This window comes from Epinephelus lanceolatus, chromosome 13 (genome assembly GCF_041903045.1).
Source record: "Epinephelus lanceolatus isolate andai-2023 chromosome 13, ASM4190304v1, whole genome shotgun sequence".
NCBI lineage: Eukaryota > Metazoa > Chordata > Actinopteri > Perciformes > Serranidae > Epinephelus > Epinephelus lanceolatus.
Genome location: NC_135746.1, coordinates 9,969,971 through 10,100,000, shown reverse-complemented (window position 1 = coordinate 10,100,000; position 130,030 = coordinate 9,969,971). Strand labels below are relative to the sequence as shown.

Here is a 130,030-nt window from a genome sequence, read left to right as displayed (position 1 = left end):
TCTCACTAGAGCGACGTATCAGGTAGTGACAGCAACACTGCCCCCACGGTTCCCGGTGGTACTGCTCCGTTTGGCCCGTATCCGTAAGCTTTATGGAAACGTGCAGAAATACGGACGAAATTAACGCGGAGCACGGACAGAAGGCTCCATCCATATCCGGATCCGTATTTAACGTTGAGCATAAATGGGCCTTTATGTAGTCTCAAGTGTTATGTAGTCGAGTGTGGCTTGATGAGGCTGGCTGCTAGCGTTAGCATCAGACACTGAGCTAGCTCAGACCTCTGGGTTTGCTGCTAAATGCTTAGTGTTGAGATGATATTTTAGGCTGAAGTTCTCCGATGGTACGGAAATTTCTCACTGCAGAAGCTGCAGAGAACACTGCTCCTATCAACAGTTCCATCTGGGCGCTTTTTACCTGTAAATGTTCCATTCACGGGGCCGAGCAGCGCCGTCTCATCTGCCTCCATCATGTGACAAAGTGGGTCAAAGGGCACCACAGAACGCAATTAATCAGCGTTCATTTTTTTAATGCATTATTTTTCTGTGATTGATTAATCAAAATGAACGTGTTACTTTGACAGCCCTGGTGGAAATTAATTTTTTTGTTTACATTTTAATTTTCACATATCATTGTTGTGGGCCTAAAGTGATTCTTACATTTTCCAGTTGTAAAAATGTGCAGCCTATACTCTCAAAAATAAGTTTAAACATTCCACCAACTAAGATGTGCACCATACATCTATCACCTGGTGCCTTTTCCTAAATTTTGGTGAACCCATAAACTGTATAAAAACTGGACATAGCTACCATGACGTCACCTATTGGGTTGTGGACTACTATTTTGAAGCCTCGTGTTCAGCATTTTGGCCATCACCATCTTGGCATTTTTTTTCGAGCCAGAAGTGACCACATTTGGGCGAGAGGGAGTGAGGGGTTGATCTATGCTTGAATAAAATGTGAACGGATGAGTTATATACAAATGTTGTCACCAATGTTGAACTTAGCTATAGAGACCAAAACTGTTTTTTGTACCAGGCTGTAAACATGTTTATTTCTACATTGTAACATGGAGGTCTGTGGAGTTTGACTCGCTCTTGGAGCCAGCCTCAAGTGGACATTAGAGGAACTGCAGGTTTTGGCACTCCCACTTCATTTTTCAGCCTCAGAGGTTGCTGCTTCATTGCAAGCTGCACCAATGGTACCAAATGGTGAACACTTCCAGTCTCCTAAGTGGGTGCGGTCGTCTCTCTCCTGCTTCCCCCCGCCTCATTTGGAAGTGTAGTAACTGATGTGTGGATGGATTAAATCAGATTCAGAACAACAGAACACAACATACAAAGTAAATTTAACATTTGTCCCTTATTTTGCCGCATGTTTTTATCTGCTAGCGTCATGTCTGATATCAACCGAGCGTAAGATCACGTCAGATCTTGTGATGTAATACGCAAACTGGAAAAAGGTAGTGATAATGACAGTAATGTTGATTGGCTAATTTAGACTTAATAAGCTGTGTTACCTTTATTATAAGGCACAAATACGTATCACAGCTCAGGACAGATAAAAAGATAGGCCAAAAATGGTCCTTTTGATTGTAAAGTTTGCTGACCCCTGGGCTGACAGGTAACCATGACAACTGAAAAATATGGGACAAAAGGGAAATAAAAAACAAAACATACGTATACTATAATAAAACATTTTTTTTCAAGTCACAAATAGAAAATAACCTGGAAAAAAAGATGCAGACAGAAAAAAGTTTAGCTTATTTTTCTAAAAATATTTTTTCTTGTGTTTCATGTTTCAATGTCTTTCCGACAAATAAAAACACACAGTGTCACTATAGGCCATTTATATCATTAGCCCCATTCAAACTGTTAAAATGTCCTTCAGCACAACACGATTTTCCATCCACATTATTCTCACATTATTATTTTATTTTGAAGGTCCAGTCCTGGAGCTTCCGGTGTGACCTGCACTAACTATGTCTTGCTTCATACAGGTTTGGCAGCCAACTTTGTGCTGGCTCACAGCGGCCGTGCGCCCTGCGAACAAGGGGACCAGCTCTGTGCGTAAAAGCGCAGCCTTGGCTCAGAGAGAGGCAATGACGTCACAAACATGACCGACAGATCTGATCTGAGGTCAGCTGATACTAACTGTTTTGGTGCCAGATATGTCAGGAAAAGAAGAAAGTCACAGCATCAGTGTTACAGATGTCTTTATCAGTTTTTTTCTGTTTAATTAATTTGTGCTAAATCAGCTGGAGATGATTGAAGAGAACACTGAGCCCGAAATGATCCTGATCCTTATTTAGTTCTGAGCTTCATGAATGTTTCTGCAGGATATTTGCTCTCCATTTTTACAGCACAATCTGTGATCTAAACGGGTCGCAGATTCATTGTAAAAATTGTCACGCTGAGATAAAATGCCAGTAGTACTTTAGTCCTCCTTCATGCTACATAAAGTTCACCCAGTGCCTCCCACTTGTCGTCAGGTGTCTGACACTGACACCACTGACAAAGCGGCGTTATTTGATGACTTAGGACTGAAAACTTTCTGAAGATCAGTTATAAAAAACTTTGTCAGACATAAAATAATTTAAGCGCCTCCATCTGTAAAAGCAAATCAGCAGCTCTCCAGTGAATAGCCACGTCCTTTTCAATCATACACCTGTATAACAAACTGTGGAACATAATATCACTCCCACATCTGACATCAGGTGTTTAAATACAGAAACGAACACTCGACTCAACTTTAATTATTAACATTCTCTGTCAGAGATACAGCAGTTGGTTGAAGGACAGATTGGGTTTTTAAAGTTAAGAACTTCATGGTCAAATTCATCGTTCACTACGAGGAAACACTGCCATCTGTGAACAACACACACACACACACAATTGAGTTGGTTTGTGCTCACTGACGCTCCAGATGGCAACCTTAATCTTCAAACGTCAGGGTGAAAGTTAAAAAAGAGTAAAGAAGGAAAAAGTAAAAGCTCATGAATCACGTGATGAATCATAACTTTTTGGAGTCCACTCTGTCGTATCTTTGCCAAACTACCAGACTAAATCTCTTTTAATTCAGGCGAGTGTTAGTCACCAAAAAGCACTTCTGAGAAATGGGCTGACCCCAGAGCTGTTAGAGCTGTTCATCGTGTGACTTTATCCCTGAACCTGCCACCTTCTCCCCGCAGCGTTACTTTAAGTGCATTCATCTCATATTCTAATGGAGCAACTGACTCTGATGATCAGGGCGGAGTTCTCACAACCAAACCAACACAAGATATGTGGTTTTACATGAAAAAGAACAGATTCCTGGACACACAGCTGATCTTTGCTGCTGGCTTTCCCTCCTTTGTATCCCCCTGTTAGAGATGGAAACACAAAGTGAAGCGCTGGGCTTTCTGAAAGAAGAAATCATGCAGGTGTTAGCAGAAGATAAGCCCATCTGTGGATTTTATCCCACTCTGCTGTGGATTTCCTGCCTTTCGTGGACTCCCAGATGTGTTAAATCTCACTCCTCGCCTACCTGCAGCTCTTTAATCCCAATCACTGACGGTTGTGTGCGAAAATCTTGAAAACGCATCTCAGGCTTTTTGCAGATTGTGTCGGGGAGGTGTATCTGAAGTGAAGCGCAGAAATCATAAAGACTGAGAGAGATCAATGTTCCCTCTGATCGTGTGTGAATCTGCGACTAGTCATTACCCATATTCCCGTCAGTTTTCACTTCCTGCTTCACTCGCTTTATCGCAGGTTTGAAAAGTTTTGATGGTCGTTTGTATTTAATGCAGAAAAACATGATAAAATAATGTTGATGTGAAGCCGTCAATGTGTGATTGTCACATCATTTATGACACTTTACTACAAATCATGAACAAAACAGCTCCATCGCAGAGAAACTTTTCCTTTACTCCACCTGGAGAACCACCAGATTTGGCAACACAGCTGCCAGAGTAATGTTAAAGGATCAGGAGTGTCTTATAAAACAAAGTACAGACTCACACAGCAGTAATCTCTCTACAGCCATCTACATCATGTGGGAAACACTGGGCGGAAACCCACGCTGACACGGAGAGAACATGTCGGAGCACCTGGAGGAAACCCACGCTGACATGGAGAGAACATGTGGGAGCACCTGGAGGAAACCCACGCTGACATGGGGAGAACATGTGGGAGCACCTGGAGGAAACCCACGCTGACATGGGGAGAACATGTGGGAGCACCTGGAGGAAACCCACGCTGACATGGAGAGAACATGTGGGAGCACCTGGAGGAAACCCACGCTGACATGGGGAGAACATGTGGGAGCACCTGGAGGAAACCCACGCTGACATGGAGAGAACATGTGGGAGCACCTGGAGGAAACCCACGCTGACATGGGGAGAACATGTGGGAGCACCTGGAGGAAACCCACACTGACATGGAGAAAACATGTCGGAGCACCTGGAGGAAGCCCACGCTGACACGGGGAGAACATGTCGGAGCACATGTACAAATGTAACATACCCATGGTTTGCAGGAATGTACAACACCTACATTTTCTCTGGCGGGTAAATTGAGCACATTAATTTCACAACATGCCATTAGAGGAAGCTATTTTAAATCCATGTCATGCATAAAAATGAACCAGCCCCATCTCTCTCTCTCTCTTACACACACACACACACACACACACACACTAAGTCACTCACATGTTATTAATTCATTATGTAAATGTGAATCAGTTTGGACAGCACTCATTTATTCTCTTCCAGCCCTCAGCACTGTCTCCCATCACTCCCAGTATCTCTCTGCCAATCTCCCACTTTCTCTCTCCTATTATCTCATTATGTTCACTGTCCCATCTGTTTTCCCTCCCTCCATCTCATCTCCTGCTCCCCTCCTCCCCCACCTCACACATGGCCAAAAGTTTGTGGACACCTGAATAAGGCAGACAGCGGAGCATCACTGAGGTCCAGCACTGGTGTCTGTGGGCAGGTCCGACTTGTGTTGGAGGCAAAGAGAGGTCAGACCAGTTGAGTTCTTCGGCACCAAACTAGGAAAACATTACTTTATGGAGCTGGTTTTATGTCACGTTAAAACAGGAAAGGGACAAACACAATATTTCACTTTATTCCAACAGAGGAGTCTACACCAGAGATACTGAACCTGCTTTCTCCAGGGGCCACTTTTGCAAAATGACAGGAGGTCAGGGACCAGTCAGCGGCGCTGCACATGTACTCAGGGGTGCTTCTAGGATTTGAGGACATTTGGAGCTTCGCCTGGATGTCTATTTTGATGATTATCCATCCCAGCTAATCTTGATGCTTTGTTACGCACTCTGGCACCTTTAGATGCTTTCAAACCAGTAGCTTGCTGCCTGCTGTCATTTCAGTGGAAGGAAGGCAGCAGAGGGGAAGCCGTTTCAAACATGGCGGTAAGGGTGAGGCAGTTGCCGCCCACTTGAACAGCACAGATTTTGTCCCTCCAACAACAAAGACATGCAGTTATGTTTTGCCAACACACACATTCTGTTGGATTTAGGCAACAAAAAAACAACGTTTGGCTTTACAATCTTACAGGAAGTGAACACCGGATAAAGTCGATTGTTGTCGGACCCATCTGCCACCTCTCCTGCTCGCCCTACTCGGACTTCCGCCGCCTTAACATTCGTTGTTGTCGTGCTGTGTTTTCCCCTGACAGCAATCGGTCACGTATCATGCTGACGTGAACCTTTTTTTTGTTGGTGTCTGATGCTGCAAGTCACTGACCAAACGCTGGTTTTCGATGACTTCATAGTGAGACCAAGGCCTCTAGTTTCGCAGACCAGGCGAGGCGGAGGCACCTGCACTTCGCCAACTGGGTGTGGCCAGGCGGATTTTGCCAGTTTGGCACACTGCGCGCTGGCGCAGCTACTCCTCTTTCCCACCTCTGTCCCTCCTACCTGCGCAAGTCGGAAAGAGGGAGGAGAGAAGGCGTGGAGTGGGTTTTACACACATCACACCAATCAAATGAGCCCCTCTCCTCGCCCTTAAATGCACCGTGCCAAGACGTAATGAGAGTTTACTCAATTCACCATGGCAGAAGAGAGCAGCAGCGTCAGACGGCCAAACTTCTCCCAGGAGGAAACTGATGTTTTGGTCCGGGAGTAATAGTAGGTAAGTAGGTAAGTAATAGTTTGCTCTGGCATTGCGGAGGCCCCTCTTATAAGTTTTGAGACTGTCTGCCCAGATTAAACAAGATTCTTCCAGTTTGGTTAATCGCCAATTCCTTTCAAATTTTCGCGATATTTGTTTTAACTTACGGGTTTGAGAGTTATACCAAGGACAGAGTCGAGTGTTGTTCACAGCGAGCCTACAGCGCTATCGACAAAATGATCAAAGTAGGTACAGGAAACCTCTGTTACTGAAGGACTTGGTATTGAATTTAACGACGGAGTAATCTTTTCCTTAAATTTTGCGACAGCACTATCTGATAAACATCTAGTATAGTAACTGTTGCTGAGTGGCGTGTAATCGAGTAAAAAGAAATCAAAAGTAATCAAGTAATGATCCGATAGTGAGGGATTCTGTGGAAAGACTGTTAGGTTATCAATTTCAATTCCATACGTCAGAACTAGATCGAGGGTATGGTTAAAACAATGAGTGGGTTCATGTACACCCTGACTGAAGCCAATGGAGTCTATTAATGAGATAAACGCGGTAGCCAGGGAGTCATTATCAACGTCGACATGAATGTTAAAATCGCCTACAATAATAACTTTATCTGATTTAAGAAATAAACTGGATAAAAACTCTGAGAATTCAGATACAAATTCAGAATACGGGCCAGGAGCACGGTACACTATAACAAATAAAAGTGGCTGCGAGGTTTTCCAGGTCGGATGTAAAACACTAAGAACGAGGCTTTCAAATGAATTATAGTCTAGTTTAGGTTTAGGGCTGATTAACAGACTAGAGTTAAAAATGGCTGCAACTCCCCCTCCTCTGCCGCTGCCTCGAGGAATGTGGGTATTATTATGACTGGGAGGAGTGGACTCATTTAGACTAACATATTCATCTTGACACAGCCAGGTTTCAGTGAGACTGAGTAAATCAATATGATTATCTGATATTAATTTGTTTACTAACACTGCTTTAGACGATAGAGACCTGATATTTAACAGTCCGCATTTAATTCTCCTGTTTTGTCTTTCTGTCACAGAAGAGGTTTTAATTTTTATGAGGTTGTTATGCACAACTCCTCTTTGTTTAATTTTAGATTTAAATAATGTAGGTGGTCGGGGGACACACACCGTTTGTATAAAACTATGAAAACTATGGCTGGGTAACTGAACTAGAAGCTCAGAGAGGCGTATAGGACTGCGTCTCCGAGTCCTGATCTCAACTCTGGGTTGTCAGGGATTTAAATTACTAATAAAATTTGCCAGGGTTCTAGAAATGAGAGCAGCTCCATCCAAAGTGGGATGAATGCTGTCTCTCCTAATAAGACCAGGTTTTCCCCAGAAAGTTTGCCAATTATTAACGAAACCCACATCGTTTGCTGGACACCACCTGGACAGTCAGCGATTAAATGATGACATGTGGCTAAACATGTCATCACTGGTCAGCTGGAATAAAAGCAGCTAAATGTTGTAAGTAAAACTGATTTAAATAATGCTTTTTGCAGACACAGGTCACAAAGTGCTTCACAAGCGTGTCACACAACAAGACAGAAATGAAATCATAAAGACAAAGTGACTCTGTGAGCCACATAGTGAAAAGTGCACACACACAAAGAAGAATTTGCACAACAGCAATACAAAAATATTGAAGAAGTCCAGCTCTGATGCAGACAAGTTTTCCAACATATGTCCAACATATGTGTGTCTTTAGCTGGCTTTTAAAAGAAACCACAGAGCAGCAGAAGGTGAAGGAGCAGGCAGTGTTCCAAAATGTGCTATGGCCACACAAGCTCCATCACCACGTGTCTGAAGGCGAGTGTGAGGGACAGACAACAAATGTGGAGTATTTAATCGAAGAGAGTGCGCTGAAGAATACGGGTGAAGTAGTAGGAAGTAGTAGGAAGCCAGTGAATGTATCATTGATCTAAACCAAATCATGGAGTGTCCACATACTTTTGGCCACACAATGCATCACCCTCTTTCTCTCTGATTTATTTTCCATCTTTGTTTTCTTTCCTCATCCTGTTGCTCTCTTTGTCTGACATTTCATTTTCTCCATCACTTAAATATCCCTCTCCTCTATCTATCTATCTATCTATCTATCTATCTACCTATCTACAGTATTCTTTCTCGGTCCTCCCTCACTCCTGCTCTCTTCCTCTCTCTTCACACACACACACACACACACACACACACACACACACACACACACACACACACACGCAGAGAGAGGGAGAGTCTCTGTGTTTCTGGTGTCAAAGGAGACCCTCCTTCTCTTTACGAGCGTCAGTCGCCTCTCACCCCTTCACTCAGTCACTCCTTCACTCAGTCAGAGAGAGGAGCAGATCTCAGTCAGACATTCAGCTGGCTGCAAAACTTTTTCTCTGTCTCATCAGGTGGTGTCGGAGTAAATAAACCCGCTGTCACTGCGTCTTTACGCGCGGAGCTTCCTGTTGCGCGCCCGGTCCTGTTCCCTCCTCGCCGGAGCGCTCCTCTCTGGATTTTTCCGCCCCGGCGATGGAGGACGACTTCCTCTCCCACTTACCCCCATCCCTGCCGGGAGACTCCGAGTCTCTGAGCCCAAACTCCACGGAGGAGCCCGGCTGGTGGGCGTCCTCTGACGGCGGGGAGACGGTCCACTTCGCCGTGCGCTGCGTCATGACCTCGGTCTACATCCTGATCATCACCGTGGGGCTGCTGGGCAACATCACCCTGGTGAAGATCTTCATCACCAACAGCGCCATGCGGAGCGTGCCCAACATCTTCATCTCCAGCCTGGCGGCGGGAGACCTGCTGCTGCTGGTCACCTGCGTGCCGGTGGATGCCTTCCGCTACTTCTCCGAGGAGTGGGTGTTCGGCGAGGCGGCGTGCAAACTCATCCCCGTCATCCAGCTCACATCGGTCGGCGTGTCCGTGTTCACGCTCACGGCGCTCAGCGCGGACAGGTAGGACGAGCGGATAAGATTCTTATTTTCTATCCTGAATTCATAAATGACTTTAATACATGTTTCATAATTTCCAATAATAGTCCAGAGGTGGTTCCCCGTTAAAACCAATGACATCCTGATGATATTCCCACGAGGAGATTGGGGTATTTTGTTTGGCCATTCAGTGATGATCAGTCCTTAAAACATTCTGTTATTATAATTATTATATTTAATGTCTAAAGTGCTCAAAATTGACCACTACATGGACCTTGAATGTCTGTGTGACATATTGATTATCAGCAGGTCTTTTATTAACAGAGTATTTTTACACTGATGTGTCACTTTACTTCAAAACATCTGAAAACCTCCACAGATCCCAGATCATTCCTCCTGTGACGTTTAAAGACACTTTATTTCTCTTATTTTATTTATACAGAAAAGGAATTAAAAGTAACATTAGGTGTTATGTGAAGTGATGAAGATGAGAGATGAGATTTGAATCAGTCTGCAGGTGTGTCCTTCCATCAGATAATGTTCATGTGCATGTTTGGAATGTGTAACAGAGGGCGTTGCTCTGGTGCAGTTCGGGATCTCCTTCCAGATTTAAGCATCAGCGTGAAAAAATGTTTACTGAAGCCGCAGAGAGGTCACTAGGTAGCGTTGGATAAAGAGAGCGAGCCGGTGGGTTGCTACTGCTGGGATGCAGTGCGGGACTTGATCAGTCCTCGATGGGGGTCTGATGTTGGAAGACAGTAATCCCGCCATGATCCCAGGAACATCCCTGATGATGCACCCCAAAGCATCCTAGAGATGTATCTTGAAACCTTTTTGTGAGCTGTGCAGGGATAAGTACCTGTGAGCTGATGTGGTGATGCGTTCCTGTCTTGTGTTGTGACTTGGAAGTGGAGCAATGAGTGTAGGAGTTTGGGATCTGAAAGTGAAGTGTCCAGTCAATCTGTGTTTGACTCGGGGGAAATTCCAACAGGAATCATTCAGGATTTTATGCCACCCTTTGGGACGTCCAGATAAGATATTAAAAGTCTACCGCAAGTGGACCAAGGTAAATTTAGGGGCTGAAATTTGGGGTCATCGTGTCACATCGTCACACAAAGACAGGCGAATCTCTGCTGTTGAATGATGAGGTCTGTGTCACCGCCAAAAGGACAGTTCTTTGCTTCAGTGTTGTGTCACTGCTGTTTGAACCTTGAATACATCTGCGTCTGTCTGAGAACTATGAATGTCAGACCCTGCTCATCTCAGCTCGTCCCCCAACGGAAACTCCATTTGACAGAAACTCCTGGTCGACGTGAATGAAACCTTTCAGCCAGTCTTTGTGTTCCTCTGTGTGGGCACCATCCATCATAGACAGCTGGCAGCTTCACCAATCACACATGTTCACCACTGATTGCCCATAATGTTTTCAAACGTGATGAATTTCAGTTTCTGCTATTGCACTTAATGTTTTTCCCAACTCCCAGGGTAGTCGGTGGAGGGAGGTCCCTCCATGTAAAACTACATCAAGTCTCTTTCTGGTACATCACCAGGAGGCAAAAACGCCTAAAATGACATACCCAAATTAAAATGACTAGCTTCTGAACCGCTCTGACTACATGTATGCATGAGGTCTTGCCAGAAAGAAAACTCCCTGAAGTTTCTTGTGAAAGTGTCAGAAACACTCTAGGTGATACAGAGACAGAGTAATGGGCCCCTGAAGTCAGTAAAAAATTGAAGATTTTGCCTAAAATGAAATAAAAAATGATTTTCAGGATGAATAACTGTCTGTGGCTTCACCTGAGCAGGTAAATGACACTGTGGGGCTGTAGGCACACTATCAGCGAACATTTGTTTCAAATTTGAAGAAGACTGCTCAAAATATGACCATTCTACAGTGTTTTTTCCATGAAAAGATCCAGGCGGAGCTCCAAATGACAAGTCGGTCACTCTGCTTCAAAACAGTACTATCAGTGATCAAACAACACTCAGCCAGCTTCAAACATTGTACCTTATTGAAATCAGGTGTGATTATGATAGCTGATGTTGTTTATGACACAGAAACACCATAAAATATCACCAAATAAAGCCATATGAAACGTGAAAGTTATGATCCCACTTTCTAGACGGTGTATCTCAGCCAACAATAGTGGTAGGAGTGAGACTCTTACCTTTTATAAAACAGCTACGTGCCTGCTAACAACTCCGCATGAGATCGCGAGTAATCCTTTAACTTTTCCCGTCGAAAATGGCATGACATGACTTGTCACCACTCATCGTGATTTTGGACTTTGTGTGTTTAGGCTGCACTGGTGCGAAATACATAATAAATAAAAGAAAAACAATGTTATTTTTGAAAAGTCGAGAGCTTCCTGAATCCGGCAATACCAAACATCACATGGTTTACTACTGCAGTTTCTCCTGGGTTGGGCTCTCTTTGAGTTAGATTAAGTGGACTAAAATGTTTTTTGGATATTTTAAGCTCTGCTGTAAAGTCCTGCTGCTGGTTCTGTGGTTCTCTTCGTGGTGAGGGAGCAAACTGGGAGACAGGAGGATGATGTTGAGAGGGTGATTGTGTCTCAAACAGAGGAGGTGAGATATGATCTCATCTTTGTTAATGTGGTGTCGGTACATGAGATGAGAGTTGACAAATACTCAAAATATTTGCTGGTTTCTGTGGTGGTTCGTTAAATGTGCAGCAACCTGAATCTTTTCTTCCTCTCCAACAATGTGCCCTCTCCTCTCCGTGCTGCAGGGGAACTGTTCCGCAGTATTGTACTTTAGCACAATCTCAAGGAACTTGTGCTTCACTTGAGTATTTGTATTTGATGCCACTTCATACTCCTGCTCCTCTGTGTTTACTGTATGAAGGAAATATTTTATGTTTTCACTCCGTTTAATATTTCACATTGAAACCATATAATGATCTTATACAATATGATGGTTTGCTGTAGAATAACTCTGAGCAGCTACAATGTAATAAGATCTCATTCATATTTTAAAACATATTTTTTGTAGATTAATTATTAGCTATTAATAATGTGTGTGGTTTGTCTAGTTGTTTCAGTTCAAAGGGCTCTAAAGGGGCACAGAAATACATTAAATATAATAAATTAAGACAATATTAAAATTGTATTAAAAAGACAATAAATAAATAAATTGAGAAAAGGAAGAAGAGAAAAAACATAAAAAGAAAATTAAAAAAAAACAGCAAAAATATAAAAGTGATATGGTTTTAAGCCCTGATTTAAATGATGTGTTCAGGGAGCTCGTTGCACAGGTGGGGAGCAGAGGAGCTATCGTATTGTACAATCAGAAATGTGTGTAGGCATGAAGCCATTTGGTGCTTTATACAAGTCAATGGATTTTAAAATCCAAGTAGTCCGAGAAGGGTGGACAGGGATCCCGGTCTCACTCAGAAGTCGAAATCTGGGTGTGAAACAAGGTGTCCTTTAACGTTGGCATGACACGCAGCCAGTTGTGGTTACAGTTTAACAGCACTTGGCAGCCTCAAGGGACAAGGACAAAAGTTAAGGCGGCCAAAGTCCGACTGAGGCGGGCTGGAATGGTCGTGGATGAGTCCAAAAAGACCGACTTGCACCCAAGAGAGCGGCGTTTGTGTCCCGTAAGATTCTAAAGCCAAGCTCTGTTCTTTTTTCCTGAACTCAACCATGTGTTCTTGTTGTTGAAGGAAAAAAACATCAGTTGGCAGTGTTGTACCGACGTAGTGCTTTTATTTTGAAAGAGACTGTATGCAAACTGTACATTTCCTGTGAAAACAGAAGTGTATTTTCAAAACAGACAATGCATGTAACAGGCTGAAGTTGACACGGCGTCCCAGAACCAACACACCCAGGCAGACGTTGCGCTAGACTTTTTCGTCGCCGGTCATTTTGATCGACGGGGTCATAAAAATCCGGTCATAATCTATTTTTACCGGTCATTTTAATTTTCGTTTTTAAATGATAATAAAGATATTCAAAGACATTTAGTTTTCATTCGTTCGTTTTTAATAAATCCATCAAGCAAGTTATAAAGTGTGCATTAATAAGGACATGAACGAAAAGATGAACAGACATCCACACACCCGTGCCATTAGGCTTTGCCCTGGACACACCGGACGGCACTAATGCGTCACTAACACGTCCGGTGTGTCCAGGGCATTATGTAGTTATGTCTGTAGGCTCGGTGACACAAAATTAAAATTGTAATGAAGTGATTATGGTATTGAAAAATGTTCGGTTATGCACTGTTGTGTTATTTTAAATTATAAACACGGTATTTTCTCCTCATGTTCCTCAGTGCGTGCTGTTGTTATTTTATTTTGAAAATTGACCGGATTGTCTCGTCTTTTCTGTGTCCGACTTCCTGTTTGGTACGATCTGCTCGATCCAGCTTGACAGAAGCGCTCGCGGCTCGTGTGAAAAATAGACCAGACGGCGAACTGAAGCGCTGCCTCCGCGGGCGCTCCGCTCTGCTCAGCGGCCTGTGTGGACAGTCAGATAGGTTAACATGGACGCTGACTGAAAACTGCCGCATCTGGTGTGTCCAGGGCGTTATGTCAACAACGCTACATGAAGCAGATGAATGACTTTTTCTCTGCAGTGTGAAAACGGCAGCCACTTAAACCACTGACTGTGCACTCCGCCGCCAAGTGGGCAGGGGTGGTAACTGCAACCAGTCAAAATGACCGACGGCCTTCAGATTTTCCGGTCATTGCTGTAAAAAAACAGTCAATGACCAAGAATATCCGGTTAACGCGACCCCTGCACCCAGGGTACCTTGGACGTCATATGTGGACGTGGAAAGTCCATGAGCAAACGTGCACATGTGACGAGGTCGCAGTGAGGATGTGCTGGGATGGGAGGGGTGTTGGATGGGCCCAAAAAGACCAGAAGAACCACCAGAAGTTTTGCGGTGAAGAGATTTACTCTGCTCACCTGTCGAGTCTCTTCTGGACATTCAGCTGATTTTACTCACATATGTTTGAAGGTAAGACTTTCTGTGGTCCTTGTGCTTTAGTGACAGATCTGAAAACTCCTTGCACCCTTTTTTTCTAAGAGTTGCTGGATTTAAAAAGTGGCTCTGTCACTTTACTGTGTGTATTTGTGTGTGTGTGTAGTGACCGTATCTCTCTGTGAGGTATTTTTCACGTCCTGATATCAGCTGTGAGATGATATATCCCCCTTCCTTCTCTGCAGCGGCCACAGTGGGACTCTCTGCTCTGACTGTGATCATGATGATGAATCGATCTGCAGCTGTTTGAGCTCATTTACACTGAGGAGCCGCTGAATGGCTCCAGAGAAATATCGGTTGCATTAATATATAATGCATATGTTCTCACTGTGAGGAAACACTCGCTCCCAGCAGGTGTGCAGGCTGCAGGTTGAGACAGAGTCAACATGAAGCTGGAATCAGGACTAAAATGACTGTTTAATGAATCTGTGATTTACTCAGAGCTGAGGAGTCTCTGGAGTCAGGTGCGTACGATGCAGAATAATTACGGCTGCTTAAGCTGATTTGTGGCGCAGCATTGATTAGTGTTAGATAATGAGGAGGAGGAGATGACGAGAGGAGCTGAAGAGACGCTGGTCATGATTTCTGCAAACAGGAGACAAAGGTGCAGAATGTGACACAGTAAAATAAATATGAGACATGATTTCATATTTTCATCCCCTCACACTCTGATAGAGGAGACAGATCGTGTGTTTGTGTGTGTACTCCTGTCTTTATGAGGACCAGCGCTGCAAAGCAAGGACGGATTTGGAAAGAGAGCATGTTTTTGAACATGAAGACACGAGGGTGTCATTATAAGAGAGGACATTTCTGTTAAGTGAGGCCATTTTGGAAAGTAAAGACACTTTCTCTAAGTGTTGGTACATTTGTTTAAAGTCAGGGTATCTTCGTAAAGTGAGGACATTTGGAAGAACAGGAATGGTTTTGAATTGACGACCTTTTTGGAAAGTTGGAGCATTTTTGGAAAAATAGAAGAGAGGATATCTTTTGGAAGACAGGGTCAGTTTTAGAACATTTATGGATGATGTTATGATAACCTACAGATTGAACTGTCTCCATGAGCGTACAGCTGGTCCCCGAGCAGCTCACACATGTCCCTGAACATGAATTATTCATAATCTCTGTCATGTTTAAAGACCTCTGTCCAGCTTCGAGCCCAGTCAATCATTCAGGGCTTTAACTCCTCTTACAGTATGTGTGTGTGTGTGTGTGCGCATGTATAAGAGAGACAGACAGCAGACAGGACGAGGCAGTGATGAAATGATTATGATGAAATATCTGATGACAGAATGATGAAAGTGAAAATTCAAATATGGAAATTGAATCTGATCGAGACAGGCAGAGAGCGAGACGGAGCAACTTTATCAAACACACACCCCTAGAAACGACACGCTGTATATTAATTATAAGAATTTGAATTTTCTGAGGTTTATCAGTCATGATGTCATTCGTGATTCACTGGAGGATCAGTTTTACTCTCTGTCCTTAAACTGCAGCAGAATTTAAAGTTAAAATAGTTTGTTCTCGTACCTTTGAGAGTTTTCAGTTGGTGGATTTTGCATCCAGTGTTGTGATGTCAGACCTGAAGCGAGCAGGAGAGCTGAGTTCAGCTCCCAGTAAAAACCTCCTGAACAATGACACCTGAAGGAATTCTAACCAGGAGAAGTTTCAGCTGGTTGCAATCTGCTTTCCTCACCTCTAGATGTCACTAAAGCCCCCTGAATCTGAAACACTGGACTTTAAAATGGGATTTGCAGGGATCTGTTTTACTTTCTGTCCATAAAAAAGAACCAGAATTTAAAGTTAAAATGTTTTATATTTTTGATAGTTTTCACTTTGTGTATTTTGCATCCAGTGTTGTATTAAATATACTTTGTCAGTATACTTGTAATACAAAGAAAGAGTGTTTGCAGTCTGAGGAAATCAGGTCGGCTGAGTCAGTCATCTCTGTCAGTCCCTTCTTCAAACATACTTTTACCTGAGAGCCTTTCCTGATTTCACTTAAGCTTTAGTTTCTTTTATTTCTGTGGATTTTATACACCAACTTGTGTTTTCTTAATCTGTTTTCTTTAAAACCTGTTGATTTTATGACTCATAGGTTTAAATGTGCAGCCTTATGAAGCCTTTTGTTAAGCTGTTTTTAAAAAGCAGTCTATAAATAAAGATTTTTATTTTTATTATTATTGAAAAAAACATCAGACCTGAAGCGAGCAGGAGGAATGAGTTTAGAAAGTTTAGAAAGAGTTGGTGGTTGCTGGTTTACTCTTATACTCCACCCCCATTTTGCAGCAAAAACACCTAAAAAATACCCAAATTAAAATGACTGTAGCTTCTGAACCGCTCTGACTACATGTATGCATGAGGTCTTGCCAGAAAGAAAACTCTCTGAAGTTTCTTGTGAAAGTCTCAGAAACACTCTAGGTGATAAAGAGACAGAGTAATGGGCCTCTGAAGTCAGTAAAAAGTTGAAGACAAAAAATGTTTTTCAGGATGAATAACTGTCTGTGGCTTCATCTGAGCAGGTAAATGACACTGTGGGACTGTAGGCACACTATCAATGAACATGTGATTCAAATTTGAAGAAGATTGCTCAAAGTATGACCATTCTACAGTGTTTTTTCCATGAAAAGATCCAGGCGGAGGTCGAAATGACAAGTCGGTCACTCGGCTTCAAAACAGTACTGTCAGTGATCAAACAACACTCAGCCAGCTTCAAACATTGTACCTTATTGAAATCAGGCGTGATTATGATAGCTGATGTTGTTTATGACACAGAAACACCATAAAATATCACCAAATAAAGCCATATGAAACGTGAAAGTTATGATCCCACTTTCTAGACGGTATATCTCAGCCAAAAATAGTGGTAGGAGTAAGACTCTTACCTTTTATAAACCAGCTAAGTCCTCGCTAACAGCTCCACATAAGATCGCAAGTAATCCTTTAACTTTTCCCGTCGAAAAACGGCATGACATGACTTGTCACCACTCATCGTGATTTTGGACTTTGTGTGTTTAGGCTGCTCTGGTGCGAAATACATAATAAATAAAAGAAAAACGATGTTATTTTTGAAAAGTCGAGAGCTTCCTGAATCCGGCAATACCAAACATCACATGGTTTGATGACGTAGTGCGCCTGGGAGATACCATTTAACGGAGGAGGGGGGGAGCGAGGACGTCGGCGTCCTGGCGGAGTTAGAGAGGTTAAAACATCTTGTCAGGGCCCAGTTAATCCGTCAGTAACACAACAACCACCTGACCATCATCGGTCTGATCACAGACGGCCCCTTCCCCCTGCTGAACAGCAGCTTAATTTAAAGAGCTGGAAGATCCATATAGGGCGGGCAGGGGTGGAGCTGGATGGGTCCAACAAACTCCTGACTTTCACCCAGGAGGCTGTTGTTTGCTTCCTGTGTGAATGCTGAGCCAAACCATGAGGTTTTTTCTCAACCTAACCACATGCTTTTGTTGCACAAGCAAATAAATGTAAATACGAGGTGTGTTGATAAGACAAGATGTATGTAACAAGAGGATATTGACACGCCGTCCTGGACTGTTAACAGCGGACACACAGAGGATATCTAGCATGTCACATTTAGACGTGAAAGTCCACCAACAAAGCAGCGATGTGTGACGAGTTGGGATGAAAACGTGTTGTTGTAGATGTCTTGATGCTGGTGGCTGCAGGAAGGAGGTTATCACGTGGGTGTGTGTGCAGCGGGATTACAGAGGGGAGTGTGTGGATATATGAACGGACAGAAATGAAGAGGCTGTGATGAAGAGGATGTCATGAATGAATGAATGAATGAGAAAATAAGAGCTCAGCATTGTGATGACTGATGAGACAACTGCACAACACTGTAGTGAACACAGATGGATCACAGGCTGAGGTGTTATTAACTCTCCACAAACACCTCAGTTTGGAGCGGTATGTTCAACTCATCTGTAAATTATGACAACTCTAAGATCAGGACAGACACCTGGCTGTAAATCGCCTCATGTCCGCCCTCTGTCAGGTGAAGCCAAACCGCAGCTGGTGTCCCAGCGCTTCAGAGCTCAACAACTTTTTAATTTATGCTGTGAGCGGCGTGCGAGGCTGACTCAGGCTCTGCAGATGGCAACAACTCAGCGGCTGACACTCAACAAACACTTTAGATGCACAGGGGTTTATAATTTCCCTCCGAGCGGGGAGCCGAATGTGTGTGTTCCTCTCTCGGGAGTCGGTGTGTGATATCTGCTTCCACTCCTGGCACCGTGAAGGATGTTGTTTCCTGTCTGCTCGACGTGTCGTTACTTCTGACCACTGACAGTCTGATGAGAAACGGACCGATCCTTCCTAAGCAGTGAAACACTCTGATGACGCATGACACGCTCCCTTAATTACCAATTAACAGCCTAATTTTCGATGAAATGTGTCGCCCAAGATGCGCTCTGCTTCTTAAAATACAGCAGGGAGTTAAACCCAAGGTCAGCCCTGTCTGCATGAAGGAAGCACAACACAAGCCGAGGAGAGGAAACAAGAAAATGCCAGAATGTGGTTGTGCTGTGGGACGTAAAGCGGAGCTGACAGCCAGATCTCCCTCAGGCCGGCACATGGACTAATGGGCTTCTGAGGTGAAATTTGATTTGCTCGCACCGTTTGCAAACAACATAAACCGCTGTAACATCCAATAAAGCAAACATGCAACACGGAGGGTGTGTTTGAAATGTGGATTTTTAAGTAAAGCTCATAGTAAGGTTAAAAAGTCAAATTAGTTTAATACAACAAGCAAGATATTGGTTGTTTTCCAGAGGGGGAGAGTTCAGACATGTGAATCAAGAATGGTGGAAATTTGTGCATATGATATAATAATCTGGTGGTTTATCTTTCTGGGCTGCAACTGACAATTATTTTAATAAGGAGCCGTCCAATGACACTTTATGGACTAACTGGTTAGTGGTTTGGTCTATTACAGTTTCAGTGTGTCGGATTAAAGGGTAACTATTTACAGAAATGGTATATATTATTTATAAATGTGTTCTTATTAATGTATAATCACATGAAAATAAGAATTGACCTATGGCTAAGCCACGCCCCCCTCCACTCACTTGGACAAACTATCAACATTCAGTGACCGGCGCTATGGCAGGTGTCACAGTACACGGCATTTCACAGGAGGCAATTGATGATTTTTGGGGACATAACGATCAGATGTCATTGAGAAGTAACCAAAAGGGCCTAAACTATGCATTGGAGGGATATATTCATCATTTTATTGTTGAGAAGCTCGATGAAAAGCTTAAATTACAAGCCAAAATTTACAGGTCACAGTGTACGCTTGTGAACCGCATCTGGTTGCCGTCACCATCAAAGACAACAAGTTAAAGTGCCACTGAAGTTAAGGTTTTTGGCTCAGAATATGAGAAAAGGATAACGGCCTTTTTACCATCTTTACCAAGAGTGTCTCTCCGTTAGTTTGGTGCTACAGTATTTACACTGAATCATTCAGCATAACGTTTGCCAACCTTTGTTATCTCTGCCATTACAGATAAGTTAATGAAGCTAAGCTCCAGAAGTTAACGTTAGCTTAACTAGAGCCCTTTGGACAACAGCTAACAATGATGTACGATCACCAAAGTACAAAACTAGAACAAAATAGGCTAATGAACTCCCAGCAAACAAGGTGACATGATGAACAACGCAGCTAGGAGCTAACGTTAGGCTAACTTTAGCTAACATTAGCTAGAGATGTTAAAGATAACTTTATATTTCTTTCCAGCAAAGTGACAATATGTTGCCTCAAACACAATGTTGACTTACCTTAGAACAGATGTAGACATCATTGTTAATCTTATTCACGTTGAGTTGATGTTGTGGTCTAACGTTACCACACAACTTTATCCGAAGGAGACACTTTTCTCGGTTGAGATGTGGTTTAAAGGGTTTAAAATACACCTGGTCGCCCAGCCTCTCAGGATACCTTGTGTCAGAGTTGCATGTACCCCATGCACACCGTTTGACCATTTTTAAACTTCAAATATCAGAAAAAGCTCATAAAACCGAACAAAACTGACTTTCTGTCATGCATTTCAATGGACGTCCAGGCAGAGAATGTCCGAGTGTATGGAAATTGCTATACACACTGTGATTGGCTCATCGCATTTGAGGGCGGGGCTTAGCCATAGGTCTATTGTCGTGTTTTCGTTACCTTGGGTCCTTTTCCTCGGAGTCCACCATTTTTCTACAGTATCCCACAACGGACAATCAAACACTGGCTCCAGATAGGGCCATGCCTATTTTTGCGTCATCCATCACAGTTTGCCTACACACTTGGCACACAGGAGAAGTTTCAGTTGGTTGCAATCTGCATCCTCACCACTAGATGCCACTAATGGTGCGTTCCAGGCAACCTGTAACTTGTGTTTTTACAACCTTCTACCTGTGAAAGTGCACTGGAACGACAGTCAAACCCGTAACTTACCACCCATGAACTCGTACCAGATCAATGTACTCCCAGTTACGCTTTCTGACATCACACAGCCCTCTAAACCAATTACCTTACCCCGTGGATGCGCGGTGTTGATGCAGGTGATACATGATGAAAAATAGACATAAAATAACCCTAATGTTAACGCATTATTGGCAGCCGCTCTAACAGCTGGTTTCCAGTGCAAGAATAAATCAATGCAAAATACGTTTCCAAACGCACAGATAACGTAAAATAAAAAGTATAATAGCATCTGTGACTTGTGCGCCGTTTCTCCTCCTCCATTTCGCTCAAATGAGGAAGGAACCAGCACCTTTGGTGACAGAAGTGATCATAAACAAACATAAACCCCGCACGGTCCACCCCGCTTGAGAGTTTGGCGTGCCAAAGTCGTGACTTGAAGTGGTGACTTACGGGCTCAGAAGCTTGCCTGGAATGCAGCATAAATCCCACACACTAGACCTTTAAATGCCAGAAAATAGAGTACTGCAGGACTTGACGATTTGTAGTCCAGCCCTGAAGTTAATATCGCCCTAGTTCCCTCGACAAAAAGCCAAGTGGTTGAAATTAACACGGCCACTTACCAGGTGTCTCAAGGTACTTGACGAGTTGGGAATGCGATCAGGCTGGGATAGTGCCATGAAAAGCAGCTGTTTTGTCCCGAGACATCGACGTCTTCTCCATCCAGCACTTTGCCACCAAAACCAGTTGTTTCAAACTCAAACATGATCTTTTACTTTGTGGAGAGCCACAAAGTCCACAGAGGGAAGAGGTCAGGATGGATGTGTGGGTTAACAAAACATCTGAATTTAACACTGCTGGGTTCCTGACTCCCCGCTCGTTTAACCAGTTTGTTTTGTGCCAAATCAAACCTTTCACAGCACTGACGGCTGCCTCTGTTGTCCTGCTAATGAGCAGACAATGTGTGTCAGTCTGAATGGCGACTACAAAAACGACATAGTTTGTCATTTAATTCAGGGGTCTTGTCGGAGCTTGGCTCGGCCCAGGAGGCCATCATCACGTTGAAACAAGAAAGGGACAAACACAAACTCTTGCACGAACCGAATATGTAAAATGTGATGGTGTGTTGTAACATTAAGATTTCCCTTCGAGGGGACAGACCTGGACCTGATGACGTGTGACAAGCTGAATTATCAATGAGGTTGTTAATGATGTTGAGTAACAGTTGAGTCACGCTGAATTAAGGCTCTGACGCATCCATTAGGTCTAATCGATGCGTCACGCCTCCTGGAAACATGAACAGTATGTTTTTTAAAAATGTTGAGCAGCTCAGGACTCTGCTGTGTATGTGTGTGTGTGTGTGTGTGTGTCATGGTTTGTAAAGATTCACTATGAAACATTCAAAGTGCTGTGAAGAGCGGCGTGTGAAGAAGAGTCAGGGTCACACAGACGAGGCGAGCAGCGCTCTGACTGTTAATGTCTCAATAGGAAGTCAGCTGACACTAAACACCAGGATGAAGTGGTGTGTATGTATGCGGGGAACTCTTACAGCTGCAGCTCTGACTCCACAAGCAGAGTTTGAAGGTGTCAGAGAAGTTGCTGCTTTTTTCACTCCGGCTGACTGCAGATCAGAGACAAAGTGACTGCGGTGGAGCTTCAGGGTGAGAGGCGATTAAAGTAAGGGTGAGACAGAGAGAGGAGCTGGAAATGAAGAGGAGGAGGAAGCCAACACGAGATCAGTCAGGAGAGAAAAGAATATTCAATTACATGTGCGCATAAGTAAATGATCAGACCCCATCATGATGTCATAAAATCCAGGAGGGTGGTAAAAATATGGTAGATTAGGGAACGTCCCGGTGGAGTCTTGACCCTGGTGGTGGTGATGAGATCAGGTTTTACGTGAATTTTTTGCATCCTTCAGAAGACACATCTACAGCAAGACAGACAGACAGACAGACAGACAGACAGGTCACACAGTAACCTTTCATAACTTATACAGCCTACTTTCCAAAGGTCAGGTAGTGATATTCAGGTGGATGATGACGAGGAGGAGGATGTGGACCACACACAGACAGACACAGACGGAGGACAGCTCAGAGCCGTCATGTAACCGTGGTGCCAAATGCCAGACATGGTGAGAGAGTGGTGAGAGCCAGAGAGGAGCATGCATCTTTTCATTTTGTTTCGTACTGCGAATTCCATCAAAAAATCATTCAAGTTCATTCATCTTCTAACCGCTTCATCCTCTTGAGGGTCGCGGGGGGGCTGGAGCCTATCCCAGCTGACACTGGGTGAGAGGCAGGGTTCACCCTGGACAGGTTGCCAGACTATCGCAGGGCTGACACATAGAGACAGACAACCATTCACACTCACATTCACACCTACGGACAATTTAGAGTCACCAATTAACCTGCATGTCTTTGGACTGTGGGAGGAAGCCAGAGTGCCCGGAGAGAACCCACGCTGACACGGGGAGAACATGCAAACTCCGCACAGAAGGGCTCCCACGCCCGGGATCGAACCGGCAACCCTCTTGCTGTGAGGCGAGAGTGCTAACCACCACACCACCGTGCCGCCCCCCTCATTCAAGTTTTATTTGGTAAATTTTCCTGCTTCAAGTGAATGAATGGATGGAATGTTTCAATCTGATGGAGCATTATCAACTCTGATCTCCTCATTCATACATTGATGTAGACACATTAAAAAGTTCCACATCTTGTGTTCATTCTGGGAATGATTCATCTTTCATTCATTCACCATTCAGATGGGTCTGAGCTCAGACCGACCAGTTCACACCGCTGCAACTTTTCTCTGCAACGCTCTTAAACAGTTTTGTCTCATCACCAATCTTTGGACTGAACTGGGCTTAAATTAAGTAGCCCCTCCTCCCTCTACTCCCTCATGTGTCCCCAATTAGCTACCATGGCAACCACTAATTCCTGTTGCTACTTTAAACACTAGCCACTTTTACACTGCTAGATTTTCGGCGAATGTTTTGCCAGCAAGCTGTGAGCGTTTAGACACACAGAGCCGGATTGGCGAGTTGATCCGAGGTGCCCAATTTTCCACCTCATAGGGTAGTCATATTGGTGGAACCTTTTTGGTTTAAACAGACCGAGGTGCCCTTCCGCAACGGGAGGGGCTGTTGATGACTTATGGGAAGAGCTGTTGATGACGCCGCACGTGCGACCCACTGGCGGTGGATAAACAGGAAACAGCTGATAGCAGGAATTAGCGAGCAGCTAGTAGCAAGAGGGAAACACAAACCTGACAGACACTGTAAAGATGAGCAACTGGGGAGACAAGGAATTGCGTGCCCTCCTTGTCCTCGCAAACGAAGAGGCCATCAATTGTCAGATGACGGGGACGGTGAAGAACGGGCCAACTTATGAGAGAATCGCCGAAGGACTGACCAGCCGCGGCTTCCCTCCCACGTCACTGTTTACGTCACACGCTGAGCTACACGTTTTGTTACTTGCTCACGCCCCCCATTGCCACGAAAAAGGCGCATTCTATATAAACAAAAGTAGGCGATTTTGTTTTTATACTGCCAATGCTGAAAAAAGACTGATTGGGCTTTCCTGCAAATTTGCACAATTCCTGTTTAAAAAGGGCTACATATTGTAACGTCTTGTAATATTTTACACAGCAGCTTCTTAAGGAACTGCATTCTCTGATTTCATATTGTTTTGTGTGGTGTCATACAGCATTTCTTTCTAATATCCACAGATAGAGGAGGGCAGTGTGGATCTGCTGCTGCAGAGCGGTCTGGACTGGATTTGAACAGACTCAGACTTTAGTAAAACACTGCAGAGGTGTGTTCGCTGAAATAGAAGCAGCTCTATTTGCATCGCTCACTGCTGCTCGCTGCATATCATTAAACTGACAGTGATGTACAGTTCCAGCATCTGACACCAATACTTATCATGACGTACTATTACATCTCATGTTGAGGATGCACCTGTACACACACATACACAGTCTACCTGTTGTAATCCTGCTTTTGATTTTCAGGATAATGCTTGCATGGAGCAGAGTGAGCTGGTTATTCATGTCTCTGGAGAAGTGATTTGTTCTCAGAGCGAATGAGCTGCAGGCTCAGGATCTGCACCAACCTGCAGTTTTTTTCTCTCAGCATCAGGTGCTTCATGTTCAACACCTGGATCACCTGTGCATGATGATGGGGAGGAGGGAGTGAGAGGAGAGGCGGCTCTAGTTTATATGCCGACATTGACAGCCATTGAGTGTCATCTGAATTTGTATGTGTGTAGCTCTGTATGTGTGTAGCTCTGTATGTGTGTAGCTCTGTTTGTGTGTCTTAGTTTTAATATTTAAGTATTTTGGTTTTTGGTCTGAATAAATTCAGGTTTCACTTGAGATGAAATTTCATGCCCTCAGTCCGTCTTCCAGGGCAGGAATTTCACGAGGGCCACGAGGGTCATGACTCTCGTGCCCTCCTCACTTGGCCCTGTGCCCTTGAAAAAAATATCTGCCCTAAGGCCACAGTGGCCTTGATGCCCCGCCTGCACTGCCCCAGGTGATTTTACGGTTTTCTCCTCTGCCTCTTTCCTGTCAACACGGCTTTGACACCTGCGCCTTTTGAGAAAAATAATGCGATGACATTCTGGACTCTTACTGAGCAACATCAAATGAGACGATGCGTACATCACCAGTGGGGGGTTTGATTTGAGCCTGGCATGAACCGCTCGGACGGGCTGTAACGACAGTTTGACACCAGTCTATCATGGGCCAACCAGGAGACTTCATCAAACGCCCGGGCAGGGATCGGTACTGAGACCCGGTATTAAACAACCCAAGGCAAGTTTAATCAACACCGTAATAACAGTAAGCTCCGCCATTATCGGCGTCACTTTTTAAAGTTTCGGTTTCATGTATCATCACTGTGCAGCTGTGGGGCCACGGTGCAGATGAAGGGACTATAACTTCAAGATTAGGCTACTCTAGTTAACGACAACTACACTTGTTGACACCTGATTGGAACGTATTGCTTTTTTCAGTTGCTGCAGTGATGGAAGTTCTTGTTAGTTATTTATTGTGTAATCATGATGTTTGTGTGTGTGGACACGACAGGGTGCAGCGGAGAAATCAACCAAACAAAAACAGACACACACAGAAACACTTCTGCTCTGATTCAAGGTCAGACAGCTCAAACCTCAACAGCCAGACTGTGCATGTACAAGTGGAACTCAGGGAATGGTGTGTGTGTGTGTGTTTCCTGCAGTCAAGGTAAAGGTCAGTATATTATGTGTCATGCATGGGAGCAGCAGAAACCCTCAGAGTGTTAATGCATCTGGATTTCAATTTAAATCCAGGGCTTGACTTTTAAAGATGCTCACAGGCAACACAACCAGTTTTATATTTAAACAGCAGCTTTGTGTCTTTGTTTTGTTTTTTCAAGCTGTTGTCGTACATAAATAAATCCCACATTTTTTAATGGAAACTAATGCACCCAATTTCGTACATATCCCAAGTGTAGTGTTGCAGCGATATTCTGGTCTCAAGGTATACTCTGATTTAAAAGTCGATGGTTATCATACTGTGTCCATTTGCTTATCTATGATATTGATTCTTCCCTTTATTTTAGTTATTTTCAAAGGGGAGACTTTTTGCACAAATTTCCATTAACAAAATGGTTTCAACTTCTAATTATAGTAATAAAACTTTTGTTCAACCAACCTTGTTGTTCAGCCTTCTGTTTTTATTCCTTTAAGGCTCATTCAGACTGATAATAAGATCTATTCTGTGATACTGGAAACCACAATATTTTTGGAAATAGTTATCATACCACTAAAATCTCATACCATTGCAACCCTACCCATTTATTTTGGTAGGCTGCCATCAGGTGGCCAATATGCTGATATGCTGAGGGGAGCAAACAAGGAAAAGGTCCCAAATGGTGGATGGGTCACAAAACACAGTCTTTCCTCAGGAGATGCATGTTCAGAACCATGTAATCCTGAGTCATTTTAAAGTACATTCTCACCATGTTTCTTGTCCTAAACCTAACCTCCGTAACTTTACGTTAGTTATGTAACTTTACATTAAGGTAGGGCTGTAGTCTCCTGGTCGACTAGTCGATTATTTGGTCGCTATGCTGTAGGGCTGACTTTCGACTCCATTTTTGGACATTCAAAGCTTCGGAGCTCAGATCGAATTTAATTCTAAGCATTCAACGACGGGGTGGGGTGGGTTGGGGGTGTGTGCAAAGCTCAGATTATCATCAATAGATGGCCACCTTGAATTGTGGAAAAACTGTGATTGCAACAGCAAAGGTGTCTGTGTGAATACTGCATGCGTGTGAGCCACAGCAGCTCAGTGAGGTAGCCGTCACACGCTGCTCACACAGGCAGTGTGGCCCGGATGTAAGTGTCTTCAGATCTGCTGCACCTTACCTGCTCCTTATCTGCCTGACGTGACACAGCTCTGTTTAAATTCCGTAGGTTTAGAGTTGGGAAAAGATTGAGTTCCAGTTACAGGAAACCAACATCGACTGCCAGTAGAAAACAGGAAGCTCACAGTCATCCCTCATGTTAAAGACCTCCTCCCTCTGTGGATGCTGAGGTTTTACAGTAACGTCACAGCATTTCCTCTTTGTCACTTGAACATTAATAAATGTCATGATTAAGCTGCAATAAGAGATGCTGTCACTTCTCCTGGGAGGACAGTCTCCTGGTGTCAGAGGGCTAAATGAATGAGTCGTGTGTATCTCAAAGCTCTGCTGTGTGACGTGAGCGGAAGCTGCAGAGCTCAGAGGCACCGCTGCGTCTCCTGTTCCTGCATCGTGAGCCGGTTTGTTTACCGACAGGCAGCGATGAGGTCCGTATGAAATGCTGTTATATCATCCCGTTAACAGGAAACTCATATCCTGATCACAGAGCTGCGGGCAGCGATCTGGCTGTGTGTCTGACCCTGATGGCCTCTAATGAGCCCCTAACGAAACTAAAGGCCACTAACGAGCCCTTAACGGATCCTAACTTGCCTGAAGGTCCTTGACGAGCACAATGAGCTTAATGGATAATTAGCATAATGATTGGAGTGGTTACTGGAGCCCCAATCACTTCCTATCAAGAGGATGCGCACACAAACAAGCATTTTGGCTGAATATAAACACACGAGCCAACTGCTGCTGGGTGGCCAAACCGGTAATGAGGTGATAAAACAGTGACAGTGTGGAAGAAAACTCGCCGAGGATATGAGGAAAACATGATAGAAATCCTCACTGTTTATTTCCAAACTGGAGTCACAGCATCCTCAGGGTCTGTCGCCAATCTGGCACTTCTGCCCATTTCCCAAAAAGAAAACTGGTTAATACACCGCTCAAAAACATAGGGGAACATGCAATGGTCCCAGTCTAACAGGAAGTAAGTTAAACTTCAGGGACGTCAATTTGTCCATTTAGGAAGCACAAGTGATTGTGAATCAGTTTCAGCTGCTCTGGTGCAAATCAAAGTGACAACAGGTGCAGTGGAGAGGCAAAAGCAAGACAACCCCGAAAAGGGAATGGTTTTACATGTGGTGTCTACAGACAGTTGCTCTCTACTTATCCTTCCTGACTGATTCTTCTCTAGTTTGGTCTTCTGCTAGTGTCCTTGTCACTACTGGTAGCATGAGGCTGTACCCGCAGCCGAATCAGGTTGATACCAGATACCAGGAGACCGGCTGTTACACCAGGAGAGCTGGACAGGGCCGTAGAAGGGCATCAACCCAGCAGCAGGACCAGAATCTGCTCCTTTGTGTGAGGAGGAACAGGAGGAGCACTGCCAGAGCCCTACAACATGACCTTCAGCAGGCTACTGGTGTGCATGTTTCTGACCACACTGTCAGAAACAGACTCCATGAGGGTGGCATGAGGGCCCCACGTCCTCTAGTGGGACCTAAGCTCACAGCCCAGCACTGTGCAGCTCCATCATTCACCAGAGAACACCAGGACTGGCAGGTCCACCATTGGTGCCCCGTTCTCTTCACAGATGAGAGCAGGTTCACGCTGAGCACATGTGACAGGCATGAAAGAGTCACGACTCATCATCCAGCACGACTGGCTTGGCGGCGGGTCAGTGATGGTCTGGGGAGGCATATGTTTGGAGGGCTGCACAGACCTCCATGTCATAGCCAACGGTACCCTGACTGCTGTTAGGTACCAGAGTGTGGAGGCAGTTCCTGGATGACGAAGGCATTGATGCCATTGACTGGCCCTCTTGTTCCCCTGAACTAAATCCAACTGAACACCTATGGGATGTTATGCATTGGTGCATCCGATACCCCGAAGTACCTCCACAAACTGTCCAGGAGCTCACTGATGCCCTGATCCAAGTCTGGGAGGAGATCGCCAGCCCTCAGTTGGTTGGTGATTTTGGTTTCCACTGACCGTTGTTTCGTCATTTTGTTTCTCAAAGCGTAAAATGAGTTTTAATCCAGGAACAGGAAATAAGTAGAAACAGGGAGGTACAGACTCAGGTTCAGGTCCAGGTGGCTGGAAAGCAATGGCATAAACATTATTGACAGTATAGCAGAGTGTGGGTGAAAATGGTCTGGGACATATACTGCCAGGCTGATGGAGGAAATGAGAAGCAGGTGAGCAGGTGAGCGTGGTATGTGGAGAGGGTCAGGTGATGAAAGAGGAGGGAAAGGGATTGCATCTGAAGTGGAGCTGTATGAAACTATCAGCTGTCAAGCTCAAATTATACATTTGTCTTTTGTCTTGGATTCACATTTTAAGATCGTACTGTTAGAGTCCTTTATTACAGACCATACAATCACCTCACCAAAGCACCAAGCTGAACAGAAAACTAATAATTCTCTATGATCTGGGACACCAACAATATCTGACCAGATGGCAGAGCCAATCTGTCCTCCACATCCATTCAAGTTTTTTATGGTGTCTTGTTGAGATTGTCTCTTAGATCACCAACATTATGAGCAACCAGAGCAGAAATCAAGGATCAGAGGTCACATCATTCTGACAATAGTGAGAACAATATATTACAGGACGGGTTTGTGTGATAGAAAAGTGCCAGGAAAACAAATCAAAGAGGAACAAAGGACTTATTTCGAGCTTTGTTCATGGAATCGACTTTTCTTTTAGCTTTCTGTCACTAAAGTATTGACAGCTGGAGTCACGCAGAGGAAATAAAATGTGCTGCTCTGCTCTTTGGAGTGACAGTTAAGTATAGAAATAACTGGACGAGGAGTTCTACTCGCACAAGATTAGGTGGTCAGAGAAGAAGATGTCAAAAATGAGAGGAGAGAAACTGGAGATAATAAAGATGTAGAGGAAGTACAGTGAGTAAGAGAGGTGATTAAAGTAGAGGAGATGGGGAAGTTGAGATGTGGAAAGAAAAGTGATCAGACTGGACTGTATTGGAGCTAAAGAGCATCAGTGGTAGGCAAAAAGCAACGAAATGAAGTTCTTCCTGTCAGTCTCCATTATGCCCGCTCCAATTAGTTTTTCACAGCCAATCAGCGACTTGACTCATCAGTCCACCCGGAAATAAAACCTGTCTGACCCTTGATCCTCCTCTGTTGCTGCATTGTGTTCTGCTTTTCATTTTAGAGATGTTCTTTTGTGCTGCACTGGGTCGACATGTGTCGTGTCGGCTCTTGTTGATATCGCCCTGAATATTCTCTGGTTCAAAGCTCATCCAATACGTTTCTCAAAAGGAGTGTTGCTTCAAACAGAACAAAGCAGAGACCGCCACTGCTGCTTTGCCTGGGTTTAGATTTAATAAGTATCAGCTATAACTCAACTTTATTGATTCATAACACTACCGGGTCTTGTTTTATGTGACTTTTACATGCTCTTTTGATTGTTTTATTTGGTATTTCATTGGATTGGACCTCCTGTGCCCTGCATCCTCATATGAGGACTGTGCATTTGGGGATTTCTGGACCTTATACTTCATTTCCCTGTTGTCTTCGTTCGTGAACATTTTTTTGTGCCAGCTAGCAAAAGCAGTAGTTTGGCTGGGAGGGGTGGTGGATGGGTCAAACAACCACCAGCTTTCATCTGGTAAGCCGGTGTTCGCTTTACGTATAATTGCAAAGACAAACCGGTTCTTTTTTCCCAAACCCAACCACATGCATGTGTTGGCTAAATGTAAGTGGGGACAGCCCTATGTTCCCACAGCCCAATGGTCCCACAGCCCTATGTTCCCACATTTCTAAGAATTTTTTTTCAGTGAAAATTAGGCCCTATGGTCCCACAGCCCTATGTTCCCACATTTCTAAGATTTTTCTTAAAATTAGGCCCTATGTTCCCACATTTCTAAGATTTTTCTTAAAATTAGGCCCTATGTTCCCACAGCCCTATGTTCCCACATTTCTAAGATTTTTCTTAAAATTAGGCCCTATGTTCCCACATTTCTAAGATTTTTCTCAAAATTAGGCCCTATGTTCCCACAGTTCTAAAATTTTTCTTAAAATTAGGCCCTATGTTCCCACAGCCCTATGTTCCCACATTTCTAAGATTTTTCTTAAAATTAGGCACTATGTTCCAAAGCCCTATGTTCCCACATTTCTAAGATTTTTCTTAAAATTAGGCACTATGTTCCACAGCCCTATGTTCCCACATTTCTAAGATTTTTCTTAAAATTAGGCCCTATGTTCCCACATTTCTAAGATTTTTCTCAAAATTAGGCCCTATGTTCCCACATTTGTAAGATTTTTCTCAAAATTAGGCCCTATGTTCCCACATTTCTAGGACATTTTCAAAATTAGGTCTTGTGTTTCTACATTTCCATTCAATTTAAGCCCTATCCTCCCACAAGGGTTAGGGTTAGGGGGGATAATAGGTTGGGTGTAATTGGCTACCAAATTGGGAAAAAGGGGGATAAAATCTGATTCAAATTTATGAAAAAGGAAATGTGGGAACATAGAGCTGTGGGAACATAGAGCTGTGGGAAAATAGGGCTGTGGGAACACAGGGCTGTGGGAACATAGGGCTGTGGGAACACAGGGCTGTGGGAACATAGGCACACTCCCATGTAAGCATGTGCATTTGTTGTTGAAGGAAAAAAATGCAGCTGTTGAAGCTCCTTCTGAACAGGCGAGGAAAACTCAAAGTACAGAAAGAAGAACCAAAACTAAACTGAGAAAAAAACAGGATAGCACGAAGAATTCAGGGAGGAACTTTGGGAAACAATCAGAAAGAACACGAGAGATCGACACAGGCAGAGAAAACAAATCAGGGGAAAGACACCATGAATACAGATGAACTAACAGAGGACAAAGGGACAGACAGGTTATATAGATAGAGAACTAATCACAAGAACAAGTCACAGCTGGAGTAGGCAGGCAAAGGCAAAAGGAGGGAAACACAGGAATTGGCTGACAATGAGGGTGTGGTAGGAAACATGAGGGTGGAGCAAATACGACTAATACAAGACAGGTGTGCAAGGACGACGAAGACTGATAGAAGGCAGGTGGGAACAAACAAAGGTAGACACTAACACGAGACATGACATGATGTTTTCAGGCATTAAAAGAAACAGTTTAATACTTTATTACACACTTAAAAATAAAGCCATCGTCCCCATATGAGGACATCTTTTTTTCAAAAACTACTTCCTGTACAAAGACAGTGCTTAGTTTTTTATACTTTTACACTCATCAGGCTCCAAGCAAGGGAGTCTTGTTGACGACTGAGGGTAGAATGGAACGTCTGATGGATCAGGTGTTTGGCATGGCGTCTGCAGTGACACAGGTGCTGTTCCAGACCGTCACGGTGAAGAGGGAGCTGAGCCAGAGGGCAAAGCTTTCAATTTACTGGTCCAACTACAGCGCAACCCTCAACTGAAATGGCTGAAATGAGTTTCCTCTGTAGGGCGCATTCACACTGGCTGTATTTGGTCCGCTTTATAAGAACCCTGGTCCGCCTCCACGGATAGTTCAGTTCGTTTGGAGTGGTGTGAATGCTCATTCGAACTCTGGTGCAAACCAAATGAGCAAACCCTGGTCTGCTTGAGAACTGGGGGTCTCAGTTCACTTGCAAGTGAACCCTGGTGCAGTTCGCTTACAGTGGGAAATGCAAACGCACTATCCAGCGAACCAAAGAGAGGAAGTGACGTAGAGTGCAGTGCATTGTTTTTGTGGTGACCAAGCCGGCTGAAGGGGATGGATTTCCGTTTTCGGCCCTTGCCAATCGATGAGTCGGGTTTTCTTCTTTCTTGTGCTTTTTTTCTTCCTGGTCAGTGGTCGTTTCGGGCAATACCGCCTCCAGACGAGCAGCGGTTGTAACTGCGTGACATTGTCCAGGCGGTTTGGTCCACTTTAAAAGTGCAGTGTGAAAGTGAACCGAACCAAATGAAGGTGTGAAATCTTTCGGCATTCCTCGCCCAATCGAACCGAGTCCCCCAGACTATCCTGGTGTGAATGTGTCCTTAGAGAAGGGGGGAGGAGTCAGACATCTGGAGAGAGCTCAGAGTAGAGCCGCTGCTCCTTTATGTTGAAAGGGGTCAGTTGAGGTGGTTCGAGCATCTGATCAGGATCCACCTGGGCGCCTCCCGATAGAGATGTTGTGTTAGAGGCCCTGGGGCAGACCCAGAACACACTGGAGGGATTATATATATCTCATCTGGCCCAGGAACGCCTCAGGATCCTTCAGGATGAGCTGGAAAGCGTTGGTGGGCAGAGGGACGTCAGGAATACTTTGCTCAGCCTGCTGCCCCCGCGACCCGGCTTCGGATGAGTGGTTGAAAATGGATGGATGGATGGATTAGACACAAATTAAAAATCCATACCAAACCATACCAGGAGGTTGATATTGATTTTTGTCCTCAGATTGCTTTTAGCTTTTTTCTTTTTATCTTAATTTGTGGAGCACTATTTTGAGAATCTGTGTGACTTTGTTCTTATTAGTGGCAGCTATGTTAGTGCCGGAGTTGAAGTAGCAAGTGGCTCTTTGTCTTTCATTTTGCATGCTCTTACCTTAAGTGGGTCTTTGTGGTTTTAGTTTGGTTTTATTTATTAGTGTGATGTTAATTTATGCCACTTGCCTGAGGTCTCTTTCCAGTCTGTAGTTGGCTGTGGTCCATCGTTGAAGTGGATCGTAATCATTAAAGATGGTTTATATTTAGTTTATAGTTATTTATGGTCATTTTATGTTCCAGGCATTTGTTTTTGTAAACTTTTATTTTATCCTGGTTCATCTGGTGTTTTATATTTTTATTAATTAAAACAAAATCTTGTTAATTCTTAAACCATGTCTCAGATTTCTCAGATCAATTCCTCCTTTCCCTCTTACTTGATCTTTTCTCTCCCTCTTTCAGGTGAAATGTTCTCACCCTTTGAGTTATCGTCAGTTTTCATTTCTGTTGAACAAAAACCAGAAAAAAAAAATCTAGATTAAGCCCGGGAAGTTGAGTATTCATGGTAAAGCAGCTCCACTGGGATGCGGTACCATCTCTCAGTCTATGCGTCCAAAGGTTGATTCATGACTCACCGGTTTCGGGGTTGTATCAGAGGGGCTGCAGAGTCAAGACAATTACATTCTCCACATGCTGAGAGCTGAGAGCTGCACTTAGGGCTGCAATCTGTTACAAAGCCTTTCTTTAAGAAAAAAAAAAAAAGAGCTGATGTTTTGGGTTGGCTCCAGATCAGTAGCTATGGTAACGGATGTTGATGTCCATGGAACAAAATTTGCTGGATAATAAAACCTTTAAATGGGACATGTAGACATGCTAAAAGCCTCCGAGGAGCTGCAGGCGGTCAGTCAGTGACAACACTGTAGTTTTCAGGGGTGGGTTATTTGTGTTGAGGGTTCAGTCTCTTGCTCAAGAGCACTTTAACTAGAGGAAGGAAAAATGCATTTGATTTTTTCACGCAGCATCAATGGACAAAAGGTTCAGTGTGAATTATCAGCATTGTTGAGGTCCAACATTAGTTAATTAGTTTATGTATTTGTGGCCAGTGTTAGCTCATTAGACATTCTCTGTCTGGATAGGTTTTTGTTTTGTGCCGGTGTCCACTCTACACAACAAATAGCTTACAACAATATTAATGAATAATATTAAAATTATAATTCTGGCTGTTGTGGTACAATATGTTGAACGTATATATTAATATCTGATATTATACACATATGATTATTGTCACATATGTACACTAACAGTAGCAGTATGACTAATGATAACAGCAGCAGCAGGAGGCATCTGGCAGGACCACGGCAGCAGCACAACCACACACGTCACACCATCCAGGCACCGCTGCGATATGAGTTAACCTGAGAGACAGTGGAGCACAAAGGCTCCGGAGAAGAAGCCGAGTTAGTGACATGCAGTACGGCTGAGTTAGCAAGATGCAGTAACAGGACACGAGAGAGAGAGAGAGAGAGAGAGAGAGAGAGAGAGAGAGAGAGAGGGAGAAGGTGCCCGGTGTATTATAGGGGGTCCTCTGGCAGACTAGGCCTAAGTCAGCCTAACTAGGGGCTGGTACAAGGCAAGCCTGAGCCAGCCCTAACTATAAGCTTTATCAAAGAGGAAAGTCTTAAGTCTAGTCTTAAATGCGGAGACGGTGTCTGCCTCCCGGACCGTAACAGGAAGATGATTCCACAGGAGAGGAGCCTGATAGCTGAAGGCTCTAGCTCCTGATCTACTTTTGGAGACTTTAGGGACCACGAGTAACCCTGCATTCTCAGAGCGCAGAATTCTGGTGGGATAATATGGCACTATGAGCTCTCTAAGATATGACGGAGCCTGACCATTTAGAGCTTTATAAGTTAACAGTAGGATTTTAAATTCAATTCTGGATTTTACAGGGAGCCAGTGCAGAGAAGCTAAAACAGGAGAAATATGATCTCGTTTCTCTCGTGATCTCTGCAACAAAAGCATGTGGTTAGGTTTAGAAATATACACCATGGTTTGCCTCAGCATTCACACAGTAAGCAAACAGCGGGCTCTGAGGTTTGTTGGAGCTCTGTATATCACATTGTTGCCAGCGGTGTTACAACCTAACGCCATCTGGCTGCATAACAATCTAAGGCCATCTAGCAGCGTATCATACCGCCACAAAAGGTGCGTCAGTGTCTGACGCTGAAATCACTGACATAGAGACACTATTTGACAAGTTGGGATCGAGAACATGCTGATCCAGAATGTTTAATGGGCTAACGTTATCCCACTCTGTGACCGTAATACTGAGTCCTGCATGGGTCCATTTATGAAAACCTGCACCCACTCATACCTGTAAAGCTCAGTACCAGAGCAGACCTGTCACTCGTCATTAGCTGCGGTTACATGATGGCTTCTCATTCAGAATGAAATAAATCTGAATGAAATCATTCGGAATTAAAGTCTTTCCAGGTAGTTTACATGAGAAATATTCATTCTGAATGAGGGTTTACACAGGAAATCAGTTTAATCGCCTTTATTCAGGTCTGTGCAAGATTTGGGGCAGGGAAGGTTTCTGATTGGATAGGGGGTGGGGCGGATGTTACGTGTTTACGTTTACCAGAAGAAAACACTGTAGTCCTTGTTCCGGATAACAAGATGCTTGACGATGCCGTTCTTAGTGCCTCTTTCGGGCTTGTTTTGCTTATATTCTTGAAGCAGCAGTACGACAACAACCTTGTTCTGCTAATGCTTCATCTGTTGAGGAGGAGAAGGGAGGGAGAAGGTCGAAGAAGGGAGATAGAAGACCGTGCTTTGGCGAATGGAAACCGGTGAGTGCAACAAGTCCAACTGCTCTATCTCAGCCCGTTGCTATGCGCACTATATACGTCACGCGCCAGAAGGGCAAGGAAACGAGCATGCGCAGAAAGACCGGAATGAACTTAAAGAGGAATGAGCGTATACAAGTGCGAGAAATTCTTTCATTCGGAATTAGAAACAGAATATTCCAGCCCCTTACATCGGATTGAATTTTCAATCACATTGGCCATTTTCATTCCGAATTAGGTGTTTACAAGATCACTTTTAATAGGAATGAACTTTCATTCGAAATGAAAAGGGAATTAAACTGTCCATGTAAACGCACTCATTATGTCTAAGTCAAAACCGCACCTGTGATTAAACACAGACTACAGTCACTCACATTAAGCAAAGGTTCCACTTATGTCATGCTTTTCAAAGTAAAACGATAGTAGTGATTTAGAAGTCAAAATATTACACATATACTGCACATCTTTTTACTTTGTTTTATTCTGAAAAATAGAAAATAGATTTTTTTTCTCACCCCACCCACCTGTATTTTATTTTTTCTCATGCCCGTACCTGTGAATTTATATATATCCTGTAGTGTACTTGCGGGTACCTTACCTGGTGCAGGACCTTACCTGGTGCAGGACTTCCATCCTCACTGTGTCCTCACTGCCTGGTGCTCTCAGGCCATTTATTGTCATTTATTTGGTTGTTCATATAGTTGTTGGGATGTTTTTCGTACAATACTGGGCTTTGAAAATTCCAAGTTGAAAACAACAAGTTAGCCCTGTCCTGGAGGTGTGACATCAGTTAAAACAAAAGGATTTTATTGGCCAGATCCACTGAAATTGATGTCTGCCTGAATCTTTTTCCCTGTATGAATGTTTGTAAGTGCTATATTGTAGGCAGCTGGACTTGGTTGCCTTTCTTGAAGACGTTTCGCCTCTCATCCAAGAAGCTTCTTCAGTTCTAAACGACTGGTACGAAGTCGCAGGCTTTAAAGCCTGTGAGGGTGGGAACCTTTGCAGAGTCGTAGGGGTCACGTGAGCTCTTAGTTTCAGAGTTGTTAAGGCCACCATGTGAGTTGTTAGGGTCAGGTGGGACCAGGGGTGAACGGGTGTGAAGTCCTCTGGGGAGGGATCCCAAAACTGCATTGTAGGTGGGTGATAAGATAAATTCAACGTAACCCAACTGTGGTGAGTAGTTGATATACACTATATTCTGCCACACTTGGGCTACTCTGTGATGGTAACTCTTCACAACTCTTGATGATAGGCTAAACTCTTTCTCTCATTTTACACAATGGCACTTTGACAACTGCAGCTGCAGGCGAACGTGGGCAGTACAACAGAACTGGTCATTAACACATCAAACACACCCCACACTGGACTGAACCCCCCCACCCCATCCACAGCAAGACAGTGGAACAGGTGAGGAGATCATAGACAATTAACTCTGTCATGATCAACAAATTACTGACATGCATAATTGATCCCAGCAAAAACCACATGTCATCTCTAAACTCAGAGTGCTGTCTGTTCCCTCGCCTCCTATTGTTGCGTTACAAAGGCACAATCCAACCCATCCTGCTGCTTCATCACCCTGTTAACCATCTCCAACGGAAACCTGTAGGTACTGCCTCCAAAGTCATCTGCCTTCCCACACTGGGTCTATCAGATATGAACCTCCGGCATGCCTCATTCACAATAGCAAATGACACTGATCGCCCACTCAGTCAATACTTAACATTACTCCATCTGGTTGGAGATACAGGACTCTTAAATGGAAAAGAGCTCGTTTAAGCAGAGTTTTGTTTCTTCAGCATCAGCAGCCCTCAACAATCTGCCTCACTGGCTCTGTAACGAGCTGAGATGATCATGCATTCGAGGAGATTTGAAGTGAGATTCTTTCCTAGTCTTGCTGGATATCTGACTTCAGTGTCTGAACAGTCTGGGGTTGACGCTTCATAATGTTCCACACATGTTCAGTGGGAGACAGGTGTGGACAGGATGGAGCTGAGTGTCAGGTGACACCATCAGCCAGCTTGAGTCGAGCTCAGACCGGCCAGTTCACACTGCTGACACTTTTCTCTGCAACGTTCTAAAACGGTTTTGTCTCGTCGCCGATCTTTGGTCTGAGAGCGATTTCTTTAGATAGTCTGAAGCTTTTGATGATATTATGGATTGTAGATGTGCGTTGAGAAACATTGCTCTTAAACTGTTGGACAGTTTGTCTATGCAGTTTTTGACAAAGTGCTTGTAAACTACTAAGCCATTGGAGGATGCCCTGTTAGGCTGCTCTCAGCCATAGAGTCGTCTCCTTTGGTCTGAATCAGGGACTAATTTTGTGACAAAGTTGTATAATTGTCTAGAGTTGGTTCGTGTTCTCACGGCAGCATTTACAAGAGGACCAGATCAAATGCCTTGTGTGAGAAAGCTGCTCTTGATTGGTCAGAATTTCCATGTGGGAAAAATCCAGGAAGTAAAGCAAACGTTGAAGAAGAGTACACTTGGAAGATAAATATGACACTTTCTAATGTCACAATGGAGGGACAACTACGCAGGTTGATTTTAGCGCTGCTCATCATGGACTATATTACTGTCATTGTTCATTTTAGTCAAACCATACAGTTTGAAAACGAGGCGCGGCTCCAACTAGAAAACAATGTTGTGATGCATTGGATGTGCTGAATGTGCATATTAAGGCAGTACAGGAGGAGGTGCACATTAATAATCCTCCAGGACTGTGACATGCTCATGTTTAACCCAAACAATGTGTCATGTGACTGCAGTTGGTTCACATCCAGGTCGGAACACGTTCTGACCACAAACGAACCGCACCAGAGTTTGTTTGTAACCGGACCGACACCACCTCTTCAAGAAGGTCTCGGTCCATTTGTTTTGGTGCACACCTGAGTGTGATTGCTGTGTTCACACCTGCCGCATGAACCGCACTGGGGGGGAAAAGGAACCTGAGTTCGATTGAACGGTACCAAACAGGGCAGGTGTGAAAGCAGCCTAAATCTGTTACCAGTGAACCAGTTTGTTGAGGATTTCACATCTTTCACAGTCTTTTGTTTTGTTTTGTTTTCTTACAATTTTTTGGAGCATGTTGCAGACATCAAATTCACAGTGTTTATTTTACAAAAAAACAATAAAAGTTGATCAGTTTGAACATTAAATACCTTGTTGTTGTCGTACTGTATTCAGTTTAATATAAGGTTTACAAATCTGTTCTCATTTGTTTTAAAGGCAAGGCAAGGCAAGTTTATTTGTATAGCACAATTCAACACAAGGTAATTCAAAGTGCTTTACAGAGACATTAAAAGCAACAAGACACAATTTAAAACAATAAAAACAGTCAATTAAAAAGGAAAATAGAAATAATAATAAAATACAGTAACATAAAATAAAAACAGGCTCAATACATTGAACAGTCAGGATAAGAAAAGAAGTAGAATAATAAAAGGCATAAATCAGCAGTGTGTAGTTAAAAAGTACGGGCAGTAGAATACAGCAGGTAAGTATTTAATCTAAGAGTACGCTTCAGTAAACAATAGTGTTTTTAGCCCTGATTTAAAGGAGCTGACAGTTTGAACAGACTTCAGATCTACAGGAAGTTTGTTCCTCAGGTGAGGAGCATAATAACTGAATGCTGCCTCACCTTGCTTGGTTCTTGTTCTTGGAACACACAACAAACCTGTTCCAGGTGATCTAAGGGGTCGGGATGCTTCGTAGGGAACCAGTAGATCAAGCGTGTATTTTGGTCCGAGACCATTTAGGGCTTTGTAGACCAGCAGTAAGATTTTAAAATCTATTCTTTGACTCACAGGAAGCCAGTGTCCCAACTTTTTAGCATCAGGGTGTGTGTTGTACATTTGTGTGTACTGGAGACAAATATCCCTGTGGGACAATAAATCTCAATAAAACATTGACAGAGGTTTGAATCTAACAGGTGTGCTGAATAGAAGCTTTCAGGAGGTGACGCTTTTCATTCACCTCCTAACCATGTTTTTTTTTTTTGCACGCTCAAGGTTCCATCTTTGTGTTTCTGTGTTGTATTCACTGTCCTCATGAATCATACTGGATAATGATGAGGTTACGAGTGTATGAGTATGCACACACACACACACACACACACACACACACACACACACACACAAACCGAAGGCCGTGTCACCTGCACACACACACTATTCACGACTTTGTTTCTGTGTCGTCTGAATGAAAAATGGAGATGAGCTGCTCACTCATTAGTCCATTTCCCACTTTAACAGGTGCTAATGGGATCAGAGGCCAAATCTGTGATCCAGAAACAAACAAAAAGCATAGCAGAACTTAAATTATAAAACCTTTTAAACACCTCATTCATACCAGCCATTTATCACATTATTATCAGACCTGTACGATCTATACAGTCCTGGGCAAATTCACAGAGAAGGGACTAAAGCTGCTGATAAATGCAGCTGGAGCCGAGTGGGCGACTGCTTACGCTGCTGGAACAAAAGAAATTAGGGTTTCAAAATAGAAAAGAATAAAAGAAAGGAAAGGGAAAGAAAGCAAACTGACCTTTAAAAAAAATTGAAAGGTGCGTGAGGGAGACATGGATCAAGAGAGGAAAGGTGGGGTGCCCACAGACACGGGCACTGGTTAAACACTCCCAGGAAATCATTGAAACCTAGTTTTTTAGTGTAGTTTATTTATTTTTTTTGGATGTTGGACAAAGAAAATAGAATACTTTCAAACAGAATACATTCATTTGAAAATATAAATGAAGAGAGAAAAGGAAAAAAAAAGAAAATGCAAAAGGAAATACAAATCCTATCATGATGCCCTTTTTAGAAAACTCTACAATTTTTTTTTTTTTTATAACTACTGAAGACGTAAATCTTTAACAACAAAAAAAAAGTCTTTAACAACACAAGTGTGTAGTTTCATTAGTAGTTTCCTAAAACAGCTGAAGGAGCACATTTATTGGGGACTATTTTCAGATGCAGACTGGTGCAGAGTCGCAGGCTTTAAACTCCATGTGGATGTGAACCCTTAAGCCTGATTTATGGTCCTGCGGCGTACCTACGATGTACCTACGTCGTTGCCATGACGCCGTCGTGAACCCTTCGAACCTCTCCATCACTCCATTTCATCACGGTGCAATTCACCGCCAGAGCGGTAGGGGGCTGCGTTCCTTTCCTGAATGGTTATCGTCGTCTCTAGTTGATTCTTTGTTTAGCTTCCTGCTTTTCCGGTCACAGTGAACAGTGGCAACCGAGAGAGAGAGAATCTTGCTGGATTTGGAGTTGTTGGATGTCAAAGAAAGTATGTTAATACTGCAACATCTACATCGCAACAGAAGATGTTTAAAGATGGCGGGGATGGCGCAATCTGGAAATACGGAACCGGAAATGCGTTGCTACCAAGCAAACCAATCACAGCCCTCTCAGTCTGCGCTGGGTCTGTGTCGCTTCTACATGTAGTTACTTATTTTTTGGGAGGTGCACGTCAGGCTACGCCGGGGGCTATGCCGGGGGCTACGGCAAGCCTCCTGCATAGCCACGTACCCTACAACGTTGGTACATCGTTGATTAAATGCAGGACCATAAATCAGGCTTTACAGAGTCATTATTAGTCACTAAGTTTCAGAGTTGTTAAGGTCAGATGTGAGTCATTGGCCCACCTGGCCATCTTGTGTGTCGTTAGGGTTAGATGGGTCCAGGTGTGAATGGGTGTTAGGTAGTCGATGGTCATTCCAGTTTGATGTAGAAAGCCTCTTTCAAACCATCTTCCTTCTCTGGCCAAGATGTGCACATTGCTGTCCTCTAAGAATGCCTCTTGGATGAGAGGCGAAACGTCTTCAAGAAACTCAAGCAAGTCCAGTTGCCTACAATATAGCACTTATGATTATTGTGCATCCCTAGCTTAACATGGTTGCTACCAATGGATGCCTTAGGTCCTCTGGTTTAATATAATACCTGTCGCTTCAATTTAGCTTTAAAACTGAGCCTGAAACGGCAGGTTTTATGTAGTAGTAGTACCCTGATTTTTCCCTCAGGAGCATTGCAGTGATTTAAGTCAGGAAGTAAAGTGTTGTTCTTGATCCCATTTAAGGGTCGACCATTTACCTTTTCATGGCCCCCCCTTTGGTCTTGGGCCCTTTGGGCCCTTTGGGCCCTTTGACCCCTTCTGACAGTGGGCCTGCATGAACAGTCATGTTGCTATGGATACAGCTCAGGTCCAGGTTTACTGGCAGCTGACTGATAAGAGTGGACATTGTTTTTATAAAGTTAATGGTTGTGTTTGAATCTTCCAAAGCCTCAAACAGACAGGAAATAAAAGGAAATGAAATCACGCAGTGTTTGTTTTTGTCTTCTCAAGCTAAAATAATTCATCATAAACCAACCTTGTTTAAAAGAAATGACAATTACGTCTTTGTTCTGAGGGAAACAGAATCACTGCTGGGATCAGCGGCGGTGTATTTTATGGATTTGTTTCCTCATTTTGTCGATAAACTCACTCACTCAGAAAATAACTGCTTTTGCAATTTAGTAATATAGAAATTTCTATGAGAAAGTTCAACGACATGATCTGTAGATGAGGATGGTGTGAGCTGCAAACTCATAATTTGGGGAAATTGCCATTTTTCTTTATCTCTTAAAGACATTTTAACTTTAATGAGTGCAGATTGAAACATCATTCATTATTAATAATCCAGTAATAAGTGAGACAGTGGCAACTCTTGTTCTCATTATCTGGTTTTTTTTGGGTGCTTCCAGGACATTACATCCTTACACTGACCTCGTCATATATCGACGTTTGGTCATGGACCTTCCACGTCAAGATAAGACATGCAAGGTACCCTGGGTGTGTTGGTTGACGATGTTCTTTTTCACAGGAAGTGTACAGTTTGCATACAGTCTCTTTTAAATCCTTCAACAACACACACACAAGTGCTTACGTTTAGGAAAAAAGAACAGTGTTTGGTTTTACAATCGTATGGGAAGCGAACACCGGCCTCCCAGGTGAAAGTTGGTGATTGTTGCCGACGTGAAAGGATGGCTTTTTTTGTCAGTGTCTGGCACCAGAGATCATGACCAACCGCTAGTATTCGACAACTTCCGAGTGAGACGGGGTTCTCCAGAGAGTGGAAGCTGCTATTCTCACAGTCTAACATTAGAAAACAGCTAACACAAAGTTTCTATTAGTAATTTTTGTAAGTACAGGACTGAGATGTACTGTTCCAACAAGTATGATCAATGATGAGATATCTAGCTGCTGTTTTACATTCAGTCCTGGTTCAGTCTTGGGAGGGTTGCAAATAGAAGAAGTGAAGCAGCAGTTTTATTCCAAGAGGCCTGCACCATTATTCTGAACCTTTGGACAGATGCAGACAGATGATGCTGGCCCTGGAACAGAGGTACACCGTGCAGCTTTTCAGCTCATAAATTTCTGCTCAGTCTTTACTGGTGTGTTTTGTTATTTAGGAGCATTTCGTCTTAATGTGTGAAATGGAATTTGCTTCAAAAGGTCTGTGCTTGTCCAGTTTGGTCTCTGAGGTCCAATGGAGGCAATGCTCTGTGGCACGCAACGATATTTCAGATTACAGCATTCTTCTAAATTTGTGTCAGCAGTTTGTGTTTGTCTCCTTCCTGTTTCAACATGACAAGGCCCCCGTGCACAAAACCAGCTCCTTAAAGAAACCATTTTCACAGTTTGGTGTGGAGGACGTTGACAGAGCTCTAACCCCAACGGTCCGTGTACTTCGTGGCCATTCGTTTTTCGTTTCGAAATAACAAATTAGAACACGGAAAACCAACCATTATCCGTTTTTTGTTTTGAAATGACCAAACGAAAAAGGAAAAAAAAAACGATCTGTCTCCCGTTTTTTATTTGATAATAAAGAAAAGAAAAACGGAAAACAAATCGTTATCCATTATCCGTTATCCGATTTAATTTGGGAATTTAAAAAATACCCTGTGGGAATCTTCTTTCTCTATTTTTTGTTCGTTTCTTCTCTGTGACCAGTAAGTTGCATTCATGTGGTGTTGGAATAATCGGAAAACTGACTTTCCGACTGGGAAAATACACATTACACATTACATGTCCGCAAAAAATGATATGCAATATGTAAATTAATAAAAAGTTTTATTACCATGGACCAAACGTTCCTTTTCGTCCGCCAGTTTTCTGTGAAAGTGACGTCAATTTCAGTCAAGTCGGCAACTCCTGTTCCAAAATTATCTCTGAGTTGTTTTTCCGACATGAGCAGATGTTCACGTGTATTTTCCCAGTCCGAAAGTCATTTTTCCGATTATTTTTCCGACACCACTTGAATGCAACTTACTGAAGAAGAAACGAACAAAAAATAGAGAAAGGAGTTTCCCACAGGGTTTTTTTAAATTCCCAAATTAAATCGGATAACAGATAATGGATAATGGATAACGATTCGTTTTCCATTTTTCTTTTCTTTATTATCAAATAAAAAACGGGAGACAGATCGTTTTTTTTCCTTTTTCCTTTGGTCATTTCAAAACAAAAAACGGATAATGGTTGGTTTTCTGTGTTTCAATTTGTTATTTCGAAACGAAAAACGAATGGCCGCGAAGTACATGGACCCCCAACCCCATCCAACACCTTTAGAAAGAACCGGGGTGACTGTGAGTCAGACCTGATCAACAAACATCAGTGCTGATATTGTGGTGTCTGAATGGGAGTAAATCTGTGCAGCTGGGGAGACAGAACCCAGGAGAGTGGAGTTAGAGCACATATTAACCTCCTGAGACCCCGCGTCCTCATTGAGGACATTACATTCTGGGTTTGCTGCACCTTATAACTCATTTAGCTTAACTTAGACCTGTTGTCCTCATTCATGGACTTTTTTTTGTGCCATCTAGTTCCGAAAGCACAACACATTAATCCATGTAAAAAACCATGGCCATGTCATGGATCCAGGCTCAAAAGTGGACAAGGTCCAAAACCTGATCAGGTTTGATGGTTGAAACTTGTTTATCCACGCTTAACCCTTTCAAAACGGACCTCCTGTGGAAGGCTGAGGAAGATCATTGTTTGCACGATCCTCTTGTACTGAATCTACAATAAGAACCATAACAGTTAGAGGATGCCAGAGGAACAAATGAGCACCGTTGCACTCTGCTCATAAAAATGAATGAATAATTCAAATAACCTATGGAGCATTAGGAAATCTTTTCTTTATGTCTCTACATTTAAAAACTGTGAAATTATAGTTTTCTATGTTTTTATTTGTAAAAGCTAAAAAAAAACATCCAATTTTGTATTTTTTATGACACGTTTTCAATACTTTGATTGATGACTGATGGTTTATTGACTAACATAACCTTTTAGCTGAGCTTGTACAGATTTTACGGATATAAAGCATTTGAAGATACTCAAATAAATGACATCATAATAAGCAAACATTGCAAACTAGGCAGTGGTGGACCATTTCTGTTGCAGAGTTTAAAGTGTTGATAAAGATTGTGGTTTGATATGGTAAACTGATTTGACTAATTTTAGCGATCGTAACAAGCTAAGATACTGATAATTAGGAAGTTCTCATTTGACGCCATTGGGACTTTGTTATTGTAGTATTGCAGTATTACTTTCTTTAACAAACAGCACTATCAGTAATATTAACTAGTGCAGGTGCCTCCCTGGAGTGCAGCAGGCCGCAGTGAATAAGTTGTTTCTGAAAACACCATCAAATATGTATTGAAGCAGAATATTTCATTAGATTAAAACATGTTAAGAAGCTGTGCCGGTGACACGACGCTGTACTAGCTTAAAGACATGTTAAGTTTGCAGATAGTAGCTAAATCTGTGTCAGGGATGCTTACGATCTTTGGCACAAGCGCCTCAGTTCTGACCACATCACTGTTGTGGCACAAATAACCTTAAAGCAGACCCTCTCATGTAATATTGCTTCATTACAAACTTGTGACTATTACGAATAAACCCATCATCCCCATATGAGGAAAAACTACTCGCTGTTCAAAGACAGTTTTTTACACTTATCAGGTTGTACTGATTCCAATTAGCTTTGAGAAATTAAAAACAAAAGCTCAGATCTGGACATGGCGTCTAAAGTTAAACTGTCCACATACTTTTGGCCATATACTGTACTTCAACCGAGGCTGTAAGTTTCCAGGCCCCTCCGCTTACGTTGCCACCGTTATTGCTCATTCTTGTTGTAAATCTCTGGCGACATTTGCTGCAGACTTTCGTCACAGTTTCAGTCTCACCAGCTGAAAAACACCTTCATCACTGAGTCAGCCTGGACTGTGTGTGCCAAATGTTACCGCCTGGGGACTAAATGTAAAACTCTCAGCTCCTGCATGTCATAAATAATCAATAACGACACTGCAATGATGTAAGATTCATGTGTGAGGAGTGGATGACGGAGAGTGAGGTGCAGTCCACTCTTAGGCTGAGTGAAAACCTGGACTGATCCGAACTGGCCGTGACCTTGTTTGTGTCTCTGAATAAAATACAGCAGGAAGAGAAAGACTCGTTTTTCAGGATGACTAATCAAACTGTAATCTGACAGAAGACGAGATATCCTGGTGGAAATACAAGATCCAGTCATGTAAGCGTCTCTGGAAACAGTCAGAGTTACGTAAACTCAGTTTAACATCCTGACAGTTTGATACAAACATCAGCAGGATGAAAGAGGCTCCGTATCACATTTATACACAAATTACGCTGCGGAGTGCGACAACATCTCTGCAACATGAGCATTACCGTCATAAAGTTTGCAATCAGCTGTATATTGATGTTTTTCTTCTTTCCTTCAATAACAACCATTGCTACAGAGATAAAAACAGAATAAACCAGACACCAAATGTTTTATTTACATTTCAAAAGAAGAATGAAATGATTCAGACTTCCATTTAGTCGACGCCTTCACAGTCTTTATTGAACCATAATGGTGCGCCTGGTCTCTGAATATTGAGTCAGTGTATTTTTCTTTGGGCAGTGGACTCAGTGGTTAGATTGAAGAGGTTTAAACTGGGATTTGTTTGGCTGATATTCCAACAGTGCTAATCGGAGACTAACCTTTTGTTTCTGTGGTGGAGCTTGAAGAGGAGCTTTGCTAAACTTAATTCCAGCTTGTTAGAGGAATTATTGGAACATGTTCCTGTATAAATAAAACATATTTGAGCCTAATAATTAAGATAACACAGTCCATTTAGTCTAAATTAGCCTGTCAACAATATTAATAGGTCTTAATTGTTATGATTTGGTTTAAAGCCTGGACCCAAAAGCACGACTCAGGAAACAGGTACACAGTGAATAACAAGTCTTTAATGTTCAAATGTGCAGAACAGTGCAAGGGGGAGGGGTGGAGCGTGGTCCCAGGATCCCGACGTGTTCCTTGAAGGCACCGGTGAGGAGGAGAGTGAGAGTGTCCGTGGTGTGGCGTCCGCCACGTGGTAATGGCGGCGGTGCTGCGGCACGGCGCAGTAGGTTCCGTCTTCTCGAGCGTACTCACTCCGAGGGGAAACACAGGAGAGCTGACGGCAGCAGGAAGGTCCACAGGCAGGCAGTGAAGTAGCTCACATGAGATCAAACACAGAGGAGCCAGGATACAAACTACTGCGCAGACGGATGAAACGATCTGGCGACGAGTAGGGAGGAATCCAGAGGCTTTATGGAGAGGTTGATTACTGGAGTGGATTCACCTGGCACTGCCTGTGGAAGGAAGCCACGCCCACATGCACACACACAGAACAGACAGGGGGAGAAACACAGGAGGAGTAATACAGACAGGGAATGACACACACACACATGAGGGAGAGGGAGGGGCTGTCATGATGAGGATCATGACATTAATGATGTTTATTAATATGTTTATCACAAGGTGGCTTCTCTGCATTCAGCTAATTATTATTAGCAGTGTTGAATGCAAACACATTTGTCCAAGCACTATTAAAACCTCTCTAACTCCTTTATTTGGTGATATTTTATGGTGTTTCTGTGTCATAAACAACATCAGCTATCACAATCACACCTGATTTCAATAAGGTACAATGTTTGAAGCTGGCTGAGTGTTGTTTGATCACTGATAGTACTGTTTTGAAGCAGAGTGACCGACTTGTCATTTGGAGCTCCGCCTGGATCTTTTCATGGAAAAAACACTGTAGAATGGTCATACTTTGAGCAATCCTCTTCAAATTTGAAACAAATGTTCATTGATAGTGTGCCTACAGCCCCACAGTGTCATTTACCTGCTCAGATGAAACCACAGACCGTTATTCATCCTGAAAAACATTTTTTATTTTATTTTAGGCAAAATCTTCAATTTTTTTACTGACTTCAGAGGCCCATTACTCTATCTCTGTATCACCTAGAGTGTTTCTGACACTTTCACAAGAAACTTCAGAGAGTTTTCTTTCTGGCAAGACCTCATGCATGCATGTATTCAGAGCGGTGCAGAAACTACAGTCATTTTAATTTGGGTATGTCATTTTAGGCGTTTTTGCTACAAAATGGGGGTGGAGTACAAGAGACATGTACATGTGACTTTAGAGCCACAGGTTTCCTACCTGTTTCCTTCCTGGTTGCACAGTTGTCTGCACAGTAACCTTGGCCGTCTCATTCTTGTAAACACGATATCTCAAAACACTTTTCTGGCCATAACTCAGCATCATATCTCAGGAACAGAAAGCGGAGACATTTGATCAGATACTGAATTGGTGACTCTAATCTTGAGACTGTGCTGATTGTATAGATCTTCTGTGCTGCTGGTTTGAAGATATGTGTGAAGTTAGAATTTGTAGTGTCTCTGCAGCATATCTGAGGCATTATCAGCTGTCATGGCTACGTATGACTCTAGACAGACACAGATGTTAACTGTAAATGCCACTTGACTGGTCTGCGGAGGCATACCACTGATCTTTTCCTGATCATAACCATATAATAAAGTGTTTTTTGTGCCTAAACATAGTTCGACTTATCTGCTATGTAAAATGTACAAAGGTAAGGTATCTGTGGTTTGCAGAAACGTACAATGTCAATATTTATTCTTTTATCCAGCATTTCGTCCATATACAAGACAAACCATTCATGGTCAATAACTATTTGTAAAGAGAACTCTGTACGAGCCAAAAGCATCAAAGACCATTCCAACATGGCCTCACTCTGAAGTCGTCGAATACCGGTGCTTGGTCGGTGACAAAAGAAACCCTGTCCTTTCATGTCGGCATGGAAGGATGGCTTATTATTATTGTTAAATGGTGCCCAGTGTTGTGTCAGGGGGAAACACGGCGGGACGACAGTTAAGAGGGCGGAAAGGGTGGTTGATGGGTCCAGCGACCACCAGCTCATCCGGGAGGTCGGTGTTCGCCTCCTGTAAGATTGTAAAACCAAACTCTGTTTTCTTTACGTCACTGAGGTTAAAAATCTATTTTATCTTTCTTTTCTTTGAGCCAAGACAACAGGAGTTACCAAAAACAAAAAAGAAGTTTAACCACAAACTTCCATTAAAACAGATAAAACATGAGGAGAATACTCAAGTGTCACACAGATGTGATCAAAATTTGAGTCTTCTGGCTGACTCAAGAATAACCTCCTGTGGGTTTTCCTTTTTATACTGCATGTATCCATCGATTAACTGAGCAGACGGCTGTCCCTCTGTGGTATGAATAAACCCAGCGCCCCCGCCCAGCTCAATCACTGATGTCTGTCTAATGAGGAATTTAAAATGCAGCTACACATAAAGAATAATTATGGTGAGAGTGACAGAGTTCCATTGTTTTCTGTCTTTGTCCTCCAGTCTGCAGCCGTCCGACACCTTGCTGGAGTTTCTCATTAACTAACAAAGAGCCAGGAGCCACTAATGCTGTCAAGAGAAAATTGATATCATTATTGGATGATTTATGTTTGTGTTCAGTCCAGAAAATCTCAAAGGGCTCATTTCATAATGGTTTTTACTCTTTTATTCATGGGGCAGCCTTTTGAGGTCCAATTTAATCTGTTTATTCATAGATCCATGTCCAAATGTAGTCAAACACCTCAGTGTGTGTGTGTGTGTGTGTGTGCTGGAGAATTTGGAGAAGACGTGTGTTTCTCCTGGTAGCTTTGGGAGGTGGAAGGTTGCAGGTAGGAGATGATGAGGGTGGGGCGGTGGATGGGTCACAATAAACTAGATTTGTGTGCAGGACTCTCTCTGGAGTTGCATGATTGGATCCAAACTTTGAGTGAACTTTGAGTCATTTTAAGGTTTGACCTCACCATGTCTCTTTTCATGAACGTAACCTCCGTAACTTTACATTGAGTACATAACTGTATGTTAAGGATGTAACGTCATTTTTGGGGCACATATTCGTAGGATACAAACTGTTGTGTGTTGTGTCACTTTTTTTTCTTTGGACATAATATGACTATTCTATGAGAATACATTGCAGCAATGCCCCATGGGAGGTGACGTGTCCTGTAGGAGCGTCTGTGCTCTCCAGAACTGCTGCAAGGTGTTACAGCTCAGAGTGTGTGCTTGTGGTTTTGAGGATGTTTGTACGCATGACATTAAGATGTGGAATCATACAGCAGTATTGTTCTGATATATGCTGATGATCAGATTTTATTCCTCAACAAACTGTAACAAGTCAGAAACTTGTCAACCAGCTCAGTCGCCAGGAAAAAGTGTTGGCAGTGTTCATTTCTGCAAACCACAAATAAGTGACGTGTTCCTTTCATACATGTGATATCAACGTTTGTAAAGTGACGCAGTGAATGAGCTGACTCTGTCATCAGGAGGTGGAGGGTATGGTGGATGGTGTGACACCTTGACGAGACGTTTGCAAAGCTGCAGACCGTTGTTTAAGACCAACAAACAGGGGTGCTGCCGGGGATTATTGGCCCCATTAAAAGATATCACATTTGGCCCTTAAAGGGATAGTGCACCCAAAAATAAAAATTCAGCCATTATCTACTCACCCTCATGCCTTTTAAGGCCCTTCATAATCAAGCCTCTTCGTACCTGTCTGAACTCCTACATATCTACACACCCTCATAATTATGGCAACACAGCCTCTTAAGTTGAATTAAGCCTATCAATCTTACTAATAGATCTACATAATACATAAGCATTCATTAATATATTTTAACACAAGGTGCCAAGCTGTGGGCTGTTTTTGATTATTTGGTACTTTGCTTTTATCAACAACGCTGCAAAGTTAAACAATTACCCATTCCCTTTTTGGATTTGGAATCCATAGCTAGCCCATCTAGGAAGATGCAAGATCACTTCAGCCATTGCTTGTAATTTTTTACGAGGAAATGGCGCCAGACCAGACCAGACGCAGATTTTAGTTGATGAAATGTTAAAATTTTTTTCTCGTTGTATAGGCTATGCATTTTTACATTTGAAGAATGTAAGAATCACTTTTAGCCTACAACAATCAATGAAAATTAAAATGTATAATTTTCTGTCAAAGCTACAGACGAGGGGCTAAAGAGCTGGAGGTTGCTGACTGACCCCTGTCTTACATTCTCTTCTGCAATCCAACTCACATCACCATCTACACACTTCTAGATCCTTCAGACATTCTGACCCTCACGTCTGGAACTCTCTCCAATAAGACATTCACAACATTGACTTCCTTTACTCTTCAGATCCTTCAAACTGTGCCTTGTATGGCGCCCTTGAATGCTTGAAAAGGTGTTTATAAATAAAGTGCATTATTATCATTTTTATTATTATCTGGTTATTACTCACCTGCTGCAGCAGTTCTCCAACTGACCACTACAGTACATCACAGAGCTTCAAGAACCAAGTGTATGGAGCGTACATGTCACATCCTGTGTCTGAAATATTAATTCAGGTCCATTAAAGTTAAATGACTCTCTGTTTTTCATGTTCCCTTCCTCCTGTTTGCTTTTGAGTTAAATAATGAGCCTTTGACCGTGCAGAGACCTGTTGCTCTGTGGACGTCTGATGGATGTTTGTCTCTCTGTCTCCGTCAGGTATAAGGCAATCGTGAACCCGATGGACATCCAGACGTCCAGCGCTGTCTTCTGGACCTGTCTGAAGGCTGTTTCTATCTGGCTGCTGTCCGTGCTGCTGGCTGTTCCTGAGGCCATTTTCTCTCAGGTCGTCCCCATGCAGGTAAATTACAGACACTGAGAACACAACAGATACCAACTACAACAAACACTACTGTACTACAACCTATCCACCTGTCAGAAATCTGTAAAAGAAGCAGGTCATCCTGTTTCTCCAGTGTCATTTCAGTACACCGTCATAACCACATAATTCTCTTCAAAACAACTAAATCTGTAATCAAATCTTCTCTTAACCAGCGAAATAAAGCCACCCCAGTGATCTGTGAACAATTTTTATTCTTCTTCACAACCAATATAAATGAAATAAGACTCTTGATTGGTCAAGCCACCAGTGATCCTCAAACTCCACACTACAACCCTTCTGCCATACATCAATATCAAACTGAACCCTTCATTGTGTTCTTCAGATTTTATGCCTCCTAGATTCCTTAAAGACGTTTTTAACAGTGTTGTTCCCATCATTTTATCAATTATAAATAGCTCTCTTTTCACCAGCAATGTTCCCTCCTGACTTAAGCATGCAGTAGTTCACCTACTTCTCAAGAAACCAAGCCTTGACCCTACCAATTTTAAACATCTTAGACCCATTTCTAAGGCTGCTTTCAACCCTAGAGTCGTCTCCTTTGGTCTGAATCAGGGACTCATGTTGTTCCAAAGTTGTATAATTGCCTAGAGTTGGTTCATGTTCTCACGGCAGCATTTACAAGCGGACCAGATCAAATGCCTTGTGTGAGAAAGCTGCTCTTGATTGGTCAGAATTTCCATGCAGGAAAAATCCAGGAAGTAAAGCAAACGTTGAAGAAGAGTACACTTGCAAGATAAATGTGACACTTTCTAATGTCACAATGGAGGGACAACTACGCAGGTTGATTTTAGCGCTGCTCATCGTGGACTATATTGCTGTCATTGTTCATTTTAGTCAAACCATACAGTTTGAAAACGAGGCGCGGCTCCAACTAGAAAACAATGTTTTGATGCATTGGATGTGCTGAATGTGCATATTAAGGCAGTACAGGAGGAGGTGCACATTAATAATTCTCCAGGACTGTAACATGCTCATGTTTAACCAACATAAACAATGTGTCATGTGACTGCAGTTGGTTCAGATCCAGGTCGGAACACCTTCTCACCACAAACGAACCGCACCAGAGTTTGTTTGTAACCGGACTGAGATCACCTCTTCAAGAAGGTCTCGGTCTGGTTGTTTTGGTGTGTTCACACCTGCCCAAATGAACTGCACTGAGGGGGCAAACCAACCTGAGGTTGTACAGATTTTTGGAATATGGAGCATTTGAAGATACTCCAAGAAATGACACCACAATAGGCAAAAATAACAATGTAGGCAATGTGAGACTGTTTTTCAAGTTCAAAGGGTTAAAAAGGTCCAGCTCTCTAACCGGTACAGACCATTTTAACATGGAGCACCAGAGCTTCATACTGGAGGACATAAATTCATTTTGGACTTCATTTTCAACCTCATAACAGTCTATTATAGATCTGAGAACAGTCCAGCAAACACGTCTGATGCAGGTGATGATGACGACAATGATGATGATGATGATTCTAACAGCGTCTGCTGGCAGAGTGTTCGTGACCTCCTGAACATTCACGCTGAATGTGTGCTGTCCATCACTTCCTGCTGAAGGCTCATTGCTGCTCTCAGTCGGGGTTTCCCAGCACACAGCAACCCCCCGACAGCTGTAAACTCATCCGCACTCAGATTTATGAACCACGAGCGCGTTGATTTCTCTCTGCAATCTGTTTTATGATCTTTACCAATGAGCTCTAATGTGTCCTCTCCTGTCCTCTTGTGTGTCCTCTCTTGTCCTCCTGCCTGTCCTCTTCCGTCCCTTCACTTTCTCCTCCTCTCCTCCGCTCTCTATCTCCATTCGGTCTCTTTTTTCTTTTCCTCTCTTCATCCATGCCTGTGTGTGTCATCTTGTCGTCCCTTCTTCCTTGTTTCCTTTCTTCCTCTTTATTTACTCTTCTGTTTCACTCCTCTCCTCTCTACTCTCGTCTTGTCCTCCCCTCTTTTACTTTCCTCTTCTCCCCCACTTGCTTCCATCCCCTCATTTTCTCTTCTCCGTATTCCCTCTTCATCTTTCGCTTGCTCCTTTCTTCCTACTCTTCTTCATTTCCTCTACTTGTGTCCTTACTTGCTCTCCTTGTATCCTCTCCTTGTTTCATCATTTCCTTTCCCTCCCTCCTGTACTTTTCTCTTTTCTATTATATTTCCTTGTCTCCATTGTGTCCTTGTTTCCTCCTCTTTCGTCTCCTCTCCTTGTTTCCTCCTCTTTCCTCCCTAATTCCTTGTGTCCTTGTTTTCTCCTCCTCCTCCTCCTCCTCCTCCTCCCAGGGTCACAGGGACAACACTAACGTCACCTTGGTGAACTGCGTGCCCTACCCGCTGTCCAATCAGATGCATCCTAAGATCCACTCAGTGATGATCTTCCTGGTTTACTTCCTGATCCCTCTGACCATCATCTCGGTGTATTATTACCACATCGCCCGCACGCTCATCAAGAGCGCCCACGACATGCCGGGAGAGGTCAGCGAACACACCAAGAGACAGGTGAGCGACAGATGGATGAATGAACTGATGAATGAACACATGAGCTGACAAAGTGCCACTCAGCGGGTTTTCACTTTCACCAAACAGCCGTTCATTTCACTGACAGTTTGCAGAGCAGCTGCTGTGTAAATCTGAAACAGATAAAAGTGAAACAACAAAAACAAAATGTTCGGCTCCGTCTGTGATTTGGGACTCTTGCAACAGACAAAGAATCTGGAAGTTTTTAGTTTACGGTGGATCGACTCGGACGTGAAGCTTTTTGCACCCACACCTCCACCCTGCTGCTAAAGAGGCCTGGGTAAATATTTCAGCCATGAGGGAGGTTTAGTGGAGGACTGTGTCAGCTGGAGAGAGTAATCACTTTACACCAGCTTGATCTTCACAGATGGACGAGAGGTCAGAGTGAGGAGTGGGCTGAATTATTAAAGACTCGACAGCAGCAGGTCAGATCAGGTGGATGGAGCGGCACAGCTGGGAGTGACTGCTGTGTCTCTGGGGATTACCTCCATGATAATCATGTCAGTATAATGTACAGCTCCACAGCGCAGAGACGAGTCACAGTCACCAAACTGCTGCTCCCAGCTCCCTCTTTTAACACAAGTTTTTTATTTACAGGTGTTTCTAATTTGCTGTCTTTATATTACTGCTAAGATACTTCAAATACACTCAGCACTTCCTGCTGATTTTTCACATTAATCTTGTACTCCACCCTCATTTTGTAGCAAAAACGCCTAAAATGACATACCCAAATTAAAATGACTAGCTTCTGAACCGCTCTGACTACATGCATGCATGAGGTCTTGCCAGAAAGAAAACTCTCTGAAGTTTCTTGTGAAAGTGTCAGAAACACTCTAGGTGATACAGAGACAGAGTAATGGGCCTCTGAAGTCAGTAAAAAAATTGAAGATTTTGCCGAAAATAAAATAAAATAAAAAATATGTTTCAGGATTAATAACTGTCTGTGGCTTCATCTGAGCAGGTAAATGACACTGTTGGGCTGTAGGCACACTATCAATGAACATTTGTTACAAATTTGAAGAAGACTGCTCAAAGTATGACCATTCTACAGTGTTTTTTCCATGAAAAGATCCAGGCGGAGCTCCAAATGACAAGTCGGTCACTCTGCTTCAAAACAGTACTATCAGTGATCAAACAACACTCAGCCAGCTTCAAACATTGTACCTTATTGAAATCAGGTGTGATTATGATAGCTGATGTTGTTTATGACACAGAAACACCATAAAATATCACCAAATAAAGCCATATGAAACGTGAAAGTTATGATCCCACTTTCTAGACGGTATATCTCAGCCAAAAATAGTGGTAGGAGTGAGACTCTTACCTTTTATAAAAGAGCTAAGTCCCCACTAACAGCTCCGCATAAGATCGCGAGTAATCCTTTAACTTTTCCCGTCGAAAAATGGCATGACATGACTTGTCACCACTCATCGCGATTTTGGACTTTGTATGTTTAGGCTGCTCTGGTGCGAAATCCATAAGAAATGAAAGAAAAATTATGTTATTTTTGAAAAGTCAAGAGCTTGGAAACTGTACCTTGACTTTTGACAACAGACTCAAAAAGACTCCTAATAGTAGAGGTAGTGTCTGTAGGTAAAGGTGTAGTCTTATATTAATTGTTATTATTATTCGACTTGCTCTGCTCCTTTCAGCCCATTAACTGAAGGCGTCACCCTAACAACACATAAATACTGCAGGGAAAGTCGTCTCAGTGACATCTCTGCTGCAGCCTGTGTGGCTCTGCATGTCTGAGGGGACACTTTGCAGTGAGGTTGACCTCGACAAACTCGGGGTTAATGGAGAGTCGCTGACCAACACACGGTGAATCAACTGCTGACGCTGAGAGCTGAGAGCTGAGAGAAGAGGATGGTCATCAGAGATGCTCACTGAGACATGAAAAACACACTCTGATGGTTAGTGTATGAAGTACGGACGCTTGTTCTCTACTGCAGATAACAACCTCATCTCTGTCTGTTCCATTAGCATTCATATTGACAGGAAGTAAATAGAGTAAATCCCCAAAATATCCCTGTGAGACTGTGAAGATCACTGAGAGCAACATGTCCCAATGAGAGATGGTTTGGTCTGTAGGTCTTTTCCTGGTTTGGTTTGGCCCACTAAGCTCCAGTAAAAGGAAATCTTAATGCTGCAGCATATCATGAGATTTTACACAGTCGTGTTCCTCTAACTTTGTGGCTGCTGTTTAAAGGAGAGCTTTTCCTGTTTAAATGACAGACTGTAAATGAGACCCCGAATCATTTGGCACTAATTGACCTATGGCTAAGCCCCGCCCTCAAACGCGATGAGCCAATCACAGTGTGTATAGCCATTCCCATACACTTGGACATTCTTTCAAAATAAAAGCACTACGTCGGTACAACAGATTGTTTTTCTGATGCTGCCAGGTGCCATTACACAATAATGCCAACCAGCTGCATACCACGGCAACATGAAAGGACAGGAAGGAAGTAACTGACCAAACGCCAGTTCTCCACAACTTTGGCGTCAGAATGCGTTGGCTAAGCTATTACAATTGATCTATCGCTAAGTCCCGCCCTCAAATGCGATGAGCCAATCACAGTGCGTATAGCCATTCCCATACACTCGGACATTCTCTGCCTGGACGTCCATTGAAATGCATTACAGAAAGTCAGTTTTGTTCGGTTTTATGAGCTTTTTCTGAGTTTTGAAGTTTAGAAATGGTCAAACAGTGTGCATGGGGTACATGCACCTCCGACACAAGGTATCCTGAGAGGCTGGGCGACGAGGTGTATTTTTTACACTTTAAACCACATCTCAACCAAGAAAAGTGTCTCCTTTGGATAAAGTTGTGTGGTAACGTTAGACCACAACATCAACTCAACGTGAATAAGATTAACAATGATGTCTACATCTGTTCTAAGGTAAGTCAACATCGTGTTTGAGGCAACATATTGTCACTTTGCTGGAAAGAAATATAAAGTTATCTTTAACATCTCTAGCTAACGTTAGCTAAAGTTAGCCTAACGTTAGCTCCTAGCTGCGTTGTTCATCATGTCGCCTTGTTTGCTGGGAGTTCATTAGCCTATTTTGTTCTAGTTTTGTACTTTGGTGATTGTACATCATTGTTAGCTGTTGTCCAAAGAGCTCTAGTTAAGCTAACGTTAACTTCTGGAGCTTAGCTTCATTAACTTATCTGTAATGGCAGAGATAACAAAGGTTGGCAAACGTTATGCTGAATGATTCAGTGTAAATACTGTAGCACCAAACTAACGGAGAGACACTCTTGGTAAAGATGGTAAAAAGGCCGTTATCCTTTTCTCATATTCTGAGCCAAAAACCTTAACTTCAGTGGCACTTTAACTTGTTGTCTTTGATGGTGACGGCAACGAGATGCGGTTCACAAGCGTACACTGTGACCTGTAAATTTTGGCTTGTAATTTAAGCTTTTCATCGAGCTTCTCAACAATAAAATGATGAATATATCCCTCCAATGCGTAGTTTAGGCCCTTTTGGTTACTTCTCAATGACATCTGATCATTATGTCCCCAAAAATCATCAATTGCCTCCTGTGAAATGCCGTGTACTGTGACACCTGCCATAGCGCCGGTCACTGAATGTTGATAGTTTGTCCGAGTGAGTGGAGGGGGGCGTGGCTTAGCCATAGGTCAATTGCAGGTAAAAAGGAGTCAGTCTTTATTACATGCTCACAGGCAAATATATACAGTTAACATATACATGAAGAGTAAAGCTTCCAATAATGAATGATCGATCTATATATATATACACACACATTTGAGTAAATGGAGCAAATATGTCAAAGAAATCCCTCTGAAACTGCTTTCAAACACAGCACAGCTATTTGTAAGCAATTTGTTTCTAATATGTTCCATACTACAAAATCATTTCCAGGAAACTTTCAACAAATTAAAGAATAAATTGTTTGGAAATGACAGAGCCAGAAAGTAAAGTGTTAAATGAAGGTTTTCTCAGTTTGATGTGGAAGAACTTGACTTCAGTCACCCTCCTTATTTATATATCCATCTGAAAAATGCTGGAAGCCATAGTCTGCACTCTGTGACATATTCACAAGACCTGTTCTTGCCATTTGTTCCTAACATTTGTCTTGAAATAGGAAAAAGGGTTAGCTTGGATTCTGCTGCACGCTGATTTGGGAATTATAGGATTATAAATTGTAGATGTTATGACTGAATATCTGCCTCCATCTGATCCAGGATGTGTTGACCTGACTTGTGATTGTGACTTGTGAGGGAGATTTTTAATCACAGTGAGGCCTTTTCTGGTTAAAAAAGCTTTTATACCTCTGGTACAAACTGGACTGTGAGCCAGACGTGATCACCAACGTCACTGTTGGACCTCACTGACGCTGTGCGGTCTGAATGGGGTCAAATCTCTGCAGCTGGTTCAACATGTGGAAGAAAGACTGCAGAGTGGAGGCTCTCAGAGCAGCAGCACGTGGTTTTGGATTAGGAACCTTTAAAACAGGTCACGGTAAAAAGATAGGAACATATCCTGCCCGACATGTACAGAAACAAATCCAATGTTAATCGTCTCCTCCCTTCTTCTGTCCTCCTCCCTCGACATCATGTCTGTGTGGCGTCTGATTCATCTCATCACAGTTAAATCCCTCTGTCTCCTCGTGGGGCAGCGATACTATCAGTACTTTCTTAAATGATAAAAGCTTCATCACTCGTCGATCAGTATCTTCACATCTGTGGAGGTTGGAAGCCAATTGCTCCATTAACTGCAGACGCCCACATCAATACCAAACACGCCCACTGTCTTATCTGAGAGCGCAGCTAATTCATTATGTTAGCAGAGATAAGACATGCATCAGAGCGAGCCCACACACACACACACACACACACACACACATTTCAGAGCACATCATTGATCAGAAAATCACTCAGAGTTAGTTTTTGTTGTTTTACTTTATTTATTTATCAGCTTGTTTGCACAGGGCGGCGCCCAATGGTTCGATGAGTGGAGCAGGCGCCTCATGTGCGGGGGTGGTGTCCTTGCAGTGGTGGCCGTGGGTTCGATTTCAGCCCGTGGCCCTTTGCTGCATCCCTTCCTTGTCCCCATTTCACGATTCCAACTGTTCTGTCCCTAAGCAAAATGCCCAAAAAGAAAATCTTAAAAACAAAAAAATGTTTGCCCACAAAACTAGAGTTATTATAAGAGATGTAAAGACATAAATACATTTGCATATATACACAAGTACTTTTTACCCACTCTGAAATATACATAGTACATAAAAAAATAAAGTATTTAAAGTAAACTGAAGCGTTTACAGGAAAGGTAGGGAGCTGTAGTGTTATTAAAAGACTTCTTATAAAACTCAAGGAAACAATCAACAGAATAACTTTATAAAAAATAATAATGGATAGAAAAGCTACAAAATAAAGAAAAAAAGTAAAGAAAAAAAAAATAAAAGTGTGCCACATTACTGCAGTGAGATGGAGATGTTCAGACTGTCCAGTAGAACACAAAAAACTGTTTGAATAATTTTGATTAAAATATGAAGCACCCGGTACCAGTAAGAAGTAAGACGAAGAAACCCACATCAAACATGGAAGAAAAGTACTCAGCCCAGATGAAAATATGTTTCTGCTTTTGGTCATTTCTGGAAATCACAGATACGTTACATTTGTATGATTCATTCTTATCAGTATATCTAAAGTGACATAGTTTAAGCTGACTTAAGGCCCTTCCCATCTGGACAAAACCCTCACGAATATCTTGCTTTTGTATTTAATTGGAGAGGTTACAGTCGGCATCCATTCCCAGGACCAATGACTCTGCGGTAATCACGGGTATTTATTGGCTCCAGCTCCGACTGGTTCTGATCAGCAGTGATGGAAGAACAACACACAGGTGGGTGTGCTGATTTCGTCCCTTTGCTGATCACATTACCACAAAATACCCACCATCTCGGTCAAGGAAGTGCTCGAACATTGTTTAATTGTGCTCCACCCCCATTTTGTAGCAAAAACGCCTAAAATGACATACCCAAATTAAAATGACTGTAGCTTCTGAACCGCTCTGACTACATGCATGCATGAGGTCTTGCCAGAAAGAAAACTCTCTGAAGTTTCTTGTGAAAGTCTCAGAAACACTCTAGGTGATAGAGAGACAGAGTAATGGGCCTCTGAAGTCAGTAAAAAATTGAAGATTTTGCCGAAAATAAAATAAAATAAAAAATGTGTTTCAGGATTAATAACTGTCTGTGGCTTCATCTGAGCAGGTAAATGGCACTGTGGGGCTGTAAGCACACTATCAATGAACATTTGTTACAAATTTTAAGAAGACTGCTCAAAGTATGACCATTCTACAGTGTTTTTTCCATGAAAAGATCCAGGCGGAGCTCCAAATGACAAGTCGGTCACTCGGCTTCAAAACAGTACTGTCAGTGATCAAACAACACTCAGCGAGTAGAGCTCAACAATAAGGATTGCCCGATTGCCCGGGGCAAGTAAAACTCACGGTCGGGCATGTAAACTAACAACTCACTTGCCCGATCTGGCAAGTTGCTAAAAATAGTAAAAGTTAATGACTAATTGATAAAATAAATGTATTTTAAAACGTGCTCTTCTGCTCTGATGCAGTCGTCTCTCTGCCTGAAGTGACAGGCACAGCTGTGTAACAATGTCCTGCTCACAGCGCCCATTGATATTATTTTGCGCGACAGACGCTTCATATAATAACATAACAATATACTATTTATGGTGTTATGTCATCGTGTCATTTCTTTCTCTACATGGTCACGCGTTAACAATTCTCCTCTGCTCTCTGTATCGCGCACGGCGGAGTTTCGCCACACACACAGGTGATCACGCTAGAGCGGCTCGGGACGCATTTTCCTGACCAAACCTGACCCCGAGCCCGGTGCAGTTTGTCAGCTGACAAATTATTGTTATGGACACTGTGTAAATAACCATTAACAGGCTGATGTTAGGCACAGACAAACACGCTGCTCGCACAACAGCTCAGCACGGCACTCATGCAGAGCTTGTGTTGCGTTCAGGTGTTGTCACGTAAATAACAACTTCCAACACTTAAATACCGGTAGGTCATAACACAAAACAGCAGCATGTCAAGTGACTTTTTACTTTATTATATTCAATAAAATTGTATGCTCCTAAATCTTGAGACACCTCATATGTAAGCTAGACAGACATTTCACCTGCTCATACTGTGCACACATGTACTGTATGTACTTAGTCCTAAAGAGCCCTTCTGGTGCCAGTAGATACACTGAAAAATCCCAGCAGGCTGTGCTTTGCAAGCATACAAAAAAGTTTCACGCATGTGAAAATTATTTTTCATGCGTGTGCTTCACCTCCGCTGCTACAACTCCATCCTAGGGGAAACACTGCTGTGTGCGTTTTGTGCAACAGGTGGATGTGGTAGTCTACTGGTAGAGTAGAGAGAGAGCTAAGTAGCGTTGAAGTAGAGTAGAGCAGGGCAGAGAGATGGAAGCAAAATATCTTAAACCCGGTGTTAATACAGCAGAACTGGAGAGAGGGGTGAAAAATAAATAGAGGTGGGCATGGCTCAAGTAGGGCGCAAAATTATAGACGAGAACGATTGACAAATTTTTCACTTTAAGCCCTTTTTGTGTAGGAATTAAGCTACAATACATGACATATGTTGTTTTAATTAATAAATACAGCGTGAATAAAGATTATATAACATAAAATAACTGCAGTCTTTGTTATTTGATAGCCACTTAAATTAAACAATTTTTATAGGGCAAGTAAAAACTGACTTAGGGCAAGTAGATCTGTGACCAACTTGCCCGACCGGGCAAGTGAAAAAAAACCTTAGCGTTGAACCCTGGCCAGCTTCAAACATTCGTGAGTAATCCTTTAACTTTTCCCATCAAAAAACGCATGACATGACATGACATGACTTGTCACCACTCATCGCGATTTTGGACTTTGTGTGTTTAGGCTGCTCTGGTGTGAAATACATAATAAATAAAAGAAAAAGGATGTTATTTTGGAAAAGTCGAGAGCTTCCTGAATCTGGCAATACCAAACATCACATGGTTTGATGATGCAGTGTGCCTGGGAGATACATTTAACAGAGAAGGGGGGGAGCGAGGACGTCGGCGTCCTGGCGGAGTTAGAGAGGTTAAGATTTAGTTCGCACAAAGTTGACAGTGGTCATGACCTCAAACGTGACACACCAGTGAACAAAAGAGAAAAGCATATTGTCGACTGCATATTGTGGCCGACTGCTAATGTAAATGGAGTCTATCGCCAATTTTTAATGGGATTTCCTGCATTTTAAAAACCTGAGTACACGTGCTAATTTTGTAAAGGTGCTTGCCAAGCTGCAGCAATTAACAAAACTGTCTTTAGCAAGACTTTTTTCTGTCTTTTTTAGCCACCAAACATGGGTGTTTATTAGCAACCTGTCTGTGTTTGCCATCTGAGAATGACACAGTGACGGAGACACAGTGATGGACTGCAGAGACACAGTGATGGAGACAGAGACACAGTGATGGAGGAGGATGTCTAACATGCAGCAGATGTTGGATTTTAAATGCAGCTGAAACTGAGCAGAGATTTTTTTCCTGGAAGCTGAAACTAACTTCAGGTTTGTAGCCATCAATATTAAAGGCAGGTGGAGAAACTAAATGCCTGCAGCAGATCCTCCGGACAAATAAATAAAGCATGGACCTGAGTGGGTTTTAGTGGAACAGCAGAGGAGCCAAGAGTTTAGAAGGACCATCACATGTCCACAGAGCTGAGAGCGGCTGTACGTCAGCCAGGAAATGAAAAACTGACAAAAAGTTAGAAATAGTTAAATAAAAATAATGAATAAAAGATGTGTCAAACATCTATAAAGTAGGTACCCTGGGCGTGTTGGTTGTTGGCATTCTGGGACGCCGTGTAAACTTCAGCCTGTTACATGCATTGTCTGTTTTCACAGGAAATGTACAGTTTGCATACAGTCTCTTTCAAAATAAAAGCACTACGTCGGTACAACAGATTGTTTTTCTGATGCTGCCAGGTGCCATTACACAATAATGCCAACCAGCTGCATACCACGGCAACATGAAAGGACAGGAAGGAAGTAACTGACCAAACGCCAGTTCTCCACAACTTTGGCATCAGAATGCATTGGCTAAGCTATTACAATTGATCTATCGCTAAGTCCCACCCTCAAACGCGATGAGCCAATCACAGTGCATATAGCCATTCCCATACACTCGGACATTCTCTGCCTGGACGTCCATTGAAATGCATTACAGAAAGTCAGTTTTGTTTGGTTTTATGAGCTTTTTCAGAGATTTGAAGTTTAAAAATGGTCAAACAGTGTGCATGGGGTACATGCAACTCTGACACAAGGTATCCTGAGAGGCTGGGCGACCAGGTGTATTTTTTACACTTTAAACCACATCTCAACCGAGAAAAGTGTCTCCTTTGGATAAAGTTGTGTGGTAACGTTAGACCACAACATCAACTCAACGTGAATAAGATTAACAATGATGTCTACATCTGTTCTAAGGTAAGTCAACATTGTGTTTGAGGCAACATATTGTCACTTTGCTGGAAAGAAATATAAAGTTATCTTTAACATCTCTAGCTAACATTAGCTAAAGTTAGCCTAATGTTAGCTCCTAGCTGCCTTGTTCATCATGTCACCTTGTTTGCTGGGAGTTCGGCAACGAGATGCGGTTCACAAGCGTACACTGTGACCTGTAAATTTTGGCTTGTAAGCTTTTCATCGACCTTCTCAACAATAAAATGATGAATATATCCCTCCAATGCGTAGTTTAGGCCCTTTTGGTTACTTCTCAATGACATCTGATCGTTATGTCCCCAAAAATCAACAATTGCCTCCTGCGAAATGCCGTGTACTGTGACACCTGCCAAAGCGCCGGTCACTGAATGTTGATACTTTGTCCAAGTGAGTGGAGGGGAGCGTGGTTAGCCATAGGTCAATTGAGCCTTTTTAATTTTTCCAAAATCTTTTTGGTTATGACTAATTGACAAAAAGAAAAAAAACAAGTCTTAGTTCTCGCCCCTGTTTCGGTCTCAAGATGTGTCTAAACAATCTCAACATAAAGTCAGTATTGTAGCTCATCTGGGGCGTTCAATCATTTCACGTGATCTTCATCAGCAGACAGTTTTCACGTTTGAATTTTAATTTTCATTAATTCATTATTTTTAATTCATATTTTTCTTTAAATTTTCTACTTATATACTTTTTTAGAGATTTTTTTTTCCTGTTTTGGGGGAATAAAATAAAAAGGAAAAGAAAACACTGAAAATAATGATGAAATAGATTCGTTGTTTCTTCACAGCAGTTTCAGTCTTGACCAGCTGAGTCACTAGAAAAAAATGTTAGCATTATTAGTTTCTGCAAACCACGCATATATTGTATTTGTATATTGTTATGTAGCGTATAAGCTGAAACTTTACATTTTAACAATGCTGTGGTTAATGTGTGGTTGTGTTTGGGCACAAAAACCATTTGGTTATAGGTTCATACAAAGAAAAATGAAATGGAAAATTCTGCAGTTTAATATGAATAAGGAGTTAATCCATTTTGTCAGATGTTTGAATGCTGTCAACTTGTTAAACACCTTGAATGACAACTTGTGACCAAAGTTAAACACGCCTTTACTTCAGAGAAGTTGCAGCACACAACAATAACTTGACAGTTAAGTCAATGTGTTGCTGCTGACTCGCCACTTCAGCCGCCCCTCCACTGTTATTTTGAGTGACAGCTGATTGACAGGTCCAGTAAAACACAATAAGTGCGCGCACAGGAGTCTGACAGAAGAATACATAAAGACCATCATCATCTGTGAGGTTTGACTGCTGAATCAATCACACTGAGGTCATTACAGGCCTCCACGTTAAAGCCAATAAGAGCCGCAGGGTCGTCACAACAGAAAAGTACTCTGCTTCACCTCACAGGAGGTCTGAAGAAGGAAAAAGTAAAAACCAGCTGACAATGAAAAGTGAAAAAGATGGAGACAGGGGGGCAGTTGATTTTATGTAAGAGTCAGAGTTTTGGTGTTCAGGGCGTCACTAAATAATTGCTACTGATGAATTTCACCTCCAGCAGTCAGGGCTCAACTCCCCATACTGGGGACACTGTTTAATAATTCATTCATTCATTCATTCATTCATTCATTCATTCATTCTCCGTAACCACTCATCCTGTTGAAAGATAAGCTTGAGGCAGGTAAAGTTACTGTGGTTTGGGTCAGGAACAGAAACATGGTGATGATGTAAAATGACTTCACATTGGACGTGTTCGCAGCCTTCAAAAATACAATGGTTATGAACAAATTACTGACTCATGATAACTCGGGATATGTATGAATTTTGGTGCATACAGAAATGTGCGAACTGTGCATGAGAACAGCCTGACTGCACCACAGACACAGCCCTGATATGCGTCTCCATCGAGCAGTCACAGAGCAACATGATGATTCATCAGGAGTCAAGGTCTCTCCTTTTTAGCTCCATATTTGGTCTCCACCAGCTCCTGAGGGACATATCTATGTCTTTAGCTGCTAAACGCTCCTCTCTGTTCAGCAGCTGGTGTCTGACTGTGTCTGTCTGCTGTCTGCTGCTGAGCAGGAAGTGTACGCTGGATTTATCAGAGCTTGTTGCTCCCAGTTTTAAAGTCTCCTGCTCTAAAGCTTTAGAGTTGGAGAGTTTGTGTTTGTTACTGACATCACATTTTTACTCTCGTACATGTATGCGTGGATTATGAGACAATGAACCCCTGAGCACAACAATGCAAAGGGCCCCGACACGCCTTCTATAGGAGCAAGACACAGACTTTGTGGTGTTTTTGTGTCTTTTTTTGTAGCCGTTCAGGCCTCTGACGTAAATTTGTGTCTTTTTGTGGTCATCGTTTGGGTCTCCATGAGTTAATTCTGTGTTTCCTTTTGTTGTGTTGTGTCTTTTTTGTCGTCATCTTGGGTCTCCATGAGGTCATTTTGTCTCTTTTGGTCGTTTTGAGTCTCCTTGAAGTAGTTTTAAGTCTCTCTATAGTATTTTTTTTGTCTTTTTGCAGCTGTTCTGTGTCTTTTTTGTAGTCGTCTGAGTCTCTGAGATAATGTGTGTTTTTCATTGTTTAGTGTATTTTTGTAGTCCTTTTGAGTCTCCTTGAGGTAATTGACCTATGGCTAAGCCACGCCCCCCTCCACTCACTCGGACAAACTATCAACATTCAGTGACCGGCGCTATGGCAGGTGTCACAGTACACGGCATTTCACAGTGGGGAATTGATTGATTTTTTGGAGACATAACAATCAGATGTCATTGAGAAGTAACCAAAAGGGCCTAAACTACGCATTGGAGGGATATATTCATCATTTTATTGTTGAGAAGCTCGATGAAAAGCTTAAATTACAAGCCAAAATTTACAGGTCACAGTGTACGCTTGTGAACCGCATCTCGTTGCCGTCACCATCAAAGACAACAAGTTAAAGTGCCACTGAAGTTAAGGTTTTTGGCTCAGAATATGAGAAAAGGATAACGGCCTTTTTACCATCTTTACCAAGAGTGTCTCTCCGTTAGTTTAGTGCTACAGTATTTACACTCAATCATTCAGCATAATGTTTGCCAACCTTTGTTATCTCTGCCATTACAGATAAGTTAATGAAGCTAAGCTCCAGAAGTTAACGTTAGCTTAACTAGAGCCCTTTGGACAACAGCTAACAATGATGTACAATCACCAAAGTACAAAACTAGAACAAAATAGGCTAATGAACTCCCAGCAAACAAGGTGACATGATGAACAACACAGCTAGGAGCTAACGTTAGGCTAACTTTAGCTAACGTTAGCTAGAGATGTTAAAGATAACTTTATATTTCTTTCCAGCAAAGTGACAATATGTTGCCTCAAACACGATGTTGTCTTACCTTAGAACAGATGTAGACATCATTGTTAATCTTATTCACGTTGAGTTGATGTTGTGGTCTAACGTTACCACACAACTTTATCCAAAGGAGACACTTTTCTCAGTTGAGATGTGGTTTAAAGTGTAAAAAATACACCTGGTCGCCCAGCCTCTCAGGATACCTTGTGTCAGAGTTGCATGTACCCCATGCACACTGTTTGACCATTTTTAAACTTCAAATCTCAGAAAAAGCTCATAAAACCGAACAAAACTGACTTTCTGTAATGCATTTCAATGGACGTCCAGGCAGAGAATGTCCGAGTGTATGGAAATTGCTATACACACTGTGATTGGCTCATCGCGTTTGAGGGCGGGACTTAGCCATAGGTCAATTGTGTTTCTTTGAGGTAGTTTTGTGTCTCTTTTGGTCGTTATGTTTTGTTTATTTTGGTGACACTGTGGTAATTATTATCATTATTATTAGTAGTATTATTAGGTTATTTTGAGGTAATTTTGTGTCTTTTTTTTGTTTTGAATATTCTTTGTTGTCACTTTGTCACTCCTTGTGGTTGTTATGTGTCTCTTTGTATTTTTTTTCCTAATTTGTAGTAGTTTGGTGTCTCTTGGTGGCTGTTTTGCCTGTTTCTCAAGTTTGTTCTGTCTCTCTGTGGTCATGTTGAGTCTCCTGGTTGCTACAGGTTAATTTGACATCTTAAATTTTGCAAGTGAAGGCCAGGGGACCTCTTACATTTAGGCCCCTGTGCCTGTGCCTGGTAGGCCCAGTCAGTGATCCATCCATGAACACACAGAATAAAAATCATCAATATACAGTTAAAAAAAAAAAAAAAAAATCAATTTTAAAATCAACTGTCAAATTCCCAAACCACTCCCAAACTTAAAAATGGCCTAGAATGGAAGTTTCACTCTACTAACTCAGTATTCATTTATATATCTTTTCAGCTGTTTAAAAGTATTCAGAGCTTCTCCCTGCTTTGCTTTTTAGATTGTTTTTTTTCCAAGTTAAATACACTCGCTCTTGTATTCAGGACATAAGAGTCCTTAACCTGCTAAAAATAGCTGGTAAAATCATTTGGACATGGACCTTGTAAAGAGTCATTTTCAGTTAAGCAAAGTCATATTTTTGGCCTGTGTGTGAGGACAAACATTTGCTTTATGTATAGTTTACTCTTCAATCCATGACTTTAGTTTCCGTTAGCTTGTTGTTTCTGAGCACAGCAGTAGTTGAATCATTCGGAGTGACAGCTGACTGACAGTTGAAGGATTCAACTAAATGATTGCACAAGCAGGCTGGTGACAGGGACTGCCTTAAACCTATTGTCAGTGTCTGTGTGGTTTGGCAGTGGAGGTGATGCAGAGTTCAGGACGCTAAGCTGGCAGGCGGCCACGACTCGGGCAGCGACTGAGTTACAGCAGCCGGCGCTCTGCAGTCACCCCCGGGAGCCAACAGGAGGACCTTCAGAAGTTATCAAAGTTGTAAACAATATTTTAGTCTGCAAACGTTTTTTTTATAACATGGACAATATACAGTCCACTTAAAGAAAGTTTAAATAGTCTGATCACGACATCCACTCACACCTGCATTAACAGGTGTTGCTCCCGGTTTATGTGGAGCTTAGAAGTGACCGACAGATGAAAGTGTTTTTTGTAGTGGGCAGTTTCAGTTATTTTGGGGCGACAGAGGTCAGTCAGCTCTCAGAGAAAAGTAAAAGTTTGAGTGAGAGATAACTCGTCACTTTATCAAACACTCTGCTGGCTCAGACGTTTCCTTCAGAGGATTCAAGTCCCCTTATAAACTAAAATCTCTTCAATCTGCACCAAGTCGCTCGCTGACTGATGACACTGCAGATCAGTGTGGACTCCTCGCTGGCTGCAGACGCTTCTCTCTCCTCTGGGATGTAAGACACGAGCTCAACAGGCCTTGTCACCTGCCAGCTTATATCACCTTCATCATTGCTGCCATCGTCCATGTCCTCTGCTGATGGAGGCAAACAAACCTCCATCTGCAGGGAGAAGACGGGTCTACTACAACCTGCAGAGCCTTTATTCACCCACCAACAGCAACAAGTGTCCTTTTATGTTTGAACCTATCAAATATTAATTATTTATTATCTATTCAGTTTTTTTTTCTAGATTGTAGCTGAAATCAAATTGATGCTCTGCCCTAAGACTAGAAAGGGGCAATTTATCATTATCATCTCCCAAATCAGCCACATAAGACACCTTTAAAACTATCAGATCCACAGGATTTATAGACATACAAAATATAAAAAAGACCATAAAATCTCAAGCTGAGAGGCAGCAGATCCAGCAGCTCTCACACCAGAACCTTCTCTGCTCTGCTGCTGGCATGGGAGCTTTTAAACACCACCTTCCCACACCAGGTGCACCTCACTGAGCAATGCACCTCGTTAGGTAACACAGCACACCTGGGCAGAGCTACAGGAACACATCCAGCTGAACAATCTGATACGTCCTGTTGACTATGAGCAAAAACATTTAAGTTGCCTGATACAACAGCACGACAAAAATGTGCTGTTTCCAGGAAGTGTAAATGAAAAAGGAAAGCATCTGCACATTTGTGTCCTTGCAGAGACTCTCATCAGTGTGGCAAACACACAGAGGGAGGAGGACTCATCAGTGAACACACCTGAGCTGATAGGTAACAATATTCATAGGGCTCTAAATACTTGAAAACATAACAGTGAATTACAATTGGAGTTGAATTTATTTATTTTGAATGCACAGATATAACGCTGGGTGAAAACTCTGTTTCAAGCATTTTTCAAAGCAAAGTTACAAAATGAATAAACCAGGATTTAAAACAATGCAAGATTTAGGCAAAAAATAATAATAAATAATAATATTATTATAATAATAATAAAAATCTGCCAGTTTTCAGAAAAAACAAAAGGAAAAAAGAACTCAAATTATAAGATTAAGATCAGCATTGAAACAAATGAGCAATGTCGGCAATCATCTGCCCTGAAGATCAATGTGATAATCTTAGGATAATAATTGTAAGAATGCACAACGTTCTTTTTCAGTAACTATCAGCAGGAACATGTGAGTTACATCTGTGCACGACATTAAGAAAGTTGCTCAAAGTGTGGCCTGTGGGCCAATGGTGGTCTTCAGAAACATTTTGTGTGGCCCCCAAACATGACATTAAAAGCATGCTTTTTATGTTATTCATCCACAGCTTATTTCAGTGCTTTTACTTGTAGTATCTTACTTGTAATGCGCTGCTCAGCTACTGGGTCAAACTGTGCTCCTTTTACCAAATGTCAGACAGGTTACAACTTGCAGAAGGTCACCTGCTTGGCACCTTGTGGCACCTTGTGAGTGTTTTGTGAATTACTTTCAGTCATCATTGCTAGTGCTGTCAGCTACAAAAGCTACTAGCAATGGTTGCGGTTACATGATGGCTTTTCATTCAGAATGAAATAAATCTGAATGAAATCATTCAGAATTAAAGTTTTTCCAGGTAGTTTACATGGGAAATATTCATTCCCAATGAGGGTTTACACGGGAGATCAGTTTAATCGCCTTTTAATCGCCTTTATTCAGGTCTGCACAAGGTTTGGTTCAGGGAAGGTTTCTGATTGGATAGGGGGCCGGACGTTTACCGGAAGACATTCTCGGAACCCATCGGCTGTATTCGGCGTCTGACTTCCGGCAGACAGTGATACAGCCTCTGGGGGCAGACCCCAGATTTTTTGGCATTCCAATTTGATTTGGGTGGAGGAGGCGAATTTCCGTTTCCGACTTCTGTTTATATATAAGTAAATATGCTGAACCATTGCAATGGATTCAGAGTTTGCAGTGACGCCAATTATGTTCCGCCTCGTTAGTTCACTGCACGGACCGTCTAACCTGGCAACAACTGCAACCGGCTCAAATGTGATTGGTCAGTATCACGCGGACTACAAACAGCCTACAACCAGAAACCAGGGCTCTTCCGCTCTTCTTCCGGAGGCAACATCTCCGGGGTTTGCCTACAGACTCTACATTCACTGAATGTAGAGTCTGTATATAGAGACTAACTGGAAGAAAACACTGTAGTCCTTGTTCCGGATAACAAGATGCTTGACGCCGCTGTTCTTAGTGGCTCTTTCGGGCTTGTTTTGCTTATATTCTTGAAGCAGCAGTACGACAACAACCTTGTTCTGCTAATGCTTCGTCTGTTGAGGAGGAGAAGAGAGGTAGAAGGTCAAAGAAGGGAGATAGAAGACCGTGCTGTGGCGAATGGAAACCGGTGAGTGCAACGAGTCCGACTGCTCTATCTCAGCCCGTTGCTATGCGCGCTATATACGTCATCGCGCCAGAAGGGCAAGGAAACGAGCATGCACAGAAAGACCTGAATGAACTTAAAGAAAAATGAGTATATACAAGTGCGAGAAATTCTTTCATTCGGAATTAGAAACGGAATATTCCAGCCCCTTACATCGGATTGAATTTTCAATTGCATTGGCCATTTTCATTCTGAATTAGGTGTTTACAGGATCACTTTTAATAGGAATGAACGTTCATTCTGAATGAAAAGGGAAATAAACTGTCCATGTAAACGCACTCACTGTCAGTGGAAACTCAACCCGGTCGTCGAGTTGGCTAAACTTGAGGAGAAATTTGCGGTGATGGGAGGTAATCACACTGCGGACAGCCTGAAAAGATGAGGATACTGTGAGGACAGTTTTGAGGGCATGTCCATCAGGACTGAGTTTTATAGCAGCTAATGACGGAGTGGCAAACAAGTGGACTTGACGTTATGAGTAGCCGAGGGGACATGAGTGGATTTAGCAAACAGACGACTGGATGTCTGACACCATTCAAAAGGAAATACTGGATTTTTTGGCACATGCAGTCCAGAGAGAAAATCTGTCCGAGCCAAAGAAGCACACATTCTTTGGACCAACAGAAAAACTGATGTAAAACATAGGAGAAATGTTCAGATTGTAGGTTTCTGCAAACCATGGACAACATTTGTAGCTTATTATGTAGCAAACTTTACGTTTCAAATTTGTGATTCTGTTTGGAAAAAAATGAATAAACAAATAAAAAAACAGCTTGACATGCCACTGATGTTTTAAAAATAAATAAATAAACGGTCTTCTTGCAAACTGCAGCTGGCAGCCGTCTCACCTGAGTGTGTGCGCATATGCAACCAAAGCAAACAGAAATGCACTGCAGACAGAAACACAACTGAAATATGATTTTCAATGTGCAAATACAATAATAAATACAAAGAAAAACAAATCCAGCTCCATGGATGACCTGAGACAGTTGAGGATTTGTGTGTTTCATTTTTCATCACGCATTTTCTGCAACGACAACAATAAAGCTGAGTTATGAGCTGGTGAAAGTCATGACCCGGGACTGAAACAGAAAACACTCCCTCACCAGCTGAATGGACTGTCCTCAGAGACTCTGATATTACATCTTTGTCTCCTCCTGTCCCTTCGGTGTCCTTCAATATGAAAACATCAACGCTGTGACAGTTTACTGACATCATCCTGCTGCAGGTGAATACATCACCTTTAATAAGTGTCTGCATCGTCTTAACTAACACTGCAGATCCTCCATCATCAGTCTGCTGAGGGCGATTCAGCAACGACTCTAAGGTCCTGACATTAACACGTTGCATAAATGACATAAACTGCACATTTTTAAAGGACTAACCTTTTCCTTAAAGCTGCACTGGGAGAAATTTCCATCTATTAGGTTGAATTTAACACTTCAGCTTCAGTGTAAATCATTAGAAGAAGCTGCGCCGACACTGCGAGCTGTGAGGTGAAGTGTCCTGAAGGCAGAGCTGCGGCTCAAATATGTTTATTGTTCAGTTTGTGGCATGAACAGGGCTTTTAGTTTGCAGCCGCATTTCCAATTATGCTTCAAGTTGTTTGCCTGTTTTTATGTTTTACAGCAGATTGAAAACATGTTGCAGCTCATTTCTGAACAATATGGCAACAGATAATTGGTGACTGTACTTTTCTCTTTTTAATGAACATTCTGTCACTTCTGTTTCTGAATACTGAATATTACCAGAGGGAAACTCTGTGTCCAAAACTGACACCACCTTCTCTCTGCACAGTGTGAGTTATAGCCTCATCTTTATAGCACGCTGTTCACCTCAGTACACAGTGAACTAACTGGCTGAGTGGTACACAGTGTCTCACATCAGCCTCTCAGCCTCGATACAGACGGTAGAGTACACATTAATATGTGCGTTTGTATTGTATTGTATGAGATAATTCAGGGAACAACAGCTTACAAAAGTGATATCAAAAAAACTCGTCTCAGCTCACAACTTCCTGTTTGTCTGCTTCTGATATACAAACAATGACAGGAGTTCATGTTTATTCATGAAAACACAACAGAAAAAAAAACAGTGTACAGAAGGAAGCTGTGTGTGTGTGTGCGTGTGTGTGTGTGTGTGTGTGTGTGTGTGTGTGCGCGCGCACAATGAAACAGCAGAGCGCCGTGACGTCTTTCAGATTCATGTCCGTGAATGAAATTGGGAGTTTTTCATTTCCTCTGGAGCTTATTGCACATTTAAAAGAACAAACTGTGCGTGCACCGTGTGTGTGTGTGTGTGTGTGTGTGTGTGTGTGTTGCCACCAAGATGAGTAGATACTGCAATATAAGCACCAGGCCCACCATCAGGGGGGTCAAAGGGTGTAGACAACTACGGCCCAAGACCAAGGGGGGCGGTCCATGTAAAGGTCTATGGTTGACCCTTAAATGGGATCGAGCCTGACTTAAATCACTGACAACACAAGTTAAATGTATTTACATGATAAATTAATGTATGTTAGACATTGAAACACGTTTCATCATGCCATCTGATGCTCCCACCCCCTGCTGGAATTATGAAGTGTTGCAGTCCATCTGTTAGCGAGTGTCAGACGTGTGATGAACTGCAGCCTAATGAGCAGAGTCAGAATGCATCACACAAGGAGCAGGTATAACAGGCGAGGCTGAAGGTGAGGAGTGAGGCAGACATTGGTGTATTTAAATCATTCTGCATACTAGGGTCCACAAACGACGAATGAAAAGAAAAACGTTAAAAAAAAGAACAATTATTTTGCCTTTTTTTTTTTTGACGAGCCCATGGGGAGCCACTGTAGAGAGGATAAAGAGCCACGTGTCTCAGGAGCCGCAGGTTGCCGACCCCTGCCCTACATGGTTGTGGAATGACATAAATTGGACATGACTGAAAAGCAGAGACTTGACAGACAGATGCTCTTTATGCTATTTCAGTTCTTCACACAGTCTGATCAATATTTGATCAATGTAGTCCTCGAGAGTGAATGAATAAATGATGAAAAAAAAATCTGTTCACTAATGATCTATTTGATCTGTGATTTAATACCTTGCAGGAATTTCCTCAGTGTTTGATTTTACGTTACTCTAATCATTCATTGGAAGGCAAGTTTTCAGCTCAGGACACACGTGACAATACAAAGTTGCATTTTGAGTATTGATGCGAGCATCAGTCGGATCATTGAAAAGAACAAGTGGGTGAGTGTCTCTCCTCATCGTTCAAGAAACTTTCTGTAACAATGGTCAGCTTGTTGTTGTTGAGTCGAGGCACGAGGAGACACTCTGTGCTTCTCTGCAGCTATTGTGTGGATGCACTCTGCGCTCACCTTGAGAGAGGACGCAAACACAAACACAAAGAGGGCTTTCGTGTTCACTTACAATCTGGTCCTGGATCAGTAAAAAACACATGCAAATGCACAGGATCAGACTGCAGATCAGATCAGCTGCTCTGTGGCTGCTGGATGTGCACAGGCACCGTTTCTGACACCTTCTCACATCACTTTAATAACAGTAGAAATGCGTCATTGCTTTCAAGTGGCCCATTGGTCAGGCGATAGGTTTTGTTTTAACACCAGGGGGACACATATGAAAGAAGAAGATGTGCTTTATTAATCCACACACAGACCGGAATACACACACATGCACAAACAGGACCTGTACATGCCCACGAACACAAGGGCACCATGATGGTGCCTGGGAGGCCAACTGGCACCTCCTCAGCTACCAGTCCATACAAGGACTTGAGCCGGTGAACCCTCTGCTTCCTAAGCCAAGTCCTTATGCACTGAGCTACTGCAGCCCCCCACTGGGATTTGGGGTTCGTCTGCCAGAAAAATTTTTGCTTTTTCTGCATCAGTTTATGGTGTGAATTTTATCCAACATTAAAGTCCCCCCCCCCCCCCCCAAAAAAAAAAAAAATCTACGACCTCATTGTCTCCCCAATAATTACTCTTTGAGTTAGCTGCTAACTGCTGTCAGCTGCTTTGTACATTTCCCAGCTGTGGGTCACATACATGACACATTAAACCGTCACACCAGTCCCATCCTGACAGCTCACACTTTTCACACAGACATAGATTCAGCCTTCATCTGCAATGTAAAAATTAGTAGAGCAACACAGTGGCATTGTTTCAGGAGATTCACCAGGGATTGTTGCAACATGCACGACAAGGTCCGACACAGAGGAAGAAACCTCCTGCACCGACTCTCATTACCTTCTTACAGTATTAGTGATGTTAGCGCTGTTAGAAAGGCTACTGAAAAGAAGCCTGTGTGTCTGCCTCATGACCCTCACCTGGAGAGTCGACACTGAGGGGAGTTCAAACTCTTGTTATCCTTCAAAGCTGCTTTAGGCCATCACGTCTGGATATTTCTCTGTCACATGAATGAATCATGAGGACAGATAACATGCGCAGCTGGCAGAGTGATTAAAAACAACATATTGTCTCATTTGTCTGTTTGAAGATGAGTCGTGTCTCCACAAAAACTTTAAAGGCGTTGAACGTGACAGAGCTGCAGCTCTTCAGTATCCACAGAAGTTCTTTGATCTGTGAGGATAAACGTTCTAATCAACACTTCAATGCAACGTCTGCGGCGTGAAGAGCAGCAGGTGATGAGCTGAGGTGACAGTAACAGGCTCTTAAATAAACAGAGTGCTTTTTCATTCATAGAGTAAAGAAAATCTGGGGATAGAGGAAGATTAAAGACTGGCCGAAGGGAATGTCATCAGTTCTGCAAGTATGTGTTCATAAACTAAAGTACTGTACACATTCAAGTGTTGACCTGATGATGGCGCTGGATGAAAAGTCAGAGTCACCAAAGTTATTGACGGGAATGTCCGAAACCACATTTCATCTCTGTCTATCCGATAACCTGTGTAGTTACCCAACATATCCTTATAGAACGGTTGGTATGGTATCCTACCAAAATGCTCACACTACAGTTTGTATGATATTCTATGAATTAGCGCCCTACGAATGATGTTACATCTTTAACATAAAGTTACGTGATAAATCTAACTTTGCGTAGGTTAGGTTTAGGAAAAGAAACATGGTGAGGACGTACCTTAAAGAGTCAAAGTTCAAGTGGTTCTTGACATGTGCCTCCTGGGAAAAGTCTTGGGGGAAAGTCCATGGTTTTTTGACCCATCCATCACCCCAGCCTGTCTCCCTACAGACCACTTAGGAACACTTCCTGTTAGCACATTGGTCACTTGATCCCAGCCTTACAAAATACGTGGTTCACTAACAAGGACCAAGACAATGGAGTTATAGATTGCAGTCAGTTTATTATGTATAATGAATGATGGTGATGAAGGTTGAGAGATGGAGGGATGAGTCAAGGGAAGTAGGGATGAGAATCGAGAGATGTGGGATGAAGGGATGATGGGATGTAGAGACTGATGGAAGAATTAGGGTTGTGGACGAGTGGAGGGTAGAATCGATGACGGTTCGATGTCGGTTGAAGGGAGGAGAGTGCGATGGAACCAGGGCAGTCGAGACGGAGTGGGGGAGTCATCTCTTTGCTCGCTGTACAAAAGGTAGAGCCCCCTGGTGGTTCCTGCTTTCTGTGGTGAGAGAGAAAAGGGAGAGATAATGGCAAAACAAAAGAGAAACAAAGATTTGGGGTTTTGGGGGGAGGGATGTGAGAACGGAGTCAAAGGGGAGGGAAACGGATGAGGTGTGCTTAAATACTTTTGGTGAGGAAGTGGATGAGATTGAGGCGTGGTCTTTGTTCCCGAACTTAGTTATAAAACTTCATTTAAGCACATGAAATAGACATTTCCAGGTGTTCCTTTTTGTACATCCTCGTCCCAACTTGGGGGCTGTACCCAGACTACCTGGGTATGAACTAAACTTCCCATCCAGCTCCATCAATGGCTCAAATTTTCAGTTTGTCCAGTGGTGTGGTTTATGCAAAACTGATGACACTCCCATCAGCCTCAGCTTTACTTTTTTGTACTAATCAACAAAATGTGACCATGTGAACAAACTAAACAAAGATGGTGAACATGATTAACAATATTTCTGCTGAGCATGTCACCATTGTCATTGAGAACATTTTAATATCACTGACGTTGGCAGATTTTAGAGTCTTTGGATGTTTGGCCTGCTGATGCCAGAATAATTAGTAATCAGGTCTGGGGGACATAAAAGCCTGGATCACTTTTTACTTAATCTCCAGAGGAAAGAAATGAGCTGACCTTAGTTAAATGTCTCAGCTGGGCAAAGCAGGACTGCACTTTAGTCACCTTGGCATCAAACGACAGCGAAGACACCGAGGTTACAGGCCTTCTTTCTTTAAAAACCTAACCACATGCTTCTGTTGCACAAGGAAACAAACATGAATACGAGGTGTTTTACCAGCATTGTCGGTTTATTTTGAGAAGACTGACATCCCAGAATGTCAAAAACAGTTGCAGAGGATACCTCGTGTGTAACATGTAGAAGTGAAAGTCCCCTGACCATATGGTGATATTGGTGGAGTTGGGAGTGAGAATGCATTTGTTTTTCACATGGTCATATTTAGCGCACTATTACTGTTATACACAGTTTTTGCAAAATAAATGCACTTTAATCAATCTTTATATCGATCGCTTTCATTCTAGTATTCCTCTCCTGTGGAGTAATCAAAGCCATCAGGCTGAAGCTCCTTCATCATCGTCACTGCTCTTTCAAATTTCTGCAAGAACTCTGGCAACTGCGAACTTCTTCCTGGTGAATATGCAAGCCTCTACAGTATCAACTGAATGAATCCTGCAGTGTTTCTAAGGTGATGAGCAGGTCCTCAGTGGTTTCCTGAGTGTCCGTTGGTTATGCCGGAATGCCACTGGATGCGTGTCCATTGCAGAACGACTGCGCTGGTTATCTGCTGCGTGCTCCGCTGTCTGTCAACACCCACCGGCTGTGTTTGCGCGAATTCACGCATAATCACGTGATATAACAAGATGTAGTTTCTATAAACAGAACCACAAAACCAGAGGAGTAGTAGGAAGACATGTCGGTGCACCTCCATGATTAACATCTCCTCGTCCATGGTGTCAACGGGGTGAAATGACATCTGAAAACCTCTGACCTGTTGACTTCAGGCCTGCTCTGCCCATTATGATGTTTTCAAGGTGTAGTGCAGGGAAATATGATCCGCCGTGAACACTGTGTATTTTATTTTGAAAATTAACCGGATGTTTTATTTTGTTTATGTACACGACTTCCTGCAACACACGATCTGCTCCATGCTGAATTGCTGCGTTGTGCTCCGGCGTCCGGCAAAAATAGAAGTCCTGCGTATCTGTTGCGGAGGGCTCCGGACCGCCGCAGCTGTGACAGAGCCGGAATGCATCACAGCCGCAGCCGGTGGAAACACACACATTGACTAGAACTGAAACGTATCGGCTCCACTGCCGTTCCGGAGTGCAGATGCAACCCACACGCATCTGGTGGAATTTGGGGGTTAGTTTCATACAAAAATGTCAACAGACAAATGAATCCACCAGTTATGCACATTGAGAGGCAGATGATGTGTGACAAGCTCTCTTCTCTGCATCACGTACAATCTTGTGGGAGACATAGTAGAGAGTCTACAGATTCTGACAACATTTAAACCATATTTCTGTGTTTTCACAAAGATAAAAATTAAAACAGCGAACACAGCTGTCGGCGCATCACTTAACTTCAGAGTGTCTTGTAACAGAACACTGTAAAACACTGGCTCCATATGAGTCAGACACTTGTCTCAACAGCCACACACTGATCACTAAACAAAAGCTTTTAGTTCATTGTACATCACTTTTGTAATCACAGTATGTAACACTCCTCTTAGACTTAATCAGTGAGTCGTAAGGTGAATGCATCCCAGAACAAACAAAGCTTCCTGCTATTCTTTGTGTCTGAGCAGTGAGTAGACACTGAAGTAGGTGTTAATGTTGAGACGTGATACAGAACCACAGTGGTGATTGTATACCACTCACACACTTCTTTTGTAACACCGTCTCTCTCTGTGTGAAATTAACCCACTATCATGAAAAGACGTATACCAGAACACACACTTCAGCCTCCCTGTCACTTCAAGCACTGAATGCATGAGATGTTTTCATCTCTGCCTCTGGTTTTTCAGTGTACTTCCCTTTGTTCAGCTGATTATGTTACATGTTGTTCTTTCTAGTAGTAGTTTTCCCCCGTTAAAGGGTTTTTTTGGGGGAGTTTTTCCTGATCAGCTGTGAGGGTCATAAGGACAGAGAGATGTCGTATGCTGTAAAGCCCTGTGAGGCAAATTGTGATTTGTGATATTGGGCTTTATAAATAAAATTGAAATTGAATTGAATCATCACTTGGATGAGCTGGATTACCATTAGAAGTTAACCCTCTAAACTCTGCAACAGAAATGGTCCGCCACTGCCTACATTGGCATTTTTGCTTATTGTGATGTCATTTATTGGAGTATCTTCAAATGCTTCATATCCCTAAAATCAGTACAACCTCAGCTAAAAGGTAATATAAGTCAATAAACCATTAAAATCGATTAAAGTAATGAAAATAAAATGTTGGTTATTTCATCAGATTTTAGAAAATAAAGACACAAAAAATAAAGATCCAAAAGATATTTAAATGTAGAAACATAAAGAAGATATTTCTTAACATTCCGTAAGTTATTTGAACTACGTTTGTTATTAAGTTTTTCAAATGTGCTCATTTCTTTCAGCCGACTGCACAGGTGGCCATTCGTCTCTCTGGTGACATTGTGCATTTTTGCACAGTTTTGTACACACAGTGATGTCATTACAAATGTACCACATGATGACATGAAAGAGAGCGTGTACGTTTATACGGTACATGCCTTAAAGCTATAGTGTGTAACTTCTGTCGCCTCCCAGCGGATAATGCGTTATTACAACTAATAAGCCGGTAGCACTTCCATGTACACAGAGTAACACTCGCCAGTCGCCACACACCGTACACAGAGTAACACTTGCCTTTGTGGTAGGATCCACTTCTGAACCGTGTCTCGGCCGCTTCTCCGCCAAGTTGCTTTCTCTTTCTACCTGCGCTCTACCTCTCCGCTCTTCCTCCCCCTCCCTTCTTGTTGTGAGGAAGCATTTCCTGTGTGCCAGCACGGGAATGTCGCCGGTCTACACGCATACTAAAAATGATATATATTGAAAAATACCACGAGATGTTAGAGGAGCCGATCGGCTTAATCAGCACTGTGTCATCTCCTCTAGTAGTGGCTTGGGTGAAACGGACATTTACAGACCTGTAGCAGTTAGGCACTATAGCTTTAAGGTAAGGTATGGTAACATGATGTCATGACACGACAGGGAAGATGGAAACTTCAGTTTTCTGCTACAAAAAAAAATGTTCGAGCCATTATGATTCTTATTTTATATCTTTTTAAACATGATCATGCAAACAACGATATCCACAGGTCTGTTTTTAAAGGGTTAAACGGAAGAGATTCCAAATATGTTTTAACCAGCCGCCCAGGAAGTGTGCTGGGCTTTAAAGGGATAGTGCACCCAAAAATGAAAATTCAGCCATTATCTACTCACCCATATGCCGAGGGAGGCTCAGGTGAAGTTTTAGAGTCCTCACATCCCTTGCGGAGATCCAACAGGAGAGGGGGTAGCAACACAACTCCACCTAATGCAGGCTGACGGCGCCCCAGATTCAAATGTCCAAAAACACATAATTGAAACCACAGAATATCTCCATACTGCTCGTCTGTAGTGATCCAAGTGTCCTGAAGCCCCGACATAAAAAGCTGTTTGGAAAAACGTCATTTGAACTCTGTTTTTAGCCTCATTGTAGCCTGTAGCTCTAAGTGCCTCTCTGTACACTGAGCTCACGTGTGTGCACCGTCACGGACATCGCCCATTGACCAACTTGGCAAAAATGACGTCTGTAAATTAGTGGATACATTTCTCTGAGCGTCACAACCAGGATTTTTGGACAGGATTTGATCCATTTGGTCCGATAACATTTGGAAAGAGTAGAGGGGCTTCACAATTAAATCAATTAATCCCCATTCAAGTTAGCAGAGCCCTAAACCAGAGGCTAGCTGCACTTGGCCGACAGCAGTCTTTAATGTGGGGCGTCGGTGGCTTAGTGGTAGAGCAGGCGCCCCATGTACAAGGCTGTTGCCGCAGCGGCCCAGGTTCGACTCCAGCCTGTGTCCCTTTGCTGCATGTCACTCCCTCTTTCTCTCCCCCTTCACGCTTGTCTGTCCTGTCAATTAAAGGCTAAAAATCCCCCAAAAAATGTCTTTAAAAAAAAGAAGTCTTTAGTGTCTCTGCTCTATGGCAAATGATGCAGAAGCAACACTGATCAATTTATCAACGGTCCAGTTTGCGTCAGAGTGCGCTCAGGCTAACAGAACTTGTTAGCTAGCGTTAGTTTATGTCTGTAGAGAATTGTTTTACCTCCTGCGAAACCCCACCCACCAAAAAACGTCAAACGGTTAACTAACAGGATGTTTGGAGCTTTTTTGGCTTCATGCACCAGTAAGCAACTTAGATAGGAATGAACGGAGTCCCGCCTTCAGACTGTATCCAGGTCTCTTTCTACAGCTATGGTTTTTACTGCATGGTGGATGCAGAGTAATGTTTGAAGGCTTTGCATCATTGGGGACTTCATCATCCGCAGAGCCGACAGGATAACAAGTGCACAAATGAGGAAATGCTGGCTATGGATTTCAGCATTTTTCAGCATTTGGAGCATAATGGAAATCTGACAACTTGACGGTTTGCTGCACCGCAGTCACCTCAGGTGTCGATCCGTTTCAAACGTGCCTCTAATGGGAGCTGGCAGCCTGTTACTCCCAGGTGGCTTTGCAGGCTTCCTCCGTGGCGACAAAGGCAGCGGTTAGCGGCTCTGCTGGAAACCTCTGAAGATTTATCATCAGTGAGCTGCGGAGAAACTCTATTACAGAGATCTGAATACACTCCCAGCTGCAAGGGTGTGTGTGTGTGTGTGTGTGTGTGTGTGCAGGGTGAATACACACACACATGCACAGGACCACAAACATGAAGTTGCATATATGCAAATACTACAAGTGCAAAAGTATATTCATACCTCTGACAAAGCATGCACACACACATTTATGCACACATTCACATAATCCACCCTTCCAGATGAGTTGTGGCCCAGAGCTGCAGGTGCCTAAGAGGATCTTGGGACAAACGCCAAACTGCTGCCTGACTGCTGGCAGCAAATCAGAGCAAACACAAATCAGCAGCAGCCAGACTGGAGGGCAGAGATGATCCCTGCTCAGTAATCAGCAGAGTTTGCTGTTGGTTAACTTTTTTATTTACTGTTTCTCGTCTTTAAGAGGCGAGTCAGTCAAGGTGAGACGCCGCCGGGCGCTTTTTAACTTAATGATGATAAGCTGGAACACACACCTGCTCTTCAATGAGCCAAATGTCATTAATTAAAGAAGTGTTCCTTGTGAAAAGAAACTCCAACAAATGTAATTCTCCTGGATCCTCTTATTGTGTGCAAATTATGTTTTGATGGCATCACATGGGGTGAGCGCTCCAGAGATGTCTGAGGGTCAAACTCCAAGAAGGAAACAATAGACTGGCCACATTTCTACTCACCAACATTCAGTGTGACTGTGTAGATGCTGCACAGCACTTATCAACATATATGTCAGCCCCAATGACGGTTCAGTGAGATCGAAACTAACTGGCATTTTAACCATTGACAACAATAATCCATAATAATCCTTTTAATATACCTCCTGTCCTTGCTCTGCCGGAAAGGACCTGAGGCACATTTGTTGGATATGCATGCTGTGAAATATTTACTCCCCTTGTTTGAAAAAATACAATTAAAGCACGGCCTGACATTTTGGGATCTACACTTATGTGCCTTCCAGTCAAATGTCACATCAGAGGATCAATACCACTCACCTCTCTGCAGGGTAAATATGCAGCGGGAGCAGTTTAACAGAGGGTATGTGCCCAGCTAAGAAATAATGCCGCACACAGCACCCCGCCCCCCATGCAATAACATGGTAATCAGTATGCATTAGAGGTGCTGGCAGGTGGATTTTATGACCTTTTGCCAGAGCTAGGCTAGACGTCATGGGCGGGCAGCATCAGTTCATAATGCTGTAGGGCACCTGTCACTGCGCTATGAAATGCCGTGTCAGGCTGAAATGCTGCTGGTGACAAAGTAATTTAAGGACCTGGAAAGTCCCGACAGGGGCGAGGTGAGGTGAATGGGTCCAACATACAACAGACTTTCGCCCAGGAGACTGGTGTTCGCTTCCTGTATGAATGTTGAGCCAAACCATGATGTTTTTTTTCTAAACCTGACCATGTGCGTTTGTTGCACAAGGAAATAAGTGTAAATATGAGGTGTAAATACCAATGTTGTACATTTATTTGAAAAAGATTTAAATAGGAATGGACCCAGGATAGACCCCTGGGGAACCCCGCAAAAGATGTTGTTGTGGATACATTTCAACAATGCTTATGTTAACATGTGGTTAGGTTTAGGCACAAATACCACGTGGCTATGGTTGTTATGGTCCAGAAAAGATCCTGTTTTGGTTTAAGATACCCGGGTTTGTGCCACTATCACTGTTGGAAACACAACAATGACTCACTAAAACGGGTTTTGTTGTTTCTTGGTTTTGAACAGTGGTCAGCGGTGGTCTGGTCTTCTGGCGACTGGACTGTCATTGAAAATGAATCATGAGATTCAGAATAATTCAATATACTGTAAGCATGATTCCTGGGCTCAGTCTTTCTGTAGTAACTTCCTTGTGTGTCACCATATATCGTCAAGTGCCGCACCTAGCACACACTGGACGCATTACTGGACCACGCAAAGAGATGTATAGACGTTTAGCACGGGATATTTCTTGATTTCAACAACGAGTCTCTCCTCATCCATTCTTTGTCACACATGAGACACAGCAACAGCTACAGAGTTGTCTTTATACTTCCATGGTGAGGAGAGGAGAGGAGTTGAGCTGCCACAGGAGCAGAGAAACAGAGCTGCTGGAGTCGGGGAAAATGCATTTAATTCCAGGGGCAGCGAGGCTGGAAATAGGCCAGTGGCTTAAGGTGCCGTGGGGCAGAGGGTTCAGGAGCGCCGATGGGCATCTAGCTGCAGCTGGTGTGGATTGAACATTGAAAATAATAGGGGTGTATTTCTGAGGCACGGCGTTCGCAGCCAGTGTGTTTTGGCCTTAAAGTTCTAATTTATCAGTGCATACCTTGAATTTTCATATTCATGTAACTTCCCATGGTACTACAAGTCTGTAAAAGTCCTCAAGACCAAAGACACTTTACCTGTTGGTTGCTGCTGACAGACTTTGTCTCTTTTCAGGTTCACTGCAGCGATGTCAAGTTCAGTAAACAAAATACCAAACAGATGCTGTTGAGAGATAAGAGAGTAATCCTGCGTGCACCTGAGGGAAAGCACATTATATATTGTTCTATTTCTCTCTCTGTTTGGGGTGAGAAGGTCTAATGAGCTCCTCAGGGTTTCATTTGTTCATGTAAACTATTATAGATTCAGAGGAACGTGAAAAGAAAAGAGCAACGTGAGAGAACATTTTTCTTTTGCTCTTCCTCCTGAGCCGAAAACTCTCCTTCAGTTCAACAACAGGAGTGTGTACATCAGAAGGTCAGGAGGTCTGATGGGTTTGACGTCCGCAGTACACAGAGAAGCACTTTGAAAAACACTGTTGACATTTTTATGTGTGTTTGTGTTGAGCTGAATCCTTGTGCGACCTGCGCAAAGTGCGGTGAGTGAGTTTGAGTGGCATAACTGACCTTTTACGTATGTCTCTGGCAATCTCTGAGCATCCGTCTGACAAGGTCAAACTCCTTGTACGTTGCTCTACATGTAATGCATTTGATGTTTAAACATGATTCCAGATCTATTTTCTCCCTGTGTGCGTCTCTGTCACTGTTTCCATCCATTTCATCATGAAACATTTGGAGGAAGCTTTTAGCATCCAGGTCCCTGAGGGCCTTAAACCTTGTGTCCTCTCAAGCATGATTACATTTTCCCACCCAGATAAGTGATTGTTGGTGCTAAATGATGCTTTTAAGCAGCATGTATATTACTGCTTGTAGCAGTTATTTTTTTCTGTTAAGGATTCCTTCATCATGCCTGATGGGTTTTGAAGCTGCAGTGAAAAAACAAGCTGCTTGTAGCTCAGAATTTAAGTATGTAATTCCTACCTGCATTATTTTAACCATGGGTAAACTGGACATGTTTTGTTGACCCATCCATCCACTGTGACATCCTCCCTAAGGAGTTTTAAAAGTTAAGGATCAGACAGGTTGTGTCTTTAAAAAACCTTGTCACCTAAAATCTACATGCATGTACAATTAATTTGCAACAGCAAATATTTTTATCTTTATCTGTTAATTTATTCATTTATTTATCTTAATGAGTCTATCTTTTTGTCCTTATCGTCATCATTCTTTTATTTGTATTTATTAATTTTTTAATATATTTTATATTTCTTTTGGTCTTACTTTCATTTGCCTTTACCATGACATTTGTGTGTTTAATTTTCATGGCTTTGCCCTCTATTTTTCTTGTTTTATCCAATTTGATCTTGCCTCTGTTTTGCCTGACTTTTTGTTGTTATTTGTCCCTGATTATTCCGCTTTTTGCTTTGTTTCTCAAGCACTTTGAACCCCTTGATTTGGAAAAACTTAAAGTCAGAATGGAAAAAGCACTCTACATCATTGGTGTTTTTCCCACTTATCCAATCAGATTAATTAAGAGCAACCTCCTGTGATGGCGTTGACACCAAATATTATCATACATGGTTATTGTAAATGTTAGCTCACTTTGCCCTGGGCAAGCTGCCAGACATATTTTAACAAATTGTAACCTCAGCTAATTTTTGTCATTTCACCAACTGTAATTACCTCCGCCAAGGAGGTTGTGTTTTCGCTGGCATTGGTCTGTTTGTCTGCAAAATAACTCAAAAAGTTATGAACAGATTTTGATGAAATTTTCAAGACAGGTGGATAATGGGACAAGAAATAGGTGATAAGATTTTGGTGGTGATCGGTTGAAGCAAAGTGGATAAAATAATAAAAAGTCTATCGTCTGACAGCCTCAGCAGCAATTCCAATTTCTAAAGACGGTGAAAATAGCACCACGTGTTGTTCTACTTGCTAAATATTGTTGTAATTCTAAAGTTGAAATTAATGTTCTGTGTTGGAGAAAAGAAAGTGAAAAATACAAAAAAACCCATTATATTCTGTGTTGGTACAAAATAAAAATGAAATAAATACACCACAGTGTCTCCATGGTGAAGGCATATATAACCTAATAATGATAGTGATGCAAATAACCTAATTGTGATGCAGGCTGCAAAATCTGATGCAGAGGGGGGGGGGGAATATCACCTACTTGGCGGAGGTCTGCACTCTCTGAGTGCTTTTCTAGTTTTGCTGACTGTGTTGCTAAAATACATATTTTGTTGTAAATTGTCTAAATGAAATTTTTATACAACCTGTCACCTTGAGTCTAATTTCTGAAACATGGATTAGCGTCACTGGATTAGTTGAAAAACATATAGAAAACACAATGACTAAATGTTTGAATTTTTGTTGACTAAAACTATGACAGATAAAAATGACTAAACTGTGAGTAAAACTAATAAATATTTTCCTCCTAAGACAAAGACTTAATCTATAATAGTTGTCAAAAGTCACACTGATCTCAAGATCTGAGGTCCTGACTGGAAAAACCATTGCCAGTGAAAACAGCCCATGCAGTATTTAAATTTTTACAAAAGTCTACACTTCAAAACTTTTTAGTCTTAAAAAGATGAATAAAATAAACTTGATGGTCCTGTGTGACTGTGGAGGAAGCTTTCTTGAGAGCCATACTTTTCTTCTCTTTATATGAAGAATAATATGAAGGAAGTATTAAATATTCATTAATTTATGCATTAAAATTGATCACATTAGCAACTAAATGGCTTTTTTTCCATCTCATGATCACCATGGTTTTCATGTCAAGAGCCAAAGGATTACATATTGTATCTGCAGCATATTATGCACATGAATAGAAGCACATTAAGAACACAAAGCTCATAGTGGTCCGCGCAGCTCCCAGTACATCTCCCTGAATATAAAATGAAAATTATGCAGTTGCGCTCTCGTTCATAACATGCAGAAAAGACTCAGCTGCAAAATCTCTCTTAATCTCTCATCCATCATTCCCAGCTAATTATTTTGTATTGTTGCCTTTTTCTCCGCCCCTGCAGATGGAGACGAGGAAGCGTCTGGCCAAGATCGTGTTGGTGTTCGTGGGTCTCTTCGCTCTGTGCTGGTTCCCCAACCACGTTCTTTACATGTACCGCTCCTTCCACTACCATCAGACGGATCTGTCATTGGCTCACCTCATCATCACCCTGCTGGCCCGAGTCCTCAGCTTCTCCTCATCCTGCGTCAACCCCTTCGCCCTCTACCTGCTCAGTGAGAGCTTCCGCAGGCATTTCAACAGGTTGGGTCTCAAATAAGAGTTTCTGGAACTGTCTTTGACTATGCCCAATAATAATAGTTATTGTAATAATAGTATTGTTCTTAATGTCAACAAATCCCATGAAAAGACCAAAACCAACAACATGTTGTCTGTCTTTGTATAAACATTATTCAAACAGGAGAAAATACTGCATTTGTTGGGGACTTTTTTCAGCTGTGGATTCACCCCGGTCTCACTCCAAAGTCGTTGAAATCCAGTGCTTGGTCAGTGACTTCCAGTGTCAGACACAGATGAAAAAAGCCGTCCTTTTGCATCAGCATGATACACAGCAGGTCGCCGTTATCGTTTAACAGCGCCTGGCGGTGTCGGGGAAATCACGATGGGATAACAAAGAAAGTTAAGGCAGTGGAAGTCTGAGTAGGGCGAGCAGGAGGGGTGGTGGATGGGTCCAACAACCACTGACTTTCACCCGGGTGGCTGGTGTTTGCTTCCCGTAAGATTGTAAAGCCAAACCCTGTTAATTTCTCTAAACCCAACCATGTGTGTGTGTTGTTTAAGGAAAAAAAATCCCTTTGCAGAGTTTTACCAGCATTATTTTGAAAGAGACTGTAAACTGTACATGTCTTGTGAAAACAGAAGTGTTTTTTGAAAACAATGTATGTAACAGGCTGAAGTTGACGCAGCATTGCAGAACGTCATCCTACCACCGTGAAAAGTTTTTGCGCTCACATCTGACGCGGAAATGACTGACAAGATGGCAATATTTGACAAGTTGGGAACAGACGATAAGGCTTGTTCTGGAAAACTTGTGGCGTCTGCTAGCCAGCTAAGAGGAGTCAGCAGTCACAGACGGTATAAAACAGTCAATAAAACCGTTTAACTGTTGTGAATCCCTGCTGCCATCAGAGGTCCTTGGGCATACAGACAAAATATATGAGGCTGATTGGTCCAGTAGTTAGTGGGATTAGCTGTGGACAGACAGATACACACACAACCAAACATACAATCCCATCCAGGCTTACACCTGGTGGAGATTAACACATACATGAACATTAGGTCTTAATTAAATCAAATATTACATCACACTGGCATATCAGATACGAATATGGAGGGTCGTCAGCTGGTGGCCAATCGGCTGATGAATGATCCAGTGATTATGATGCAGGACTGAAACAGCTGATGCCAATCAGCTAATGCAAGCACAGCGTCAGAGCTCTGCCCGAACAAACGCTCTGCTCATACTCATTTTCATAAGCGACTCAGCTTCAGAAATATATGAGTGTATTAAATACATATAATGCCTTCATCATTTTGTATTCACTGTCCTGAACCCATTTTACTTTTTACCCCGTAAGGCAACATGCAGTCTGACAGGACGCTCAACATTATGCTGAGATTAACTGCCCTTATACCATAAAAAAGATGGAAACATATGGAGGGTGGTCACTTCAACAAATTTTTATCTCTTTACTGACTGTATCTATACAGTGTGAATAAGACATATTGATGTCACAGGGATATAAATCAGAATTCCGGCAGACACTGAGACAGGCTGCTGCTCAGTGTCTGCAGGGTGCTGCTGATATTTTTCTCTCTGTGTATAGACCATGGTAAATTGCAGTTGTACACTAATCAAAACTTTCCAGAAGGCTGAACATTTGAAAAACTCAGAAATGGAGTCAGGAAAAAAAGCAGACGGCAAGTCCTTCGATTTTCACCATAAATGGACCCCATAACCTTGTGGCAAAATGAAGTAATCATGGCTTCGTCATTTTCTAAATCTCCTTTTGAGTGCTTCCACTTCCACTAAACTTCATTATTCTACCTCGGCGAGATGGAAACCCTCTTCAAAACTCGGCACAATCTTCCCAAACAGTGTGACTGTCACAGTGAGCTACAGGAACTCAGGGACGCGCCTTGTGTTTTCATTTGGGTCAGATTTGCAGGCAAATCCTTACGCCTTAGAGTCAGCGGAGAATACGTAGGAAAAATAAGATGTGCCTTTGGGAAGCAATTATAACGGAGCTGCAGCATGAAGCACGTGCCATAATTCACCTGTCTTTGGATTTATCTCTTATTGCTCAAAAGACATTTTCCAGGTCCAAGTGTGAGGATTTCCAGAAGTGTTAAGCCTTCACCTTCTGTATCCGGGGAGCAAGTTAAGAATCTTTATTTCCCTGGTTCTTTGGGACTTTGGGAAATATCAGTCCAAACACACACACAGACACACACACACACACACACTCCCGGCACATTTTTCTATAAAGTCTGAAACAGTTTGACAGCAACTCCAGCAGTCAGTGCGACTGTGTTTTGTTTCACATCCTTTAAGCGGGATTTATGCCTCTGCTTTAATTCAATGTCGTACCTACAGCGCAGTCTCTGTGTAAACGCGTAGGCTACCCTATGCCGTTGCTTGATGTGCACCTCTTAAGAAATGTAACTACACGATGCAGCAACGCAGACCTCCTGTGTATTGTTGTAAGCTGAAACCATTTCTCTCAGAGGAAATGAAGCTTTAATTTACGTTAGCATGTTGTATTTGTGAGGAGTACGTGTTTGTTACAAGACTATTGTTTTGTCGGTGAACCTTGTGAGTTACAATAAAACGTAATTTTGAACGTTACCTTTGTGAAATGTTACTGTTGTTCCCGGCCTGGTATGAGTGATGGAAAACTCAGCTAGCTCCAGATTTTGATCTGGTCTCTAATTTAAGTTTGTATTTAACAGAATATCTTATTATCTTAATAAAATGTACTGAAACAAAAGAGGAATTTATTATTTTGGCCGGTAAATAAATATGGCTTGGCTGGTGGATTTTTTCCATCAACCAGCCACCAGCCATTTCTCACCCTGAGACCAATCGTCATTCAGCAACAAGTCAGTCTACTTTGAAGAGACCTGACACACCAGGCTGTTGCTGAGCGTCTGTGACCCTGGTTTTTCTGGTGTCCTGCACCGTTGGCCCTTGTCTGCTTTTTTCTTTTTTGGTTGATTGAGCATGTTGAATTGGCGTCTTGCCCATCAGTGAATGAAATCACTCTGATTGGCCGTTCAGTTCAGTCCACGAGAACAGAAACAATTGCGAGGAGAGCAAATAAACAGCAGACGTCAAGAAGGAGTGAAACCAAAACAAACTTGGTGAGATTACTTTTTTAGCCACTGAGCTCTTCAGTAGATTTTTAATTTGTTGTGTCACTGCTCAGTAGCGCTTGTTAAAGGTAGGGTCTGGAGGATTTTCCAGTTGCTGTTTGTAAACACACATTCAAATTCGGCCCCTCCTGTCAGGCTCAACTCTCCCGGGTGTACGGAGCCCGGAGGTACGGAAGAAGGCTTCACAGAAGAGGTTCAGGCAAGGCTTGCACTGGTGCACGCTCGGACATGCTCGGGCACGGCGCCTGCGCTCTCTCATTGGCTGGGGAAATCTCCGCCCAGAAGTGGTCCGAGATCACAAAAACATCAAAATACAGTTAAAGGGCAGGAGCTCTGCAAACAGAGTCACCACCACACGAGTAGAAGCCCATAGGTGATGATTAAGCAGGATTTCATTTGTATATGTCTATATTTTGTTTTGTTTGAAAATCCTCCAGATCCTACCTTTAAATATCACTTGTTCTTTAAACACTGAGTTGTATTGTTGATGTGCTAACTGGCTAACTAGCGTCTTGAATCCTTCCTGTCAGTCTTCACGTTTCCCTTTTTTGAATGATGAATTCAGACCGCGGCCTGCTGCCATAGAGAGATATCTCCTCGCATGAAGATGCGGAGTGTACTTGCAAGTTGTGTGGTGTGTTTTAAGTGCAACTTTTTGGCAGAGACAGGCGACATGAGGTGACAGTTGGCCTTTGGTGCCACAAGTTCGTTGATGTCAATTTTGTTTGTGTGGGCCTTAAACAACAGTTTACTCTGCAGTTTCTTGAGAAAACACATATTATAAGAAAAGCACTCTTGGAAACAATACGACTATTTAATCAATAAATAATTCAAATAATAATCTAATAAAACACAAAGACAATGTTGCACCATTGTTACAAAACATCCGTGAGCTGTATTTTGTGAGCCTTTTAAATCTTGCTTTGTCTCTCTGACCACATGCTGTGTCAGTCAGATTAAAGGAACCCTGGGGAGAGTTCAGATGTGTAGGATGTGGGCTTCATAAATGTTTTATGAGGATGGAAATGCCTTCGATGACACTGGTCTCAAGGATTCACAGGATGTGTTGTGGTTTGAATCACTGGACGTAAGCATCCCTTTGTTTTAAAGAAAACTCCACCGGGTGCTTTAATGTGGCGGCACAGCTCAGCTGAGGGTGGGACTGTCACTAGTTATCCAGTAATATGGAAGGGCAGCAGGATTCCTCCTGCTGTGAGGCCGCGCCACTGTTCACAGCTCCTCTGTTTATGCCTCGACTCCACTGAGAAGCAGTGCGGCTCTTTTTCTGAACACACAGTACATAAAGTCATACATTTATGTTCTGTTATATTCTGTTTCATTCTCAGTTTATGAAATGCTTTGTAGTTTTTTCCATCAGCCACCTCCAGTATGACGTTATATTGCATCATAGCAGACCACGTTTCAGTAACCGGACCGTATAATTAGACACCTACTGCTTGATGAAATGTTGCTTAAAAATGTGCTATTGTAAAACTGCGTAAAGATCATGGACATCTTTGGTTTATTTGTGTAACGACCACCACAAAAAAAAGAAAGAAAAGATAAAAAACTTCTCAGTGAGAAAAACACAAATTTCAAACATGTTATATTTGTGTTAAAGAGGCAACAGATAGGATTCGTTTATTTTCAGCTTGGTACCACCTAGCGTCAGTGGTGTTGCATCGCACTGTCGCAACGACCAAATTGACCGTGGGGATCAGAGATAATCAATAAAATGTAGGCTGTAAAGCCACCAGTATACCTCTATGTATATGTAGAATGAGAAGGTGCGTGGACACTCTACTGAATAAATGAGTAAAGAGACCGAGCAACAATTACCAGATTTATCTGAAGAAAAAACAAATAGTAATGCAAATAATTATACCAGAATGCACAGTACCAGTACAAACAGCTCACAGTAAATTATACCAACATGTACAGTATCAGTACAAACAACAGTAGACACAGTGGAATTATACCAATATGCACATGTAAACAGTCACAATTCTAGAATAAACGGTAGCGTATGGAAACGATGCGGCTAGTTGGAGCTCATATTGAATGGGAAACAAAGTCCAGTGTTCACTTAGCTGGGCGTAACTTAGCTGGGCGGTGTCTGTCGATAGCTGCCTCCATGAGAAGAGACCAGAAGGAAGGGAGGGGGGTATCACTGTCCGAGGGCTGCCGTAGAATGGCAACGAGGATGTCAGCCGACCAACACTCGCTACCCGCTCCCTGGTTGCGGCGATTTGCGATGCTGGCCAGCTAGGAATGAACTAGCAGCCAGTACAGTACAGTCCTCTCTCTGCTAGCTAACATTTAGCCGTGTTTCTTACCGATCCATTAGAAAGAAAGCTAGCTGGACATGGGTTTTGAAGCCTCTTTGGTCACGGAGCTCCCTCCATCTCTTGAACGCCTGACTGAGGTTTACTCTTGTTTTTCCTCTTCTTTTATCACTCTCCTTTTTGCTCTTCTTTGCCTCCTCACACAGAGGAGCTCCTTTTCTTTTGCTAGGCCGTTTTTCACTTGTCTCCACACTTTGTCCGTCTGCCATTGTGCTCGTGACTCAACTATCTCATGCCCAACTCCTCATAAGGACCAGCTCCAGTCCCTGATTGGCTGACCGACCAGTTTTGCAATACATGACGCATTTCCTGCCATAAAGCATATTTTTTCTGCGAAATTTTGCCCCCGGTGGCAGAAGCTTATTGCAAAGCCACTAAGTAACCTATGTAAATGCTGATAGTCTGATTTTACTGTGGCCACTACCCTGTGCAACCCACATTATTTTCATAATGATATATTTAGGAAAAGATGCTATCTGTTGGTTCTTTAATAGAAATATGTTCAGTAGTCAACAACAAGAGAGCTATTATCATGAGCCTGGATGTTTTTACCGCAACATCGCTGCTTTTCCAGCTGGGATTGTACCCCCTGCTTTTTTTTAATTTCTTTTTTGCATTTTTACAAACAAAACAAAAAATAACAAGACAATCAAAAACAAAATTAACAGACATTAATACAGGAAAGGCAGCTATGGGACGACTGTGGCTCAGACGTAGAAGGTCATCCACTAATCGGAGGACCGCCTCCTCGGCTCCTCCAGTCCACATGTGTGAATATATATATGAATGGGTTAATGTGACATGTAGTGTTGAAGCACTTTGAGTGGTCAGAAGACTAGAAAGGTGCAGACCATTTACCATTTCTTCAGTCATAGTGGTGAGCCAATCATGAGTGCAACGTGTACTATACCGCATCACATTGTTCCCTTCAGACATATATCAGTTGAATCTGTCCCATTGTTCATTCACCATATCGTTTTCCCAGTTTAATCTTCCACACGCAGTCGTTTCCATCATTTGAGCTGGCAACATATTCAGTGTAGGAGTTTGAGGCCCCTTCCATCACCTCAGAATCATCTGAGCACAGGCTAAAAGGCCAGTTTTTAATATTTTAAATTCAAATTTATTCAAATTCGGTACTGCAGTTTTGTCACCCAGGAGACGACGTCTTGGCGAACTGGGCAGTTCACATTCTAACCATTAACCAGTGTAATCCAGAACATTCCTCCACAGGGAAAGAAGAAACCCTAATACATTCTCACAGTGCATATATGTGCCATGTTTTCTGCATTTCCAACATAGATGGTCTTTAAGTAGGCCTATTCCATTGATTCTTACTGGAGTGTGATAATATCTGTCAATCATTTCATACTGAATTAATATGGCTTCTCTGAAATATACCCCGGTGTTGGGAAGAATCCCCTCCTATGTTTTTGATCTTTCTCCCATATCATCCTTAGATTACCACAACCATTGTTTTCTATCCAAAGACACATTACATACCACTGTGATGCTCTGTGGCAACTGTACGTAGCACTCCGTCTACGTCTAGTCTCTAATCTGTAGATATTTCCAAAAGCGGCCTCGTCCCTCCAGGTTGAATTTTTCCTTCATTCTATTATGTGAAAGAAAATTGCCCTCTTTAAATAGATAATCTAATATTCTGATACCTTTTCTTAACTACTGAGTTTAATAGATTATCTCCCTACCTATTTATATTTCAGGGTTGTGCCATATGGCTGAATATATTTGAATATTATTAGAATTCTTACATTTTTTATGTACTTTTTTGCCAAACTATTCTTAAATGAGCTGCAATAGGATTTATCATACTAATTATTCTCATTTTTTATCTTTTGTGTGAGAGCTTCAGTGGGTTTAAAAGGAGAAGTAAGTTCCTGTTCAATTGGGATCCAGTCCAAGTCAGCATTTGTTCCGCCTCAGTGTCTAGCAAGCTTTGCATTTCAAAAGAAACATTATAATATTTTAGGTTTGGCAGTGATAGACCCCCTCCTGTCTTTGGCTGGCAAGGTTTGTCCATATGAAACCTCTAAGAGGAGGCACTCAGGAGAATTACCCAGAGCTCATGGCCATTGGTGAGGGTTGGGACGTAGATGAACCTGTAAATCGAAAGCTTTACTAGCACAATAAATTGATTTTTCTAATGTCATGTAGATGAACTGACTGTGTTGAGTATCACCGAGTGTCATCCTTTCATTGTGATGGACCTATTACTTTAATGTGGTACAGTCCTTCCTAATCTTTTGTCCATTCTAAGTTCTATTGTTTTTGCTCTTCTTCTTATTTCTTGTATTTTGTGTTTCTCTCCTTTTTTTGGCGATTTATTTGTTATGGGTGCCATTTCCGAAAACTGTATTTCAGAGTTTGCAGATCCAAAAGTACTGGAATGAAAAGGGCACAAAAAGAACCGGTTTCTGATTAAATAAAGAGAAGATAAAGTCTAAATGTCACTTTACCAAAATGGGAAGCAATAACATTTGTTTAATAATGGAAACTAGGATGGAAGCAGAGCATGTTCTTTTCCTTCATTTGTTTAGGATTATGCTTTAACAGCTCGTACCACACCAAATATCTCCACATGCAACTATTCTGTTAGAACTACATTGTGATTCAGTTAAAGTATGTGTAATTAAAGGAGGATATTAGTTTCTCGGTTTTATCATGATGACCCTGTGGAGTAAAATCAAACCTCTAAAATCTGTAATGAAGATATTTAAAGAAAGATCCTCCAGGACTTTGTGCACTCAGTTAACTCTTTCTTTTTCTCCTCAGTCAGCTGCGATGTGGTCGAGGTCCTCGCCCCGAGCGCCAGGCCAGCTACCTGCATAGCACCTCCCACATCCGCCTCACCTCCATCAAGAAGACCACGCCCACTGCAGCCGTCATTGCACCAGCAGCCAATGGCAACTCCAACAGACAAGAGGTGGCTCTGTGAAATGTGAGGCTGCGTGATTTTCAGCTTCATGTCATCACAGGAGTTCTGCAGACATTCGGACTCCTGCAGAACAGGAGATGTGTTTTGGTGCAAAGTGCGGATGGATAGAGGAAACTCTGCAGGCCTTGCACCGGTTGAATGATTGTACCAGTTGCTCCTGTCACACTGGACTTCATCATCTACATCTGCAGCTTGGTTGCCAAACAAAAAGTGCCTCTTGGAAATTCAAGTTCAGACATCAAATGGGAATCACAAGAACCCAAACTTAAGATATTTTCTACATCCGCAGTGTTTGCAAGAAGTATATATCTTACTAAAGGTGTTAGAGGAAGTTAAATTTGCAAAGGTTGCAAAAGTTTAACAAACCACAAGTCCAAGGCTGAGAGGACAGACAGTCTTGTTGACAGCATGGATGACACACTAGCATGTCTGCTGTGAAAGCTTGTTTCTCTGCTGCTGGAATGCTCATCATCGATTGATCTAAAAAGCCATTTTCATCTGTGTGGTGTCATGGTATTGATCCAGGGACAGAGGAGGAATTATGCCTGTCTTTTTGTCTGCTGCCTTTGAAGAGGAGGGTCAGAGACCAAGCAACATCCCCAGGGACACGAGTAAGTCCACGTCTTATCCAAGGACATTTTGGAGAATGTTTGGTACCGTGGGACTGGATGTTAGACTTTCTAGTTACGGGATGGTTTCTCTCTAAACTCCTGCTACGACGATTCTGGAGATGAATGGAATGCAGTTGTAGAAGACAAATGACTCAAAGCCTTGTAAACCAAAATATCTCCCTGTGTGGAGGAGAATCTGTTTGGTAAATGTTTGCTTTGTGGCTCTGTTAATCTCTGTGTTCACCAGGTACAGCTCTGTTTGATTTTTGTTGAACATGCTACTGTAGCTCCAGTTTCTGTTTGCCCATCCAGTCTACACGTGTTTCATGGATTTAAGGGGTGCCAGAGCTAATTGCCCTCTGGTCAGGGCTTAACAGTGTGAGTATTTCACATGCGTTTGCCCCTGAAAATAGAAATGTGCGGGCCGGAACAATTAGTCAGGAGCACAGTGTGTGTGTAAAGATCACAACCTACCATACTACTGATTATTCAAAAAAGTAAAAAAAAAAAAAGCATGGCAGCTAGCAACGACAGAGCAGCTGAGAACGATGTTACCCAGATAGCACACATACATCTGGCCGACGTCGGCCCGATGTATCAAGTTTAGATCGTTAAGACGTAGCTGGGAGAGCGTTTGCTCATTGCCAAGACGTCGCTGAGACGTTGGCCTTTAATCGAAAATGACCACCACGCGACATTCAAACAATCAATAAAATAAGCTGCGCTCAGTAGGCGTTCCTTCATTAATATTCATATGCTTCGTTAACTATGACCTTTATTCATTTAGGTCGGACCTTTCAAACTACAAATATTTCACCATCCAATGTGAGAAATCAGTGCTAACATTCAAAAATAGCTGACTGTTACCCTATTTCGTGTGCAAGTGTGCACAATGAAGAGACAAAAGTCAATTTGACAAACTTTATTTTCAAATTTCCACAAACAATATCTGACGGCCAGTCCGCTTCTCCTGGCAGCCTGCAAGACACAGAAAAGACGATGAGCACATAACTTCAAGAAACAAATCCCAACTTCGCCACTGTATTTTTTTTTTAGCATTTCAGCTGTCTTTTAGCCAGATTGAAGGCTTTGGGTCCGTCACTCTGCTTAATTTAGTGTTGAAACGGTTAAATAACGGGATCCGTTAACTCCGTTAACTGTTTTTTTTTTTTTTTTTTTTTTCCTTCCTACTTGTCTGCATTGGTCTTCATAGCTTAGCGCCACTAAAGGGTGTAAGCTTCTTGTGAAGATTGATGCACTGTTAATCTTGCAGTCCAGTATTTTATACCCATAATGCATGGTTGTGACCGTCACCCACCCTCCCTGGAGACTAGCCTAACAGCCTTTATTGGAAAAACTTCCTAATATGAGTCAGAGAGGGCCGTGATACACCAAAGTGTGTCAGGGGGAAAGTAAGGAAACAAGCAAGGGGGAGGGGGCAGGTGCTTAAGTCCTGAGTTATATAGTGACAGTGCATGCGGAGAAGAAGGAGGAAAAACAAACAAACAAATAAACAAACAAACGAAAAAAAAACAGGGGAGAAACAGGCAGTATAGCTGATGTATTGTGGCCTTGAGGTGGTTGTGCTCCATGCAGATTATCAAAAATAAACATATACATGTCTACTATACTGTACTGAAAAACAAAAACAAAAGAGAAGTCTATACTGAACACCAAAAATGTGAGAGTCTTGGTGGAGGAGGAAAGCCCGATTGCAGAGAAGAGTTGCCAGCGCGGTGTGGTAGGTTTGAGAAGCAAGTGGGCCCCTTTGGAGTGATCCCATCGGTTCTTTGCGATGCGTCGTTAATGTTAGCATGGCAGCTAGCAACGACAGAGCAGCTGAAAACGATGTTAGCAAGCTACTGGGCCCCCTGCTTTGACTTAAACGTCCACTGGAGTTAGCAAAGGGAAGACTCTATTCACGTGGCTCAAAATGTTCCATTTTTCACTTCCATAGTCCCAACATTGTCTCACAGAACAGTTTGTATGATATCCGACGAATTATTGCCCCACCAATGACATTACGTCCTTAACGTAGAGTTACATAATTAACGTAATGTTATGGAAGTTAGGTATAAATTAACGTTACCATGGTTAGGTTTAGGAAAAGAAACATGCTTTTTGTGACTCATCCACCGCCGCAACCTGCCTCCTTACAAGTACTCAGGACTGCTTCCTTATCACGTGATCACAAGCTTTAAAAATTCATGGGGTATGTACATATTTGGCCGCACTGCTTTTCATAGGACACGTATGAAAAATTTCTGAGAACAGTCTGATAGTCTTTAACTGATTTTCACATTATAGTTCAACGCATCCCCATACAATGGTTTATATGATGTCCTACATTATAGAGCCCCACAAATTACATCACATCCTTAATGTAAATTAACATGATTAACTCCAAAAAAACAACTAGATAGCAATGGAGGCTTTGGAACGTAACCAACTGGAAGATGTCACGGTAGATATATTCATTATTCTTAACAGTCCAGGGTTTTCGCATCATAATTACACACAAGCAGTGGTGAGGAGTGAAGAGGCACCCTGATATTTTGCTTAAGTATAAGTAATAAAACTACAGTGTGAAAATAATCCGATACAAACAAAAGTCCTGCATTTAAAGTCTTACTCAATTAAAAGCACAAGTTTTAGCTTCAAAATATACTTAAAGTACAAAATGCATGCAGAGTGACCCATGTCAGAATAATACAGTATATACTGGATTATTATTATTGATCTATTAATGTGTTCATCACTTAAATATTGCAGCTGCTAAAAGGTGGAGCTCATTTTTATGACTTTATATACTGCTGGGTGACTAAATCTATATATTATAATTTGTATAATTCATAGCTGATTTAATCTGAATCTCAGTAACTAAAGTTATCAAAAAATGTAGCAGAGTAAAAAGTACTATGTTTATTCAAGTAAAATACAAGTATGGCAAACTTGTACGAAAGTGAGTAAATGTACTTAGTTACATTCCACCACTGCACACAAAGAGAAGAAACACACACACATATAGTACATATATAATACTCCGTGGATTAACTCTGTTACTCCACAATTTTTGGGAGTAAGAAGTTAGTGTCAAGTCCTGCTTCTGGTCCTTGAAAAGATAATGTGAGAGTCCATATTCTCAGAGGGTGTTGGGCTCCAGGCCAGGGTCGTGCCTTGCCGGGCCTCTGGCAGTTCTGATGGCTTCATTGACCTGCGACACTCCAGCACACACTGGAATGGGATGCAGCTGAGTGTGGAGAAGTCTAAAGCCGTGGTGCTCCTCAGAAAACTGGGGATTACTCAGTCGCTGTAATTCTGTACTAATTTCAGGGAAAATAACAATTTCGTTCTCCATTTCAAACCAAGAAGACTTAATTCTCGATGTATGCTGTTATTGCATGTGTGCATGTTCTGTGGAGCTGAATGAAAAGACTCTCCAGGTTACACTCACAAGCATCTGGAATTAATTAACTGGAAGTTTACTGACTGAACACTAACCTCTAATTACCAACAAATTATATTCCAGGAAATAATTAATAAGTAATTACGGACCTTTTACATGAGGTGTTCTTTAATTGAACATAATGTAAGACAGGGGGCATTTTACTAAAACATTACTTAATTTAGATGTTCATTAAAAAGTTGGACATTTGGACTGAAGACCCTCTTTATTCATACACGATGTAACATCCATCAGTTTCTCCAGGTAACGCTCAGTTTTGAGCACTGGAGATAGCCATAGCCAGAGGCGTTGTGTTTTCAGGTTGTCACCCAGACAGTCCGTCCCATTCTCATGAACACGGTATCTCAAAAACACCTCAGGGGAACTTCTCCCAATTTGGCACAAATGTCCCTTTGGACTCAACGATTAACTGATTAGACTTTGTTGTCATAGGTCAAAAGTCAAAGCCACTTTGACCTTGTTTGGTTGATTCTTGTGAACACGACATTTTAAGAACACCTTGAGGGAATTTCTTCAAATTTGGCACAAACGTCCACATGTACTCAAGAATGAACTAAAGTTGTCAAAGGTCAAGGTCAGTGTGACCTCACAAAACTTGCTTATTATGGCACAACTTAATACAAATGTATAACAGGATAAAATAATTAAGGTCAGATGGTCAAAGGCCAGCTTGACTGTGACATCATCATGTTTTGACGTCATATCTCAATAGTAAATCCGCAGGGCGGTCCTTCGGTGGCTCGTTGAACTCTTGTGCTTGTAAACATAGTCCCACTAGAAACACGTATAGCGGTACAAAATGGCTCAGCCGTGCTCGCAGAAAACGCCGTCAAAGTTAGTGGATGTTTGTCGCGTTTGCGGCGACACATTCTCACCAACTAAAAGAAACAAACATAATCTTTTACAAGGCCATGACTCATCCGTCCACCCGGACTATAATGTTAGAGGGAATCGCCTTGTTGTTTACAAATACTTACGGGTAGAAAACCAGCAGAGCTTTTAGCTATATATATATATATATATATATATATATATATATATAGCCTATATATCACATTTTTCACATCACTGTATCACCGTTTAGACGGTTCCGATGTTTGTAAAGTCTATAAACAAAATGATTGAACAAACATTACTATTTCTGTGTGCACGTTTAACTGGGCTAACCTTTAGCTGTTAGCCCTGTTAGCCGTTAGCGGTGTCTGTAATAGGTAATAACTCATTAAACGGTCCGTGAAAAAAATATCTTTTCCAGCGGATATCTTAGTTACAACATGATTGAGCTAGCAAAGCAGTTTTGTGTTGCTATGTGTGGTATTTATTCAGTTTTGGGAAATCACGATGTCTAGAAAGCATCAGTGGCTGCAGCTGAGAGGGACAGCTAACACTAGCAGCAAAGCTAACATCAGGACGTCATCTATTAAAAGCCTCCCGTTGTCGGATACGACATGAAACTACTCCAGTTAGCTCAATAATGTTGTAACTAAGACATCCACTGGAAAGAATATTTTCTTCACGGATGAGCACATGTTTGATAAAACGGAGTTTAATCTCTCGGCATCCATTTTCAAGCTCTCTGTGTGTTTGTTTCCTTGCGGACGAGAAAAGGGGGAGCGCACATTTCCGAGAAGGCGTGTCCTTTTCAAAAATGCAAGAGGCGTTGCTTTGTTGCCGGCCGTTTTTGCCGGTGTGTTAAACACACTTTAGAAAGGAGTGTCCCCAGACTATCAGAAGGTGGAGATCTCTGATTGTCTGGTGGCGAGACTATACAACCACTGGGCGGTGAGTCTAAGATTTAGACCTATTCCAATAATCCTTGCATGCAGTGCTACAAGTGCCAAAACCCCTCCAAGCTTTGAACATGCAACAGTTTCTTTCCTTTAAAAATAAGTCTCTAAAGAAGCTGGCATTTCCTGGTGGATGCACAGACTAACAAACATGTGTAAAGTATCGGTGCTTCGTGTTGCTGCTTTGGCATGAACTGACAGCTGGTGAAGTGTGTGTGCACTCATCGACGTGCTGCATATTCAAAACAACCACTTACAGTAAAAGATTATGTGACGTTCTTCTGATTACATTTTAATGTTGTTGTTTTTTTTCCTCTTTAAAAGATTTGATGTGTTTTTCGACGCCAGGCATGTTTCATGTTTCTGTATTGGAAAATTATGATTGAGTCTCATAATCACATAATAAACACTCCCATACGGACGCACACATGAAGTGCCAGACTGCAGCAATTTTCCTCACACTTATATAGAAATAATTGTTGTTTGAAGCAACATTAGAGGCTGAGACAGGACATGTTTCAGGGCAGTCTAAGTAGTGGTTGTCACTGAGGGCTCTTAGCTCTTTATATAGACAATCAGCTATAAGTGGAAATGAAATTATAGCAGGTAAGCAGGTGTCAAGCGTCTGAATGCACCTGCTGGAGCCTGTCAGTAAAGGAAAGTAAAGAGCTGTGTTGGAGCAGAGGGTGGCTGGACAGCTGTTGCTTCCTCAAAACTTGCAACATGTCATTAGCTGGTGGAAAGCTAAACACAGACATTATCGAGACAGACTCATGGAAAGTTCAGATGAGTTCAGTGACTACACCATTTTATCAGTGTTAAAGGCATACTGTTAGTGGCTCACTGTGTGCTACTTTGAGTTTGTGAAGAAAACTTGTTCATGAATTGAAGTAAACGCTGACTGGTTGAACAGTCTGCATCAGAACTCTCACACAACTCGTGCAGTAAAATCCAAGTCTCATTTATCCAGTCGTATGCTCAGTGCTTTACGAACACATGCATATTCAATAATTAAAATATGTCAGTACACAACTAATATCCCACAATTCAGCCCACCACAAATGATGTTATGTTATTGACGTTAAGTTACAAAGGTAAGGTTTAGGAATAATAAACGCAGTGAGGGCGTTCCTTAAAATGACTTTAAGTTCACACATTTGAGAACACATGTCTCCAGGGGATAGTCCAGGGGTTTTGCGACCCATCCACTGCTCTAACCTGCCTCCTCACAAAGATCGCTCAAGACTGCTTCCTTGTTGACTCCATGCATTGGTCACATGATCGCAGCCTTTCAAAGTACGTGGGATATTTACGAATTTGGGTGCAAAGCATTTCTGAGAACAGCCTGACTGTAGTTTGTCAGCTCTGCGTAGTCAAAGGTTTTCCTTCAATCCTTTGGGTTTTGAAAAAGACATCTTTTTTCTTCAAGTGTAATATATGCTCCAATTTTAAGGTGGTGTACATGTTGAGAAGAAATAAACTTCAGAGAATACATTACTGATTTGTTCCTTCACCATTATTTAAATTTCTCTGTCTTCTGGAGAGTCTTGTCAGCTCTGAGACGAAGATCGGCCCGCCGTCTTCGGTACAGAATGATGCTCGCAATCGACTTGGGATTGTTCTCAGATGTAAGTTTCCTTTTTAATCAACTATAAATCTAATCATAATATACAACGCAATATAACATACCTCACAGCCTGAAAATTGGAGGGAAAAATGTACATCATTGAACAACAAAGTCTTTGTGAATTGAATGATTTCATAAAGTTTAATAAGTTATAATATACAGTAGTAACAAATATAAATAAATAAATAAATAATCTCATTTAAAAATGTAAAAAAATACTTATTTCATATATAATTAAGTAATTGTCCTTAAAAATCATATTGTTCATTCATATTATAATCTATTACAGGTGGCGTCAAGAGGGCCATACTGCAGGGTGAATCCCAATGTTCCTCTGTTGCGCCTCTATTTTAATGGTGGTGACACCAGGAAGGATTTCCGTGTGTCCCAAGAGTCCCTGGAGAGCCTCATCCAGCTCGTGGCAAAGGACCATGGCTGGGAAAAGTCCTTTGAGGTCCTGGTTTTTGTGTTCTGGTTGGCCTGTGGAACGTCCTACCGGGTTGTGTCAGAGGCATTTGACATCCCCCGCACCACATGCCATGACATGATTCACCGGGTCAGCAAGGTCATCCGGGGGGTGTTCAGGAGGCTCATCCGCTTCCCTGACATGGAGGAGCTGGAGGAGATCGGTGCAGGATTCCAGCAGCTGTCTGGTTGTCCGGCTTTCTGCGGAGTGGCAAGAAGCATTGATGGGTGCCATGTCCGCATTGTCCCACCCGGGCAGTTTGCAGGGGACTACTTCAACAGGAAGCTGTTCCACTCCATCCAGTTCCAGGCCATCTGCGACCACAAGGGTCGTTTCCTGGATGTGGTGGTGGACTTCCCTGGCTGTGTGCATGATGCCAGGGTCCTGAGGAGCAGCCCCTTCTATGTGCACCAGCTGTACCCACCTCCTGGATGGTATCTGATCGGGGATGGCGGATACCCATGCTTGGCTGAGCCGATTCGCCTGTTGACACCCTTCATGGAGCCTGTCCGCAATGCGGTGGAGGGCAGGTACAACGCCAGGCTGTCCAGGGCACGGTGTGTGGTGGAGAGGGCATTTGGAGTCCTCAAGACCAGGTGGCGCTCCATATTCCTCAAGGCACTGGAGGTGAAGGTGGAGTTTGTGCCAGAGGTCATCACTGCCTGCCTTTTCCTCCACAGCCTCTGCATCGGCAATGGGGACATTTTGGAGCCTGAGCCTGTGGAAGAGGAAGAGGAAGATGGTGGTGATGGCGATGGAGGGGAAGGCCACGAGCCTGTTCAGCAGTCTGGGGACACTCTCAGGAACAGGCTTGCAGCTGCAGTGTCTGCGCCGAGAGACCGGGTCCCAGTTCTGCAAGAACATGACTATTGTTAATTTGTATTATACACAGGGAGTTCTCTTTCTATAAAATGTTTAAAGAAGTTCATGTTAATGTTTTATTCAACCCTGTTGTAAATAGTTAGTGCCTCTTAGAAATCCAACCCCACGTCCAAGTCGTAAGAGGTGGAAACAGGTAAAGTACAGGATTGCCAGGCAGGGCAAAGTATGGTGGGTGGTTCAGTCACCCTGGCCGATACAGTAACCAAGAAGGCCTGTCTGGATCTACCTGGAAACACGCTGGCTAACGGGGCTCTGGTAAATGTGAAATAAAACATTTTTTCCTTTTGGTGAATATACTGTAAATAACACAAATATTGTATTTCTATCTGTCAAATCTTCTACATCTATATAAATGTTAATATTTGGGTTTGTGCTTTTCTTATTCCATAAATATTTTGTTTTTATTATTATTAATTTCCTTTGTCTCTCTCAGCATTGTAAATGCTGCTGTAATTGCAATTTCCCCAGTGTGGGATAAAGTACTCTTATTATTATTATTAACATCAGGGGGACCAATCGCCTACACACTAGAAAACATATTGGTTATATGAATGTATTCCTGTGAAATTCCTATGGTCGAGAAACTTGAGACACGGTAGCAACTGTTTAATACCACAATCATAGAATTAAAATACTTTTCTATCTATATTTAACTGTCACTTCATCTTTTTAGCGCTCCTTTTTCATGTCATCCCCTTGGATCTTCTTAGATCTAATTACTGTTTAATACCATAGACACCTGAGCACATACCTCATGTTTTGCCATTAATCTGTTTGTGAAGGTTCTTATTCATCCAGGTCATGGCTATCCAAAGCTGTCACTGCTCGCTCTGCTCTAACTTCCACATCCCCATACTGTTTCTAAGTTTCTGGAAGGTGTAAATGTAATACTGGCACTGTAAAATGTGATGTGCTTCCTGTGCTATGTTCAAATCCCATCTTTTCTGCTCCTATTTCATTCAAAGGAATCAGAGGAAAAATTATGTAAAGCAAAGTTTGGTTTGTGGGGTGATCACCCTACTATTTCTGTCTGCACTAGTCATTTTCTTTTCACAGGATCCATCCATTCTCTCCACTCCCTTTCTCTCCTCTCCATGCTCCGTCTCTCCTCCTCTCTTCTTTCCCTCTCAACTCTCTCTTCTCTCTCCTGCACCTCTCTCTCTCTCCCCTTTCAGCCCTCTCCTCCGCACATTCTTCCCTTTTATCAAGCGTCACGTTTCCCCCGGGAGACACCTGATGCTGATGCTTGGGAGGGAGGAGAGGGAGGAGAGGCCACTGCTGCAGGCGGTGCCACAGATGAGGTGATGAGGACAGGGGGGGTTATTGACGGCCTGTCCCCCAACACCTCATCCATGGCACCAAACCACTTCCAACTGGCGGCAGTGGCCTCTCCCCCCTCTGTGCTCACGCCTGTGCGGGGAGCCTTCAGTTCCTACAAAACACATACAACATGCACAACACACACACATGCTCATAGTTCTGATAATCATTCAAAAGCTTAACTTTTCAGCACTAGTCAAATACTCATCACCATCGTGTTTGTCTAAGTTGTTTACATTGACACTGTAGTGCTTTTATTATTCAACTCACTTTGTATTTCTGCTTAAGGTTCTCCCACTTCTTTTTTACAAAGGCAGCCTCCACCTTTCCCTCCAGTGCCTGGTCCTTGATGAAAGTTCTGCACAACCATAATATTGAGGATACACATTTGTTGGCTTTACACAGCATCATAACAACATCCTCTGCCCTTAGACCATCGTATCCACTGAGGAAAAACTCCCCAGAAAACTCTTTTAATGGGGAAAAAATCCCTCACCCAGGACGGGCTATTTTAATATATATTATGCTCATTCAAAGGAAATAAATATCTTACTCAAAACCTTTCACCGCAGCATTGTGCCTCCCGGTGAAGAGGGCCTCGTTCTCCCCCCTCCACCTGATGAGGCGCTCCGTATCTTCATCGGTCCCTTGAAGAAACAAACACACCAATAACGTTGAGATATGCGACCTAACTTCGGATTTAGCTTCAACGTTAACCAGTTCAGTGTTTCCTCTAGGATTTTTTTCACCTGGAGCTGGACTTCTCCGGTAAGCCGTTATCATGCGCCGCCGTATTTGACAGGAATATGTATTCCTGTCCGTGTCTGTGACCGCCGTTTCATTTCTGCTGCTGGTTGAAATCTGTACTCTCACACAGCGTGCTGAATGATTTATTTTGCCCGAACAAAACTATTTTTAGTTGCAAATGCGAGTGCGGTGACGGGGTAAAATATGGCCACCCTGCCGACATTTTACTCCGTCACCGTACGCTGTTTGATTGCGTTATCAAACCACGCCGCTATTATTCGGCCTTGCTTTTCACTTATTCCACCGAATACCGAATGTGTGTTTTTTTGCAATATTCGGCCGAATATAAAATAAATGATTTGAAGGAGCAGCAGTGGCGGCAATAATAACAATAATAATAATAATAATGTAGCGGAAACACTGCAGTTAATAGGTATTTTTCAATCAATCACAAGTCCTCATTCTTAGCAAACTGTATTATATTAGCTGATAACGCAGTTTCTACTGCTGACGTTATGTGACATTAAATGGGCTAACTTAACGCTAACCAGCAGGAGTGATAACATTACGTAACGTTACATGTAACGATCAAAACAGCTGATGAACAACTTATATGTCTTCATCTGATATGTCTAAATACTACTCAACCACATACAAGCCGTCACGTTGCTAAAATAATTCACAACTTACTCACATTTGTATGGTTGTGGCTGTGGCAAGCCCATTTTGCGACCAACAACTTCTTCTTTTCTCTTTTGTCCTGTTCGCGGCAAGGAAGTGACGATCGATGACGTCACGTTACGTTGCATCTTGGGTAATTTGAGTGTGAGTAGTAAGGTCATGATGTATACTCAACATTTCTGGCGAATCTAGTATGCATCCGGGAACTTCTCGCATACTCAAAATCGCATGCTGCACAGTGTAAACACACTAGATACTCAAAGAGTTAGTATGAGTAGTAGGTAAGTATGCGGTTTCGAACAGACCCTCAGACATTCTCTGCCTGGACGTCCATTGAAATGCATTACAGAAAGTCAGTTTTGTTCGGTTTTATGAGCTTTTTCTGAGATTTGAAGTTTAAAAATGGTCAAACGGTGTGCATGGGGTACATGCAACTCTGACACAAGGTATCCTGAGAGGCTGGGCGACCAGGTGTATTTTTTACACTTTAAACCACATCTCAACCGAGAAAAGTGTCTCCTTTGGATAAAGTTGTGTGGTAACGTTAGACCACAACATCAACTCAACGTGAATAAGATTAACAATGATGTCTACATCTGTTCTAAGGTAAGTTAACATTGTGTTTGAGGCAACATATTGTCACTTTGCTGGAAAGAAATATAAAGTTATCTTTAACATCTCTAGCTAACGTTAGCTAAAGTTAGCCTAACGTTAGCTCCTAGCTGCGTTGTTCATCATGTCACCTTGTTTGCTGGGAGTTCATTAGCCTATTTTGTTCTAGTTTTGTACTTTGGTGATCGTACATCATTGTTAGCTGTTGTCCAAAGGGCTCTAGTTAAGCTAACGTTAACTTCTGGAGCTTAGCTTCATTAACTTATCTGTAATGGCAGAGATAACAAAGGTTGGCAAACGTTATGCTGAATGATTCAGTGTAAATACTGTAGCACCAAACTAACGGAGAGACACTCTTGGTAAAGATGGTAAAAAGGCCGTTATCCTTTTCTCATATTCTGAGCCAAAAACCTTAACTTCAGTGGCACTTTAACTTGTTGTCTTTGATGGTGACGGCAACGAGATGCGGTTCACAAGCGTACACTGTGACCTGTAAATTTTGGCTTGTAATTTAAGCTTTTCATCGAGCTTCTCAACAATAAAATGATGAATATATCCCTCCAATGCGTAGTTTAGGCCCTTTTGGTTACTTCTCAATGACATCTGATCGTTATGTCTCCAAAAATCATCAATTGCCTCCAGCGAAATGCCGTGTACTGTGACACCTGCCATGAATGTTGATAGTTTGAGTGGAGGGGGACGTGGCTTAGCCATAGGTCAATTGTCACGCCCTTGTCCACCCTGTTCACTTCCACCCATCGTATCCAGAGTCCAAGACGAGCTCAACAAAGACTCAATCCTCTTCATCACCCTCCTTATATCATACCATCTCTACGGGGTCTAATCACAAAAGACTTTCCACATTTTTATTCTTATGTGTTTTATCATTTTAACATTGACATTGCGATGCACAAGATGCAATGAAGGACCTGCAGTGTCAGTTAAGGCAAATTAATATATTTGATGCTTGATACAAATGGAAAATTTGCGTGGTTCTCATTTTCTGTGGCTTATACCAGCCAAGCCTTCTGCTTTTAGATGTTACATGTATATGTGTTGTAGCATGGCGTTTATTATGGGAAGCGAGATTCTCTTGCAGTATTGTAACCAGGCCGGCAAGTGCTTTTACAGTAAGTACAGTGTACATTCAATATAATGAATGCCCTTGAAACCTATTAATAATATAATAAATGGAGAGACATAACTTGAGAATAAAACGATAGCAACATATAATTAAGACAAATGTAGCATATAGGAAAATAATTAATCCACAGCATCCACAGTCCTTAAGTGCTGCTGTTCAGTCGTGCTTTCTTCCTGCAGCTGGTGGTATAAATGTCCTGTATCTGACGTCATGGTGATCCAGTGATTTTTGACACTAAGACTACAAGGCAGTTCCACATGTCTAGTTGGAGTAGGCCAGCACCGTGGTCTAACCAGTAGCCCACCGCGTCTTCCTCATTCCCGTCTGAGTTGGTGCCAGTATACCTTAAGTTCAAACACAATGTCTTTCGGTGTTCCCGATGGTAAGTTTGGGACACATGGTCTGATGTCCAGTAGAGTCTGGCGGTCATAAATAACTGCGGAACATGTGGAGTGTGCAAGGAAGCTAATAACAAGAGCTAAAACTACTAAAAGGGAGAGAGAGGTTTGCAGCGTTCTGGCCATTCTGGCCAATCCTCACAAAATGTAAAAGTTTTCAAATGTTGTCCATGAAAATGTGTGGGAACCCTGGATTTATTAATTGTGCTGTATTGTAGAGAGTACAGAGCCCCTGCAGGGTCACAGAGATGTGTAACAGCAGAAGAGCAGCAGTTACACTCTGATCTGAGCTTCCACAAACTGAAACAGATATTTTGGATGGAGTAGAGACCACTGTGCACACGCGTCATTAAAGTGGAACAGTCAATAACGACTATTCAATTTGATCACCCAAGCAGATAATTAACTGAACGCTTCTTATGCTAAAATTATAATTCCCTATCTGATAATGGCTGCTTCCTGTGCATCCAATCACACCAATCTATCTGACTGTGGCCATGAGGAAAATACAAAACACTGTGTTGAAACCCAAGGATGTCTGCTTCAGGGGACACAAACGGGGGGTCTGGTTGTCCTCTCTGAAGAAATTTTGAGCATCCAATACTTCATTGTCTCCCCTCTTGTGAATTGTTATGCACCAATGTCACCGTACTTCCTGTTTTAATCAAACATAGTTGCTTTTTCTCCTTAACGTTTTATGGCAGACTGCAACCATTGCTTTAGAGGCTTCAACTTTTCTAGGGACATTACTAGGTTTATGAGTCACGTTCTAGCAGTTAGTCAGACATTTTTATCTGCTCCTCCTCTCTGCAAACTGAAGTTTTGCCTCAGGTGGTTTTTAAGTCCTTATTTAATCAACATAAACAGCCATTGTACCAACTGTATATGTGACCAGCCATGGAAAAACCAGGAACAAGTCTCCCGAGAGGCATTTTGAGTTATTTACAGATTCTGAAAATGTAGTTTCTAAGCTTTCCAACGATGTCTAACACATGGAAATCTGAAAATATTTGAAGAAATTGTGGCCATTTGAATGCAGGCACTCCTCAAACTACTGTACTGAGAAATCCAGCCTAAACGATTCTGAATTCTCAGGTGCCAGGTAACACAGTGCTGCTCATTTGCATCTCATTTAGATAAGCCCTCCCCCAGGCGAGACAGGAGGATCCTATGATCCACGGTATCAAAGGCTGTTGACAGGTCAAGCAGCACCAGAACAGCAGAGTTACATGAATCAAGCTTAGCTTTGGTTAGCTTAGCTTCCAGGCCAAGTATGGCCAACCAACGCGGGAGCTGCTAGTCTACCTGCGCCTTCTCAAAATAAATCCAAACCTATATGACACTAGCATAGTGTCAATCAAAGTCAGTCAAATTTCCTTCTGTAGCTTTAAGTACTGAGGCATAATCTCAGTTGAGGTTAAAGACAAAATTGGGGGTGTACTATTCTGTATACAAACGTGTGTTTTGTGTTCCTCTGTGTGTGCGTACGTACGTTTAATCCACAGTAAATGCCCTAAAATTCAAAAATCCGCCGAGCAAGTATACACAATCGGCCATCAGGTCAAAGTACACACATTAAACAGTTAGAATTTTAAACGTAGGTCTTGGGTCAGGGTGGTTTGGATCCAGTAGAAAGCGGGACTTACCGGCACGTTGAGATGAATGGGTGTCCGCTGTCCACAGCTGCAGTCAGTCCGGTGTCCAGAAAACAGCACAGAAGGTGTAAAAATGAGTTCTGGGGTGGCTGAAGTGTTCACAGGGTCTTTCCCTCTCAGGCGGGCAGTATCGTTGTGGTCGATCCGGTTGTAGAATGGAGAAAAAACTAGTATATTGCTAAAAGTTAGCGAAACGCTAAAGTAGTTTGGTGTGGCTGTGTCGGCACCGGTCACACAGATGTCCCAAAAAGCTTAAAATCCGCCGGTCAAACACTCGAGATCAGCCATCCACCATCCGGCCAACGTACAGACTTTAAGGCAAATAAAATCTTAAAAGTAGTAGCTTAATTAATTGAATTGAATTGAATTAAAATGAACACCGAGCAGATATTTCCCTCAGAATCTGGTTAAGCTAACTTGCTAATCGTCAACAAACAAGTTAACGTTACTTTAACACGTATCGTTACCGTGGTTCTCAGCAGAATGATGGAGAGCAGAGACATTACAAAAGGTCCAAAAATACTGATGAAGTGTTTCAATCCTCGTAGCAGTTCCTTATGCAGGAGCGGCTGGCTGCATAAGTAGCCATGTGGTTCAGCTGATTGGCCGAAAAAAGAACAAAAGCACGTGAATCGCCAAAGAAAGCCAGTATGCAAATTTACTGTTGTTATCGCCGCACCCCCAACTAGGATGAGAGCATTTCCTCTAAAACAACTCAAATTCAAATACAAAGTTTATGGTTTTAAGGCCACCAATACTGTTATTTGAAACATGGAGTGGCTTCTTCATGATTTCAACTTACATATTCTGCAAAAAAACAAAAATCACTCATTTTTTAAAAAAAACAATTTTTTCTTTCTTTTTCGACTTGTGCCGGGCCGACTTGTTGCTGGGTTTCTTGTGGCGGGCCACATATTTGCTACCCAGCCAACGTTTGTACAACATTTGTGGGGCCCATGTGAGGTGTAAATGGGCGTTAAAATGGGCCCTATGGGATTGTCCACAGGTTCCATATTTGCAACATCCCAATTTCCCACATGGGTGGGTTTACCCAGATAAGATGCCCATTTTTGGCATCTTGTGTCTTGTCCATGCTAAATAGTGAGGACCAAGTGATTTTAGCAACAGAGTGAGGACATTTTGGCAGGTACTCACCTCCTCAAAGGCCTGTTTGAGGGATAAGACTTTGTTTTTGGGGTTCAGGTTACAATTAGGTCTAGTTTAGTGTTAGGCATTCAGTTGTGATAGTTAAGATTAGGTTAACGGGCTAGGGAATGCACTGTCAGTGAGGGTCCTCACAAAGATAGAATTACAAAAATGTGTGTGTGTGTGTGTGTGTGTGTGTGTGTGTGTGTGTGTGTGTGTGTGGTGTTTCAGACTGCAACTTATCTCAGAAGTCACTAGGGACACCACATCTGTTCTCCACTCATGTATGTTTATAAAGTACAATCATTAATTTGTGGCACATCATGACCACATTAGATGTTTTCCCACCAAACTGGGTTAATTTTTATTTGATTGGGTGAGCAAAAGTTGTTTCAGGCACTTCAGCTTATAAGTGATGACAGACAAAAGCAAACATTGTCTTGATTTATTACAACTGGTTTTGTTCTTTTTTCCAGTTGAACTTTGTGCCAACTCACATTTTCCATTAGAAACCATGCCAAGTCTAAAATTTGCTTCAGTTTCTTTCTGAACACACTTTGAAACTATTGATTAAATTCTTGCCAGCCTCAAATGTCTTTTGTTTTATTGTGATTTGTTAGTGACACACTATCATCAGGATGCTTAAGTGCCAAAGCATGCAAATAAGAAACACATCAGCATATTACTTCAACATGCTCATAACATCATTAACATCTGTAATCACGATGATCATTTATAGTAAACTGATACATTTATACAGCACTTTTGCTTCTGTAATATATTCTCTGAAGTGCGTTGCAAAGTTTTTGCTGCACATTCAGGCATGCACACACACAGTGTTGTACTAACGCTAACTTTTTCTTCATTATGGATTCAACCCCAGCTGCCACTTGTTCAATACAAGTACTTTCTTCCCCACAATAGTCTGAAATGGAGAAGCATTTCAAATGAACAAACAATCCTTTAATAGAGCCCGACCAAAACATCAGTGTATTCTCTGATGACATTCTCAGCAGATATAAGCTCATTTCAGATGTTGACAGTGATGCATGTTGGCTTATATGGAACAAAAACTGGAGTACAGAAATACCAAACATATGTTAGAAGTCTTTCAGACAACAAGTGATTTAGAAAGTCAGATATCACTGAGTGCTGTGGATCGAATCTTTTATAGACACGCTAAATATTCTGAGCGTTAACAGCCTCACAGGGCAGCTCGCTATTTGTCTGTTTGCATCTCTCCCTCTTTTTCTCCACCGTCACTCTCTTTTGTTTACTTGTCTCCCTGACTCTATTCTCCTCCTCCATCTCCTCTTTATCTCCACCTGCAGCCTCTCTGTCTGCCCCCCCCCCCCCCCCCGAGTCCATCCCCCCATCCACTCTCTAATAATGTGTTTTAATGCAGAAGCTGTTCCTGCTGTCCAGATGAAGCATTTCCGGTCGTACTGCCGTGTTGGAACGGACAGAACAGAACAAATGATCACATTAGCTTTACATTATATTCTTGCTATAATTCTTGTGATATTTCTCAAACACGTGTATGTTTAGTGAAAGAATTATATAAGGACTGCAGAGAGGAGTAATGACATCGGTGAGGGGGAAATAAAGATAGTTATTATAATCAAGTTTAGTAATTATACAGGGAGAAATCCAACAAATAATAGTTTTCAGTGTTTTTCAGTTGGAAGAAATTCATTCACTCACCTGCTGATATTCTAGATCTTTCTCAATGTCAATAAATCCCATAAACAGATTCAATCGCACAGCGACTGCATTTACTGACAAGTATTGTGTGTGTCTACAGCCTTAAATATATCATCCTGCTCTGTGCCATGGAGCTGCACTGTTGTTAAAAACCCATCAGTGAGCAGCGCTGTGTCACTGGGTGACATGTTCCTTCACCACCCTGAACACACACACACACACACACTGAATTTTCTCCATAACGTGCAGCCTTCATCAATGCTTGTGTTATTGAGAGCTGCTTTGTGGAGGCACTTGTTGCTGTGGGCTTGTCAGTCGCTTTCTTTGAGCCATGCACTCCTGGACATAAATGTGCTCCAGGTCCTGAAACAGATTGGTGGTGTCAGCTTTGGTCGCTGAAACGGTTTTTCCGCAGTGTTTACATTTGATTTCTTTCTGTTCAGTGTCACGAAAGCCACGATGTGTCCAAACGACAGACACTGCATTTCACTGCATCACATACCTCTGTTAGTACACTTCCATGTAGTATACTATGTGCACTCTGTACTTATTGACGTAGTGCACGAATTTCGACAGGGTAGTGTTGTCTCAAACCAAACATTGCCGTTGTGCACTCACTGGAAATGACAAATTAGCTAGTTAGCAAACTAGCATTAGCATTTGCGTTATCGTTTGCGGTACCAAATCATGACAGACTGCTAAATTAACCCAGTAAACATACTGCTGGCTTATACCCGACAACAGTATAGTGGTGCTTCGTGCAAAAAACACATGTATTCGGCCGCCATTTCCAGTTTGAAAAGTGGTCCCTCCCCTTCCGCTATGTAGCCAAGATGGCGACCATTGAGGGCGAGAAGTGTCCATAGTTTCACACTCAACTTCTTGACCATTTTGAGTGCACCATCCGGGTACTCATAGTGCACTGCATTTTTCCATACTTCTCAGTGTGAACACACTTATGCACTCAAAATATTAAGTGTAAGTACAGAAGTACACGATTTGAGACACAGCATCACTGTTTGAATCCTCCTCCATGTTGCTTCCAGGGCCCAGACTGGAGGGGGCGGTGTCATGTAGCTACACACGCAGCAGTGTGTTTTTAAGACAGTACGTGACCGTGCACAGTGGTGAAAGTATTAACAAAAAAAAAAAGAAAGAAATTACCAACACGGGAAAGACAGAAACCTTAGCTTCCTGCCGATAAAAAGAATGAATCTTCCAGCTATTATTTTAGATCTCTTTAAATGAGTTCATGTAATAAACAATCTCCCACGGTCATCTGCAGGAGGTCCATTTTTTTAAGGGATAAAATAGTTTGTTTTGGTGGCACGATCCCGGCATGAAAAGCAGCAATGTCGCAATAAAAAAACACAACAGTCATCTCTTATTTGTTGGCCTGGGACAGTGGTCTGCAGCTTGGTAGGTGTCTGGCCTAAATGACACACCATCCACCTCCTCATGACAGAGTCAGCTCAGATACTACGTCACTTCAGAAACTCCGATATGATACTTATGAGAGGTGCAAATGTAACATATTCATGGTTTGCAGAAACACACAATTCCAACATTTCCTTCTGGTGACTGGGCTGAACAGCAGCAGCAACTGCACAGAAACAATATACTGTAATATGTTCTAATATAATGTAGTTTAATGTGAGCTGACAGTGAACATCATGTATAAGAGTAATATTATCTGACAGTAGTTTGAAATGAAAGGGGATGAATCCGATTAAATTGTATCATTGGGGATTTTCAAATGGTCTCATCACTGAGCGGTTTAATTAAAGCCATCACACCCCCAGAGGCTGAGCAGTCTAATAAATGAGAAGCTCTTTGTGGAGTGAAACAGGAGCCAATATTTCCTGAACAAATAAGATTAAGGGAATGACTGTTAGCCCTGTTAACTACTCGTCCAATCACAGCCTCACATGGAAGCAGGGATGTGTAACTGTAGTCGTCGGTGGGTAGAGGTAAACTTTACTTTACATCACTTCTCATGGTATGTTTGTACAGGGGGTGGCCAGGACACAGCTCTGGGCCCGGGGCCAAGGGGACCAATGAACATTTTAAAGACTTTAATTAGCAGAGATCAGAGGGTCACAAGTTTTGGTCTCCTCCCAGGGAAAAGTCCTAAAGAAGCAAACTTCAGACAGGATGAGGTGTGTTTTATCTTTTCCTTCTTCAGTCCAGGAGAGATGCTGACTGAAGTCAAACTGAATGACCTTAAATATGGAGGAAGTTCTGAGGAAATGTTTTGATGCTGCTTGAGTAAAGTTTGTCTTATTAGCAAGATTCAAAAGAAAATGAATGAAATGACAAAAGTGAAGAAATGAGGAAATGAATAAAACTGCACTGTGTTGGATTATACAGTATCTTGTGTGTAAAGCTGTTATCGTCTTTGAGTTTTGGTTCAGTTATGTTGTCTGAATCAAGTTATCATGAATTCATATAGTGTATTTTTGAGTGTTACTTTTCTGAATGAGTTGTTGCCACCACATTGATAAATATTGTAATGTGCTCTTATTATAGTGCAATCAGCTCTGTATGTGTTTATGTAGAGATGTACAAGAAGGGACACTTGAACACCGTAACTGGGCTAGAAAGACATGAAAAGGTCCACGAGCTGAGATTAGGGTTGGGTTGGTTCTCAGTAATACCAATTCAGTTCGGTACTCCGGTTTTTGTTTTGTTTTTTAGACCGCATATGTCATTTTACAAAAACATACTTGGGCAAAACGTATGCGGCGCAGACTCCGCGGAGGTCCACTCGGACTAAAAGCGGATGTCCGCAAGCCCTGTGCGCGCAAAGCTCAGATTTTACGACTGCGGCTATGGAAGTCCGAATGACTGTGGACATTCCTAGCGGAGTCCACTCCGCTTATAGTACGCCTGCACCTTTGTCTGCCTCTTCACCAAGTGCACAGCGAGCAGGAGAGAGAGGGGGGTGGGGCGGGGACTGAGCTAGGGGGTGCGAGTGCGCATGTGACGAGGCCTCTACTGTAGCTTGGAGTTTGTTTAACAGTGATGGGGAGTCGATAATGGCGGACAATTTAGTCTCGAAGAAATCAAAGAATGTGCCAATATGGCAACACTTTGGGCTTTGAGCCAGACGAAGGAGGCAGCCCTTGTTTGCACTGACTGAGTAAGCTAAACCTGCAAATTTATTTGTAAGGAATAAAAGAAACATGTTGTCCTATGGTCGTTTTTCATTTTAAATGAGTCAATTGCGCCCCCAAGTGGCGAAAATCGTTTTTGGGGCAATGGGGGGCGTGAGCAAGTAACAAAACGTGTAGCTCAGCGTGTGATGTAAACAGTGACGTGGGAGGGAAGCCGCGGCTGGTCTGTCCTTCGGCGATTCTCTCATAAGTTGGCCCGTCCTTCACCGTCCCCGTCATCTGACGGTTAATGGCCTCTTTGTTTGCGAGGACAAGGAGGGCGCGCAATTCCTTGTCTCCCCAGTTTCTCATCTTTACAGTGTCTGTCAGGTTTGCGTTTTCCTCTTGCTACTAGCTACTATCAGCTGTTTATCCACCGCCAGTGGGTCACGCGTGCGGCGTCATCATCTGCCTATGAAAACTCGCCTTTCTGGTACATTTACATTTGTTAAAAATGTTGATTAATGCAAACTGTCCCTTTTCTTAATAGGTAACTAAATAGGTTCTACACCATTCACAACATCCTCAAGCATCAATATGATAGCTTAAGATAAGAATATACAAATGAATTCAGAATATACAGAATGTTCAAAAAACACAACTTTACACAGAATGATAAAAAAGACAAAATATGACAAAGCATGTCTGACAGGGCCGTGCTGGTACATGCAGATGTCTATAAAAAACACGACAAACTAAGTGTTTATTCAGACCTAAAGGCTGTTCAGTTTGGAGAGGAAAGATCCATCTACTTTCACATTGAAGGAGTTTTGTTTCCAGATCTGTTTGTCTGCAGTGAGGGTGAACTACATCAGTGGCACAGAAACTGAGTGCAGTAGCTGATGTTGGGGATTTTGGATCAGCTCTGTGAGCAGAGCTTAGATAGCATATACTAAGATATGGTTCTGAGCTGGTGGCTGGTTTGCCTCCATATTGCAGACCACAAGGATATGAGAGAAGGTAAATGACATCAGGCTGTCCATACTACCTCCTTGTGCAGTATGAGAGGTGTGTGTGTGTGTGTGTGTGTGTGTGTGTGTGTGTGTGTGTGTGTGTGTGTGTGTGTGTGTGTGTTTGTGTGTGTCATTGCAGCCTTTGGAATGGACAAAAAGGGGCAAATTAGAAAGCACGTTTTTCCCCACATCATCAACAGATAGAATACGTTAGTGTCTGATTATGACCTCTTTTATTTGTTTGCTGATGGGGCCGTAGGTAGTGCAGGAGTGAGCTTTGAATAAAGCTGAATTAAACCAGCTCTTGGGGTAGCCCCTTGATATAAAGTGGTCATGGAGTTTGTTCGCCTCCAATCCAAAATCTCAGCTGGAACCAGCTTTATGGGTCCTGATCTAATTTGCTTTTTAATTGAGATGCTCCAAATGGTTGAAAATGACATGCACGAACCGCAGGAGCATGTTTCATGCTGGTGGAAAGGGGTATTAGAGACTAACTGGTGGACATGGGGGAGCATGAAGCAGCTGAAGAGACAGATCATTCCCTCAGGAGTTGATGGAGACCAAAAACAGAGCTAAAAGAGTACAAATTGGACTTACATTAAACAGGTTGCCACAAACACAGAGACCCCTAATGAATCATCATGTTGCTCTGTAACTGCTGGACTGTTTGCTAACACACTCACCAATTCTGTTGAAAAGATGATAATATTTCAGTGTTGTGTATTTAGCTTGTTTCTGTTGTAGCCAAATAAACCCCCAAGACTGAAATAGTGTTTCCCAGTTGTTTCAACACATTTCCTGAAACTACAGTTTTGTTTCCCTGAACTCTGAACACAAAAAACTTCTGTTAAAACTCCACAAATCTCTTGCAAAATGAAAAACTTCACTCAAAATCACACTGTCTTTTTAAAACATATTCTTTACACTAAAATGATACACACAGCTACGGCATGAATATCTCCTCCTATCATCTATTAAACACTGATATGATGAATTTAAAACACTATAATCAAAATATTGTTTATATTTTAGCTTCATGAGGCCATGTTACATATTCATATGTATACAATTGTGGAGAAATTTCTACACACAATCTCCTTTTTAAAAAGATTGTGTGTGTTTTTTTTAGTTCCAACATAGGCTGCGTTTTGTGGTACATACAGCATAGAGACGGTTGCCATATTGTGATACAAAACTATGAATATATCATATTGACACAATAATTGTATCCGCATAGTGTACAAGGCACATTTGTCTATCCAGTGAGCTCCCACTGGGCTAAACTCACAACGCAGCCTCCCACAGCCACACTAAACATTAATACTGCAGTGTTCTCAGATATCTAAAAATATACAGCTACAGCTTTTCACTATTGCACAGTTCCTGAAACTAGGGCTCTGTTTGGCGAAACTCCACACACAAAAACATACAAAAATACAAAACATCTTACATCTCTTGCGAAAGCAAGAAAAACTATGTCAACTCTTCTAAAAATTATGTTTTTGCTTCCAAACTTTACAAACACCAAATAAAAAGATCTTTCCATCCATCAACGGAGCAAAATCTAAGACATTTTTAACATTTTTCTAGTCATATATGCTAAATATTAAAAGCTATTGCTGTATGTCTTTGGCATTTTCATTTGTAGCGGGCTGTAAACATGAACACAAATGCAACGAGGAAAGAAAATCTGTTTATTTGAACTGAAGATGACACGAACATAAACAAACTACAGTATTGCAATCAATGGGTGCGGTTACATGATGGCTTCTCATTCAGAATGAAATAAATCTGAATGAAATCATTCGGAATTAAAGTTTTTCCAGGTAGTTTACATGTGAAATATTCATTCCCAATGAGGGTTTACACGGGAGATCAGTTTAATCGCATTTTAATCGCCTTTATTCGGGTCTGCGCAAGGTTTGGGGCAGGGAAGGTTTCTGATTGGATAGGGGGCGGGGCGGATGTTACGTGTTTACGTTCACCGGAAGAAAACACTGTATTCCTCGCTCTGGATAACAAGATGCTTGACGACGCCGTCCTTAGTGGCTTTTTCGGGCTTGTTTTGCTTATATTCTTGAAGCAGCAGTACGACAACAACCTTGTTGTGCTAATGCTTCATCTGTTGAGGAGGAGAAGGGAGGTAGAAGGTCAAAGAAGGGACCATCTCTCTTGTTTTTAAAAGCTGCCATCTTGTCGTGCGTGCTATATACGTCATCGTGCCAGAAGGGCAAGGAAACGAGCATGCGCAGAAAGACCGGAATGAACTTAAAGAGGAATGAGTGTATACAAGTGCAAGAAAAGTTTCGAAAATTAGAAACGGAATATTCCAGCCCCTTACATCGGATTGAATTTTCAATCGCATTGGCCATTTTCATTCCGAATTAGGTGTTTACAAGATCACTTTTAATAGGAATGAACTTTCATTCTGAATGAAAAGGGAAATAAACTGTCCATGTAAACACACTCAGTGTCTATCCTGTCTCCGATGTACATCTGGCCACAGCACCTCCTTCCTCTGCCTCATTCTCCTCTGCCTCCTCTTCCTCTAATTCTTTCTCCAGAATTGTCCTCCATTGTTGTGCACACCACAGAGCAAACCTGACTCCTGTTCATGGTGATATCTGTGTGATCTGATTGGTCACATGTGTCTTCACATGTGCAGTCTGAGTTCAGGTGATTGCTAATTGAGTGTGTTGTTTCAGTGGCAGTGTCTAACAATCAACACACAGACTTTCAGTTCTGAATGATGTGTCTCATGTAGAGGAGTGCGTTGGTGTCATGTTTTGCTCCTTGTTTGTTGAGTTTCAATGAGTGTGAATTACTTTTAATTTTAGTGTGTAAGCAATCATAAAGAACTATGTTCTGACACATGATTGGACTGTTTTGCCAACTGAGTTTGAACGGGTGAGATGTGACTGATCGGTATTTAGAGTGTGGCATTTTGAAGGCCAAAGTTTTCCAGGTGAACACAGTGTGCTACACGATGGGACTCGTGCTTTGAGTTTGAAAATATGTGATTTAAGAGTTCATTTTGAGTGAAAACATTGAAATTGTGCTGAGTGTTCAGCAGTACGCAGTCTTGTTGATACACAACCTTCAATTTTTAAAATTGTGAGCATAGTTCCCTTTTTCTGTGTGAAATAGAGAAAATTGTAAAGTGCATAGGAAGCCCCTGTTTGTGTAACCAGTCAGAACAGGCAAGCTTATCCAGAAATGTGAATCACGGAGGCAGAAGCAGAGGGTTCACAGCTGGGGCATGAGCAAACCAAACAACGTGGTGATGAGCTGGTATATATACTACTGGGCTGATTGGGAAATGGGGAGCAGGTGAGTAGGAGGGCGGGGAAGAGGAAGGGGTTACTGCAGGTGTCTGAAATGATGGGGAGAGTTTGTAGTGTTTTTTCAAACAGTCAACATTAGAAAAACACATTAAGGTAACAAGTGCTGTTTTTTTTATTGCCTGAATGTCTTCTGCTCTGCAACGTGTGCTAATAATTTGAAGGATTCAGATTCAATACATGGACTGGATGTATGCTAAGTATGGATGCCGTTCAGCAGCTAACAAGCGGAGCTAACGGCTAACAGCCACCGCTGCAACTAACAAACTCCACAAATCCATTCAGCAGCTCCACCATCCACAGTCAGACACACGGCTGATTATTTACTGCTGAATTACAGCTCACAACTCGCACCAACGGCTGACGCTGCTCCGCTCTTATCTGCTGGCTACTGAAACATCCTGGTGCAGACTATTTGCTGGAGTTTACCAGCATTTAAAGATAACTATAAGCATGGCTGTTCTTGGCTTTCAATGTCTGATGTCCACCACAAACATTTTCTTTAAGTCTCCTCTCATCAATCTTTTTTTTTTTTTAACCAAGATCTATTTTTAGCTCATCATCGTCTCATTTTCATCATTGAACAAAGGTCATTGACGAAATTTCTTCGTTATAGTTTTGGTCAATGAAATTAATACTGATTCAAGGCCAGGTTTCCTTTGGTCTTCACTTCTTACACCCCCTCTGTTGTCCAGTGGATGGCAGGTTTTGTCATCCTGTTTTCTCCTGGTGACAGTGTTTTTACCAGGCTGATCATATCAGAAATACCGTGAAAATTATTCATCTGTTTGGTGGACGAAGTGTTTTTCAAAACAGTCGACATTGGAAGAAAACAGTAAAGGAGCAAATGTTGTTTTTATTAATTGACGTCATTGATGTCTTCTGCTCTGCAACATGTGCCGGTAATTCGTCTGTTATCAGAGGGATTCAGATTCAATGTGTGGACTGGATACTGATTCGATTTAATGTTACTGAACCCCACCCATACACGTGACAGTAAAGCTGTAACCAGGCAATAAAGAAAGGAGACAAAATCAAAAACCAAAGCATCTTGATAAATGAGTATTAATCAGTTGAAGCTCGAACACTTCAGTGATTCAGCACATTTATGAAATAAGCATCACCCTGGTGGTGCAGACACACAAGATGACATGAGCTCCTAAATAACCTTCAGTAAATGCTCACTGCAAGAAAAACATGTTGCAGCACAAACATTTAAAAGCACTAATCAACATTATTGATCTGCTGTGTAATACAGGGCGGGCTGTGCAGAGAGAGGGAGTGGAGAACTGGCACACTTTGGTAATAGATTTCACTTTCAAACTCGTCATGGTCTTTTTCTGGTCGATACGGCCTATTTAAACTGTCTGAGGTGTATTAATCTCTGAAGTCAAACAACACTACTTTCTATTAAATCCCTCATGATCAGCACTTCTAAAGAGCTGAATGAGAAGACAGATGGTCTATTTGTATGCAAATACATCACAAATAAAGTGTCTGTCAGCAGCGTACCTGTGAGAGTTTGTGATTTGTGTGGAAATGGAGACGAGCCAAGGTGAGCGATCAGCATGGGAAACCTGAGAAACAAATATCGCTTTATTCATGACTCGCTGAAATAAAGTCCATTTACCTTGTTACTGAAAGTGATTCATTCAGAAACAGGCTGCCAAGGTATAATTTCCACTCATCTACGGTAAATATGTAGCTACAGTCAGCAGCTGGTTAGCTTAGCTTAGCATAAACACTGGGGAAAGGGAGAAACAACTTACCTGGCCACGTGATTCAAACGTTATCATTCTATTAAATAGGCGTGAGTAATGGTTATCAGTGTTTGAAATGATTATCAGATATAACTTAGAAGGTTTGTGCGTGCTGGCATGTAGGGCAGCAACAGAGGAATTCCACTCCTGATTCTTTAGGGAAAACTTGTTGATGGTACCCCAGCAGATGGTCTGCTTCAGGATTATGACAGATAATTTAGATTTAGTCTCAGTCTTTAGACGAAAATGTTTATTAGTTTTAGTCAACTTTTAGTCCTGATGTTTTCTGTTTTTTCTTTTTTGTAGCAAAAACGCCTAAAATGACATACCCAGATTAAAATGACTGTAGCCTCTGAACCGCTCTGACTACATGCATGCATGAGGTCTTGCCAGAAAGAAAACTCTCTGAAGTTTCTTGTGAAAGTGTCAGAAACACTCTAGGTGATACAGAGACAGAGTAATGGGCCTCTGAAGTCAGTAAAAAATTGAAGATTTTGCCTAAAATAAAATAAAAAATGTTTTTCAGGATGAATAACTGTCTGTGGCTTCATCTGAGCAGGTAAATGACACTGTGGGGCTGTAAGCACACTATCAATGAACATTTGTTACAAATTTGAAGAAGACTGCTCAAAGTATGACTATTCTAGAGAGTTTTTTCCATGAAAAGATCCAGGCAGAGCTCCAAATGACAAGTCGGTCACTCTGCTTCAAAACAGTACTATCAGTGATCAAACAACACTCAGCCAGCTTCAAACATTGTACCTTATTGAAATCAGGTGTGATTGTGATAGCTGATGTTGTTTATGACACAGAAACACCATAAAATATCACCAAATAAAGCCATATGAAACGTGAAAGTTATGATCCTACTTTCTAGACGGTATATCTCAGCCAAAAATAGTGGTACGAGTGAGACTCTTACCTTTTATAAAAGAGCTAAGTCCCTGCTAAGATCACAAATACTCTTTTAACGGCATGACATGACTTGTCACCACTGATCGCGATTTTGGACTTTGTGTGTTTGGGCTGCTCTGGTGTGAAATACATAATAAATAAAAGACAAATGATGTTATTTTCGAAAAGTCGAGAGCTTCCTGAATCTGGCAATACCAAACATCACATGGTTTGATGACGTAATGCGTCTGGGAGATACCATTTAACAGAGGAGGAGGGGAGCGAGGATGTTGAGTGGAGAGAGAGGTTAAAACTAATCCAGTGAGGCTAATTCATGTCTCCTAAATCATAATCAAGGTGACAGGTTGTATAAAATAATGTGTGTGACATGTCTCCAGCAGTGTTTGACAGGTTTAAGGGCTGATTTACGAGCACACACTTACTGATCATCATTTGAAAAGCTGTACAGCACATATGAAATGTACAGAGCTGTGAAGTCGTCCACCATGGTACTAGTTTACTGCTAGTGTTGTTTATTAAATAGCGATGATGTGAAGGTGATGAAGGAGACTCTGCTGACACCTTCTTGCTTGTATATAGGAAAAGTTTATTACAAGAAGTACAGCATCAAATCAAGCACCTAGGATGCCTGAGAGAGGGTTCGAAGCCAATATGAACTGCTCTGAATATCAGCTCCAAATACCATGCTTATATAGGGCGGTTGTTTTGATGAACTTTGAGACAAAATGTGACAAGTGACAGAGAGACAATCTAGATGGAATCCAACCTTTCATCTTACTTATCTATCCTTGACGTGGGCCATACTAAAGTCTCGACCTGGGCCCCTAACTGATCATAACAAACCCTGTCATCACATAACATGTGGCATGTCAGATACTACACTAGGTAACAGCAGCTAACATGTGTGTCTGTGACTCAATAATAGGGCAACCGAAAAAGGTCGTTGGATCAGCAGGGTGAGTTAAGGCCCATTTATGCTCAACGTTAAATCCGGATACAGACGGACAGTCCGTATTTCTGCACGTTTCCATAAAGTTTACGGATACGGGCCAAACAGAGCAGTACCAGCGGAAACTGTGGGGGCAGTGTTGCTGTCACTACCCGATACGTAGCTCTAGTGAGACATGAAGAAGAAATAACAATGGCAGAACTTTTTGAGGAAAAGAATTCTCCGTCCTCCAGTCGCGTTGTATTTAACGGCCTCACCGACCACCACCTCCTACAACGCTGCCCCTGTTTTTGTCTTTTATGCAAGAGGTACATTATCAATATCTCCTCCACAGTCGCCATGTTTGTTTTTGAGTTTGTTGTTGTCATGAACTTTTGACGCAAGGCTGCCTCCTGGTAGATATATTGGTTAACATCCATGCCAACGTAAAGGACGCATGGAAGTATGTGGGTAGTGACGGTAACATTGTTTGAAACGGACGTATACATTTTCGTGCATAAAGGGAGCATAAATGGGCCTTTAGTAATGTGAGGGGGTAGTCATCTCCCAATGTAACGTCATTATGGCCCATTGCTTTGGTGCCACGTGTGAGGCACAACACAAGAGTACAAAAATCCAACCCGTTCTTATTCCAAGATCATCACGTACCATCGCTTCATTACGTCACTGCATAATGACTGCACAATGACTTTTGGTTTCATATGGGACATGAACTGCAGTCTTCTGGATGAAATTCCAGTTTTGTTTGACCCATGTGCCTCCCACCATACGTGGGTTTTCTCACTCTTTCTCACTCTTTATCCCTGACTCACAGCTGTCCCTGTAACTTTTTAAAAATGTCCTGACGTATTAAACTGAGCCTGGCTGAGCCTCAACACAGGAGAAAACAAATATGGTGAGGTTCGGCCCACTGTCTCAATGAGGGTAAATCCGACCTCTGTTCATCACTGGAACCTGCTGTGACAAGGCAGCATTCAGAGAGGCCAGACGCTGTCTGCCCACGTCCACCTCTATTCATGGTGCATAGTGTCTGGCTGGATTAGAGAAGCCAAATATACAAAAGAATATTGAAAATGATAATAAGGCAAAAGACAAATAAGACGACCGAAGATGAGTAGAGCAGAGAGGAGGACAGAGTGTGTCTGTGTGTCTGGGAGAGATTGGAGAGTTTTGCTCCTTATCTCTAAAACTGTCTCCTCTGCGGAAAAAATATGAATTATATAACTGGATTTTGTTTTTGAGGAATTACTGTTGACTGTTGCAAAGTATACTGAACAGGACTCACTTGTGCCTCTGCGTCACAGCAGCTTCTCAATTAGTGATTGGCCATCTGATTGTTTTAACAGTTCTGATTGCTTCAAGTTGAAACACAGAAATTTATCAAACTTTTTGAACCTTTTGAGTTTTGATACATTTTGCAAAATATGGTGTCAGTTTCTCTTTGACACTCTGTTAGTCCAAGCACGTTTGAAAGCATGTGCTGCCTGCCAAACAAAACTTCCCTTTAGTGGTGTATCAGTCATGTATAAGTTTACATCAATTAAGCTAATATTCCCTGTAATGCATTTCAGTATCCCATGTAGGCCATGGAAGCCTCTTTGAGGGCAAGTACCACTGCAGACGTCTAAATAACCTCTACAGCCGTGTGCTGCAATCATATCAAGTCAGAAAAATGAGTCCCTGATCATATTTCATGGCTCACCTGATCCGTTTCCTTTGCTCTTCATCATCAACGTGCTGTTTAAACGCTGTGAGCAATAAAATACAACATATGAAACCCAAGTGCAGGTAGAATGGAGCATGAGATGGATCAGCAGTTTGGTGTGGCGTCCGAAGGGGATGTGGGCACTGCACCAGACCGTCGTGGTGAAGAGGGAGCTTTCAATTTACTGGTCCATCTACGTCCCAACTCTCACCTATGGTCATCACCTCTGGGTAGTGATGGTAAGAATGAGATCACGGAAACAAGCGGCTGAGATGAGTTTCCTCCGTGGGATGGCTGGGCTCAGCCTTGGAGACAGGGTGAGGGGATCAGATATTCTAAGGCAGCTTGAATGAGATTTGCCAATTATTGCATAGAAAGGAATCGTGATGTCGACCCTGACCTGAGCTCCTCTAGCGCCCAAACTTTAAACAACAGAACAGCCATTCAGGTCAGGTTGATGAGCTCTAGAATGCAGCCATGTCGCAGTTCCAACTGAAACTCAACGTAATGGCCAGCTCTTCCTGATGTTGGCAGTACAGATTATATTTAATAGGTTAAATGACGGATAAAAAGCTCATGACTGACTCAGAGGGCCATGGCGAACAGAGGGAGAGACACCAAAGGGGCAGTCAGATTAGCTGGTTTATGGTGGGGAAAAAGGTTAAAAGAACCAAACAAAGTATTTGGAGAAAGTTGTCCCAAGATGACTAAACTGGCAGCTGATAAAGTGACTGGAAGCACTGGGCCCAGGTGGATAGGCCATGTGGGAATTAGTCAGGACTCTATATTGGAGGGTAATTTCCTATATCTGGTGGGGGAAGTTTCCTGTGTTGTTGAATCTATTTCATGGGGGCAATTCTCCTTTATGAGTGCAGTTGTTGGTTGTAAATTGGAGTCAGAGCTTCAGTATGGTATAAAAATCTTTATATTCTGAGGGTTGGCAGAAAACACTTGGGTCTTCTCTCCATGCTGCATGTATTAAAGAGACTTGATTCCTCACACAGAGTGCGTCACTTCTTCAGAGAGAAGAATATTCCTCACACCCCATCTATCAATTACACGAACCCTGCTAGAGAGGAGGAAACACGACACAACCAAACAGACAATCCAAAATTAGACTCAGAATCGTCTAATTATGGCTCAATGTTTCTGTCCAGCAATGCCCAGTGAGCAGCTATATGGGAATCTTGTGTAAGATTTCCATTAAAACCAAGCACTCCAGCAGCTGATTTCATTGATTGAACCTGCGCGGCTGCGGCTCAATAGCTCATGGTTGGGCAGGCAGATACGAAAGGTAGACAAAGACATAAGTGAAATACATGAATGGAAAAATGTGGGGAAAAAGAGGCCAGATCTATGAAGCAATCTGGAATCTGACTGCTCAGGCTTTCATCTATTGAAGCAAAGTGATGTCTGCGGGCGGCAAACCATTTCCTGCTTTAGATTTAGAGTGATACAACCTGCCTGTGAGTCAGCCGTGTTTCAGTGTTGCTTGGATGAGGCATTTAGAAATCATTGGCTCGAAGATGATGTTCATTACATACCAGGGGAAAGCCTTATTGATCTGTCCGCAGCCTTTATGAAGCAGAATGGGACTTGAATCACCTGTCCAGCTGCACTGCACTCGGTCCAAGACAGATGATTACTGTCTCTGTCTGGCTACGTCCATCTTTCTCTCCTCCTTACATTCTTCCATACCTTACAGATGAGTGCCTGTGTGTCTCCTTGTTTAATTGTTTTCTATTGGTTATATTTAATTCCTTAATCTAATGGTTGAACCCTCTGAAAGTGGATTCATTATTTTTGCAACAGAAAGCTAAGACTTTAGTCTTTTGCACCATCACATTGTTCACGTGTGATAACGTCATTATGCTGCAAGTGAGACAAAAGATATTGAAAGTGTGCGGTGACACCTAGGGGTGTTACCATCCATCGATCTGGATCGATATAGCATAGCATAGGCTTTTATTTTGAAAGTCTGTGTCACTGTCAAACAGCAGCAGGCAGACAGCGAGCAGTCCAGAGAAAGATGATGAGGACAATGTTATTT

The 130,030-nt window shown here is 42.3% G+C and overlaps 1 protein-coding gene across 1 annotated transcript; it reads left to right on the top strand.

The window, feature by feature from the left end:
* Positions 1-8,469: 8,469 nt before the first annotated feature.
* On the top strand, positions 8,470-104,312 carry nmbr (neuromedin B receptor). The gene is made up of 5 exons (XM_033649239.2): positions 8,470-9,080; positions 52,121-52,262; positions 54,576-54,791; positions 88,285-88,523; positions 96,794-104,312. Exons 1-5 carry the CDS (start codon positions 8,653-8,655, stop codon positions 96,954-96,956), a joined length of 1,188 nt encoding a protein of 395 aa, XP_033505130.1. The 5' UTR covers positions 8,470-8,652; the 3' UTR covers positions 96,957-104,312.
* Positions 104,313-130,030: the final 25,718 nt, after the last annotated feature.

Excerpts from the sequence above, each read along its gene's own strand:
- nmbr (XM_033649239.2), top strand. The coding sequence starts at position 8,653 with ATGGAGGACGACTTCCTCTCCCACTTACCCCCATCCCTGCCGGGAGAC. Across the intron at positions 54,792-88,284 it reads GCGAACACACCAAGAGACAG|ATGGAGACGAGGAAGCGTCT; the intron begins GTGAGCGACAGA and ends CCGCCCCTGCAG. Across the intron at positions 88,524-96,793 it reads TTCCGCAGGCATTTCAACAG|TCAGCTGCGATGTGGTCGAG; the intron begins GTTGGGTCTCAA and ends TTTTCTCCTCAG.